General features: G+C 41.1%; 1 long non-coding RNA gene and 1 pseudogene across 8 annotated transcripts; both read right to left on the reverse strand.

The window, feature by feature from the left end:
- Nucleotides 1–21666: 21666 nt before the first annotated feature.
- Nucleotides 21667–68691, reverse strand: LOC138835397 (uncharacterized). Of its 8 annotated transcripts, none has more exons than XR_011374584.1 (9): nt 68518–68691; nt 52698–52899; nt 52299–52438; nt 52055–52204; nt 47447–47529; nt 46483–46622; nt 45394–45496; nt 27984–28153; nt 21667–26385 (listed from the first exon to the last, which is right to left on the reverse strand). It is a non-coding gene; the product is annotated as an uncharacterized lncRNA (long non-coding RNA). The 8 variants fall into 8 exon arrangements; XR_011374586.1 differs by lacking the exon at nt 27984–28153 and adding an exon at nt 55516–55617; XR_011374583.1 differs by lacking the exon at nt 27984–28153 and adding an exon at nt 66943–66997.
- A 10920-nt stretch (nt 68692–79611) lies between these two features.
- On the reverse strand, nt 79612–79709 carry LOC138835402 (U6 spliceosomal RNA; annotated as a pseudogene).
- Between the last annotated feature and the right edge of the window lie 64470 nt (nt 79710–144179).

Below are 144179 nucleotides of genomic sequence, written 5' to 3' on the forward strand. Positions count from 1 at the left end.
CAAAAACACATTTAAGCTAGGCAATGGTGGCTCCCACCACCTATAATCCTAGTTACTCAGAAAACTAAGGATCTGAGGATTGGGGTTGGAAACCAGCCCAGGCATGAAAATCTATGAGACTCTTATCTCCAATTAACCACTAGAAAACTGGAAGTGGAGCTGTGGCTGACAAAAAAGAAAGAAAAAGAAAGATGGATGTTTAGGCCAGGTGCTGCTGGCTCACACCTGTAAATCCTAGCTACTTAGGAAGCTGAGGTCTGAGGATCATGGTTCAAAACCAGCCCTGGCAGACAAATCTGAGATTCTTCTTTCTTTCTTTCTTTCTTTCTTTCTTTCTTTCTTTCTTTCTTTCTTTCTTTCTTTCTTTCTTTCTTTCTTTCTTTTGCTGGTCAGGGGTCTTTCTTTCGTGTATGTGTGTGCATGTGTGTGTGTGCTGGTAATAGGACTTGAACTCAGAGAATGAGCTTTTGCTTGAATTTTCTGCTCAAGGCTGGCATAGCACAACTCAAGCCAGAGCTGTACTTCTGGCTTTTTGGTGATTAATTGGAGATAAATGTCTCAAGGCCTTTTCTTCCCTGGCTAGCTTGGAACTACGAGTCTTACTTCTTACCCTCCTGAGTAGCTCAGAAAACAGGCATGAGCCACAGGCACCCAACTAGCTCCATGATATATTTATCTATTTGGACAGTTTATGATGTTTCCAGGTTGGTTTTTGTTATTTTATTTTTTTGCCTTTTAAAAGAATCTGAAAGAGCACAGTTGTAGCTCAGTAATGAAAGCACATGTGATTCTTTCTACAGGGTGATTTCTTAGTGGTAGAATTTCTAGGCTAAAGGAGCAAATGCTTTTCTTTTTTTTGGGGGGGGGGGCGTCCAGTCGTGGGCCTGAACTCTGGGCCTGGGCGCTGTCCCTCAGCTCTTCAGCTCAAGGCTAGCACTCTACCATTTGAGCCACAGTGCCACTTCCGGCTTTTTTCTTTTTGCTTATGTGGTGCTGAGGAATCGAAACGAGGGCCTCATGCATGCAAGGCAAGCGCTCTACCACTGAGCCACCTTCCCAGCCCCAGCAAATGCTTTTCTTAAACAAACAAACAAACTTATTTTCTGCCAGGCACCACTATAATCCTAGCTACTCAGGAGGCTGAGATCTGAGGATCACAGTTTGAAGCCAGCCAAAGCAAAAATGTCCGTGACTCTTGTCTCCAATTAACCACCAGAAAACCCGGAGTGGTGCTGTGGCTCAAGTGGTAGAGTGCTAGCCTTGAACTGAAGAGCTGAGGGACAGCACCCAGGCCCAGAGTTCAAGCCCCATGTCTGACAAAAAAATTAATAATTCTATACTCTTCAGAAACACACACATATACATATAACCTTACAATTTCAAAAGGGTGTTCTCATACTGTCAGTCACTAGTTCGTTCAATGCTCATGACTCCTCCAGAGGGAGGAGACCATTATGAATTGCAACTTTTCAGAGAAAGCAAAGAGGTTTCATTAAGTGAAGCCATTCGCTTAGTGTGACACACACAACCAGCCAGTGGCTGAACCTGCCTGCCCTTCATGTCACCTGTTCCACACCCCTCCATTCCACCACCTCATGTCCACTCCTCACTTCATAACATTCCTGTGATAGAGACCTTCTAGACCCTTCTAGATCCACAATGGATGGCTGACCTTGCCACCACCATGAATGAAGCAAGAACGGTTTCTGTAAGAGCAAGTGGATCTTGGCCAATTTAGTTTTGTAGGATGATGTTCAGGGGCTCCATTCAGCAAGAAGTAGATAATTTCTGGGGCACAGATGGTTCTAGCACTGCTTTCAAGGAGCCCAGAGAGATCCCTTTGGGCAATAGATCCTTGTCAGTTCACTAGTATAAATTAAAAATTCCACCATAAGATTTATTTACTTATTTATTTATTTTTCCCCAAAGACAATCATTGTGATTCTGGTTAAAATGCAAACCTGCAAAAAAAGTCAGAGTCTGAACACTTGCTTACATGCCTCGATCTCCTAGCTGTCTTGGTTTCCTGACTGTCAATGCTACAGCATTGCAGTGCAGGTGTAGCCCTCAGCAAGGTGCTCACGACAGTCCCTAAGTGCTAAGTAAAACCAGGTCTTCTGGGTGCTGCTTGGTTTTGGTAGCTGCTGGGGAAAGGAGCTGCAGAGGGTCAGGACCGAAGAAATAGCAGTGCACCTGGGAGGAGCAGCTCATGGGCAGAGGAGGCCCTGGCCATGTGAGAAGGGATGTGGCCCTGGTGGGAGGTGGGGGCTGGTAGAGAGGATAGATGGATGGTTGAGAATTCCAAGTACTCTTGTCCTGTTGTCTGGGAAACCCATAAAGGTGACAGACCAAGGCTGCTTTCCTCTTTCCTTCCCATCTCAGCAGGTGGGGCCCACCCTGGGTGGCTGGGGAAGAGGGGGAGGAGGAGGAGGAGAAAGGCAATCAGGTTCTGGCTAAGGGTGGGTTCACACTCTCCAGGGAACTATAACATTGGCTCTAGAACAGTCTGGTTCAGAATTTGGAGCAATGTGGCCAGACGGGGCGCATGGCTGTGTATGATGGCAGGCGTGGGTGTTTTATGGCTGTGGTGATGCAGGTTTGCCGGTTTATATGACTTGCCTTTTAATGTTCTGCATCTCAGGCATTGTTTTTGCAGTGCTCTCTCTCTCTCTCTCTCTCTCTCTCTCTCTCTCTCTCTCTCTCTCTCTCTCTCTCTCTCTCTCTCTCTCTCTCTCTCTCTCTCTCTCTCCCTGCTCCTGTCATCTTTCCTTTGTTTCTGATCTTTTGCAGAGACATCACATAGAAGGGCAGAAGCAATGCAGTTCCTATGGCGTGCACCACACGTCTGTACACACAGGTGACCATTGTGGCCCACTTCATCCTGCAGCTCAAGGATATCCACACACATAGGACCAAGGATCAGGCTTTGTTAAAGCAGGAAGCAGGCAACTTGCAACTCAGACTTTGCCCTTCACCCTTCTCTCCACCAAAGATCTATTAAATGTGCAGACACAGAAATATGCTTATGCTGGCAATGAGGCTTGAACTCTGGACCTCATGCTCTTGCTTAGCATGTTTTGCTCCAGACTAGTGCTTTACACACCATTCGACTGACCTCTCCAATTTTGACCTTTTTCTGGTTAATTGGAGAGAAATTTTCCATGGATTTGTCTGCCCTGGCTGGTTTTCAACCTTGATCCTCAGATCTCAGCCTCTTGAGTGGCTAGGATTAGAGACATGAGCTATTAGCACTAATGTGAGAAAAAGTCTTTTCTATCAAAGGAGTTTTCTTCATTTTTGTTAATATTGAGAGATTTTCTTTTCTTTTTCCATTTTGTCCACTATGGGTCTTTAACTCTGAGCCTGGGAACTGTCTCTGAGCTCTTCAGCTCAAGGTGAGAGCTCTACCAATTGGGCCACAGTGCTTCTGGTTTTCTAGTGGTTTATTGGAGATAAAGAGTCTCATGGACTTTACTGCCCAGGCTGGCTTTGAACTGTGATCCTCAGATCTCAGCCTCCTGAGTAGCTAGGATTACAGGTGTGAGCCACCGGTGCCTGGTGAGAATTGTTTTTCTGAAGGGTTCCTGCTTTGGCCAGGTGGCTTGGCCCTCGTTAAGTACACTTTACTTACAAACTTCCTTTTCCTGAGCACCTGAGAAGCTCTTTGAATATTAATTACATCTACATTCCTTTCCACATTGTGAGCCTGAGCTCAGCCAATGGGAGCAGAGGGGTGGTGCCTGCTGGATCATGGATAGAAAGGGAAGAGCCAGCCTGCCTGCTCTGTGTAGTTGCTTGCCAGCTTTTTGACTGATGGTGCATTCTTCTGTAGAAATAAACTTAGTCTTGATGAGTTCCGTTTGAGATACCCAGGAACTGAAAATCCACTTTACTGTACAAGTCCTTAACCTACACAACCTGGAAGTCTGCATGCATACAGAAGAGGTAGGGCTTGCTGCCTGTCCTGAGCACACCAAGGTTGCTCTATAATTGACCATAATGCACTTGTACTGAGACAGGAGACAGCATGGGCTAGACTAGAATCTCCATCAGCTCTGTGACCTTGTCTCTATCTCCTGGCTGTTCATTTGCCCATTCAAACAATGGAGTTCCTGCTTAGCAATCTCTATGTTCTTCTCCAGTCCCGTTGGCCTTGTCCTCTTGCTTTTCCCAGGCTCCTTCTTCTCTACTATATATTTAAGACATTTTTTTTTAAATTGTATTTTATTTTATTTGAGAACATACTGTACAGAGGGGTTACAATTACATGGGCAGGATAATGCATACATTTCTTACCAAGCATTGCAGCCTCCTCCTTTGTTTACCCTTCACTTCCCTTCCCCGCCTCCCCCCTCCCCCCACCCAATTTTACCCCCCTCCCCCCACCCAATTATACCCCCCTCCCCCCCCACACCGAAATTGTAAAGCTGGTTTTGACATGACATTTTGTACTTCTCATTGTTGCAACAGGTCCCCCTGAATCCTTAAACGACTTGTTTGTCCCCATCTCCTCCACATGTTATACTGACCTCAAATATAGTGAAAGCGGGGGTTACACTGTGGGGGAGGGACATACAAAGCAACAAAGAAATAATCTTATAAATGCATTAGAAACACATGCATGAAAGAAACAAAAACATTAAAATACATATTTAAGGGTTCATTTTCCTAACATCACAATATCTGGCCTTTTCCGCTTGACTCATACCTATACTAGATATTGCAAATAAGGGAAACCATGGGACCTATGCTTCTTTGGGCCTGGCTTACTTCACTTAATATAGTTTTTTCCAAACCTTTCCATTTCCTAACAAATTATTTAAGACATTTTTAAAATTTGTTTATTCCTGGTGCCAGTTATGGGACTTGAACTCAGGACCTGGGCACTGTCGTTTATCTTTTACTCACAAGGCTGGTGCTCTACCACTTGAGCCACAGCCTCACTTTTGGCCTTTTGTTACTCATTAATTGGAGATAAGAATTGCACAATCTTTTCTGTCCAGACTGGCTTTGGATAGCAAGCCTCAGGTCTCAGCCTCTTGAGTAGCTAGGATTACAGATATGAGGTATTAGTGCCCAACAACCAATTATATCTCTAAATGAAGTGAAACATACATAAAATATTAATTTCAATGTTGGACAATAAAGTGCTATAATGAATCCTCCATCTTAGACTGTCTCTTTGTCAATCATATAACTTTCTACTCTGTCAAGTCCCTTAATAATGGCAGCCCTTATGGCCAAATGGTTCCTAACAGGTGACAGCCCCCTCCCCACACACCAGGGAGGGACTCGAGGGAGACACATATTTTGTAAGACAGACATTCAGACAATGGCACTCAATCATCCCCCTAAATTCATGTCTTTTCTACTTTCAAAACACATTAACTCACCTGGCACCAGTGGCTCACACTTGTAATCTTAGCTGTTCAGAATGAGATCTGAGGTTCGTGGTTCAAAGCCAGCCCAGACAGGAAAGTCCATGAGACTCTTATCTCCAATTAACCACCAGAAAACCAAAAGTGGTGCTGTGGCTCAAGTGATAAAGTGCTTGCCTTGAGCTGAAGAGCTGAGGGACAGTGCCTGGACCTAGAGTTCATGTGCCATGACCACCAAAAACCCCCAAGAAAACAAAATAGACACATTAACTTCATCGTAGTATTCCCCATCCCTCCATCCACAAAAAAGTAAACTTTGTCATTTATTCCAGCATCAACTTTAAAGTCTAAAATCCCCAGTATGACCAAAGTCACATACAGACAGCTTTAAATAATGCTTCCTTCTGAGTTTGTACACCAGTGGAATCCAATGTATAGTTCTAAAACACAATGGCGAATTGGCATAGAATGGACATCCCCATTTCTAGAGGGCTACATAGAACAGAAGAAAGGAATAGCCATTAAGTCTCCCAAATCCAACAGAGTAAGCAACATTAAATCTCAAGGATGGAGATGTGTCATCTTAATGAAATTCCATTTCATGGACACTTAAGGCCTCAGGAAGACTTTCCTAGGTGATGCTCAAGTTTCTGCTCATGCTGAAATTTCATGCCTATGACTTCTTTAGGTTGAGGCTGTACATTGTGGCTTTGTGCTTGTGCTTGTGTGTGTGTGTGTGTGTGTGTGTGTGTGTGTGTGTGTGTGTGTGTGTGTGTGTGTGTATAGCCTGGTCTTCCATCAGTCCTCTCAATATTGTCGTAGCAGAGATCTTGATAAGACTCCAGTGTCACAGCCTGCTCTCTATAGCAGTTCTATGATAAAGTGCTTGCCTTCAGCTGAAGAGCTAAGGGACAGTGTCTGGACCTAGAGTTCAAGCCCCATGACCACAAAAAACCCCCAAGAAAACAAAATAGACACATTAACTTCATCCTAGTATTCCCCATCCCTGCACCCACAAAAAAGTCAACTTTGCCACTTATTCCAGCATCAACTTTGTCTAAAATCCCCATTGTGACCTAAGTCACATACAGACCAGTTTTAAATCATGCTTCCTTTTGAGGCTGTATGCCAGCAGAACCCAATGTATAGTTATAAAATACAATGGCAGACTGGCATAGAATGCACATCCTCAGGCTGGGAAGGTGGTTCAGTGGTAGAGAGCTTGCCTTGCATGCCTGAGGCCCTGGGTTTGATTCCTTAGGACTACAAAAGCAAAAAGAAAAAAGCCAGAAGTGGCACTGTGGCTCAAGTGGTAGAGCACTAGCCTTGAGCTGAAGAGCTGAGGGACAGCACCCTGGCCCAGAGTTCAGGCCCCATAAATGGACCCCCCCCAAAAAATAATGCACATCCTCATTTCTAGAGGGTTACATAGAACAGAAGAAAGGAATAGCCATTAAGTCTCCAAAATCCAACAGAGTAAGCAACATTAAATCTCAAGGCTGGAGATGGGTCATCTTTATGAGATTCCATTTCGTGGACACTCAAGGCCTCAGGAAGACTTTCCTAGGTGATGCTCAAGGTTTCGCTCATGCTGAAATTTCATGCCTATGACTTGTTTAGGCTGAGGCTGTACATTGTAGCTCTGTGCTTGTGTGTGTGTGTGTGTGTGTGTGTGTGTGTGTGTGTGTGTGTGTGTGTGTGTGTGTGTGTGTGTGTGTGTGTGTAGCCAGGTCTTGTCTTCCATCAGTCCTTTCAATATTGTCGTAGCAGAGATCTTGATAAGACTCCAGTGTCACAGCCTGCTCTCTATAGCAGCTCTGTCCCTGAAGTAGGACCCTGCCTGGTCATCAAGGCTTTTGCAAGCATCCTTTGAAATCTGGCAGGAGGAAGCCATGCCTCCATAACTCCCACCTTCAAATTGCCTGTGGAATTCACTGTATGTGGACACTATACAAACAAGGCTTGCATTGTGCTGGCCTGAGGCAAATCTTGGCCCTTGGAGCCACAGCTGGGGGTGTGGCAGAGGAGTGCTGTGGTAGAATGTAGGGATCAGACACAAGAACACCTCTGGGCAAGGAGCCCCGTAGGTCCCACAGGTACTCTGGGCCTGTGAGGGGATGGGTAACCCTAGAAATCTCAGACATGCCTTCTAGAAGCTTCTTTCTAGCCTTTGCTAATCTCCATATGATTACTTGTTCACAACTTTGCTTTTCTGTCCTCAGCACACTTTGTGTATGTGTGTGTATGTGTTTGTGTGTACGTGCACACTTACTTGTATGCATGCATGTGTGCATCCTGGTCTTGGGGTTTGAACTCAAGACTTTGTGCTCTCCCTTAGCTATTTTGCTCAAGGCTGGTGCACTGGAGCCACACCTCCATTTTTGGCTCTTTGCATGGGTACTAGGACTTGAACTGAGGACTTTGAACTCTTGCTTAGCTTTTATGCTCAGGGCTGGTGCTCTAACACTTGGGCCACATCTCCACTTCTGGCTTTGCTTTTTGGCTTATTAGATGAAGATAAGAGTCTCATAGATTTGTATATAACCAGCCTTGCTTTGAATCGTGATCCTCAGATCTCAGCCTCCCTGAGTAGCTAGGATTACAGGTATGAGCCACTAGTGCTCAGCTTGAACATTCTTTTTTGACTCTTTACATAGACCGTCTCAGAACTTTCCAGATCTTTCCATGCTCATTCCCTCCTGAGTGTAAATACTGGGCTTCAGATCATTTGATAATTCCTCTTTTCTTGCATTTTACAAGAAGCTATTCAGAGAAGCCACATAGATTCATGAACCTTTGCTGCCTGGAGAGATTTCTCCTGCCTGATTCCAGAGCATCACCCCACACATTCTGCCTTCTATAGCTTCTGAGGAGAGGGACAGAATTCACCCAGCATCTTTGCAAGGTCACAGCAAGGCTGGCCTTTCCTCTTGTTTCTTTCTCACACTTTGCTCAGCACGTCTAACTGAGGGTCCATTTCAGCTGATTCTAAGTCCTGACTGCAACTGCTGAGAACACAGTTGTTTTCCCTCCCTACCACTTTATTCTCACAGAACCCATTGCCTAATGCTTCCTTTACAAAAAAGCAAGACTCCTCATGGCATTCATCTCCAAACCCTTCTAGCTTGGGCCCTGTATCCAGCTCCAAACCCACTTCCACATTGTTAGATATTTAGGAGAGCCACCACAGTGTACCCCATGGCTCTGGGCTCCATCTTTTGTTGTTTTAGTCCATTGTTATGACTATAACAAAATACCAGAGGCTATTAACAAGAGAAACTTGTGTTTTATTGCCTTGAAAATGGAGACAAGTTCATGGCCCAGCTGTCAGAGGCTCAATTGTCAGATGATGCTACACTTGGCTTCCAACATGGTGCTTGGAACACAGCATCTTTGGATGGGGACAGACACATGCTGAACATGGACACCAACGGTCAGACTCCCCTTAGATTCCTTTCTGCTAGCATTAATCTCTCCACAAGGTCAGAGCCTTCCTGGCCTAAACACCTTCCCAAGTCACCACCTTCTAACACTGAGAGAATGGGGATTAATTGTTCAGCATGTGAACTCGTGTGTGTGTGTGTGTGTGTGTGTGTGTGTGTGTGTGTATGTGTGTGTGTGTATGTGTGTGCACTCAGATCACAGTGATCTCACTTTCTGCATCTCTGATATAAAACATTCTGAGTGCTAAACAAGTATATTCAGGACTTCCATGTGAAATCATATGAGCACCAGGAAACATGCCAGGAACTTTAGATAGAGGGAGAAGGGATGATGGTTAGGATTTTTTTTTTTTGCCAGTCATGGGGCCTGAACTCTGGGCTTGGGCGTTGTCCTTGTACTTTTCAACTCAAGGCTAGTGCTCTACCACTTGAGCCACAGCACCACTTCCTGTTTTTCTAGTAGTTTTTTGGAGACAAGACTCTCACAGACTTTCCAGCCTGGGCTTGTTTTGAATCGTGATCCTCAGATCTCAGCCTCCTGAGTATCTAGGGTTACAGAAGTGAGCCACCAGCGCCCGCCTTTTCTAGGATTTTTATCCCTTTTTGCTGAATAGAATTAAACACACTGTGAACAAAAGTGTCAGTTTGTCCTCTGTATCTTGGTATTATTTCCAGGCCACCATTGTGATTTCTGAGAACTGGGATAAAAAGATTCATGAAGCCAGCTTTCCAAATATATAGCTTGGAGCTATATTTGGTGATGTCCATTCAAACAGCATAAGCTCGTTTATGAATTCTAATTTGTATTTCACTCAGGAATCACATAGAATTAGACACCAGACTAAGGTGAGCTATATGGAAATGAAATGGACAGAACTCGAGACTTCAAAATTCTGTTGGTCAGCCAGGCCCTGGGGGCTTATGCTTGTAATCCTAGCTACTGAGGGGGCTGAGATCTGAGGATTGCAGTTCAAAGCCAGCCCTGGTAAGAAAGTCGATGAGACTCATGAACCACCACAAAACTGGAAGTGGTGCTGTGGCACAAAGTGGTAGAGCACTAGCCTTGAGCAAAAAGAGCTCAGAGACAGCATCTAGTCCCTGAGTTCAAGCTCCACAATAGACCAAAAAGAAAAGAAAAAAAAACAAGACCAAGGATACTAGCCAGGCCCTGAGTTCAAGCCCCAGGACAAGCACAAAATAATAATAAAAATAGATGCAATCATGGTTCTAATGTCTGAATTAGCTCTTACTTGTTTGAATTCTCTTTATGAAGGGATTGAGCTACTAGGGGATACTGTGAGGAGGTGAGGAGTACAGAAGTCAGGCCATTCTCAACGTTTTTGTGTGACCCAACACTCAGTTCCATAACCTTGATGGCTGAGTTGTGGGGTGAGTTTTATAGTCCTTGCCTTCCCTCTCAGGGGTGCAAAGCATTCATTGAGTTCTTCAGGTAATGATGGTAGTGTGCATGCTCTTAGGAGGTCTCCTCATCTCTATCATCATGTGAATTCGAAATGGGGTTTACACAGCCATGCAAAACCACCTCCACCAGCACATTGACCCTATGGGAAGGTAAATATATGGGCATACTAACACTCAGGCTGAGTCTGAAGCAGTGAGACAGATGGCTTGCACCATGAACAGCTCCTCTAGGGTGGAAACCTGCAAGCTGGATTTCTATCTCTATCAACAAAATACTTGACGTCCTACAGGGTCTTCTCATGACAGACAGGGTTGCACCTGGCACCTGTAGGATCACAGATCAGCTCCACAACACTGATTGATGGTTTATAGTGGGTCTAGTAAAAAAAAGAAAAAAAGGAGACAAAGCATTCTCCTCCCTTTCTTCCTTTCTTCCATTTCTCCCTTCCCCTTTCATCGCTCCCTCCCTTCCTCTTTCTTCCTTCCTTTCCTCCCTCCCTCCCTTCCTAGCTTTTCTCCCTTCCCTTCCCTCCCTTCTGCTATCCCTCCTTCATTCTTTCCTTCCTTCTTTGTTTTTCCTCTTCCTCCTCCTCCTTCCTCTTCCTGTTTCCTTTCTCTTTTTCCTTATTTCTCCTTCCTCCTTCTTCCTTCTCCTCCTCCTTCTTTCTCCTCCTCCCACCTTTCTCTCCTTCCTCTTCTCTCTTACTCCCTGCTCCTTCTTCCCCTCTTTTGTCTTCTCCTCCTCCTCTTCCTCCTCATTTTCTTCTCCTTCTCTTGTTCTTCCTCGTCATCTTTCTTTCTGTGTGCCAGTCTCAAGGCTTGAACTCAAAACCTGGGCCTTGTCCCTTCATTTTTTTTAACTCAAGGCTAGTGCTTGCCACAGCTCCCCTTCTTGTCTTTTGGGTTGTTAATCTGTGATAAGTGAGTCTCACAAACTTTCTTGCCAGAACTAGCTTGGAACCATGATCCTCAGGTCTCAGTCTCCTGAGTAGCTAGGATTACAGGTGTGAGCCACCAGTGCCTAATTCTCACATTAACTTTTAGCCCACTTAAAAAAAATTGAATAAAGAATTTGGAATTCTCTCACATCTATTTTCCCCCTCTGTTTTCTCCCAACAGTGGCAGCTATGTGCTGCCTTAAATCAACGCCTTGTTACAGAGTCCTGGGAGAGAAGATGAGGCAACCTCCTGCCTGCTTCTATGCCTCTGGTCTCCATGCACCTTCCAGTCATAAGCTGAGCATGATTGCCAGACTCCAGTTTCTACAGCTCCCTCCCATCCTTCCTCCAAAGTATTCAATAACTCCCTATTGCCAGAATGAAGAGTGAACTGCAAAGGAAGTGCATGCCAGGTTCCAATGTCTATCTCTAATTTTCAATTTTTCATCTATCTATCTATCTATCTATCTATCTATCTATCTATCTATCTATCTATCTATCTATCTATCTATCTATCTATCTATCTATCTATCTATCTATCTATCTATCTATCTATCTATCTATCTATCTATCTAATCTATCTATCTATATTGGTTCTGGTATGAGGACTTGAACTCACGCCCTAGACACTGACTCTGAGCTTTTTCCCTCAAGACTTGCATTCTACCACTTGAACCACAGTTCCACTTCTGGCTCTTTTGGTGGTTCAATGGAGATAAGAATCTCACAGACTTTCCTGCCTGGTCTGGTTTTGAACCAGGATCCTCAGACCTCATCTTCCTGAGTATCTAGGATGACAGACATAAGCCACGGTTCCCAGTAGATAGTATTCATTTCCATTCTTACCTATAAATAGATTTATTGACTGTAAGATGGGACATAGAGCATTGTCTTCAGAGTAATGGCTTTGCCAAGATCTAGGAAATGATGGAAGCATGGCCTCTGCTAGCCAGCCTCTAAAGAAAGCCCTTCTTCTGGCTTGCTCACACTAGAGATGAGAGTAGAGGAGCTCGGAATGCTGCTCCAGGAAGGACGCCATCATGTTCTTCTGTGAGGGGAGAGATGTGGCCCTCCATTGGGCTGTGTCTTCATGGGAGGAGAAGATTGTCTGGCCCAAAGCCCAGGTAAACATCTACTTCTCCCACCATGCATCATTCTTGACTGACAGCAGCTTTTATGAGTGAATAGCTAGGCGTGGTGATAGTCATGGGAAAGCCTGGGAGAGCAAGTGAGGGCCTTTGGCCTTGTGTAGTCTAACCCCCATCCCCTTCTGATGGGGAAACTGAGCTCCTGAGAGGTGCCTCTGTTCTCTCATCTTCTCTTTTCTTAATCTGAGGCACTGAGGGGTTGAGATCACCTTGAAAAAGCAGAGGGCTGTGTTGATCTGCTCAGCCAGGGGCAGAGAACATTCCAGATATACTCCTAAATCCAAGGAGAGCAGAGGCAGAGAAGAGAATAGGAGAGGAGAGAATAGACATGCCTCTGTTTCAGAGAAATAGAATGCAATCCCAGAGCAGAGACAAGAACAGGAGAGACTTCAGAACCTATGTGGAAACTTCCTCGCTTGCTTGCTTGCTTCCTTGCTTTCCTTCCTTCCTTCCTTCCTTCTTCCCTCCCACCCTCCCTCCCTCCCTCCCTTCCGTTCCCTACCTTTCCCTTCCTTTCTGTTCCTTTCACTCCCTTCCTTCCTTCCTTCAATCTTTCTTTCTTTCTTTCTTTCTTTCTTTCTTTCTTTCTTTCTTTCTTTCTTTCTTTCTTTCTTTCTTTTTTTCTTTCTTTCTTTCTTTCTTTCTTTCTTTCTTTCTTTCTTTCTTTCTTTCTTTCTTTCTCTTTTTCTCTTTCTTCTTTTTTTTTTGGGTCAGTGATGGGGCTTGAACTCAAGGCCCAGGCTCTGTCTCTAAACTCTTTTGTTCAAGGCTAATTAGCACTCTACCACTTAGAGCCACAGCACCACTCTGGTTTTTTGCTGGTTCATTGAAGATAAGAGTCTCAAGGACTTTCCTTCCCTGGCTGGTTCTAAACCACAATTCTCATATCTCAGCCTCCTGAGTAGCTAGGATTACAGGTGTGAGCTGCCAGCGTCCAGCTTAGAATTTCTTACTATAAGAACAGAGTCAGTGGCTGGGAAGGTGGCTCAGTGGTAGAGCGCTTGCCTTGCATGCATGAAGCCCTGGGTTCAATTCCTCAGCACCACATAAGCAAAAAGAAAAAAGATGGAAGTGGCGCTGTGGCTCAAGTGGTAGAGCGCTAACCTTGAGCTGAAGAGCTGAGGGACAGCACAAAGGCCCAGAGTTCAGGCCCCACAGCCAGACCCACCCCAAAAAAAAGAGAAAAAAGAAAAGAACAGAGTCAGGGGCTGGGAAGGTGGCTCAGTGGTAGAGTGCTTGCCTTGCATGCATGAGGCCCTGGGTTCAATTCCTCAGTGCCACATAAGCAAAAAGAAAAAAGCTGGAAGTGGCACTGTGGCTCAAGTGTTAGTGTTAGCCTTGAGCTGAGGGACAGCATCCAGCCCAGAGTTCAGGACCCACAAGCGGACCCCCACACACAAAAAAGAAAAACAGAGTCAAGCACCAGTAGCTCACACCTGTAATCCTAGCTGTTCAGGAGACTGAGATTTGATGATCATAGTTTGAAAACATCCCAGGCAGGAAAGTCCATGAGACTCTTTTCTCTAATGAATCAGAAGAAAACTGGTTGTGGAGATTTAGCTCAAATGTTAGCATGCCAACTTTGAACAACAACAACATAGAACTCCTCAGATACAGTGCTCAAGTTTCAAGTTCAAGCCCCAATAGTTGCACACACAAATGAAAAAAAAAAGAATATATTAAGAAGCAGTGATTGCTTTCTACCGAAAACCTGAAAAGGATGAAGAGGTGAACCTGTTAGGAATCTGTGTACCAGAGCTGGAAGTGTGGCTCTAGTGATACAGTACCTGCCTGTCAAATGTAAGACCCTGAGTTCAAATCTCAGTTCTGCCAAAAAAAAAAAAAAAACATCTAAGCATTTCTATGGGCAGTATTAAGTTGATCAGAGTGTTTGTCAAGGGGAGTGTTTGTGCCTTGAATCACAATGGGGGCAGGCATTCTCTGTCATTAAAATTTGAAGATAGATAAACAGTAAATATTGCTGGGGGTAATTCTTGCAGTGAGGAAAGACATGGAAGTTCCAACTCTGGCTGGCCCAAAGCCATAGTGCCAGGGGTATTTATCTAAAGCTTAACCAAACCATCTGAGCTGCAGAGGTGAGGTACAATTTGGAAGGCACTCTTTTTACACAGTTATGTTTGAGAGGTGTAATAATAACAGTTTGGCTGGATGCTTGTGTCTCATGCTTATCATCCTAGCTACTCAGAAGCCTGAGATCTGAGAATCGAGGTTCAAAGACAGCCCAGGCAAGATAGCCTGTAAGACTCTTATCTCCAATGAACCACCAGCAAAAGGAAGTGTATCTGTGGCTTAAAGCGGTAGAGTACTAACCTTGACCTAAAGAGCTCAAGGGCAGCACCTAGGCCCTTAGTTTAAGCCCTGAGACTGACAAAAGAAAAGAGAAAGTGGGGGAAGGGAGAAAGAAAGGAAAAAAGGAAGGAAGGAAGGAAGGAAGGAAGGAAGGAAGGAAGGAAGGAAGGAAGGAAGGAAGGGAGGAAGGGAGGGAGGGAGGGAGGAAGAAAGGAAGAAAGAAAGGAAGGAAGGAAGAGAGGAAGGAAAGGAGGAAGAAAGGAAGGGAGGAAAGAAAGAAGGAAGAGAACTATAAGAAGAGTTATTTTCATTCATGGAGGAAAGTGGCTTGAATGACAGAATGCTCATCGGATGCAGTCTTAACCACTGACTTTGGGAAATTACTTAATATCTCTGACTTTGAACGTCACCTTTACAGTGTGTGAATGAGCCTGGTGCATATCAGGATCATTGTGTGGATGGGCAGCACACAGTAGGATTTCAGTTGATGGCTGTTCCTCCTCTCCAAGTATCTGTTGTCCACAACATTCCACCAGAACCTCTCTGAGATGTCTGTCTGTTGAGGAGCTGGCAGAGAGGCCTCTCTGCCAACTTCCACAATGCTATATTATGGGATGCAGAAACAGCTTTCTGCCATTAAACCTGTGAGGAATGAACACTTGCTCATTAGAACTGCTCAGTGTGACTCTCCCAAAGGTCATCTCAGTTCTGCAATCCAGACTTGTAGGTTCTTGACATAGACCACTTTGTGCCTCTTGACCTATATAAATGAAAACCTGATACAAACATCTAAATCGAGATCATGGCTGCAGAAGTAATTTTCCTTTCTGGATGGATGGCACAGTCCCAGGTCTTTTGCAATTACAAACAAATGGAAAGCAGCAGGATTAATCAAGAATGGGGAACTTTTAAACCCACAGAAGTTAAAAGCAGGGGAAGTTGACTGACACATGTAATGATAAAATCTAGACTATTTTGGCTTCAAGTATGGCTTGATCCAGGTACTCAATATCATGATTTCTTAGCATTAAAAGTCTTATTGTACTTTTGATCACCCAAGGTAAATACAACTACTGGAATTGACCCATGAGTTATTAGGCTGTTGAAATTCTTCTGTGACCACCTGCCTAGATGATCATTGTCTTCCTAATTGATGGCTTTGATGAGACCGCCTCCAGGTCTCATTAGAATTTTAGAGGAATCTCACTGTACAGAACCATTAAAGAATATGATACTAGGGTAGAAAAATGTCAGTGTACTACACACCCCCACTCCAAACTCCAATGGTTTCATAGAGGATTAAATCGAGACTTAAAAAGTAGTGATTGCCTCTCCCACCCAAATATACAGAAATTCTATGACATATCTGGTGTTGTAATGTAGATTTCTTGATCTTAATGGAATCAGCTTTTTTTTACTTCTATATTTTTGCTACAACTGGGGTGGAAATAGGGTTGATAATAATAGCCTCTTGAAGATGAAACTAGCTGTCTTTTTTTTTGCCAGTTTTGGGGCTTGAACTTAGGGCCTGGGAGCTGTCTTTGAACCTGTGTGTGCTCAAGGCTAGTGCTCTACCACTTGAGCCACAGCTCTACATCTGAGCATTTTTTGGAGTAGTTTATTGGAGATAAGAATCTCATGGGCTTTCCTGCCCAGGATTGGCTTCAAACTGAGATCCTCACATCTCAGCCTCCTGAGTTGCTAGGAATACAGACTAGCTGTCCCATTCGGTTCCTTTGCTGAGAATTAGGACTCTTCTGGAAACTCTCAGCAAACAGGAGTCAGCTGTGGAGGGTAGTGTTGGCAGATGGCAGCAGGGATGTCAAGCTGCAGAGCACAGGGCCCTGTCCATGTTTGCTGACCCCTCTCCCCTGTGAGCCAGAGGCTCCTGGATCTGGTGTGACTTGTTCCTACTTACTCTCTCCAACACGTCTTCCATTAAATGATAACATTGTCCCCACATCATCCACGGTGGTTTTGAACACTCAGATCTCGGTTCTGCTGTGCAGAAAGACCTACTGGGCTAGAATCTCAAATGTTGCTTCCATCTTTGTTTTGTTAGCATCAGGACTGAACCTCTTTGAGGGCTCACTTGGTCCTTTTAAGGGATCTTTTAATCAACATCACCAGACAAGTGAGACAGACCTTCCTTCCTTCTTTCAATAAATTATCTTCCAGCCTTCCTTATCTTCTTGGGGCTCACACCTGTCATCCTAGCTACTCAGGAATCTGAGACTTGAGGATCATGGTTTCCAAACCAGCTTGGGCAGAAAAGTCCGTAAGACTCATCTCCAATAAACCACTCAAAAGCTAGCAGTGGAGGTGTGTCTCAAGCAGTAGAATGACAGCCTGGAGCAAAACAGCCAAATGAGAGTTTGAGGTCTTGAGTTCAAGCCCCATTACTGGCACATACACACAAGAAAATTTGTCTTGTAGACTTGGCCACATATGTCTGAAAATTGGTTCTTCATGGGAACCTAGTGTCAAGTCTGTCTAGCCTTGGGTTTGCCTCAGGTTTGGCCTTTTGTTTTCAACATTTTGACTCTTAGATCTTAGATCTGTCATTCCTTCAGAGAGAGAGAGATCATATTCCATTCCATTGCAACCTCTAAAATACTACACAGAATGCCACATTCATCTCAGTCACAACATCTTATCACATCTTCACAGGAAAAATGACTTCATGAAGTCTAATTTGCTTCAAGTTCTATTTGAACTGTGTGTGTTTGTGTGTATGACTCCTGGGGCTTGAACTAAGGGCCTAGGCACTGTCCCTTAGCTTTTTCACTCAAAGCTCAGTACTCTACAACTTGAGCCATATGCCTCACATCTGCAGGAGTATTTTGGAGTATTTTTGGTGATTCATTGAGAAATAAAATTCTTACAGACTCTCCTACCTGGGCTGGCTTTGAACTGTGATCTTCAGATCTAAGCCTCCTGAGTAGCTAGGATTACAGGTGTGAGCCACTAGCACCTGGCTCTGGCCCCATTTGAACTAATTCTGTCTAAGAGAGAGAGAGAGAGAGAGAGAGAGAGAGAGAGAGAGAGAGAGAGAGAGAGAGAGACAGAGACAGAGACAGAGACAGAGACAGAGACAGAGACAGAGACAGAGAGACAGAGAGACAGAGAGACAGAGAGAGACAGAGAGAGACAGAGAGAGACAGAGAGACAGAGAGAGGGACGGACAGACAGACAGACAGACAGACAGAGATAGAAGGAAAGACAGAGATAGAGACAAAGATAAAGAGAGAGAGAATGACTTCTCTTTGGCTCCACTGAGCCTTCTTGGGTTAGAAGCAAAGTTTTCCCTTTTTGTTTTGATTTTGGTTTCTGAGGAGTTAGCAGTAGGTCTAATTAATGTCATCAAAAGGAGAGCATTTAATTAACTAAATAACATATTGAGTCTAATGAGAACATACTTCAGCACCCACTAGGTGGTAATGGTCTCTGAGACTAATTCCCAGGAGGCCTGTGATTGGATACAGAGAAATCTCTGTCCACCAGTGTCAGCGATCCCCCTAGAGTTGCCAGAAATGGGGCAGCCATGGTGCCATGCAGGCAGAAGAGGTCTTGGCTTTGCAGTCTCCATCTGGAGAGGGCAGTAGGGGTGATGGTGGCTTCACTTGGAAACCCACAGGCATGTGAAAATGAGCTTTGCTTTTCAAAAGCTCTTTCTATTCCTTGGTGTTTTCCAGTCCCCACTGAAGTCTGACCATGACCTGGTAAGGATGGGGCTGTCTGTCTGAAAGCTGTGATTGCCCACTTCATTCCCTTTGTTGCTGCTGAGTGTGTGGATGTGGGTGCCCTCTGCTGGACACTAGCGGATCAACACCCACGTTTCTTCAGACCCCAAAGCCCTTTTACCAGCTGGGATTAAACCTTCTGAATGAGAACTTTTAGGGGGCTTAAATAGGAACTACCATGATTCATTCATTAAAAGAAAAAAAAGAACAAATGATAAGGAACCTCAGATCTTTTCAGTCACAAACAGACCCCCTGAAAGGATATCCCAAAGAAATGAACTCTGTGTCTGGGGAATGATATGCATCTGTTCTCCCTGCGTTCACGTGTTTACTGAGAACTCCATCTTGGTCTCTCATTTTGTTTCCCCACAGATGTGAGAATATTTTCCTATAAAGTGATCCTGACCCATACTTTGGAGTCCTGGGTCCTGGGTTTGACTTTGTTATGTAAAAGCTGTGTATAGGGTTGTTGTTGTTACTATTATTTGCAAAAGAAGAAAGGGGTTTGTTTGGGATCTTCAGAATTGCAATTCAGGACACTAACATCTGCATATCTCTACAGCCATTTTCTGCAGAAAGCAGGAATGTGGGGGTGGAGCCTCTATTGAGCAGCTGGTGTTGGTTTCTTGCTAGGTGAGGGAAGCTGGTTCATGGGAAATCTTCTATAGGAGTTGGGTGGAGAGACTGTGTGACAGGAGCCATATTACTAATTGGAAGGAAACTCAAGAATGCAGATACATAGTCCAAGGGCCAGAAAAGTACGTAAAAAGAAAGCCTTGGAAGGCATTTTGAGTCATCTTGGCAGCCAGTCTTGTTCTAGATGAGAACGCAGAGGTGGCCCGAATTTACCTTCCCATCAGTGGCTGGTGTTCTGCCTAAGACCTGCTTCACAATGGTCTCCTGATTCCCTTTGGGAAAATCCTCTTCCAATGACATCTTCTCCATGAGCCCATGACTCGTGTCTGTCATCTGAGCTACTCAGGAGGCTGAGATGTGAGGATTGTAGTTCAAAGCCAGTGTAGGGCAAGAAAGTCTGAGAGACTTAAAAATCTCTAATGAATCACCCAGAAAGCCAGAAGTGGAGCTGTGTGGCTCGTGGAGCTAGTGGTAGAGCACAAGCTTTGAGTGAAAAAGCTGAGACACAACATCCAGGTCCTGAGTTCAAGCCTCAGTACTGACACCAAAAAAATTTTAAGGTGATTTTATCATGATTTTTTTCCTATTTTCCTCAAATTGAAGCATCTCTCTGAACACCTGTTTCCTTTTCTCAAGTGTCTCAGGGGAGGAACTCTGCTGATGATTTACTTTTCCCAGATTTCCCCGTTATGATGGTGCCATAAAAGCAGCCTTGGTGCTAGCCATCTTCTCAAGCATCTCACATCGAATAGTTCACTGTTGTTATCTCAGGCCCAACTTCTAGCCAATGTGAGGTGGAGGAGCAGAGGGAGGAAAGCCAGGGCTCTCCACCTGTCTGTGTCAGTGTCTTTGGTTGACAACATGCTGGTTTGAGAGATCTCAAGCATTTGAAGTAGGGAAAAAGTTCAGCATCATGTCTGACTGATAGAAGGTGCTCAGTCAGTAAAATGTCTTATTCCTTCTAGGACTGGCCATGTGGATTCACTGGAAGGCATTGCCAGCGGTTCTGTCAAGAGTTCTAGAATAAAGTTCATTTTCAACAGTGTCTTGCAAAAATAGACACTGTAGAACATCCAAAGTCTTCTAATTAAATATGGAAGTGTGCCCTCCTTCCAGGGAAGGGGATTCTGAGTGAGAGGGAGGGGTGCAGAGAGTTCTGGGAGATTGTTTGAGTGACTGATGCTTAGGCTTCAAGCTATGGCACACAGGTGGCAAGGAGTCTGGTGCTAGCAGATGGGCAGCTTTCAGTGCAGGGTGTAGCTGATTCCTGCATGGACTGAGGGGGCCCTGACTGGATACAGAACGAGGCCATTTTCTCCTTCCAGTTCTCTGTATGGCGTGTTTCTTTATAACTGGGATGCAAAGGCTGACAATTCTGCCCGCCCCACCAGTGATAGCTGTTCCTAGCATGCATGTGCACACAGACATGCCCACCGTCAACATTTTCAGTATTCCATTCACCTTAGTATTGTCACCAGGGAACACAGTGTGGCTCCCAGCCATGGCAAAAATGAACATTGAGGGCTGGGAAGGTGGCTCAGTGATAGAGTGCTTGCCTGAGGCCCTGGGTTTGATTCCTCAGCACCACATAAGCAAAAAGAAAAAAGCTGGAAGTGGTGCTGTGGGGCAAGTGGTAAAGTGCTAGCCTTGAGCTGAAGAGCTAAGGGACAGTGCCCAGGCCCAGAGTTCAGGTCCCACGACAGGACTTCCCCCCCCTAAAAAATGAACATTGAGCCTGGTTGTCAGGGTCGCCTGGAGGAGGGGTGTGTGGCTTTTAAATGGAAGGTTGGGGTGGGGGAAATCACTTGGGGAAAAAATGGCAAGATGTTGGTTATGGGGACTGAAAGGAGGTACCCATCGCCTGGACAGGGGGGATGGGGAAAGAGAGCTACCTCTCCACATCAGGGAATTGTCTGTGGGCAAGGAAAGCTTCTGTCCCTTCTGCTCCCTGAGGGTACAAAGAGGCTCCCGATGACTTCCCTCTTCCTCCTTTTGTGGGTGCCCCAGTATTGGGGCTTGAACTCAGTGCCTAGGTGTTATCCTTTAGATTTTCCTGTGCTCCAGGCAGCTGGTGCCTTACCATTTGAGCCAAAGCTCCGCTTTCAGATATATATATACACATATGTATTTATATCTGTATATATGTGTATATACATATGTACAAATACATGTATATGTATATATACAGATATATATTCAAATATATATTATGAAAACTTTATTTATTTAATATATTTTTGTAAAGATACTGTACAGAGGGTTACAGTTACATGAGTAAGGTAATGAGTACATTTCCCATGGAAGCATTGTTACTTCCTCCTCTGTTTTTCCCATACCATCCCTTCCCTCCCTACCTGCCCACTCCTCCCACCCCCCCCCAGAAGTTGTAAACTTCATTTTCAACACAATTTCTTGTACACCTCATTGTCACAATGGGTCAACCTGTATCTTTATTTCAGCATTTTGTTATTTCCCTTCCCTTCCCCAAATTAGAAAATTGTATATACAAGATGCAGGGCACTACAATCAATGAACCAGGGGTTATACCAATGGGGAAAGAACAGACAAAATAAACAAAAAAATCACATAGTACATTATACATACATTAAAATAACAGCAAGAAAGATAAAACCTCTTGTTTCCCTATCTTGGGGGGGGGAGGCGGAGTTAATTTCACTTAGCATCATATTATATGGTCATATGACAGGCTTTTTTCTAACCTGGGCTTTGAACTAAGATCATCAGATCTCAGCTCAGATTAAAAGTGTGAGCCACCCATGCTTGGCTTTGCTCAGAATTTTTATCCCAAGGGTCTTCTGCCAGCTCTCATTTGTCTGGGGGAGGAGGAGACACCAGTGGGAAAAGGAATGTGAGCTTTTGGTGGAGGGGGCTAGTGAAGCTAGAACTTTCTGGAAGATGGAGTTCTTTATCTCCATCAGGGCTTCAATGCTTTGGACTTCCAGTATCCACAATCACTTTTTGGGGGGGCTGTAAGTGGGGATTGAACTCAGGGCCTGGATATTGATCTTTAGGCTAGCACTCTACTACATGAGCCATAGCTCCACTCCCATCATTTTGGTGTAAATTGGAGATAAGAGTCTTATAAATTTTCCTGCTTAGGCTAGCTTTGAACCTTGAGCCTCAGATCTCAGTTTCCTGAGTAGCTTGGATTACAGGCCTGAGCCACCAGTGCCCAGCTTACAATGACTGTTTAGTGAGAGGTAGCTATAGGCAGCCTGTAGGTAGATGACTTGTTAGATGGGTTTGGTTTAGTACCAGCGAATTGTTCCTGGAACTTAAGCTTGGAGCTTGGGTGCTGTCCCTGAGTTTTTGTGCTCCGGGCTGCTGCTCTATCACTTGAGCCTCAAGTCTACCTCCAGCCTTTTGGTTAATTGGAGATGAGAGTCTCATGAATTTTCAGGATGGCTTTGAATCATGGTCCTCAGATCTCAGCCTCCTGAGTAGCTAGGATTACAGGCATGAGCCACTGGTGCCTGACTTAAAAATGAGATATTTTCACATGCAATTCACATGTGTTTCTGGCTCCTCTGGGACACCAGATTTTTTTGATAACATTGGTCTTTTTTTGCCAGTCCTGGGGCTTGAACTTAGGACACTGTCCCTGAGCTTCTTTTGATCAAGGCTAGCATGCTACCACTTGAGCCATGGCACCACTTCCGGCTTTTCTATTTATGTGGTACTGAGGAATTGAACCCAGGACTTCATGCATGATAGGCAAGCACTCTATCATTAAGTCACATTTCAAGCCAATATTGATCCTTATACGTCTTCAGTAGTATACTATGAGAAATTGGTTTGTGTGTGTGTGTGTTTGTGCATGCATGCATGTGTGTGCATATGTGTGTGTACATATGAATGAGTATACACCTTGCTTTGCACTTGCCCAGAGCTCTCTAGTTCCAGACCTCTTGACCTGTCTAGCCATTTTAATACTTGATGGCCCAATCATTTATGACACCTGATCCAGGCAATCATTTAACCTTAGAAGTAAGTACATGAGGCCCAGATAAGGTGTGTGACTTTATCAGAGTCACACAGCCTCCTCCACAGACAGAGTAGGCATTGTTTACATAATATGAAGTGGCCCTGTGGCTCAAGTGGTAGAGTGCCAACTTTGAGCAAAAGAAACAAAAAGTGCAAGATCCTGAGTTCAAATCCTAGTACTGACACAAAAGACAAGGCTTTCTCTGCATCTCTATGTTATGGCATCTCATTTACCTCAGAGATGATCGTTGTTAAGATTCCTGAGTGCTTACTTCAACATTTTATTTGGATGAATCTAATAAATTCTTTCTCCCCCAGTATTTTAACACAACAGTAATTAGGCCACTCATGGTGTGTGCAGACCTCTTCAATTTTTGCTTAACATTTTTGCTTTCATTTCAGCACACAGGACTCTTTCATTTATCTCTTTTTTTGGCCGGTTGTGGGGCTTGAACTCTGGGCCTGAACACTGTCCCTCAGCATTTCAGCTCAAGCCAAGTGCTCTACCACTTGAGCCACAGTGCCACTTCTGGTTTTCTGGTGGTTTATGGAAGATATGCCAGCCTAGGCTGGCTCTGAACTGTGACCCTCAGATCTCAGCTTCCTGAGTAGCTAGGATTACAGGTGTGAGGCACTGGCACCTGGCTTTATTTATCTTTGATGGTTGCTTATGACAGATGAACGTAGGCTATTAGTCAGGACCAACAAAGTTAATCCACTAAGAAGCACAGACAAGAAACTTCTTAGATTTTGTGGATCCTAGGATCTCTGGACCTACTCTTCTTCCTTCCTCTTCTTTTGAACACTGCTTTAACAATGCAAGGATTATCACTAGCTCACACCAACAGTCTGATGGGGCTACTACCTCTGGTCTCAAATCACAGCTCATTTACTCAGGCCTAAGGTAGAAAAAACAAAATGTATCTACCAGACACTTTGGGGACACATTTCAAGCAAAATCGTGACCAGTCTTGCCTCAACCTTTGCATCTATGAGTAAGAGAAGAAATCATGTGGAGACAGTGATTCACAGACTCCGGGCTATTCAGTGGGTACAGCAGAGCTGCTGGAAGCTCTTCAGTCATTCCTTCAGAGAGCTCTGTCCATTGTGATGAAGATTTGTCCCCTGCTAGAGGCTTACCTGGAACTTGTCTTGGAATACAAAATTGGAAAGACTCACCATTTTCTCAATTTGAGAGAGAGGCTCAGAGCATAGCCGCACCCCTCCCCCCAATGCTGCTTTATCACTTTCCTCCTTTTTTTTTTTTGGTACCACTTCTGTTGTTCACAGTCTTTGGTGATAGCCCTGCTACCCACACTTTTAGGGCCAGTGAGTGGATCCATGTGGAATGGAGGGGAAAGGAGTTGTTTCATCACTTTGGAGGCTTCTGGCTACCATGAACAGAACCCTGTGGCACAAATGAATTTAAATAAACAACATCAGATATATACCACGTGCAGGTACAGAAGGAGGGATGTGTCAAGATAAGACGCAGACAGTAGCTGGGTGGGGATGCATCATGGTTTATTTTGGCATATCTATTCAACATATTAAGTCCATCTTTGGGAATAAGATGGTGGCCTTGCTCTAGGAGACATTGTCTGCTGTTGCTTCACAGAGACAGGAAACTTCTCCCCTCCTCCCTTACACCCTTGACATGCATTCCCTCATTCGCCAGAACTGCATCACCTGGCCAATTGCTGAGCCAATCATTGATAAGAGGAATTTAGAAAACAAGCCCTGGCTGAGAAAAATTCTCTGGGGTTGAACAGATAGCTGTTTGGGCTGCCACTGCCCTTTTTAAAAATTCACTGTGTATTTTTGTTTGTCAAGCAGATCACATCTGGGACACTGGCAGAGAGGAAAGTGGGTAGAACTTTTCTTCTTCAGGGGAGAGATAGGGAGAGTTCTTTCTCTGCAAATCCCTTATCTGAGCAAACCTAGGTCCTGGGAATGAATGGACTCGGAGGAAGGCATTAGAGTGACAGGGAGGAAGAGGAAGAGGTGTAGCTTCAGAGTGAAGCCCGCCTCCTACTTCCTTTTCCATCTTTCTTTACTTTTTCTTCTTCTAAAGTTTCTGTTCTCTGCAGAGACCCAAGCATCCAGAATAGAAGCTCCCAATAGATTTATCTACTCATTTATCCTTCTCTGGGAACAATTGCTTTGTTAGCAGTGAAAAGATTTTTTCACCCAATCTTTGTTTTCACCCTTGTGGGCTTTCTGCTTATTATTGGTTGTTTTTTTTTGTTGTTTTGTTTTGTTTTCTTGCTTTTCCTTTTTGTACCAGTCCTGGACACTGTCTCTGAATTATTTTTTGCTCAAGGCTGGCACTCTACCACTTGAGTCACAGCTCCAATTCTGGTGGTTTCTTTTGTTAAATTTTTTGGGGGGGTCCGGTCATGGGGCCTGAACTCTGGGCCTGGGTGCTGTCCCTCAGCTCTTCAGCTCAAGGCTAGCGCTCTACCACTTGAGCCACAGTGCCACTTTCTGGCTTTTTTTCTTTTTGCTTATGTTGTGCTTAGGAATTGAACCCAGAGCCTCAGGCATGCAAGGCAAGCGCTCTACCACTGAACCACCTTCCCAGCCCTGGTGGTTTCTTTTGGTAGTTAATTAAAAAGAAGAGTCTCACAGGCTTTCCTACCCAAGCTGGCTTTGAACTGCGATCCTTAGATCTCAGCCTCCTGAGTAGTTAGGATGACAGCGGTGAGCCACAGGCTCCTGGCTCTGCTGATTATATTTTAAGCTTAAAATGGAAAAGCTTCTCTTTGAAATCTTCGCTTATGTGTCAAATGTCACTGGAGAGTTGGAACCAATTTACCATGTGTTTATATCATTTCATTCATTCCCTAATGCATTAATTCATTCATAATCCTGTAATATCATAAGCACAAGTCCAATGCTGGCCCTTCTTTCTTGCCATAGGGGGGATTTGGGCATGCCCTTTGAGGCCAGACTCCCAGGAGAGTCAAATGAAGAAATACCAAGGACTGAGGCAAGTACTGAGAAATATAGTCCCCAAATTCCTTCCATGGAATTTTGCTCCAGAATCCATGCTGCCTAAATCCTGGAATAGGTCACCTGCCTAATCTTGTTTCACAGACAAAGTTGGCACAAGTCAGCTGATGCTTTCTGTTGATCTCTCCTCCACATCTTCAGGAAGGAGACCACATAATTACATGACCAGAAGATCATGTGACCGTGTGACCACACGTCTCTTTCGCTGCTCCAAAGATAGCAGACACGTGGGATGGGGAACCACATTGGTTTCTGCATCAGGCTGACTCATTCCTTCTGTCTCTACTCCTTTCCAGCATCACAAATCTTGAGATAATGTTTGCTTGTTCTTCAGTTTTCTGGTCTACCTAATGGGAACAAAGATAATGTTTACCTCACAGGGTGATTGCAAAGCTAACTCATGGGAAGTCTCTGGTCTAGGCCCTGCCTCTAACAGTGCTCAATACACTGTATTCTTTTTCCTATCTGAAAGTGTATTTTGGTCCCAAACAGTACTATTTTCATAAGCAGAGAAGCATGATCATATGCTGTTGCTGTTCAGAAGGAGGTCATCAGCAAAAGGTTGTTGCTCAGACTGGGTCTCTCTCCTGCTTGGGGGCTCGAGTTGTTTGGTCACCCCATGCCTGTCGCTCCCTCAACATGTTAGAATTGAGCTGCATGTCTCACTTTGAACTATGATTATTGCCAGTAAACACTGGGCATAAACTGCATTGGAAATGATTCTTGAAGAGTTTAGTGGGACAGAAAATACACAAATGCAGAACATAGGCAACTAGACTAAGAGCCTTGACCATTGCCAAATGTAGAGTAGCAAAGAGATCAAGGAGAAAACTCCATGATTATTTCATCCACATGAGTCTCTCTGCCTTCGCTTGTGTGTGTGTGTGTGTGTGTGTGTGTGTGTGTGTGTGTGTGTGTGTGTGTGTGTGTGTTTAAAAGAGACAATATTATGATGATATTATATTGTGCTATAGATCCCCCAGATTAGTACCCACAGACGGTTTTGCTTGACCCACAGAAGATTTTAGACTTTCAAATTAGTTTGTCAGGTCTGGTGCCTGTGGCTCACACATGTCATCCCAGATACTCAAGAGGCTGAGATCTGAGGATCAAGGTTCAAAGCAAGCCTGAGCAGACCAACTGGAGAGGCTCTTATCTCCAATTAATCAGCAAAAAAGACAGAGGAAGAGGTGTGGTTCAAGTTGGTAGAGCACCAATCTTGAATTTTTTAAAAAGCTAAATCAGAGCATGAAAACCTGAGTTCAAGTTTCAGTGCCCACTACCACACACAAATTAGTTTTCAACATTTAAAGAATAGATGGTTTCATTCTGCATCTGGAGGAATAGATAGCTGGAGTTGAAAATTGCTACCATTAAAAAATGTCATTCTAGCTGGGAGCTGGTGGCTCACATCTGTAATCCTAGCTACTCAGGGGGCTGAGATCTGAGGATCTCGGTTCAAAGCAAGCCGGGGCAGGAAAGTCTGTGAGACTCCTATCTCCAATAAACCACCCGAAAACCGGAAGTGGCGCTGTAGCTCAAGTGGTAGAGCGCTAGCCTTGAGCTGAAGAGCTGAGGGACAGCGCCCAGGCCCAGAGTTCAAGCCCCATGACTGACAAAAAAAGAAAAAACATCCTTGTAATTATAAAATAAATGATGCACAGAGGGGTTACAGTTCCATAAGTCAAGTCATGAGGACAATTCTTCTTAGCCAGTGGTCACCCCTTCCCATGCTCTCTTGCAGTGTTTCCTCCACTCCCATCTCCACCAGTAAGTTGGATAGTTCATTTAAAAGTGTCCATTGAGTACTGTTACAGCATTGGTTCACCCTTTGTCCCTCCATTTCTATGCCTCCAACTTCCCACCATTTGAAAGGCCAGAAAGGTGATTGGGGGGGGCAGGGGAAAGGGGGCGCTACATTTCCTGGAACTTCATCTCCACTCACCCATATGGCTCAGTGGAGTTTGCTGCCTGCATCCCTGAGCAGATCATCTGCTTAGCATGATCCAGATTCTTCTGAGGGTTCTAACTACAGCAAGGCTTGCTCCATTCTTCCAGCCAAAAGGGGAAATAAAGGCAGATTGATATTTTCCTGTCTGTCTGACATTTCACCCCCTGTCCCAGAAAGAATGTGTATCATTAACTTTATTGATCATAACAGCCATTATTTAGTAGAATTTAGGATGATTTCAGCACCTTCTCTCAATGGATTCTTTTGAATTGTAGGCATTAACTTCTCCCACTTGGTAGAAGAGGAGACAGAAGTTCAAAGAAGCTAAGGAATTTACTGGGCCAACCTCTGATGCAGATTGACTGACAAAACACAACCCCCTGCCCTGGAACATTAAGTAAATATGATAAACTGTACTTCTCCTCTTCTGTTCTTTATCATATCTAAACTGCTACAGGCAAAAGAAATAATAATCCTTGGAGAAGTATAAGATGTTATAGTTGTCTAAAATGGTTCTCATATGGGGCTGGGAAGGTGGCTCAGTGGTAGAGTGCTTGCCTGCATGCATGAGACCCTGTGTTCTATTCCTCAGCACCACATAAGCAAAAAGAAAAAAATCTGGAAGTGGTGCTGTGGCTTAAGTGGTAGAGCGCTATCCTTGAGCTGAAGAGCTGAGGGACAGCGCCCCGGCCCAGAGTTCAGGCCCAACGACCAGACCCAAAATTTAAAAAAATGGTTCTCATACAACAAAAAGAGATGACTATAAGGTCAACAATTAAATTAAAACAATCCTTTGAAAGACTCATATTACTTAAAGAATAACCTAGATAATCATGTATTTACTACTGAAATTAAGTTTTGAATGTATAAAAATGGCACTGAAGCAATAGAGAATGGCCCTAGTTCTCTCTAACCAAATAGACTTAGGGTCCCATATGCAGTTCCCCCAAGAGATAGACAATAACGAATAAACAAACATGCAGAGAATCACAGGAATTTGCACACACAAAGATGGAAAATCTCAAAGTCCACCCCCTGACCCCTCATGGCAGTGCTGTTAAGCATTGAAAGGGGCCCACTGCTTGTGTCTTCAGGAACACCAGCCAATCTCAAAAGGCAGACACAGAAAACTCCCATAGCACTGGACACAGACCGGGCAGAGACCAAGACCAGAGACCAGGCACAGCAACACCCAGTCAGAGACAGCTCCCACTGCCCCACTGCTCAGCCCACAATTGATATGAAGGAACATAGTGGCCTACCAACCTGAAATCTGCAACAATAGATACAGAAATCTGCCACAGCACTGACAGTCATCCAAAACCAGTTCTAGGATCAGTAAGTATCAGGCTGGAGCCACTCACCCCACACAGGAGACCAGTACTGCAGCACTGGTTAGTGACCCACAGAGGTTGATCTGGACCTCTCTCCCTGCTAAGAAGGAACAACACACTTGAAGCACACAAAGAGGCCTGAGCCCTTCCATATTCCCACCACCCCAACTGCTGGCTTCCAGTGGAAGGCTACAGGAACTCCAACTAGACAGGTGCTAGGACCCTGTATCCCCCATAGCACTGGCTATCCAGAGAAAGGTCAGTGTGAGAACCAACGTTCACTCACCCACAGGGACATGCCCCCTCATCCCAGAGTAGTCCAAATCTCGGCCCTCCCTAACAGACAAGACAGGCACTGGTAGAGGGCTCTCCTGTCAGAAAACACAAACATGTGTGCTAACCAGCCACCTGTAGAGCATTTCCACCAGGAACAGCCAAGTGAATGCATGCACCAGCCCTATACAGGAGTGCAAGCTGCCTAGGTGCCAAACCCTGACGAGAACTGCAGGCCCATTAAACATTTGCAGGTCAAATCACAGGTACATGCTGTCCACCAACAGAGCACACCCTTGTTGGTAGCTGCAGCACTGAACCCTGCCAGGACCCACTGGTCCCTGTCTGGAACTGCAAAAAGAGTAAATGTATGAGTAACAGGCAGAGCACATGTAAACACATACAAGATGCACCAGACCAACTGCTGGTCACTTGTTGGAAGAGAACCAACCCAGGGCCAAGGCACAAAAAAAGCCCTGTGCACAGTGAGGACCCCAATCCTTCTGAAGCCAATGCCTAACCCAGACTCCTGAAGCTAACTTCAGTCCCCGCTGCAGACCAGACCAAGCTCCTTTCAGTTATCCCAGGGCTGATTATGCACACAGGTGCTAGCCAGCTTGGGGACCCTGCTTCAGTTACCCTACCCAGTGTAAACCAGCCCAGGCAAAGTGAAGGCTGTTGGTACCTGACAGGCAAAAATTGGGCCAACAGACAAAGATTAGACTACAGCACCGACAATCCCTGAACCCAAATGCATATACCAAAAGGAAAGATTACAAGAGTCATGGACAGTCAAGAAAACAAACCAAATCCAAAAGCCAGCAGCAATCCAGGAAAGAACTACAGTAACAAGGAAGAAGAAATGGAGGACAAAGGAACCAGTAAAGAAATGATGGCCAAATTGGCCAATGAAATAAAAGGGAAGATGGAAAAGCAATTTCAAGAACACAAAAAGAAATATCAAAGAAATTCCAACACTTCAAAAAAGATACAGACAAAAATAGACACAGTATATACCTCATTAAAAGATAGAATTAACAATGAGACCTGATATAGGAACCATAAGTTGTCAATTTCCACAATGCAAACCATAATGGAAGCTATAGGTAACATAATAAGTGAGATGGAAAATAGAATATCAGGAGTTGAGGATAAAACAGAGAATCTGGAACAGCAATTAATAGGTATGGAAAAAAGAACTCAAAAATTACCAAAAGGAAATCCAAGAATTGGCAGAAAAAGCCAAGAACTCAAATCAACATATAAACTGGGATAGGTGAGATGGAAAAATTTCAAAAGAGTAATGGAACACCTATTCAATAAGATCATTACAGAAAATTTCCCCAATCTTAAGAGAGAAAATCTCACCTGCATAACAGAAGCATATAGAACACCTAGTAGACACGATCCTAGAACACTTCTATACATATCATAGTAAAACCATTAGACCTGAGTAGCAAGGAACTGATTTTAAATGCCACAAAATCAAAGAAGGAATTACATTACAATGGAAAAATCAAAATCGCTGAGGACCTTTCCACATAAACCCTCAATGCAAAGAGCCTGATAATGTAGTTTCCAACAACTGCCTACTCAAATTGGTGTACCCAGAGAAGCTATCGAAATGAAAACCTTTCATGACAAAAATTAAAGAAATTCATGAACACTAAACCCACACTGCAAAAAATAATAAAAGAAGAATAAAATCTGAAGAAAACAATTAAGATCAGGGAATCATATCAGACAGAAATCACTAGAAGATCAATTTAGTAAGTGCAGGGAAAGGAAAGAAGCAACAAGAAAACAAGAAAATGGCAGATAACATAACACATCTCTCTCTAATAATCCTAAACATTAACACACTCAAATTCTCCAATCAAAAGAAAAAGAACTACAGACTGGCTCAGAAAAGAAGATCCATGGGGGAGTTAGGGGGTGAGGGGAGATGGGAAGGAATGGGAAGGGATGGGAAGGGGAAACAAAGGAGGAGGCAACAATACTTGATAATAAATGTACTCATTACTTTGCCCATGTAATTGTAACCCCTCTGTACAGTATTTTCACAATATAAATAAATAAATAGCAAAAAAAGAAAGAAAACAAGATCTATTAATTTATTGTCTCCAAGAGACCCATCTCACAGCCAAAGTAAAAACAAACTCCAAGTCATGTTATGGAAAAGATCTTCCACCCAAATGTACCCTGTAAGAAGGCAGTAGTCACCATATGGATATCTGATAAAAAACAGACTTCTCATTAAAATCAGTACAAAAAGACAATGTAGGTCCCTACATATTAATAAAGGGAATGATCCATAAAGAGAAAATCATAGTGGTCAATGTCTGTGCACCAAACAATAGCGCATCTAAATGTGTTAAACAAAAACTCTTGGATTTACAGAACAAGAAAGACCCAAACAAAATAATAGTGGGAGAGTTTCACACTCCATTCTCACCAAAGGACAGGTCAATCAAACAAAACAAGCCAAGAAGCCTCTGAACTAAATGACACCATAACCTCTTCTCAGTAGCTTGTGGAACATTCTCCAAAATAGATAATTTTATAGTTCACATAAAGAACCTAAACAAATAAAGAGAATTGACATAATCCCTTGCATCCTATTAGACCATAGTGGAATTAAACTAGTTTGTAAGAACAAAGCATACTGTAGAAATTAGTCAAATACAGGGAGGCTGAACAGCACACTACTGAGTAAGACCTGGGTCACAGAAGAAATTAGAAAGTTCTTCCAATTCAATGAAAATGGAAACACATCACAACAGCACCTCTGGGATACGGCAATAACAGTGCTGAAGGGAAAGACCTAAGCATAAAGAAAACAGAAGCAGCTCAAGTAAATAATCTCATGATATAATTAAAATTGCTAGAAAAGGAAGAAAAAAGTTAAATCTAAAGGGAGAGAGATGTTAAAAAAGGTTATGGCAGAAATCGAGATAGAAATTTTTTAAATATACCTGAAATTAATACAACAAAAAGCTTCTTCTTTAAAAAGTGATTAAATTGACAGACCACTTGTGAGGTTACCAAAAATGAAGAAGGAGGAGGAGGAGGAGGAGGAGGAGGAGGAGGAGGAGGAGGAGGAGGAGGAGGAGGAGGAGGAGGAGGAGGAGGAGGAGGAGGAGGAGGAGGAGGAGGAGGAGGGGAGACAAAACAACAAGATCTGGGATGCCACATGAAAAATTACAAAGTAGGCTTCATCCCACAGATGCAAGAAACATACACAAGATATATACATACATACCTACATGCCACATATGCAAATCCATAAATGCAATTCAGCACATCAACAGAGCCAAGATCAAGAACCACATGATCATCTCAACCGATGTACAAACAGCCTTTGACAAAATCCATCCACTCCTATTCAAAGAATATAAGGCACTTATATTCAAAGAACAGAAGGAAAATTCTTTAAAGCAACAAAAGTAATATATCATAGACCAACAGCCAAAAGAATACTACATGGGGAAAAACTAAAACCATTTTCCCTAAAATCAGAAACAATGCATAGATGCCCACTTTCTCCATTCTGCTTCAATATGGTTACAGGATCCTTAGCCAGAGAAGTAAGGCAAGAAAAGCACATTCAAGGGATCCACATAAGGACAGAAGAAATGAAACTATCCTTATTTGCAGATGACATGCTGTTATACCTGAAGGACCCCAAATACTCCACTCCCAAACTCATAATAGACCACTTCAGCAAAGTAGCAGGATACAAAATTAATCCACAAAAATGAGCAACCTTTGTGTATGCCAACAATGCTCAAGCAGAAAGGGAAATCATGAAAACAACACAATTTGCAATAGCCTCAAATATATATATATATATAGGAATTAACCTAACCAAAGATGTAAAAGATCTATTTAGTAAAAACTATATACATCTAAAAAAGAAATCAGACACTAGGAAAGTGAAAGACCTCTCATGTTCTTGGAGAGGTACAATCAATATTGTGAAAAAGGCTATACTGCCAAGCACCAGTAGCTCACACTTGTAATCCTAGCTACTCAGGAGGCTGAGATCTGAGGATCACAGTTCAAAGCCAGCTCAGGCAGGACCAAGGCCCCGAGTTCAAGCCCCATGACCAACCAAAAAAAAAATGAAAAAAAAATGGCCCAATAATATAAACATTCAATGAAATCCCCACCAAAATCCCAATGGTGTTCTTTACTGAAATAGAGAAAACAAATAAAAAAATTCATGTGGAACAACAAAAGACCTAAAATAGGCAAAGAAATTCAAGTTCTACAAGGAGCCATGGTAATAAAAACAGCTTGGTATTAGTACCAAAATAGAACCAAAGACCAATGAGATTAGAAGACCTAGAAATAACACCACATACTTTCAGTTATCTGATATTCAACAATGGATCCAAATACATACAGTAGGGAAAACATAGCCTCTTCAACTATTGGTGCTGGAAAAACCAGGAAGCCACATGCATGTTTGTCAACATGCACTAACATCAATTCAAAATGGATTAAAGACCTCAACCTCAGACTCAAAACTCTGAAACTACTGTAAGACAGTGTAGGAGAGACTTTAGAACTTATAGGCTCAGGCAGGAATTTCCTAAATCAAATCCCAGGGGAACTACAGATTGGAGAAAGACTGGACAAATGAAAAGACATAGGTACTAAACAAGGAAGACAGCCAATCAATTGGGAAAAATCTCTACCAGCAATACATCAGACAAGGCCTAATATTCCATATAAACAGGGAACTCAAGAAACTAAGCCCCTCCCAAGTCTAATAAACCAATCACTAAATGGGCAATGGACCTCAAAGGAGGTTTCTTAGAATACAAGGTAAAAATGGCAAAGAAACTGTCATCCCTGGCCATAAAGGAGATTTAAATCAAAACAGTCCTGAGATACCATCTCACCCCAGTTAGACTGGTCAATATTCTGAATTCAGACAAAAACAAATGCTGGCGGGGATGTGGAGAAAAAGGAACCTATTGCACTACTGGAGGGTGTAAACTAATACAACCACTCTGGAAAGCAGTCTGGAGGTTCCTCAAAAAACTAAACATAGACCTTCCCAAAATCCAGCCATACCACTCCTAGGCATTTACTCTGAGCATCATGAACCAGAATATGAACAGGATACCTGCACATCCAAATTCATTGCTGCAATATTCACAACCTCCCACAAGAAGCACTCAGATGTCCCACAACAGATGAATGGATACAAAAAATGTGGTACCTATAGCCAATGGAATTTTAAACAGCCATTACAAAGGATAAAATAATGGCATTTGTAGGGGAATGGATGTAACTAGAACAAATCATGTTGAGCAAGGTAAGCCAAGATTATGGAGACAAAAGGTGCATGAGCTGGGCGTCAGTGGCTCACGCCTGTAATCCTAGCTACTCAGGAGGATCACAGTTCAAAGCCAGCCCGGGAAGGAAAGACTGTGAGACTCCTATCTCCAATAAACCACTAGAAAAATGGAAGTGGCGCTGTAGCTCAAGTGGTAGAGCACTCGCCTTGAGCTGAAGAGCTGAGGGACAGCGACCAAGCCCAAAGTTCAAGCCTCATGACCAACAACAACAACAAAAAAGGTGCATGTTCTCTCTGATATGCAGATGTTAGATTTAAAGCACAACAAGATATGATCAAGTATACAGGGTTCTAGACACAGATATATAGTGAGACCAAAAGAGGATAGCCTTAGGAGAAAAGCACCAAAATGTAATACACAAGCAGCTCTTCATATATATATATATATATATATATATACATATATATATATATGTATATATATATATAAATCATAGACATATATATAAAATCATACACATATTGAAAAGAACTCCAAAGAAAACAAAGGACCTTTTCTTAATTTGTCTTATCATTTTTAGATGACTCTATTTTTTTACCTCATATATGGTGTATTCACATGCATATGTGAAAGAAGGTGGGGACAGAGCACAGAATCAGTGGAAGACAAGTAAAAATAGATAGCAGTGGGGCTCATCAACTGCATTGGACATTGATGTAAGTGAACCAAGCAACTAGTGGAGGAGATGGAAAGAAAGGCAAGAGAGAATGAGGGAACAGATGATACTAAGGAAAAGGAAAGAAATGTACTTATCACCTGACATATGTAAATGTAACCTCACTGTATATCACATCTAAAACATCAATAAAGTAATTTTTTAAAGCTATGTATAATGGGGAATGGTAATACACAGCACTGTGGAGGCAGAAGCAAGGGGACTGCAAGTTCAAAGCCATCTCTACAGTAAAATTTTTTGTCTCAAAAAAACAAAAAAAGGATATGGATGTTACAGGTCTTGATAGACCATGTGAGGTTCTGGGTTAGATCTCTAGCACAAAACAAAACAAAACAACAACAACAAGAACTAGTCTTTGTATAATTAATTTACAGTGATAATTACTGAAAGAAATGGCCTATATAGGGCTGGGAAGGTGGCTCAGTGGTAGAGCGCTTGCCTTGCATGCATGAGGCCCTGGGTTCGATTCCTCAGCACCACATAAGCAAAAAGAAAAAAAACCCGGAAGTGGCACTGTGGCTCAAGTGGTAGAGTGCTAGCCTTGAGCTGAAGAGCTGAGGGACAGCGCCCAGGCCCAGAGTTCAGGCCCCACGACTGGACCCAAAAATAAATAAATTAATTAAAATGCCAAAAAATATTTAAAAAAAAGAAATGGCCTATATAAATAAAAACCAAGAAAGAAACCAACTAAAATGGTGCACAATAGAATCTGGCAGGGGGGAAAACTACAAAGGAAACATCACATCTGCAAAATCTGGTTTCAAGAAACATTAGTATGTATAAAAATCTTCAATATATAATTAATTTTTTAAAAAAGTTTTTAATTCCTCCTAAAACCTCTAGACCAAATTTTTTTTTCACTGAAGAATTCTGTCAGGTGATTTTGACACAGTAAATAATTTTACAATAAATGATGTCCTAGGAGTTGGCACTTGTAGTTATAAAATGTGGCTTGGGAAAATTGGGAGGGAGCAGAGGAAGGGGTGATATTGTCCAAAAGAAATGGACTCATTAATTGCCTTATGAAATTGTAACCATTCTGTACATCAACTATATAATTATAAAAATATTTTTAAATATGCCAAGTTAAAAAAAAACCTCATAGGTCTAAACATAACCCACAAACTACAACACTTTAAATGAAAGCACATGAAACTTCATGTATTTGTGTTGCTTTGAAAATGACCTCTGTGTACACTTTAGTGGGGTTTTTTGTTTGTGGTTTTAGTTTTGTCTTTGGATTGTTGTTCTTCATCACTGATGTCATGAAGCTTGGACTCAGCCTGGGTGCTGTCACTGAGCTCTTTAGTTCGAGGATAGTGGTCTACCATTTTGAGCCACATCTCTAATTTCAGGTTTTGAGGACTGTTCATGAGTGCGCCACTAGCACCCGGCTACACTTCGGATTTTATTATTTTTTGTCGGTTGTGGGCCTTGAACTTTGGGCTTGGGTGTTGTCTCTTCAAAATTCTACCACTAGAAACAGGGTCAATTCCGGTCTTCTGAAGATTATAGTCTTACGGACTTTCTTGCTGGCCAATACTAATACTGTGTCTTTGAGAAATCATTAACGACAGCCCGAGATTTCTATAGGTAACAAAGGCCTGGATATTTTTTCATGACAAGTTGATTAAAGACAAAGCATTGGGGAAGCTTTACAGATATTTAAGAAAAGGACACAAAACACCATCTCTAGAAAGATGGCTTACATTTACATTTTCATTCTAAGAAGGCACCCTCTAAAACTTCCTTTCTATTCATAAAGTACAAGTAATTCCATCAAAAGATAGCAGCAGCACATAAATAGTCTGCAATATGATACAAAAACAGCAAAGATGTAAGCCATAACATATTATGTAAAGAACTGAAAATATTCAAACAAGACCAAGAAAAATGATCCCATTTACACTATGTATCTCCTATAAGCTTACTTATAGTACAGCATTATATGGGCCAACCTTGTCTATCTGCTTGTTTTCATTGCCAATTAGGCAGAAAATAGCCACAAGTGAAGGTGTGATACAAGAGGTAGACCTCAAGCCTTTAACAAAAAGCCAAGTAAGAAAAGCAAGTTCCTGACTTCAAACCCCAGTACTAGCACAAAAAATAAAATAAAACTATTATTATCTCGATGAAAATAATAGGGAAGGTAGTGCCATTACATCAGCATTTTAGAGCTTAAATATAAATAAATTGATGTTATTTAAATGAAATTATGAATGTATATGGAGGAAACAGAGATTATGTTTTCTAACTGTGGAGTCAGGGAGGAACTTTAAAGCAAAATGTAAATATCAGAAACAAGAAAAAAAGATGGACTAATTTTGGCATAAAATAGTATGTTGGTATATATCACTAACAAAAACTAGAATAACATATTTGAAAAAAAATAATCTGCAACATATTTGATAGGTAATATATGTTGTAAAAATATTTTTAAGCTTTCAGATGCAGAGTGGTAGCTCAACAAAATGAAGCTGGAAATTGAAATATAACAGGGGAAAGTAAAGGGGAGGAGTGTAAATGAATGAAGAGTGGGTAGTAATGGCAGTATGCAGTGATAATATTCAATGCATATCCTATGAAATGAGGAAAGTTGAAGAAATGGCTTGGGTTGGTGAGAGGGAGGTGGTAGAATGATGATAGGATTGATATTGAGTAAGATACTTTGTACTTATAAACTGGTACATTGACAGATAAACCCTTTGTACAACTACTTGAAGATAATCAAAATATAAAAAACAAAAAAAATTTAGCTGGGTGCCAGTGGCTACAACTGTAACTCTAGCTTCTTAGGAGGATTTGAGTATTGAAGCCAATCTGGGCAGGAAAATCCATGAGATTTTCACCTCTAATTAATCACCAAAATGTCAGAAATAAAAGTTCTGGCTCAAGTGGTAGAGCACTAGCCCCAAGCAAAAAGAGTTCAAAAATAGTGCCCAGACCCCATTGTTCAAGCCCTGTACCAACAGACACACACACACACACACACACACACACACACACACACACACACACACACACACACACACACACACACACACACACACACACACACACACACAAATGTCTCAAAACTCACTAAAAAGAAATCTTCCTAGGCTGGTAGTAGTGACTCACACCTCTAATCCGAGCTACTCAGCTTGATATCTGAGGCACTTAGTTCAAAGACAATCCAAGCAAGAAGATCCTTGAGCCTTATATGTAAATAAATAATAAAAAACCAGAAGAGGGGCTGTGGCAATACACAATACAGGCACAAAAGGCAAAACAAAACTTGTTTCAGTCAAATAACATCATATATTATACTCAGAGTAATATAAATTGTCAAAAAGACCTTTTGAAAATATATACAAAAAGCACTAAAAGTACTAGTACCCTTTAACCCACTGGCTGTAACAAAACAATAAAAGAGAGGCAATTGATAAGCTAAGATGATGTTTACCATGCTAATTCATAACTTAAAAAGTGAATAAACATATAAACTAGCTAGTAGGTGATTGAATAATACAATACTTTTTATCATGACATTCAGACATACAATGTTAGTCTACGTATATATTTATGTAGATAGATGATAAATAGCTAGATAGGTAGATATATGAGCAGAAATATATTTGCTGCTAATTATTCAATATTAAAAGCCTCCACAAGCATTTATATATTCCTATTCTAAGTTCTTGTCTCCTGCCTCAACATAAAAGGAAAATAAACATCCATAACTAGCATTTTACTTTTACAGGAACTGAGCACAATCTTCTCAAACAGGTCACTCCATCTTTCACCACACAGTCAAGCCCTCTACTTTTTAAATTTACATATCTCCTTTTTAAATTTGAGGCTAGAATTCTTACACTTCTCCCCCCTCCTCTCTCGTGACAACTAAAAGTGTAAATGGTCATCATGTTTTTTAAATACGCTCATTGAAGCCAGGACCCAATCACCTTCTTAGTCTTACTTTATTTCCATTCTTTTTGTTGTTGTTGTTGGTCATGGGGCTTGGATGCTGTCCCTCAGCTCTTCAGTTCAAGGTTAGCACTCTTAACACTTGATGCACAGTGCCACTTCCAGTTTTCTGAGTGGTTTATTGGAGATAAGAGTCTTATGGCCTTTCCTGCTTGGGTTGGCTTTGAACCGTGATCCTCAGATCTCAGCCTCCTGAGTAACTAGGATTACAGGTGTGAGCCACCAGTGCCCAGCCTCACTTTATTTCCAAAAGAAAGCTTCCAGCTCTCAAAGCAGAGCCTTATACAAAACATGTACCAAATAAATTTATTCCATTAACATTTTCTATGTACTTACTGCATGACAGCAGGACAATACAATACTGTGTTTGGATCTCAAAAATCATGAAATATGTTCATGTATAAATATGACTAGTGCTTGGGAAAATTGGGAAGTGGAGTAGAAGTATCAATAGGTTATTGATATATTATTATCCTCACAATAGTATGTATATTAGCTCAAATTCCCAAAAATAGCTCAACAATGTCTTATGCATGTTTTAAATATTTGATAACAATATGTCTATATAAATATATCAAGTATCAATAGATATTTGGGAATAAGAGAGGTAAAATAGAGAAAAAAGGCTTTGATTAACCTAGACATAAACAATAAACAAGTACTACTATACTGAAGCCTGTATCTTGAGAGGTGGAGATTAACACTGTCAAATTCAGATTCACCATACATCTTCCAAGAATACAATTCTGAAGATATATAAGCAAAAGTTATGGTTATAGTTTGGAAAGAATCCAATGATAGATCTGAAGTTTGTCTTCCTTTCTTAGGGAAATAGAAATGTAAGAGGAAGATATCAAAACATTCCCAACACAACAGTTGATTTCCTCCTGGTATCATTTAGTGCATTTTTAATCTAACTTGACTCATTTTCTAAATTGTTACAGTTCCTCAAACTATGGTGCAGAATGACAATATGAAAAGAATGCAAATGCAGTGAGACAAAGGTAATCTCTACAAATTAGTTCATTTAAACTTGCTTGCTATTTTCTCATTCAAAAATGCTATACTGATGCATTTCACTCAAAGTGGATTTCACTCAGTATTCTTTTGCTTGCTTGCATTTTGAGTTCTGCTGCCTACTTTGTTAGCATAGGGTTGAGTAAGGGCAGTTCATGCTGCAAAACACAAGAAAAAAAACAGAATGTCTGTAATCTTAATGCAAAATGTTGCCATCTATTGTTATAGGAAATGATATTGAAATTTCAAAACCTAAATGAGTAAGATGAATCAGTAACTGAATAGAATTTGTCACATAATGTTTCCAATGGGAATAATAAAACAGTACAATCATCAAGGCATTTTTAAAAAGAAAAGAAAAGGTAGGCATGGTGATTCACATCTGCAATCCCTACTCATTAGACTGAGGAAGATCATTGTTCAAGGTCAATATGAGACAGAACTTTACAAGACCCTATTCTCAACCAGAAAGAGTGTAGAGGTGTACACCTATCATCTCAGCTAGGGCACGTAGACACAAACACACACACACACACACACACACACACACACACACACACACACACACACACACACACACACACACACACACACACACAAAGAACAAGAGGATTACAGCCTATGCTGGCTCATGCCAAAACCAGAGATTTTTATCTCAAAACTCACAAGCACTTCTGTGCTCATAAGAGAGTAATTGAGGGGGCTGGGAAGGTGGCTCAGTGGTAAAGCGCTTGCCTTGCATGCCTGAGGCCCTGGGTTCGATTCCTCAGCACCACATAAGCAAAAAGAAAAAAATCCGGAAGTGGCACTGTGGCTCAAGTGGTAAAGCGCTAGCCTTGAGCTGAAGAGCTGAGGAACAGCTCCCAGGCCCAGAGTTCAGGCCGCACAACCGGACCAAAAAAAAAAGAGAGTAATTGACTACAATGTCAAAGACTTGATTTCAAATCCTAGTATTTCCAGAGAAAAAATACTTTAAATGATGATAATATAGCAACTTTCAATTGACTATCCTTTGAAAAAGGGGACTTAAAGATAGATATTTGAGGCATCTGAACACTGGTTTTAAGGTGAAAGTTTCCAAGAGTTGGCTGGGAAGGAATTCTGGACATGGGTTCTCTGCAGTTTTTCAGTGCATGAAAATACCATGGCAATTCAGAAAATTTCGGCATGAGCCAAGGAGACCTAGGGTTTCTCCTATTCCATCCTGTAATGTTTTCGGAGTGTCTGCTTTGACTTCGAGGTCTTTGATCCATTTGGAATTGATTCTGGTGTAGGGTGATATATAAGGATCTTGCTTTAGTTTTCTACAAGTAGTTAACCAATTTTGCCAGCAACATTTACTGAAGAGGCTGTCTTTCTTCCATTCTATTTTTTTAGCTCCCTTTTCAAAGATTAGATGGCTATAGGTCTGTAGGTTCATTTCTGGGTTTTCAATTCTATTCCATTGGTCCTGAGGTCTGTTCTTATGCCAATACCAAGCTGTTTTGATTACTATGTCTTTATAGTAGAGTTTGAAATTTAGTATTGATATTCCTCCAGCAGTGTTCTTTCCGTTGAGGAGCGTTTTTGCTATTCGGGGTCTTTTATTGTTCCATATGAATTTTTGGATTGCCTCTTCTATTTCCTTGAAGAAAGCAGGCCAAAATTTTCTGAATAGAGACCTGGAAACACAACAAATCAAAGAAAGTTTGGACAAATGGGATTGCATGAAGTTGCAGAGCTTCTGCATGGCAAAGGACATAGCTAGCAAGATCAATAGAAAGCCCACCGATTGGGAGAAGGTCTTCACTAGCCATACAACAGACAAGGGTCTCATATCTAAAATATACTTGGAACTCAACAAATTAAACCCCCACAACAAATCCTCAAAGAAACAACTGTCCAATAAATAAGTGGGCTAAAGACTTAAAGAGAAACTTCTCTGAAGAAGAAAGAAGGATGGCCAATAGACACATGAAGAAATGCTCAACATCCCTAGCCATAAAAGAAATGCACATCAAACAACATTGAGATACCACCTCACTCCAGTTAGAATGGCAAAAATCAAGAACTCTAACAACAACAGATGCTAGAAGGGATGTGGACAGAAGGGATCCTTACTTCATTGTTGGTGGGAATGTAAACTTGTTCAACCACTTTGGAAAGCAGTATGGAGGTTCCTCAAAAGACTTCACATAGAGCTCCCCTATGATCCAGCAATCCCACTTTTGGGCATTTACCCAAATGTTTACAAACAAGACCACACTAAAGCTACCAGCACAACTATGTTTATTGCAGCATTATTTACCATAGCTCAGATATGGAACCAACCCAGATGTCTCTCAGTAGATGAAAAGATCAAGAAAATGTGGTATATATAAACAATGGAATTCTATGCCTCCATCAGAAAGAATGACATTGCCCCATTTGTTAGGAAATGGAAAAACTTGGGAAAATTATATTAAGTGAAGCAAGCCAGGTACAAAGAAACATAGGTCCCATGGTTTCCCTTATTTGCAATATCTAGTATATATATGAGTCAAGCGGAAAAGGTCAGATAATGTGATGTTAGGAAAATGAACCCTTAGATATGTATTTTAATGTTTTTTTTCTTTCATGCATTTGTTTCTAATGCATTTGTAAGATTATTTCTTTGTTGCTTTGTATGTCCCTCCCCCACAGGATAACCCCTGCTTTCACTATATTTGATGTCAGTATAACTTGTGGAGGAGATGGAGAAAAACAAGTCGTTTAAGGATACAGGTGGACCTGTTGCAACAATGAGAAGTACAAGTTGTCATGTCGAAAATGAGCTTTACAACGTTGGTGTGGGGGTGGGAGGTGGGAGGATTGGGTTGGAGGGTGGGGAGGAGGCTGGGAAGGGATGTGAAGTGTAAACAAAGGAGGAGGCTGCAATGCTTGATAAGAAATGGACGAATTATCCTGCGCATGTAATTGTAACCCCTCTGTACAGTATGTTCACAAAAATAAAAAAAAAATAAAATAAAATACCATGGCAAGGGCACTGAAAACCAGTGAAATAGAAATCTCCCTTTTATTTTACTGCAAGTCTTCAGAAATACAAGAGAAGCCTCATTGGTCTAAAGACTGTAACAAGAGTATTGTTTCATTAGGAGATAATGGTGTTTTTCAGCCACTGTCTTCTTCTAATACATGAAACAGATTTTAGTAAATATTGCGCAATTGATTCTGTACAACTTAAAATTTTGAGGCATGGAGTAAAACCAGATCTTTGGAATCAAGAATCAAAAATAGAGCAGTATAACTTGGCAGAGTTAAAGAGGGAACAAGAAACAAAGGAAGTAAACAAGAACGAATAAGGGAAGGGCTAAGAAAATATTATAAGTAAAAGAATCAACACATTAAAAAACTGAAGCCTATCAAAATACATCGAAGTATCCTATTGACTTGGTCAACCCTTCTACATTTAGTTCTATCCTAGTTATTATGGCTGCTCAGTCTCTGAAAGCTCAGATCTACAATGTTTAGAATTAAGAAGTAAATTGATACAATATAAAAAATAGGAAAGTAGCACATTTTTTTTTCATTTGCAACTTATTCACATCCTTCAAATTTAAAATACATAATGGGAAAATACAGTTAAATAATTACCTGGTAGAGCCAATAAAATTTGACTCAGTTTGGGGGAAAAGATTAAGGTGGTTATGGATTTAGAATTTCTTACAATGACATTATGTACAAGACATTATGTCGAAAAATGAATCTTACAACTTTGGCGGGGGTGCGAGAGCACGGGATGGGAGGGCAGGGATGGTAAGGTGGAGGCAACAATGCTTAATAAGAATTGTACTCATGGGCTGAGAAGGTGGCTTAGTGGTAGAGAGCTTGCCTTGCATGCATGAGGCCCTGGGTTTGATTACTCAGCACCACATAAACAAAAAGAATAAAGCCGGAAGTGGTGCTGTGGCTCAAGTGGTAGAGCACTAGCCGTGAGCTGAAGAGCTGAGGGACAGTGCCAGGCCCAGAGTTCAGGCCCCATGACCGGACCACCCACCCAAAAAAAAGAATTGTACTCATTACCTTGCTCATGTAATTGTAACCCCTCTGTATGGTATTTTCACAATAATAAAAACTTATTACTAGTAAGTTTTAGCAATGTTTATCTTACATCTCTAATTTTGATGATCATCAAAAGAAGTCTGACTCTTAAAAGAACTTATGTTCTTATACAAATAGAATATTTATCTGAAAAGTAAAGCTTTCCTTTAAATGCTAATTTCTTCAATTGGCTACTTCATCATGAGATTTGAAGTTTATTGTCTTTCTTCTAGAGTTGATTTTTTTGTTATCAGCAGTTATAAGAATAAGTCAAATGCATGATTTCAAAAGAACATCTGGATAGTAGAACATTTGCCTAGCACAAGTGAGAGGTCCTGAGTTTGATCCTCAGTAGCCCAAGAGAAGGTGGAGGAGGAAGATGTAGGCAGAAAGGGTGTAATGGGTGTGCAGAAGGATAAAAAGGAAGAGAAAGCAGAAGTAAAGCATCATATTATTCACTGTGAAACTGGTAGAAAAGCATGACCTTATTCTGTTATTTCTGCTGACACTATAAGCAGGAGGATTTATAGATTTCTCATAAGGAACAAAAGTGCTGAGCCATACCCAGGATTGGAAAAAGCAATTGTTCCTGTTTCCATCATGTTAAATGTTTGTATGTTGGTTACCCTGAGGATAATTTCTTTCAAAATTATCTCTATTTTTCCTGCAATTAACTTCATGTCTACGTATCTATAGGTTTAACTTACCTAGGTTTTAGTTTGATGTGTTTTCTCTCTTGAGTTGAAGAGGTAACTGTGAAGAGTATGGGGCTCTGAAATGGAATTAACTTTGTCCGAATGTTATCTTGTGCTGTCAAAATAGTTACAATAAATATTTAAAGATCTGTGATGTATCATGCATCATATAGCAAGCAGCTAATGTATTAATGACATACTTCTGGTGTACATTAATGACTGAGATTTCTGATGTACTTATTAGTAAAGTTTTTTAATCTCTCTTGTGTACTTACTTGTAAAGTTTTTTTTACTGTCTTCAAGTATAGCTACATATGCATTTGTCTGACCATATATCATTGCAAGTATGGCTAATTTCTTAGGGTTCCTCATTACATGGTCATTTTATGGTACCTCCAAATTTTTTGGTTGTCAGAGCCAAGGGTGTTTTATTTCCCGTCTAACTGCCATGAATTCCCACAATGATGAAAACTCATTGGGTGGTTAGTTGAGATCCTCAGTAATCCGTGGCTTATATTTACATTTTTCTCTTAAGAAGAATTTTTTATTAATATCAGAACTTAATATTAATATTACAATATAATATAATCATATTATAATAACATTATTAGTATTGAGGCTTTTCTTGGCCATTCCTTGAGGATTTTCCTTGGAAATCTATTGTCTTTTTCTAGGTATAATTGTGTATCCTACCCCCAAGGATTTTGAGATCCAAGGTTTCAGAGATCCAAATTTCAAGCAAATCATTCAGAACTCTGTTTATATTGCCTACTTTTATATTAATTTACAGCACTATGCCTTCAAAATACTTTATAAATTTGCCCATTCTTCTGTCCTCAAGAATTTGGACAGGCTTTTAAACAATATCTTAGAAATCTATTCTCTTGGTGCTTTATGTACTACTTCACTTACCTTATTAGGATCTGTTAACCATAATCTTCTGGTACTATTGCTCTTATCTTTTTTCTAATCTTCTCTGTGGGGTATCATGTATCCCCTGAGGTGAGCCCAATTTTAGGCCATATATGGTTCCCTCATCTGTCTCATCTTTCTTCCCAGACATAAGTATTAAGAACTAACTTAGCTAGTTTTCTTGCTCACCTGAATGATTTCTCAGTACAATGTAATTCAATAGTACATCTTACAGATGAATAATCAGAGATGTGTGATCTTAGATTTCCTTTTCTTCTTTCTGTTAAGTCAAATATATGCCTTCCCAGTTCTCCAAACCTCAAAACAATCTGTATAAAAAAATAAGGCATCAAAGGTATATGATAATTGGTTATTATTTTTCATGAAGTTTTTTTTTAATGACTGGTAGACAGGACAGACAGAAATGGCTGCCTTGCTTTTGAAGTTTTTTTTTTTTTTTTAATGACTGGTAGACAGGACAGACAGAAATGGCTGCCTTGCTTTCCCTTCATCTGGTTCACCTAATTCCATTTTGGACATTTTGAGATGTGTTATCACCTCAACCTACAGCTACATTCAGAAATCACTAATCATGGAAGTTATTTTGCTACTCTTATTCTGAATGATTATTCAATTATTTTACTGAATATCAATATAAGTTATGATATGCCACTTTCAAAATAAAGAACATAAAACAATTATCACTCATACAATGCTATTCATTCATTAATCATTTAACAAATATATTTTGAACAGTTTTGTGGGTTGGGGGACATGGGTATATCTGCTGTACTGGAGCTTGAATTCCAGGCCTGGGTGCTGTCCCTGAGCTATTTTGCTTAAAGCTAAAGCTCTACTACTTGAGCCACTTCTGACTTTTACATAAGTTAATTAGATATAAGGGTCTCACAGGCTTTCCTGCTCAGTCTGGCTTTAAATTGTAATTCTCGGATCTCAGACTCCAGAGTGGCTAGGATTGCAAGAATGAACTATTGGGCCGAGCTGAGAGCTAGAGATATAGTGTTGAGCAAAAACATTATATCTAGTCTTATAAACTGTAAGTCTTCTACAGAAAAGGGTCATTAGACAATTACCACACAAAACAAGTAAAGAATAGCATTAATTCCACAAGGTGCAAAGCAATTGTACTCACCTATTCAAGTCCACAATTGAAGGGCAAGCTGATACAAAAAGTTTTCCCAACAGACAAGGAAAGTTTACAGGAACCCAGGAAGCCTGTGAATAACAACTTCCTTTAGATAGGTAGAGTTGAATATCAGCACTTTCCTGTTTCCTCTAAAGATGCTTTTGGTCTAAACCCTTTATCTCTGAGGAGTTAGGTGAGTCACAAAGGAATGGATTGGTCTCAGAGAGCCTTGTTTCCTAGTAGTGATCAAGAACCCTGAGTATCCCATGTTATAACCTCAGGTGAGGGATGTCTTTTTTATACTGTCCTGGAGCAGCTGGAGGTCTATAGACATAATGAGATAAGACAATATTCAGTAAGCTAGAAGACATTTATCTGCACTTGCTGTTAGCAAGGAAGCTTCTCCCCATAGTTTTCAAAGGTCTAGCCTCTCTAGAGTAGGTTCAGTTTTGGACAAGTGGGTGGAAGAGCCATGAAACCGGAGAATCAGCAGGAATTTTGCCAAAAAGAAATTGCCCATTCACTTTAGGGTGAAAAATGTATTTTAGTAAGACTTAGAAGAGTGTGGCTTCTCATCAGTGGCACAAGCTCAGCAGCATCATGGGACAAGCCACTGATACATGCTGCACTGCAGGAACTCCAAAACATGACAAGAAATGTTACAAATGCTATCATACATCATATCTTTTTTGTAATGTGTACAGAAAAGCTATATGCATATATAGAACCAGTAAGTAGTCTCTCTTGGGGCCAAGTATCAGAATGGGGTTTGCCACATTGACCCCAAGATGGGATGCATCATAATTGCGTGGGGTATGGCATGGTAGGGTATGTCTGTAATCTAGGCTATTAAAAAATTAGAGGCAGAAAGAATTACTTGAGCCCAGGAACATAAGCCTAGCCAAATATAACATAAGCCAGACAAACAGCAAACAAAAAAGCATTAGTAGCTCCCCAACTGGCAGGGTAAAGAGGCTTCATGGAGGCAGTACAGGTACCAGTCCTTGTCTTTAATTGTTCCAGTCCAGGGACCACACATGAGAGTAATGAAGCCTTTCGATCTGTGAAGATTTGGCCTGAATTATCACAGCATGTAGCACCTAAAATGCATGACCAGTAATAAAACTGCACCATTATATACATCTAATCCAGATAAGCTTTCAGAGAGCAAAAATATTTTTAAAAATACAGAAAAGAAATTCAAATAAACACATGCTCCACTTTTGTATTCTTATTTATTATCTCAGTAGCAAGTTCATAAATAGATGAGGGAGCCATCTGGGGTAGAAATGATAAAGGAATGAAATAGAAGGAAAAAGTTGTTTTTTCTGACTACATTGCCTTATATTTTGTAACGAAAGATCTTCTCAGTCTATGTACTCTCTCAGAAGTTCGTATACAGAACCTTCTATAGAGGAGAAAGAAGATCAACTGACTTGTCTGGATGGGATCCTTACAGATCCCATTTCTCCTAAGCTGGTGGGTCTTAGGATTCTTGCACTGCATATGGAAAAGTCAGACCCATAAAAATACATACTTATATCTATTTTTTTCCAAAAACTTCCATGTATTTATTACTCAGTTCATTCTTAGAGCAAAGTAAAAGAAAAAGGGAAATCAGACTTTTAATTTAAACTACAAATATTTCTGGGTAGTATTAAATATTTCAGTCTGAATTATGTAGAGCATAAATATTTATGAATTATCTTGATTCTTCTCCAATGTAGGAGTTGTGCATAACTTTGTTATGAGCTTTGTATTTTTTTTCTAAAACCATTGGAAAATGGGCCATGTTTGCTTTTGTTTCTTGAATGACTACACTCACTTCATCCTGACAGTCTTTGTAAAAAGACCTGGTAAACAGCCCTTTTAAATATATACATCATGTTGAAGGCATAGAAAAACATATCTATTGAAAGTTAAAAATCCATTGTTGTTCTATGTTAAGCAAATCAAACAAATTTGTCACACAATACCCAGTCTTTATAAATTGGTTCTAAATTGATACACTAAAAAAAATCTAGTGATTTTTCATTGTTTATATGGTGAATTTGTCTAAGTTGTCAAATCCCTTTGATTTCTTTTAATTTTATGTCCAAGACTGGAACTCTAAATCAGTATATTCTGCTTTCGCTCATTGGCTCTACCAACTAATCCAAGCTTCCAACCTCAATTTAATCCCCTTTAAAATAAGAATAACTGATTTAGGAGTTACTCTTTTGCTTACTTCTGTTTTTTTCTATAATGTTAAATAATTTTTGATGCAGTTAAATCATATTTCCATTGTTAAAAATGTTTTAGGATGTTGTTCCATTACATAATCCCTGTACTTGGTTTTCTAGAATGATTCTTAAATAACTCTAGTCATTTTAGTTGGACAGAAAGCTCTACAAACTGAGATTTTAACATATATCAAGTATGACTCTATAATCCACAAATCAAACTAATAGATTGAAAGCCAATAAGAGTCAAATTGTAGGTTACTGTCTAAGAACTTGGAAAAATCACCAGGATTGTTATGATGTTGAAAAGATTACGTTACTGCATTGTTGGTGGGATTGTAAACTTGTTCAACCACTTTGGCAAGTAGTATGGAGGTTCCTCAAAAGACTCCACATAGAGCTCCCCTATGACCCAGCAATCTCACTTTTGGGCATTTAACCAAATGTTTACAAACAAGACCACACTAAAGCTACCAGCACAACTATGTTTATTGCAGCATTATTTACTATAGCTAAGATATGGAACCAACCCAGATGCACCACAGTAGATGAATGGATCAAGAAAATGTGGTATATATACACAATGGAATTCTATGCCTCCAGCAGAAAGAACAACATTGCCCCATTTGTTAGGAAATGGAAAAACTTGGAAAAAAATTATATTATGTGAAGTAAGCCAGGCCCAAAGAAACATAGGTCCCATGGTATCCCTTATTTGCAATACCTAGTATATGTCTGAGTCACGCAGAAAAGGTCGATTAAGGTGATGTTAGGGAAATGAACCCTAAGATATGTATTCAAATGTTTTTTTTCTTTCATGCGATTGTTTCTAACACATTTATAAGATTATTTCTTTGTTGCTTTGTATGTCCCCCTCCCCCATAGTATAACCCCTGCTTTCACTGTATTTGATGTCGGTATAATTTGTGGAGGGAAAGGATAAAAACAAATCATTTAAATAGGGATACAGGTGGACCCATTGCAACAGTGAGATGTACAAGTAATTATGTCGAAAAGGAACTTTACAACTTTGGTGCAGGGGGGTAGCAGGGAGCATTGGGTGGGGGATGGGGGGAGGATGGGAAGGGATGGGAAGGGGAAACAAAGGAGGAGGCTACAATACTTGATAAGAAATGTACTCATTGTCTTGCCCATGTAATTGTAACCCCTCTGTACAGTATTTTCACAGTAAAAAGAAAAGATTAGATGATAAAAATGTATTTCAAGTTGTTTAGCATGATTTGTCTAGGCACCAGAGTTCTGTGAGGGGGAAAAAAGGAAATCTATGTTGAAGTTCACATAGATATATAAAAAGTGCTTCAAGTTTATTAGGCATAAAGCCAATAGGCCCCAAAATAAAGTTTAATTATAAAGCCAAGCTGGATATGAAAAACAATGAGGTAAAGTAGAAAATTCTTGAAGGAAATTAATATATAACTGAAATGGCTTCTGGAGCTTTTAAAAAATTATAACTGGCAGACTAAACTAGAAATCAATCATCTTATAAATATGTTAGAAACAATAGCAAGAAAGAAAAACAATTTAAGTCCTTATCTTGAGGTAAATGCTTGATAAGAAATGTACTCATTACCATGCTCATGTAATTGTAACCCCTCTGGTATGGTATTTTCACAGTAAAAACAAAACTTATTAATAAAAAATCAATCAATTGCCTTTAAATCAAACATTGGTTATTCTTCATCAGAAGTTCTTAAAACATGACTGGTGCATATTGTAGAAGGCATGAAATTTTTGTTTTGCTGTTTTCTGGCCCTTCTATACCATTAGGGATACTGTATTATTCTTTGTGTAATCACCTCAAATCCAGATTACTTTAGAATTATTCAACTTGGAAGTTCCTTTGCTATACTCATATCCTGACACACTCTTTAACTATTCTATACTGAGTATTGATATAGTGAAAAATATTCCAGTGTTAAAATAATAAAACAAATAAGCTACCACTAAATGAGAGCTATTCATTCACAATTCAATTAACAAATTATTTTAGGCAGTTTTATATACATAGCCTCTGCTAAGGGCTAAAGAAACAATGATGACCAAGACAAAGGTTATTTCTAGTCTTGTGAGCTGTAAAGTTTTGTATGGAAAAGAGACACTATGCTGGTAGCTCATGCCTATGGTCCTAGCTACTCAAAGCCTCATGTGGTAGAGAACTAGACATCACACACACACACACACACACACACACACACACACACACACACACACACACACACACACAAACAACCTCAGGGACACTTTTCCAATCCTTAGTTCAAGCCCCAATAATGGTACTAAAGAAAGAAAGAAATAAGAGGCACAAAAAAATATCACACAACCCACATGACTGACATTGTTACACAGCAAGGAAGGAAAAGAAGGTACTCACCTATTCAGATCCACAGTCTAAGAACAAGTTGGTGAAAAAGTGTTCCCAGAAGACCAAACAGGAGACCCAAGAAACTTCCCAATAGCAACCTCTTATGGGTAGGCACAGTTAAGTATCACATCTTCCTTCTTGCTCTGAAGAATGCTATGACTAATTACAGAAAACCTAATGGGTTAGGTGATTCACAAAGGAATAGAATGTTCACAGATACCTTCTATAGTTTTCCAGTAGTGTTTTCAAGTACCTTGAATAGGTCTGGGAAGTTGACTCAGTGGTAGAGTGTTTGCCTTGCATGCATGAGTCCCTGGTTTCATCTCATCAGCACCACATAAGCAGAAAAAAGCTGGAAGTGGTGCTGTGGCTCAAGCCACTCAAGCTGAAGAGCTGAAGGACAACACCCAGGCCCAGAGTTCAGGCCCCACAACCAACAACAAATAAAAAAGAAACATCAGTAGTCCAATGTAATACCTTCAGATCAGAAATATCTTTTTCAGTTATCCTCAACACTGAACAACTCTACAGCCAGGGAATGTGTGGAGGCTGAGCAGGCAGTATTTGAAGGAGGAAGGACCATGCCTCCTGCATCTTTTACAGCAATTATATTCAAAACATAATAAAACTTCAGTAACAAAAAAAGAAATACCTTTTCTCATGATACTTGCATAGCTGGAGGACAGCTACACAAAATCCAACACAAAACATAAGTAAGAAATCCTTTCCTTGTTGTGCTTCACTATCCAGGCTTCTCTAAGGTGAACTCAGTTTTGCCTATTCCCCAGTCGATAGAGAAGCCATGAGTCAGGAGCAAGGGCACGACTTTTGCCAGAAAAAGGACTGCCAGTTTCCTTTAAGGAGAGAGGACAAAATAGGTCAGAGGAAAAGTGTGTTAAGAAATAATGTGAAGTCCCATGGTTTCCCTTATTTGCAATATATAATATATATATGAGTCAAGCAGAAAAGATCAGATAAAGTGATGTTAGGAAAATGAACCCTTAGATATGTATTTTAATGTTTTTTTTCTTTCATGCATGTGTTTCTAACGCATTTATAATATTATTTCCTTGTTGCTTTGTATGTCCCTCCCCCACAGTATAACCCCTGCTTTCACTATATTTGATGTCAGTATAACTTGTGAAGGAGATGGGGAAAAACAAGTCGTTTAAGGATACAGGTGGACCTGTTGCAACAATGAGAAGTACAAATTGTCATGTCGAAAATGAGCTTTACAATGTCGGTGCAGGGGTGGGGGGGAGGGGAGGGGAAGAATTGGGAATGGGGGGAGGGGGAGGCTGGGAAGGGATGTGAAGGGTAAACAAAGGAGGAGGCTGCAATGCTTGGTAAGAAATGTGCGCATTATCCTGCCCATGTAATTGTAACCCCTCTGTATAGTATGTTCACAAATAAAATTAAATTAAATTAAAAAAAAAAGAAATAAGGTGAAGACTGGTTTCTCATCAGTGGAATGTGCTTACAGCCATGAAGTACAACCCTGTATAAATGCTGTACTATGGAGGAACCAATAGACAGCTGTCTATTTGCCTATGTGCAAATGGGGATTGGCTACAATGAACATAAGATCATATTATAGAATGATTAAAAAGAATTCTTTTATTAATTTTTTTTTGTCAGTCGTGGGGCTTGAACTCTGGGCCTGGGCGCTGTCCCTCAGCTCTTCAGCTCAAGGCGAGCACTCTACCACTTGAGCTACAGAGCCACTTCTGGTTTTCTGGTGGTTTATTGGAGATAGGAGTCTCACGGTCCCTCTTGCCCGGGCTGGCTTTGAACCGCGATCCTCAGATCTCAGCCTCCTGAGTAGCTAGGATTACAGGTCTGAGCCACCAGCACCCGGCTATTAATAAGTTTTTTTTTTGTGAAAATACTGTACAGAGGGGTTACAATTACATGAGCAAGGTAAAGGTAATGAGTATGTTTCTTATCAAGCATTGTTGCCTCCTCCTTTGTTTCCCCTTACCATCCTTGCCCTCCTACTCCCCTGCCTCACCCCACTCTACACCCCCTTCCACTAATGCCCCACACAAACATGCCAAAGGGAACCAGGCACCAGTAGCTCAAACTTGTAATCTTAGCTACTTAGGAGACTGAAATCTAAGGATCAACATTCTAAACCAGCCCAGTCTGTAAGAACCTGATCTCCAATTAACCACCAAATGGCTGGATGTAGAGCTGTGATTCAAGTGGTAGAGCACTAGTCCTGACCAAAATAGTTGAGGGACAGTGCCCAAGGTCTGAGATTAATCTCTAAGACCAACATACCCCCCCCCCACACACACACAAACACATAAACACACACACACACACACACCAAAAAACTGGATTGAGCCTAACATGGTAGGGGTGTTCCTATAGTCCCAGGTGCACAAAAAGCTGAGAAACTAGAAATAATTGAGACCTTGTACTAAAATGAACAGCAAACAAAAGGCATTAGTTGTTCCCCACCTCAGCTGGAGGGCCCCTATGGTAATAGTTTAGATAAAAGAATGATCTCTGTCTAGTTCAGCACAGATACTACACTGTGAGTAAATAAGTCTTTAGATGATTACACATAGGGCTTTCAGTCATCACAGTGTGTATCAGCCAGCATTAGTGATCCAGAACCTCAAACGCTCCATTATGTACATCTATGCTGACAAAGCTTTCAGATGATGTAGCCCAGAAAATATCTGATAGCCATTGTCTAGAAACTCACTAAAGTATTAAATAATACCTGTCTTGAATTTCTGATTCATAAAATTATGAGCAAATAGTTGTTTTAAACTGCTAGGATTTGGGTAATTTGTTACATGGCAGAAGCCAGGTGAAGGGAAGTGATAGGGTAGAGAGGAAGGTTAACCAAGAGTTAAGTCCTAAAAGATAGTTAAGTCTTCATGTTAGCTGAGAGATGTGGTTCATTATACTACTTCACTACTTCTGTTAATACCTTAATTTTGGCTTTGTAAAACACACTGACATAACCATATTATATACAGCATATTACAATATAGTACAAAATTATAATCACCCCATTTTGTTTATAATCAAAACTATTATCAGCCTATATTAGAATGTTGCAAATTCTACCAACATTTCACAGATTTTTTCAAGTAAAAGATTTTAAAAAGGGGGATTGTCCCCCAACAAAAAATCTTCAAAGAAACAACTGTCCAATAAATAAGTGGGCTAAAGATTTAAAGAGAGATGTTAAGGGAAGATGGCGGAGGAGAAGCTGGAATCTGAACAAGCTCTCGCATAGAAAGGAGTTTTAGAGTTCCAGTGAACAGTCCTAAGCCAGAGAATCACACCAAGTGTGTCATCACAGGACAGAGAGTTAGACAAGAGAGGGGAAACCAAGGAAACGCAGCAGCTGCCGCTCCGGCGGCAGGGCCGCGGCACCAAGGAAACGCAGCAGCTGCCGCTCCGGCGGTGGCGCCGCGGCGGCGGCGACCACCGCCACGGAGACATACCTGAGACACAGAGAGTCGGGGACGAAGGAGCCAGACGCAGCGGACGAGCGGATTCTACTCAACACCAACAAGAACCGACAAGGAGCGAACATCTTCATCCTGCTGTTTGCAGACCAGAGACGACCCAGGATCCAAGACTCGGCGTGAGTACAAGCCCGACATCCTCACTCCTCAGGGAGCAGAGGAGGGAAGGCCACCCCTCCCCCCCCAGCACCGGTGATCTGCATCTTGGATACCGACAAAGTTCGGAGGAGCTGCTAGCTCCACCTCAGGCCTTGGAATAAAATGAGTCATTTAGCAGGTCACAAGAACTTAATGGCGAAGTGACCTGCCAGACTCAGCTCCATCCAGGGAAAAGTCACCCAGCTCAGGCTCCAGCCATCGGAGTGCCTTGCTTCACTGGGTAACCAGAGCCAGAGGCTGCCCCTCCCTCTAGCAGCCTCGACAATCAATTGAAAAACAGAAACCCTGAGAATGGCTCCAGGCTGGGCGCTGTGAGCTTTATCACAAAATAGCCCCAGGGAAAAGCTACTGTATATTGAAAGGCCTCAACTCTACCCAGAACCTAGCCTCATCACCACATCCCCCTCTTTTGTGACTCTCAAAGCAGACCACCCTCCCAGAAAACTAACCTGGGAGGGGGATCTCAAAATCTTGGGTAAAGCAGAGCATTTTTCTGCCTCTTCCAACCAACCGACTTAAGAAACCAATCAAGCCACAGGACCTCAAGCTGACCAGAGACTCCAACAAGAGACTGGTTGCAGACAAAAGGGAGATACAGGATTCTTCCCACTCCTCCCCCCCCAAAAAAAAAAATCAAAAGACTTTTTTTTCTTTTTCTTTTTCTTTTTTTTTTCTTTTTCTTTCTTTTTTCTTTTTTTCTTCTTCTTCTTCTTTTCTTTTTTTTTTGCTTGTTTTTTGTTTTTTGTTACCATATATATATATATATATATATATATATAAATTTTTTTCCCTTCTAAAACTTTTATTAATCTTTAATCTTTGCCTCTTCTGAAAAAATAATTGTTTTCCAGTAACCTTTTTTTTTTTCTCATCTTATAATTTTTATTTTAGGAATACGTGAATAAGAGTTTTCCTTTCTTTTCTTGTCTTCTTTCTCTTTTTCTTTCTTTCTTAATTATCTTTTTGTTTTTTATCTAGCTCTACTGAACTTCTGATATATTCTTCTCCCGTTCCCATCCTTAAAGCTTTTCACAACTCCTCTATGTCCCTCCCCTTCTCTGAACATATTCACATTCCTCTCTAAATAGACGGTCTTTTAACCTCTATAATAACATTAATTTTTACATTTCTATTCTTTTTCTAGTCTCTCTTTATTCCCCTTTCCGTCTCTTCTTTTTCTCTCTCTCTCTACTTGCTTCCTACCCAACTCATTTCCTGCACTGTGATTAGGACATAGTTAACTCTCCCTGTGCCTCCCCACAATCTATTCCTATTTTTTACCCACATCTCTCCCTAATCCTAATAATTTCTGGTTTTCCAAATTCTTTTCTGCGGTTCGAAGTCCTTTAACATATAGTCGTTTGATGTTGAATAGATGTATCTGTTGAACTAGATTGTATCTGTAGACTATTGACTGTACAAATGCAAACTTTGGTTGATGGTTGCCTTAAGATAGTGTTCTAGCACAAAACTGGTGCAATCTTTATCTCAAATGGGCCGAGTAAGCCGGAAAAACACAAGAAAAATGGCAAATTCGGGTATCTCAATTCCCAACCTTGATAATCAGGGATTAGAACAGATAAAGAATAATCCAGAGGAGAGTTCCCAAATAGCTCTACAAACACTAAGAGCAAACATGATAAATGAGAAGTTTGACAATGTACAAAGGACTCTGTATGAGCGTGATAGGGAGAGAGAGGAGGCATCCCAGAAGATTATACAGGAATATCATAAGCGTGAGGAAGCTTCTCAAAAACTGATACAGGATTTGCGTGAACAACTTGAGAATACTCAAAGAGAAAGGGAGGAATGGCGTGAGCAGGCAGAGAACACTCAAAGAGAACTGCAGGAATCCCACAGAAGGGAGGAAACTAATCAAAGAGTAATTCACGAATTAAGAGACCAGGTAGAGAATACACAAAGATCACTAAAGACATTCATGGAATCCATTAACAAAGAGCTGAAGGAAGTCAGGGAGACCACAAAGGGAATGCTGAATGGAACCCAACAGAAGGAATGGGAGTCCAAAGAAACCATAACCAATCAACTAAGTGATTTGAGAACAAACACTGAACACCAAATTAAGGAAGTAAAGAAATTCATACAAGACCTAAAACAGAGCTTCAACAAAGAACTTGAAGCCATCAAAGCTGACCAATTAGAAGGAAAAGAGATAAAAAACAAAGTAGAGAGTCTTGACAACAGGTTAGACCATGCACAAGATCGAATCTCAGGGATTGAAGACAGCCTAGATATTATAGAGAAAGAACACACAACCATCCAAGACAAGTCCAAGAAATATGATAGGTCTATCCAACACCTGGAAGACACCATCAGGAGGCCCAATCTAAGGATAATGGGTGTAGAGGAGCACCTAGAAACAGAAGTTAATGGTCTAGGAAATTTGTTTAACAGGATCCTAGCAGAGAACTTCCCAAACATACAAAAAGAGAGGCCTATTCAGATACAAGAAGCTTTTAGAACCCCAAATAGACCAGACCAGAATAGGACATCCCACCGTCACATTATAATCCACACAGGATCAACCCAGACCAAGGAAAAGATCCTTAAAGCTGTCAAGGAGAAAAGGTTAATCACCTATAAAGGGAAACGAATTAGAATTACCTCAGATTTCTCAGCAGAGACAATCAAAGCAAGAAGAGCCTGGAATGACGTATGCCATGCCCTAAAAACAAACAACTATCAACCAAGAATACTGTACCCAGCTAAACTCTCCTTCATAACTGAAGGCCAAATAAAAACCTTCCATAGCAAAGAAAAATTGAAACAATACATCTCCACCAAACCAGCCCTGCAAAAGATTCTTAAAGATGTCCTACACATAGAAAACCAACAAGAACGCAACAAAGGCCAAGAAACTGCACCCAAACTGAGAATCCAAGAACCTTAGGAAGAACCCAGATTTCACAGCCCACAAGAAGGTGGATAACATGGCAGGAACTCCCAAATACCTCTCAGTCCTATCTCTTCACGTTAACGGACTGAACTCTCCAATTAAGCGACATAGACGGTCTAGTTGGATTAAAAAACAAGACCCTTCTATCTGCTGCCTGCAGGAGTCACATCTTGCCCGTAAAAACAAACACATTTTCAAGGTTAAAGGCTGGAACAAAATCTACCAAGCAAACGGCCCTCATAAACAGGCGGGAGTTGCAATCCTAATATCAGATAAAATAGACTTCAAATTAAAATTCGTGAGAAGAGATAAAGAAGGTCGCTACATACTAATTAAAGGATCTCTCCTTCAGGAGGATATTACAATTCTAAATATCTATTCGCCAAACAATGGAGCACCCAAATTTATCAAAGAAACACTACTTTCCCTCAAATCCAATATAGATCCAAAGACATTAATTGTTGGGGATTTTAACACACCACTCTCCCCACTAGATAGATCAACTCGGCAAAAACTCAACAGAGAAACCGCAGATCTAAACAGCTGCATAGATCAACTAGACTTAACAGACATTTACCGAACATTTCACCCAGCAGCATCAGAATACACGTTCTTCTCAGCAGCACATGGAACGTTTTCTAAAATAGATCACATGTTAGGCCACAAAGCAAACTTGTCTAAATTCAGAAACATTGAAGTTATACCTTGCATTCTCTCTGACCACAAGGGAATAAAATTAGAACTCAACACCAAAAGCCACCAAAGAAAGTCCGGTATCACATGGAGGCTGAACAACACACTGCTGAATCATGAGTGGGTCATGGAAGAGATTAGAAAGGAAATTCAAATGTTCATGCTATTCAACAAAAATGAACACACAAATTACCAGCTCCTCTGGGACACAGCAAAGGCAGTACTCAGAGGCAAGTTTATAGCTCTGAGCTCCTACATCAACAAATTGGAGAGATCGGAAACTAACAATTTAATGACACATCTAAACCTCCTTGAAAAAGAGCAGCAAGATAAACCCCAATCCAGTAGACGGAAAGAAATAATCAAAATTAAATCAGAATTAAATGAATTAGAATCCAAAAAAACTATAGAAAGAATCAACAAAACAAAGAGTTGGTTCTTCGAAAAACTTAACAAAATTGATAGACCCTTAGCAAACCTTATCAGAAAAAGGAGAGAACACACCCAAATTAATAAACTCAGAGATGAGAATGGAAACATCACCACGGAAACAACCAAGATTCAGAACATTATAAGGGAATACTTCTCAAAACTTTATGCTAATAAGTTTGAGAACTTGACAGAAATGGACCTTTTCCTAGCAAATATTGACATGCCAAAACTAAACCAAGATGAGTTAAACCAGCTTAACAGGCCCATATCAAGCATTGAAATAGAAACAGCAATAAGAGACCTCCCAGCTAAGAAAAGTCCAGGACCAGATGGTTTTACAGCGGAATTTTACAAGGCCTTCAAAGCAGAGCTCACACCAATACTCCTCCAACTCTTCAATGAAATTGAAAGAGAAAGCTCACTACCGAACACATTCTATGAAGCCATCATAACCCTCATCCCAAAACCAGGCAGGGACTCATCAAAGAAAGAGAACTATAGATCCATTTCTTTGATGAACATTGATGCAAAACTTCTCAACAAAATTTTGGCCAATCGACTTCAACAATTCATCCAAAAAATCATACACCATGATCAAACAGGATTCATTTCAGGGATGCAAAGCTGGTTCAATATATGCAAATCAATTAATATTATTCATCACATCAACAGGAGCAAGAATAAGAACCACATGGTTATCTCAATAGATGCAGAAAAAGCATTTGACAAGATCCAACACCCCTTTATGATGAAGGTTCTGGAAAAATTAGGAATCCATGGAACATTCCTCAATACAATAAAGGCTGTATATGACAAACCTACAGCCAGCATTATACTCAATGGTGAAAAACTAAAGCCATTTCCTCTTAACTCAGGAACAAGACAAGGATGCCCACTCTCTCCACTTCTCTTCAATCTAGTATTAGAATGCCTAGCTACAGCAATAAGACAAGATGCAGACATAAAGGGGATCCAAATAGGGAAAGAAGAAATAAAACTCTCCCTCTTTGCATATGACATGATCTTGTATTTAAAGAATCCCATAGACTCCACTCCCAAATTACTCAAGCTGATTCAAAACTTTGGCAAAGTAGCAGGTTATAAAATTAACCCCCCAAAATCAATGGCTTTTCTATATGCCAACAATGAGAAAAGTGTGGCTGAAATTAGGAAAGCAACTCCATTCGTAATAGCCCCACAAAAAATAAAATACCTAGGAATTAACTTAACCAAAGAAGTGAAGGACCTCTATGATGAAAACTTTAAAATCTTGAAAAAGGAAATCAACACAGAACTTAAAAAATGGCAAAACCTCCCATGCTCCTGGATTGGCAAGATTAACATCGTGAAAATGGCAATACTTCCCAAGGCTATCTACAAATTCAATGCGATACCTATCAAAATTCCACCCTCATTCTTCAAGGAAATAGAGGAGGCAATCCAAAAATTCATATGGAACAATAAAAGACCCCGAATAGCAAAAACGCTCCTCAACGGAAAGAACACTGCTGGAGGAATATCAATACCAAATTTCAAACTCTACTATAAAGCCATAATAATCAAAACAGCTTGGTATTGGCATAAGAACAGACCTCAGGACCAATGGAATAGAATTGAAAACCCAGAAATGAACCTACAGACCTATAGCCATCTAATCTTCGATAAGGAAGCTAAAACAATAGAATGGAAGAAAGACAGCCTCTTCAGTAAATGGTGCTGGCAAAATTGGTTAACTACATGTAGAAAACTAAAGCTAGATCCTTATATATCACCCTGCACCAGAATCAACTCCAAATGGATCAAAGACCTTGAACTCAAAGCAGACACTCTGAAAACATTACAGGATGGAATAGGAGAAACCTTAGGTCTCCTTGGCTCAGGCCGAAATTTTCTGAATAGAGACCCGGAAGCACAACAAATCAAAGAAAGATTGGACAAATGGGATTGTATACGGTTGCAGAGCTTCTGCAGGGCAAATGACATAGCTAGCAAGATCAATAGAAAGCCCACCGTTTGGGAGAAGATCTTTACTAGCCATACAACGGACAAGGGTCTCATATCTAAAATATACTTGGAACTCAAATAATTAAACCACCCAACAACAAATCCTCAAAGAAACAACTGCCCAATAAATAAGTGGGCGAAAGACTTAAAGAGAAGCTTCTCTGAAGAAGAAACAAGGATGGCCAATAGACACATGAAGAAATGTTCAACATCCCTAGCCATAAAAGAAATGCAAATCAAAACAACATTGAGATATCACCTCACTCCAGTTAGAACAGCAAAAATCAAGAACTCTAACAACAACAGATGCTGGAGGGGATGTGGACAGAAAGGAACCTTACTTCATTGTTGGTGGGAATGTAAACTTGTTCAACCACTTTGGAAAGCAGTATGGAGGTTCCTCAAAAGACTTCACATAGATCTCCCCTATGATCCAGCAATCCCACTTTTGGGCATTTACCCAAATGTTTACAAACAAGACCACACTAAAGCTACCAGCACAACTATGTTTATTGCAGCATTATTTACCATAGCTAAGTTATGGAACCAACCCAGATGCCCCTCAGTAGATGAATGGATCAAGAAAATGTGGTATATATACACAATGGAATTCTATGCCTCCATCAGAAAGAATGACATTTCCCCATTTGTTAGGAAATTGAAAGGTTTGGAAAAAATTATATTAAGTGAAGTAAGCCAGGCCCAAAGAAGCATAGGTCCCATGGTTTCCCTTATTTGCAATATCTAGTATAGGTATGAGTCAAGCGGAAAAGGTCAGATAATGTGATGTTAGGAAAATGAACCCTTAAATATGTATTTTAATGTTTTCGTTTCTTTCATGCATGTGTTTCTAACGCATTTATAAGATTATTTCTTTGTTGCTTTGTATGTCCCTCCCCCACAGTGTAACCCCCGCTTTCACTATATTTGATGTCAGTATAACATGTGGAGGAGATGGGGACAAACAAGTCGTTTAAGGATTCAGGTGGACCTGTTGCAACAATGAGAAGTACAAAATGTCATGTCAAAACCAGCTTTACAATGTCGGTGTGGGGGGGGAGGGGGGTATAATTGGGTGGGGGGAGGGGGGTATAATTGGGTGGGGGGAGGGGGGAGGCGGGGAAGGGAGGTGAAGGGTAAACAAAGGAGGAGGCTGCAATGCTTGGTAAGAAATGTATGCATTATCCTGCCCATGTAATTGTAGCCCCTCTGTACAGTATGTTCTCAAATAAAATAAAATAAAAATAAAAATAAAAAGAGAAGAAACAGGAACTAAGTGACATAGGGTTGACTGTATTGGTTTATAGAATATGCAAAGTGAGAACTTCACATAAACAGAGGAAAGAGTTTCCATCCAGATATATCTTTGTCAGCTGGAGACTTGACAGGTTAAGATAAACTTAACAGATCAATGTCTCTTCATCCTAATTGGAACTGAAAAAAAACCCAGTAATAAATGTTTACCTATCTACCAGGTCAGCACAGGCTACACACAGGAACTCAGAGTCGCCTATATCATAAAACAGTGAAAAAGCTATTTACTACAGTTTGGGGAGGTCCTTTATCAATTTTATGCTATTCTAGTAATGGCTTAATCTTTTAGCTTTGCATAAAAGATTTAAAACTGCCTTTTGAATGACCATCTATTTCACAAAGATTCCAGAGTTTAAACTTTTCACCTCTGGCTGCACAGAATGAATCAGTAGTACCTGAAATTTACTAACCACTTATAAACTAGGTATATGGAATGAAAGGGTACAGAATGTAATGCAACACAGGCAGGTTTCAGCAGCTCAGCGTGACATTTAGCCAGTGATACAAATGAAACAGCTAGGTGACATGGAAAGACCTAAACGAATCTAGCAAGGTGCTTATTCTTAAACCAAACAGAAGGAAGTTTGTCAGGTGAACGAACACAGCAACACTGTTATTTCAGAGGTCAGAAGGCTTGCTGTCCAAGCACCAGCTATGTCTGTACTTTCTAACATGCTTAATGCATGATACACACCACTATGTGCACAAGTACACACACTTACACACACACACATTGAAAAACCAGTTGCTTTCATTCTAGTAATTTTTATCTTTAGATGTTCTCTCACTTATTCAGAGTATTCTGAACTGTAAGAGACTTGAAAGCTACTATATTATCTAACAGAAGAAAGAAGAAAACTAAATTCCCATATCTTGGTTCTTTCACTATATTCTCAGAAGGGGATTTCGATATATATAAACATAAACTGCAGACTGTGAGTGTCCTGTAAATGTACAAGTCATTTTTACTTTCTTTCTTTTTTTTTTGGTCGGTCGTGGGGCTTGAACTCTGGGCCTGGGCATTGTCCCTCAGCTCTTCAGCTCAAGGATAGCACTCTACCACTTGAGCTACAGCACCACTTCCATATATATACATACATATACATATACATGTATACATATACAACATATGCATGTATATACATGTTATATATTATGTATGTATGTATATCTACATATATGTTGCATGTGTTATATACATGTATATATGTTATACATACATGGATATATGTTATATACATATATACATGCATGCATAAACGTGTGTATATGTGCATACATACATAAACATGTGTGTATATATACATATATACATGTATACACACATATATACATATACATATATTCATACATCTATATCTTCTCCTGAAGTTGCTTTTTAATCAAAAAAAATGTTTAGACTTCAATTTTGTTAATTTTTTTGAAGAACCAACTCTTTGTTTTGTTGATTCTTTCTATAGTTTTTTTGGATTCTAATTCATTTAATTCTAATTTAATTTTAATTATTTCTTTCTGTCTACTGGATTGGGGATTATCTTGCTGCTCTTTTTCAAGGAGGTTCAGATGTCTCATTAAATTGTTGGTTTCAGATCTCTCCAATTTGTTGATGTAGGAACTCAGAGCTATAAACTTGCCTCTGAGTACTGCCTTTCCTGTGTCCCAGAAGAGCTGGTAATTTGTGTGCTCATTTTTGTTGAATAGCATTAACCTGTGAATTTCCTTTCTAATCTCTTCCATGACCCACTCATGATTCAGCAGTGTGTTGTTCAACATCCATGTGTTACCGGACTTTCTTTGGTGGCTTTTGGTGTTGAGTTCTAATTTTATTCCCTTGTGGTCTGAGAGAATGCAAGGAATAACTTCAATGTTTCTGAATTTAGACAAGTTTGCTTTGTAGCCTAAAATGTGGTCTATTTTAGAAAACGTTCCATGTGCTGCTGAGAAAAACGTGTATTCTGATGCGGTTGGGTGAAATATTTGTTAGATGTCTGTTAAATCTAGTTGATCTATGCAGTTGTTTAGATCTGTGGTTTCTCTGTTGAGTGTTTGCCAAGTTGATCTATCTAGTGAGGAGAGTGGTGTGTTAAAATCCCCAACAATTAATGTCTTTGGATCTATGTGGGATTTGAGGGAAAGTAGTGTTTCTTGGATAAATTTGGGTGCTCCGTTGTTTGGCATATAGATATTTAAAATTGTAATATCCTCCTGAAGGAGAGATCCCTTAATTAGTATGTGGCAACCTTCTTTATCTCTTCTCACAAATTTTAATTTTAAGTCTATTTTATCTGATATTAGGATTGCAACTCCCGCCTGTTTATGGGGGCCGTTTGCTTGGTAGATTTTTCTCCAGCCTTTAACATTGAAAATGTGTTTGTTTTTATGGGCAAGATGTGACTCCTGAAGGCAGCAGATAGAAGGATCTTGTTTTTTAATCCAACTAGACAGTCTATGTCACTTAATTGGATCGTTAAGTCCGTTAATGTTGATAGATAGGACTGAGAGGTATTTGGGAGTTCCTGCCATGTTATCCACCTTCTTGGGGGCTGCAAAAACTGGGTTCTTCCTATGGTTCTTGGATTCTCAGTTTGGGTGCAGTGTCTTGGCCTTTTTTGTGGTCTTGCTGGTTTTCTCCTCACTCCAGTTAAAATGGCAAAAATCAAGAACTCTAACAACAACAGATGCTAGAGGGGATGTGGACAGAAGCGAACCATACTGCATTGTTGGTGGGAGTGTAAGCTTGTTCAACCACTTTGAAAAGCAGTATGGAGGTTCCTCAAAAGACTTCACATAGAGCTCCCCTATGACCCAGCAATCCCACATTTGGGCATTTACCCAAATGCTCACAAACAAGACCACACTAAAGCTACCAGCACAACTATGTTTATTGCAACATTATTTACCATAGCTAAGATATGGAACCAACCCAGATGCCCCTCAGCAGAGGAATGGATCAAGAAAATGTGGTATATATACACAATGGAATTCTATGCCTCCATCGGAAAGAATGGCATTGCCCCATTTGTTAGGAAATGGAAAGACTTGGAAAAAACTTATATTAAGTGAAGTAAGCCAAGCCCAAAAAAACATAGGTCCCATGGTTTCCCTTATTTGTAATATCTAGTATATGTATGAGTGAAGCAGAAAAGGTCAGATAATATGATGTGAGGAAAATGAACCCTTAGATATGTATTTTAATGTTTTTTTCTTTCATCCATTTGTTTCTAATGCATATATAAGATTATTTCTTTGTTGCTTTGTATGTCCCTCCCCCACAGTATAAACCCTGCTTTCACTGTATTTGATGTCGGTATAGTTTGTGGAGGGGAAGGGGAAAAACAAGTTGTTTAAATAAGGATACAGGTGGACCTGTTGCAACAATGAGAAGTACAAGTTGTCATGTAGAAAACGAACTTTACAACTTGGGGGGGGGAGAATTGGGGGGAGAGAGAGGATGGGTATGGATGGGAAAGGTAAACAAAGGAGGAGGCTACAATGATTGATAAGAAATGTACTCACTATCTTACCCATGTAATTGTAACCCCTCTGTACAGTATTTTCACAATAAAAAAATTAAAAAAAAATTTGGACTTCAAAGATTGCAGAGGCGCACCTAGGAGCTAACTGAGATATCATGAAGAAACCAGTTTTAGTGTTCCAGTGAAAAATCCAAGGCTCAGAGTCACCCAAGTGAGCCATCATAGTACAGAGAGTTTGGCCAGAGAGGAAAATTTCAGGCAGCCTGTTTAAGGAGGCAGATTTGAGCATACACCAGTGACCGAGGTGGCAGTGGCTGTGGCTGCCAACATAACAGTAGACCGAGCCTGAGGAAAAGGTGACAGAAACAGAGTGCAAGCAGCTTCTATTCACTACCAGTCTGAATTTACCAGGAGCAAAAATCTTCATCCTGCTGACCACAGATGGACGCAGATCACAGATAGCCTGAAAAACCAAGGGAAGGTAAGTACCCAAAAAGGCATTCCCATTCCTTCTCACAAAACAGAGTTTGGAAGGTAGCTCTTCCCCTATCATCCCAGAAGAATGTCATCTTTCATATTGGCAAAGACGGAGCCAGGGCAGCCAGTAGATACCTCAGGCCTTAGAATTAGACACTGCTGAGCCATTCAACAGTGCAAAGCAACCCAACCACTGGCACTCAGCTCCATACTGGGGAAAGTTGACCTTTCCAGATGGGGGAAGGACCATCCAAGGCAGGGCAACTTTCTTCACAGAGTAAACAGAGCCAGAGGTGGCCCCACCCTCTGCGGCATGGCAGCAGCAGCTCTCCATGCTGCAGGATGTTAAAAATAAATAAATTCAAAACTGGAGAGTAAGAGAAAAGTCCAGGACTAGATGCATTCACAGCTGAATTCTACAAGGCCTTTGAAGCAGAACTCAATTGATACTACTCCAACTCTTCAATGCAAATGAAAGTTCACTACTAATCTCATTCTAGGAAGCCTGCACAACCCTCATCCTCAAAACAGACAGGGAATCATCAAAGAAACAGAACTCAAGACCCATTTCTCAGATGACCATTAATGCAAAACTACAAAATCCTGGCCAATCAACTTCAACAATTCATCAAAAAAATCATACACTATGATCAAACAGGATTCATTCCATGGATGCAAAGTTGGTTCAATATACACAAAACAATAAATGTAATACATCACATCAACAGGAGCAAGGATAAGAATTACATAGTAATCTCAATAGATGCAGAAAAAAGATTTGACAAGATCCAACACCACTTTATTAAGAAAGCTCTGCAGAAACTAGGAATCCATGGAATGAACATTCCTCAATATAAGAAAAGCTGTGTATGACAAACTTACATTATAACTTATACTATAACTAGTATTATACTTAATGGCAAAAGTAAAGCCATTTCCTCAAATTTCAGGAAGGAGACAGACTGTCCACTCTCTCCATTCCTCTTCAGTATAATATTAGAATACCTAGCTAGAACAATAAAACAAGATGCAAACTTTAAGGGGATCTAAATAGAAAAACTCTTCCTCTTAGTAGATGACATGATCTTGTATTTAAATAATCCCCTAGACTCCACCCTCAAGTTATTCGAGCTGATCTGAAACTTTGGCAAAATGGAAAGGTATATAAATTAACCCTCAAAATTCCGTGGCTTTTCTGTATGCCAACAATGAGAGTAACCCTATATCCTCAAATAGTTATACTTTCTTTCTGTTAAAGCAATCAAACTCCTCTCATTGCTCTTTTGGAAACATGTATATATTTCCGTAGTCAGTCTACCATGAACACTACAAGTTACTTCTACTGAATTATAACTCTCTACATACGGAGCAATATTTTTCCATCTCTCCATTCCCATTCCTAACTTCTATTTCTTATAAAATCACTGTTCTATTCTCAATTTCTGAACATTTAAGTCCTACCACGAGTGAGATTATGCAGCATTTGCTTTTTTGTTCTTGCCTTACCTCACTTAACATGATTTCCAAAGGTCACAGTAATGTCAGCATCAAAGGCCAACACTGTTCCAACCACAATAGAAAACAGTTCTATTCGACGTTCTAAGTAGGTGAGTGACTAGTGTCCCTCCATAGAAAACAGTCACAGCTTCTGGTTCTAAACCTTTGAAAGGCAACTGTAGCCAGAGAATAGGATGAATTAAGCAGTTAATAAAATTTAAAATCCCTACCTAAGTCCTAAGTAACATATTAACCTCAGATTCCTAATTAGAAAATGCATGGCTTGCAATAAAAGCATTTGCTATTAATGAATGTAAATTAATGCAACCAGTTTAATAATGTTTAACTATTGAAACTAATATTGAAACATTTGTTTGCCCTCTTTCTTCACAAGTTAATAAAAAACCAAGTAAATTAGAGCACTGTGACATATCTCAATTGAAGAAAGAAAATCCTTCCTTTTAGAATGACGGATTAATGAAACTTGAATTAAAATCAACCTCAAAGAAATTATGAGTGAAGGGGCTGGGAAGGTGGCTCAGTGGTAGAGCACTTGCCTTGCATTCATGAGGCCCTGTGTTCGATTCCTCAGCACCACATAAGCAAAAAGAAAAAAGCCGGAAGTGGCACTGTGGCTCAAGTGGTAGAGCAGTAGCCTTGAGCTGAAGAGTTGAGGGACAGCGTCCAGGCCCAGAGTTCAGGTCCCATGACCGGACCCTCTCCTCCCCCCCAAAAGAAATTATGAGTGAAAACTATTGTCTACACTACTCTAGAAGACAAAGCCAATTTCAGTGTAGAACTTTTCTGGCATACAAGAAATTCTTACAGTCTCACTGAATTATTTCACTACTATAATATCCTAGGTGTTACATATAGAAGGCACATAGGATGCGTATACAAATAAGAGATGGTGTTAATAGTCCTGTAGTTAGACTTTTCTTCATGTATCCCATTTCAAACACATCTATCCTCAAAACCTTACCCATGGCTGCACATTGGTGGATATCCATAAAGTAGGCAAATAGCTCTCAAGAAAATTCCACAGCAAGGTCAGACTATGCTCAAGAAAACTCTTAAAACTCATTTTAATAATATTTTGTTTCATTTCTCCTCAGTACTATTTCCAAGTTCCTTCCAAAATTTTCCCTTGTCCTTTGATTGTCACCTAATTAAAACTATTAGTTAATGCACCTAATTCTACGTTTACGAGCCTATAATCATAAATTTAGAAGAGATGTTATAGATGTTCAATACATTTTCCTAAAATTGAACTACACACTATGGAAGCAATAATATCAGGGAAATCTCTAATCTTTTGCCAACCTAATTACTTCCTCAATGTTCTAGTGTCAGACTATTTTGAAAGAGCTATATAATCCATTCCCTGAGAGCTTCTATCTACTGATTGAATCTTGCCATTTGAAGCATATATCGTGTTCTATAACTTTGTTTTCCTAGAGTTTCAGAAAACATAAAATTTTAGCTTCGTTTCCTATAGCACAATAGGAAATTTCTTCCTATCTTGATTTCATTCCTCTGAATATTCTGAGACAACCTTATACTTCTTCACTAAAAGCTATTGTTGGGTTGAACCTGATGCCATCCCTTTCACCTATTAGACTCATTTTTGTAACTTGAGTGCACATTTACTGTATGGGTAAGCCCAGGATATTTTTGATACTTGGTGCTAAGTAAAATTATTCTGCTCCACAGTGAGTGAGATAGTTAACAGTTCTAAATAGAGAATATAACATTTACCTCTACAAAATTTAGTCATTTCATCCTGTTCAAATTTCTTGAAATTCAAATTCCGTAATCCAGCATTAAAAATATAAGTAAGTCACTATTTAAACTTACGGAGTTAGATTTGCATAAATAGGTAAAACATTCGTGTGTGTGTGTGTGTGTGTGTGTGTGTGTGTGTGTGTGTGTGTGTTTTAGAAAACATTGGTTTTCTGTGGTTTTTGCCTTTTCTAAAAGTCCATTATATATGTCTAAAAATACTATTTTTAAAAATACAATAATAAGTAGCTTTCAACTGCTATGGATCTTAATATTAAGACTCTATTAGCCTTTGAAATTCTAAATTTAGTCACATATTGTTAATCTAACAAAACTATGTACACCTTCTTTGGAATTAATCTATGAATTAGCAGAGTATGTCAACATATATAGAAATAAAATTAGTTCTATTATTAACTTCATCATGTAAATCATATTAATGATTACAATGTCATGTTCAATTTCAGAAGACACATATGATTTTTGGTAAGATTCTAGAAGTCGTTGATAAATACTCAACAACCAGCATAAAGTCTTCATGCTCTGTGCCAAGCAAGTAAGGTCTAGTTAAAGTGTGATGGGAAGAGTCAGAGTACAATATATCCTAAAGCCATCCACAGCAATTCAGAGCCAGTAAGTCCCCCAAGATTATTCATTTTTTTTGGTGGGGGGAATCCGGTCATGGGGCCTGAACTCTAGGCCTGGGCACGGTCCCTCAGCTCTTCAGCTCAAGGCTAGCACTCTACCACTTGAGCCACAGCGCCACTTCTGTCTTTTTTCTTTTTGCTTATGTAGTGCTGAGGAATCGAACCCAGGGCCTCATGCATGCAAGGCAAGTGCTCTACCACTGAGCCACCTTCCCAGCCCAAGAATATTCATTTTTTATGTCTTAAAAATAACCTGAATTTCAATGGCTTTGCAGTATCCCACTGTATTTGATTTCAACTAGAATTTATGCCTGAAAACTCTTAACTTCTAATGTTAAAACATGTTAGTTTTATGTACCCAAACATTTTCTTAGTGCTCCAAATGAGGAGTTCTGGTCCTCTGACCTACCCCATGAAAAACATTGTGTGGTCAAATAAGCAGAAAATCTATTCCTTTTGGGTATCTATAATCCTCTTTGTCTATAATCCTCATTAGCTTTCTGTTTAAGATGGGTAGAACATTCCTTAACTCACCTAACCATATTAACTTTCCACAGGCTACCCTCAACATTTATTAACATTTCACTGACCTACAGAAACGTGGGGAAATTTTTACTTCTTTTCTTTAGTTATACATTTATCCCAGTAATATTCCATAGAGCTTTGTATTTCGTATTTTAAATTTGTCCAGATTTGTGAAGAAATCCCTCCTATTCCTTTAAGACCCTCTAAAGGTTAGATGCACATACTATTTCTTTTCTAAAAGAAGTTGGCAATATAGGTGGGAAAAAGAAAGTTTAGTGATAATCCTTATCATCTGAGACACTGAAGATCTTTAATTACTTGGATCTTTCTAACATATTCAGAGAGACTCAGAAAAGACATCAAAACGAAGAGGAGTCACCAATACTTTCTGGAAGTCCCTTAAAAGCACTAAAACCCTCATTTCTGTTTGGCTAAGAAAAATTCCCTTTCTCATTACCTAAAATGCTTGACCAACCTTACCTCTCTGAAATGAGGTTCCCCCCCCCTTTTATTAAAAAAAAACAGTCTGTTACAGATTATTTTGTTTTATTATTTGTAGTTTTTTCCTAGCTGTTCTGAAAGAAAAGGAATTTCTAAAACCATAGAGAGCTAATGCTATTTTTTCAGAAGTACACAGCAAAGAAAAATGAGTTTATAAATAAAAAAAATGTTTTGACAGGACATGTAACTTCAAATTCCAGACTTGTTTAGAGCTTGTACAAAGTTTTTGATAGACTGATAGAATCAAAAGATGGTAAAATTCTTTAAATGACTCTATGTGTGAAAGGATCCATTTGAGAAAATAATCATAGGTTAGCTGAAGAGGGGGGGAAGGAACAAATATCGAGAGTTCTTTTGGACTTTACCCTGAAGCAAGCCAAGTAAAACGAAATGTTTAATGAAATCTGTCTAAATCCAACCAACACATGCAGAAAAATGCCAAGAGGTCACTCACCTGGAGATACTACTAATGGTGGGACAAGTAAAGCAAAGGATGGACTTAATTCTGGGGTGATTTGAATCATAGCCACAATTAAAGCTTCAGTACCATGTCAAATACATTTCAACACTTTAAAATCCTTTGCTTGCATAAAGGTTTTCAAGTCAACTAATGACTAATGACTACGTGGAACAAAAGCAATGTATGAGAATTGCAATTATCACCACAACAAAGGAAAGAAAGCATAGGTGATATTAATGACCCACTGTACAGAACTCACATTAATTTATCTCCATGAGTAAATGAAATAACTCCTTAAATGTGACTCCCTGCCAACATTCAAGCTCAATGCAATCGATCTTTCACACTGTAACCAGAGGAACCTTACAAACCTCATCATGGTTATTTCCCTACCTAAATAATGTCACTAGCATCCTGCTTCTCCAGAACTAAACTACAAATCACTGGTTTAACCTGAAAATCCTTCCCAGTTTCCCTTTGTCCCACCCTCTTCAGCTACATCATTTGCCCTAACTTCTCCATCCTCACCCCATTTCCACAATTTATCCAGAGCTCCACACATAATACACTTCTTAAATTTTTCATACCTGAACCATTTCATCAGCTTTCTCTCTTCTTGGATTGCCTTCCCTTCATTGCATCCCTTAGGAAATGATCTGTTGATCAAATTTATGTTCAAAGATCATTATCTCTTTAGAGGTCTTCTTTGCTCCCCTAGGTCAAATTAATGTTGATCTTCTTGTACCCACAGGAACCCCTTACAATAGATAATAAATTCTAACACATTAACATTATTAAGAAATGATTTTCTAGACATAGTTTTACTCAATTAAATCCTAACAATAACCTCATGAGGCTGGTACTATGATTATTATAATCAATTTTCAAATAAGACAGTCTGAGATATACAGACACTGAGTGTTCTAGATGAGGTCATTCAAGCATTCGCTGACAAACACAAATTTGGATACAGTTGGTCTGTCCCATTTAAAGATTATCCCACAGTTCCATCGCTTGAGGTTCTCCTGGGATCAAGCTAAAAAGAGAATCCAGGGCTTTGTTTGACTAGAGGTTCCATGAGGCAGGAGTCAACTTCCATAGGAAGCCTCAAAATCAGGGGGAAAAAGCAGATCCATGTTCTAAAATGGGCGATTAAGTCAAGCAAACCAAAGAGATAAGATTTCACAAGCCCTCAAATAAAGAGCAAATACAAATGTCAGAAACTGGGCTCTGAAATAAATAAAAAGTGAGAATAAGTCTGATTCCATAAGCAGGGTAATTTCTAACTCCTTATGTCCTGAAAAATGAGTTAGGAGAAGTTCTCCCTTAGAGGAAGTAGAAATAAATCTATCCATGTGCTTCAAAGTGTCAGGAAACTATAAACTCCCCCTTCAAAGCTTCTTCACTTCCCTGTTCAGGATAGAGGAGGTCAAATTTTGAACAGCTCCTCACTGGCCTGGGCAAGGTTCTCTCCCATCTGAACAGCACATTCCCCATACAGCAAAACAAGAACCACAGTCATTTATTTATAAATCATAGACTACTCAATTTTAAGATTTCTGTGCATGATGCTGGAATTAACTTCTTGTAATTGCTAAACAAGCACTCAATACTGAGCCAAGTCCCTAGCCCTCATTTATAACTTTTATCAGCTTGCTATTTGTCTTAATTGGCACTGCATTTCAGGTCAAATTTCACCAAATTTCTTCAGCAATATCCTTGTTCCCTCTGGCACCCTATTCTGCAAATTGCATTTTTCTTCACAGATTTAGTGGAAAAGGAACACATTTTTTAGGACCCTACTCAAATGCATTTTTCTTCATGAATTGTTACTTTTTCAACTTTACTGAAAGTAAGCTGATTCTCTCAAATTCCTATACACATTCTTTGTACCAATTAAAGGTATTCTCTGTATTTTTCATGTCAATAGCCATGATTGATGATTCTATTCCCAGTGCAACTACCACTAATACTAGAATCTATCTCTTTTTTTCCTGTGCTAGAACTGAGTTTCAACTCATGGCTTGGAATTCTCAAGTTCTCAGTTGACCATACCTTCACTTCCAACATTTTTCTGATTAGTTGAAGGTAAGAATCTCACTGATTTTCCTACTCCAAACCCCTCTTGAGCAGCTAAGCTTATACATGTGAGCCCCCAGAACCTGGGTTCACTTCTTAAGAATATGCTATGGGGGCTGGGACGGTGGCTCAGTGGTAGAGCGCTTGCCTTCCATGCATGAGGCGCTGGATTCGACTCCTAAGCACCACATAAGCAAAAAGAAAAAAGCTGGAAGTGGTGCTGTGGCTCAAATGGTAGAGCACTAGCCTTGAGCTGAAGAGCTGAGGGACAGCAATCCAGGCCCCAAGTTCAGGCCCCACAATCAGAACACCCCCCATCCCCCCAAAAAAAGAATGTGCTATGTGCCTTTACATATAGTCACTTATTCAGCAACCTGAAATGCAGTTGTTGTTTCATGTCAGTAAATAAGAATAACTTTGAAAAACTATGAAATAATCTTTTGCTGAAAAGACATATTCTTTTTTTTTGGGGGGGGGTCCGGTCATGGGCCTGAACTCTGGGCCTGGACGCTGTCCCTTAGCTCTTCAGGTCAAGGCTAGCGCTCTACCACTTGAGCCACAGCTCCACTTCAAGCCTTTTTCTTTTTGCTTATGTGGTGCTGAGGAATTGAGCCCAAGGCCTCAAGCATGCAAGGCAAGCGCTCTACCACTGAGCCACCTTCCCAGGCCTGAAAAGTCATATTCTTATCCTTATTTTATAAACAAGAAAACTAAGATACTAAATTATTGACAATCTTGTCAAGTTGACACAGCAGTTAGCCGTAGAGATGTGAAGTGACTCCAGGCCTGATTTCTACATACAGTTATACTTACTGTGTGCTGACTCACTTTTCTTGTCTCCATGTAATAAGGCTAATATCATGTGAACATGGACTGAAAGCAGAACAAATTATAATCAGTAGAAAATGAGTCTCTCTTCTAAGCTGAGGCATTTTAGAGTACAACCCTGGAAACCACAAAAGAAAGAGCCTGGATCTAAAAAACACATTACACAATGCAGATGTGTTTTACATCAGACCTTCAGAAAGCAAAAGACAAACCAGCGATGATCCCTTAGTTCTCTAATTTGTTTTTCTTGTTGTCAATGCTGCTATAATAGAGACTCTCAAACCTAGTTTCTCAACTCTAACTCTACTCCAACTTCTCATTCAACATTTCAGAGTATTTTTCAGCTAACACAGGCAGAAGAAAGAAGAGAAGGAAATGAATACAGTAAAGCCTACTAGCTTCTTCACATGGAAATAAAACAACAGTGAAGCAATCAGATAGAATATGTGAGGAACTCATGGAGAACCTCACAAATCCTATAGTACCTCAAGTGTAATCTCAGATTCCACAAGATCATCTCAGAGTAAGAGAAGAGGACTGAATGCAAACAAGTTATGCAGTTGTCTTACTCCAACAAAAATCTTTTCTAGTCTTTCTACCTATACTACATTTACATATTAGTTTCATTTCCTGTGTATCAGGAAATCTTGTCTAACATTGGAATACAGAGACTAACATTGGAATACAGACTCTAACATTGGAATACAGGAGTCAGAATAGCTTTTAGAAACAGCACAAATTCATTCATGGACTTCTTTATTTCAGTTTCTATAATAGTAGGCATTATCCTCTCTACTGCCTTTCCTATGCATTGGTCATAATAGATACACTCTTTCCAATACTATTAAATTTAGAAATATTAAATGTGTTTTCCTCCCTCCAAGCAAATTCACCATAGCAATTTACACTACTCACAAAAACCCAAATATATACACATTAGTTAATGGCAGTATTTCTCACAATGGTGAAAAACTAGAAACCTCAGTGTTCCACACTAGTTATATTATTGTATTTTCTATAAAAGATTATTTCATAGTGTTTTTAAAGTGATTCTTCTTTACAGACATGAGACAACCACATTTCAGGCTTGTGAGTAAAATTGTAAATTACAAACATCTGTATTTTGATTCTATTTATGTGTGTGTTTGTATATATGTCTGAGGACTATTTTGTGTATGGAAATAAAGAAGGCATAAAAATCTGCTTCAGAATTTTAACAGTTCTTTATTATTGATAGGTTTTGAGATGCACTTCACTTCTATACACTTCTGTGTTGCTTCTGTTTTAAATGTTCATATATCTTTGTGTATATATATATATAAAAAGGATTTTATATATATATATATATATATATATATATATATATATATATATATATATATATAGGATTAGAGATATAGCTTAATGACAGTGCTTATCTACCATGCTTAAGATACCAGGTTCAATATCCACTAGCACAAAAATCACAAATGTAATACAGATTCATATTGGGAAAATGTTTAAGCTGTATCTTAACTGCCACTTTCCAGCACACCAAAATTTCATTCAATGGATACACTAAGTGAAATAAACTAAGGTTAGCAATTTAGTTTACAGAGATCATTTCTACCTAGTTTCTATAATCAGAATGTTGCCTGTTATTACTCAATCTATGATGAAAATAATGAGGTTTCAAAAGTACATTCAGAGTTAATTCTTTCACTTCAGATTTCAACATTAAACCATCAAGGTAGATTCTACATATAGACCATAATTCCAATGAAATCTTGGGTAAAAATCTTGTTGCAGAATGAGTTCCTAAGTGATAATGGTTTTCTCTTTCTGACCACATTTCCAATTTATGAAGTCATAAATGTAACAGTACCAGAAATCTTACTGGCTGTCAAATAAAGAAAAAATAAGAGAGGCTCTAAACTATATTTGTTAACACACCAAGCAGTATATCAGACAAGATATTGTAAAATAAGATCTATACTTTAAGCCTCTTTTACCAGTTAAAGGATTTTTTTCAAATAAGAAAGTAATAGACAAAATACACCATCAAGTTTTCTATTTTAAAATCTAACCACCAGAATTTACCAACTAAGATTGAAAAATAGGAGAATAAACAGGAAAAGGTTCTAAAATCCTATTGGAACAATAACCTGTGATATCACGGGTTATTCCACCAGAGTATGAATGAAGTTTGATTTTAGGGCTAGCCCATCCATTAAACAGATGCTACATTAAACTTAAAGTTGCTTAATAACAAAGTATTTGTGTCATTGGCTATTCTGGTTAAATACACACTATGTTCATTATGGTTAAAACAATAAATATTAATTTGTACTTTAAGTCATAGTTCAGTTGGTTGCATAGCTATTCAGGAAAGCTCTCATTCATCTAAATGGTGACTTACAGAGACAGGATTCTTCCATATTGCAGTTTAACATTTGGAATATGTAGTTTCCAAGGTTGCCACAGAACAGATGCTGGGGAATAAAATACAGGATTTTATGGATTGAGCTGGAAATTGCATATACCATTTACAACTATGTGCTGTTGTCTAGAATTTAACCATATTATTTTACCTTGCTCCAAGAAAGGATTGAAAATATAGTTTATGTACCTAGGAAGACAAAATGGATTTGTGAACATGAGGAATGCTGCTGTAGTTTGATGTTAACTGTTCTTTTTATCTTTGTAGAACATATTAGATACTATGGTAATTTCTTTCCTTTTCTGTATGCCTCAAACTCATGTGGCAAAGGAACACTCACTGCTCTAAAGTATAGACCTAAAAGTTATCTCCAGCTTCTCCCTTTCCTCAGTGCTCCCACAGTCATCAACATTCCCGTGGCTCATTTTTTTCAGCCTATTCCTTTATCACCAGCACCACCAGCTCACGTGTTCAACTAGCCTCTCCTGGAAAGAAATCTCTGCCTCCACTCTGACCTCAACCACAATTTTCCCACCCCATCCATTGTCACTTCCACCAATGCAGAAACAATAACAAATCTTTCTTATCCTAAGACATATTACCACTCTCCTTACCTTTACACTTCAGTAGGTTTACTTCAGGCTCTATAAACTGAGACAACTAACTTTTTGATCCTTTTGCTCAATATTATAGTTTAACCAGTTGTATTATATTCTGACTCCAGGACGTCTTTACTGTCTATATTTTGCTGCACCCTACTTTCCAGACTCTTGTTCTCTATTACTTAAACATATGCTTCTGTGGCAGAAAAACAAACATTTTATTCTGCTGAAAATTTTCAGACTATTTTCTTCTAGTTTCAGGGAATAACCAATAAATTCTCATCATCTAAATCACCTATCTCCATAATGGCACATCAGAATTTCTTGATCCTAACTGTAAGTTGGTACTTACTGTTGAGCCTTCCTCTATGGTCACATTCTCCTTATTCTCCCCAACTTCTAGTAACTACAATTCTATTCTCAACTATGACATCAGCTTGGATAAGGTGGGGAAGTGAGGGTGGGGACGTTTTTTCTTTTCATCTTCTCATGACAGTTAACATGATATACTGAGTTTTATTTTAGAAAGGTATATTGTTTTGACTAATAAACCAAAATTAATAAAAAGATAATAATGATAATAACAGTGATTTGAAGAACAAAACTAAAAAATCAGTGGCTTGACAAAAGTTTGTTTCTTCTCTCCTAAAGTCCAAATTAGGTATTCATGATAGTCAAGCAGCTCTTCTCTTGATGTAGGAATACAGATTCTGCCACGGATTCTGCTTAACTTTGATATTTGGCTTCCAGTGTCACTAGTGCAAGAAGAGAAAGGATAATGATTAGGAGAGTTTTGTAGATGAGGCCTGAAAATAGCACATATCATGGGACTGACAATATTACATGGCTAGAACTCTTTTACATGGCTACACATAAAAATCAAAGTAAGGTGTGAACTCAAAGGATACTGGATCTGAAAAATAGCTTTCCTTTAACTATTTTCCTATCACTCCAGCTCCTTCCTCCTCTGCATATTTCTAGTATTTTCTAGAACCTTCCTGATATGCTGCATCAAACTCTGAACTGGACTCTGTTAAATATCTCACAATATCTCCTACAACTACAAAACTGCTCTGCACACTAAATGAGTTCCTTACATATGGACTAAGGAGACAAACAATAATCTCTTAGGAGCTATTAAAGTATATATAGGCATTTCTTCATATTCTAAGTGGTCCCAGACTTCTAGAAATAGAGAGTTTGGCTCTACACATTTTATTATTCCTTTCCTTGCCATATAGATATACACTTGCAATATTTTAAAATATGAAATGCTTTAGCAATTTGTTTGTCATCCTTATACAGGAGACATGCTAATCTCTGCATCATTTTGATCTTAGTATACAGTATATGTTGCTGTAGCAAGTAGTTGATATTGCTTTCTATTGCCTTCAGCATGTTGATGCTCTAGTCAGCCCTTCTTTACTGTTTCTACAATATGCAGCAATGGATTCTACAACATATACAATCAAATAAATACAATCTCTAACAAATGTAATTATTCCATATTATATATTACATTGTTATATATTAATGTAATTACTAACATATATTTGATTATAGTTTACAAGAGAATAAATAAATGCGAAATTGTTCATGCTGTGGCCCCTGGGAGCACTTGTTCACTTTGCTGATGCCCATCCCTAAAATAATATAAACTTGTCTTCTTTCCTCTCTTCCTACCATTACCATGTGTTCATTGAAGAGTATTTAATAAATGAAGTCATCTAAGAATTCTAACCAAATCTACAATTTTATCAGCAATTCACCTTTATATTATCCCAATAAATCAAGACAGAAAGAGATGAAGAAGAAGAAATTAGAGAGCTAAAGAAGTCTTAAAAGTGTGGTGGATATTAAAGCAGATAGTTGTGACAGAGCTATGATAGACTTTTCAATAGCATCCTAGTTAAACCATGACAAGTCTATACATCCCAAGAATTTCATAATGCCTCTTCTTTAAACACAACATAAATATGGAAACATACATATAATTGCATCAAATCAACTTCATGAAGAAATATTTATTTTTAACTCTCCTTATTTATACTATTAGAAGTCAAGAGGTAACCTAAGGTCACCATAGTGCAGAAAAGCAAGAAAAGTCTTTAATAACAACAAGGGTGCAGAAAGAAACAAGACAAGGTCAACTGATAGAAAGTAAAGAAAATTCTACAGACATAGCAAGGCAAACCCGGACACCTGGTGTTATTCATGAAAGCCAGGTCCTTGTATGTGCCTTCAAGTGAGCACAAGGGTCAAGATGACCTTGGAGTTTTACTGTCGGCTCCCAACAGCTATGGGTCCAAATGATGTAGTGCTAGCCTCAAGTAAAATAATCTCAGGGAAAGCACCCAGGTCCTACGTTAAAGCCCAAGACCAGCAAAACTAATGATGATACCTATCACTGATTATGGGAAAATACATGTGCAGAGAAACCTGACAGATCTACTCTAATAACAACAGAGGCTGGAGGGGATGTGAACAGAAGGGAACCTTACTACATTTTTGGTGGGGGTGTAAACTTGTTCAACCACTTTGGAAAGCAGTATGGAGGTTCCTCAAAAGACTCCACATAGAGCTCCCCTATGACCCAGCAATCCCACTTTTGGGCATTTACCCAAATATTTACAAACAAGACCACACTAAAGCTACCAGCACGACTATGTTTATTGCAGCATTATTTACCATAGCTGACATATGGAACAAACCCAGATGCCTCTCAGTAGATGAATAGATCAAGAAAATGCGGTGTATATATACACAATGGAATTCTATGCCTCCATCAGAAAGAATGACATTGCCCAATTTGTTAGGAAATGGAAAGACTTGGAAAAAATTATATTAAGTGAAGTAAGCCAAGCCCAAAGAAACATAGGTTCCATGGTTTACCTTATTTCCAATATCTAGTATATGTATGAGTCAAGCAGAAAAGGTCAGATAAGGTGATGTTAGGAAAATGAACCCTAAGATATGTATTCAAATTTTTTTCTTTCATGTGATTGTTACTAACACATTCATAAGATTATTTCTTTGTTGCTTTGTATGTCCGTCCCCCACAGTATAATCCCTGCTTTCACTGTATTTGCTGTTGGTATAATTAGTGGAGGGGAAGGGGAAAAACAAATCATTTAAATAGGGATACAGGTGGACCCATTGCAACAATGAGATGTACAAGTCGTTATGTCGAAAACGAACTTTACAACTTTGGTGGGGGGGCAGCGTGGGGAGGATTGCGGGGGCGGGAGGAGGATGGGAAGGGCTGGGAAGGGGAAACAAAGGAGGAGGCTACAATGCTTGATAAGAAATGTACTCATTAATTGTAACCCTTCTGTACAATATTTTCACAATAAAAAAAAGAAGAAAAAAGAAACCTGACAGTTCTAAAATAGGAAACAATTTGGGCATGATGGCACTCACCTGAAATCCCAACTCTGGAGGTAGAGGCAGGAAGATGAAGACCCATAGACCAGCCTGTTATTAGTAGTTGGACATCATCAATAATACAGATAATAACAGATTCTAGTATGGATGTGAGTGAATAGTAACTCTAGTACAATGTTAGTAAGAGTGTAAACTTTTTCAACTACACTGGAAAACAATATGGAAGATCCTCAAAGAACTACAGTAAAATCCAGCAATTCTATTCTTAAAGATTACAAACTAGGATACAGTAAAGTCACTTGCACAACCATGTTTATTGCAGCACTGTTCACCACAGCCAAGGTATGGAATCAGCCCAGGTGGCCCTCAATAGATGAATGGGTAAAGAAATTTATATAACTAAATTTTACTTATCCTTTAGAAAGAATAATATTGTATCATTTGCAAAAAAATGGAAAGACCTAGAAAATATCATACTAAAAGAAATCAGGCTCAGGGAGTCAAAGATGTATGTTTTCTCTCATATATGAAAGCTAGAATTCATTTATAAATATAAGTAAACATCTTCAATGTTATGCAAATATACACAAATGTATCAGCCAAAATCTGGTAGAATCAGGAATGAACTCAGAGTGTAATTGCTAAGAAAGGCTGACTCACAGTCCAACAAAATAAACAACAGGAAACGAGTATTCAAAAGTGAAAAGGATCAAAGAAAGGGAGCTAGACAAATGAAGAACAGGGAAGAATGCAGTCATAAAATTCAATGTTTATCTTACAAAACTGAGAAAGGGGTGAAATTGGGAGGGATGGGGGAAATGATGAAATGGATAATATTAATCAAGATGCATTGTACTCATATATTGCTTTGTTGAACGGCAATTCCTTAACACAACTACTTTAACATACTAAAAATACACTAAAAATAAAATATAAAATAAACATAAACATAAAAAGAAAAGTAATGTCATTTGTCAAAGTGGCATTTATAGGACAGAATCTATGTACTGAGTTTATCTCTTGCAGAGAGTAGAGTTGCACTACAATGTATTACAATAAAAATTATAACACTTAAGGTTGGTCAAGTGGCTTAAACCAGCTCCTTAAATATTGCTAGTGAAGGTGGATATGGCCCAATGTAGATATGTTCCTGTGTAGTACAGACTGGGATCCAGAACCAGTGCTTTTTGAAGTCCTGTAGTTAATAATAATGAAGAAACTCAAGTTCACATTCTAACCTAAAAAAAAAATCAGTATTTTTATTTTCCCCTTAAGTCTGGTGACGAGAAGGAAACATAAAAACTAAACCTGGAAGATATTTTCTTGCCAAATAGCAAAGAAGTTATCAAAGATTACTGACATCAAACCTGACTGAAGTAGCTCATGTCTGTAACCCTTACTACTCATCAAGTTGAGATCCAAGGATCATGGTTATAAGCTAGCCCACCCAGACAGAAAATATCCATTACATACACACACACACACACACACACACACACACACACACACACACACACACACACACACACACACACACACACACACTCACACACACACACACCAGAAAAATCCATGTCACATTTACCTCCAATTAACATCACCAAAAAACAAGAAATGGTGCTGTGGCTCAAGTGGTAGAGTGCTAGCCTTGAGCAAAAATGCTCAAGGACAATGCTCAGGCCCTGAGTTCACGCCCTCGGACCAGCTCAAGAAGTAAAAAAGTACTAACATTGTGTCATGGGGATTCAGGAGCAAGTAAAGGACGTGAAGTGTGCAAAGACTACAAAATAAGCACATCAATAAATATAAATGGATTAAGATACATCAAATTCATTTAAATCTCAAGAGATCCTGTGATATTCAAAGTTATTATAGCTAAGGGTCTCTGCAGAAACAAGTGATAGATGATACATAGATAGCTAGATAATTAGATAGACAGACAGACAGACAGACAGATAGATAGATAGATACATAGATAGAATTTAAAAATTACTATAAAAGTTCAGATAATCATGGAATCTTAGGAAAATGAAACCTAAGATATGTATTTAAATGTTTTTTTCTTTCATGCTTTTGTTTCAAACGCATTTATAAGATTATTTCTATGTTGTTTTTATGTCCCTCCCCCACAGTATAACCCCTGCTTTTACTGTATTTGATGTCGATATAATTTGTGGAGGGGAAGGGGAAAAACAAGTCGTTTAAATAAGGATACAGGTGAACCCGTTGCCACAATAAGAAGTACAAGTTGTCATGTCGAAAACGAACTTTACAACTTTGGTGGGGAGGGAGGATTGGGTGGGGGACGGCAGGGGGAGGCTGGGAAGGGATGGGAAGGGGAAACAAAGGAGGAGGATACAATGCTTGATAAGAAATGTACCTTGCCACAAATAAAATAAAATAAAATAAAATGAAAAAAAAAAGAAAGCAGGAAGTAGAACTGTGGCTCCAGGTAGATGTCTAGCCTTGAGAGAAAGAGCCAAGCCAGCATGCAAGCCCTGAGTTCAAACCATAATACCAGCAAAATAACAAATAACGAAAAATATTGTTTTTCCTAGTCTTTCTTTCTTTTGATATATTTTTTGTCAGTCATGGGGCCCTAAACTCTGGGCCTGGGCCCTGTCCCTCAGCTCTTCAACTCATGAGACTCTTTTTTTAAAAATACTTTTTTATTTTAAAAATACTGCACAGAAGGGTTACAGTTACATGAGCAAGGTAATGAGTACATTTCCTATCAAGCATTGTTACCTCCTCCTTTGTCTTTCCCCTATACTCTCTTCCCTCCCCACCTCTACAACTACACTCTCCCCTTCTCTCCTCCCCCCACTCCCTGCCTAAATTGTAAAGTTCACTTTTCAACAAAGTGTCTTGTGCATCTCATTGTTACAATGGGTCTACCTGTATCCCTACTTAAGCATTTTGTTTTTCCCCTTCCCCTGCCCAAGCTAGAGAAGTGTATAATCAAGATGCAGAGCACGGACAACAAATACTGTGGGGGAGGAACATACAAAGAAACAAAAAGATAATATGGTACATTATAAATATGTTAGAAACAATAGCAAGAAATAAAAAACCACTTTTGTCCCAATCTTGGGGTTCATTTCATTTAACATCGTCTTATCTGGTCATATTTACAGAGGGGATGAGGCCAGAAGGGAATCCTACTGCATTGTTGGTAGGAGTGTAAACTTGTTCAACCACTTTGGAAGTAGTATGGAGATTGCTCAAAAGACTCCACATAAGCTTCCCTATGACCCAGCAGTCCCACTTTTGGGCATTTACCCAAATGATCACAAACAAGACCATACTAAAGCTACCAGCACAACTATGTTTATTACAGCATTATTTCCCATAGCTAAGATATGGAACCAACCCAGATGCCTCTCATTAGATGACTGGATCAAGAAAATGTGCCTCCATCAGAAAGAATGACATCACCCCATTTGTTAGGAAATGGAAAGTCTCTGAAAAAATTATATTAAGTGAAGTAAGCCAGGCCCAAAGAAACATAGGTCCTATGGTTTCCCTTATTTGCAGTAACTAGTATATGTCTGGGACAAGCAGAAAAGTTCCAAAGCTATGTACATATGACCAGATAAGATGATGTTAAGCAAAATGGACTCCAAGGTAGGGACACAAATGTTTTTATTTTTCTTTCTTGCTAATGTTTCACGAGACTCTTAACTGCAATTAATCATAGAACAATCTGGAAGTGGCACTGTGGTTCAACTGGTAGAGTGCTAATCTTGAGCAAAAAATCTCAGAGACAATGCTTAGGCCTTGAGTTCAAGCTCTATACCCAATAAAAAAAAAGAGGAGGGATATGATAAGATTGGGGTTTGAATGCAAGACCCTGTTTGTGTTTTCTTTTTTATAATTTTTTATTGTAAAAATAGTGTACAGAGTAGTCACAGTTACACGAGTAATATAATGAGTACATTTCCTGTTGAGCATTGTTACCTCCTCTTTTGTTTTTGCCCTACCATCCCTTCCTTCCTCACCTCCCCAAATTCCCCTTTTTCCCCCTCTAGTTGTAAAGTTCATTTTCAACATAATATCTTGTACATCTCATTGTTACAATGGGTCAACCCGTATCCTTGTTTCAACATTTTGTTATTTGTCTAGAGAATACAAACAGGATAACAAAATCCTGTTTGTGTTTTCTAGACAAGTATTCCAATATATGAGCCACCAGCACCCACAACCTGTTCTGCTTTAGTTATTTTTCTAGATAAAGTCTTTCATTTTTGCCCATGAAAAAGAAAAGAAAAGAAAAGAAATGTACCTTGCCCATGTAATTGTAACCCCTCTGTACGGTATTTTCACAATAAAAAAAAGGTGATCTTTACTCAATCTACATATCAAAATACTAATCTCTCATGTGAACATCCTCATATTCACCCAAAAATAGCTTTGTCAGCTATCTGGAAATCTTTAGCCCACTCAACTTGATGCATACAATTAGCCATCATAATTAAGGCGATGTGGTGAGCCTTTTCTTTTTTTTCCTTTTGAAGAATAATAGAGAAGTACATCATTTTGAAAACTTGCCAATAAAAGTCAAAAATAAAATATCTGTCCTCCCTTTTTTTTCTGTTGGTCATGATCTGTTGGGCCTGGAAACTGTCCCTGAGCTCTTCAGCTCAAGGCTAGTGCTCTACCCACATAAGCCACAGCTCCACTTCAGTTTTCTGGTGGTTTATTAGAGATTAGAGTCTGACAGACTTTTCTTCCCAGGCTGGCTTTAAACTGCAATCATCAGATCTCAGCCTCCTGAGTAGCTAGCATTACAGGCGTGAGGCACCAGTGCCTAGCTTGGTCTTTCTTTAACTACACAAATTACAACCGTGTTTTTAAGCAAACAGTGCATGTTTCTCTTTATAAATGTATTCTGGACACTCAGCAAATGAAAGAGATCATAGAATTATAACATCACCATTGGGCAGCCCTTAGTGATTTAATGTATCTATGCACTGACCACCATTTTTCTCATGTTAGAAAGACACAGAGAGAGAGAGAGTCAGAAAGGCAGAGGCAGAACCAGACCTTGTAAGTCTGTATCTTTCTTATACTGAGGATGGAGGGCCACCTCCTAACCTATGAGGTAGATATAACCAAAATAGTCTAACCATAATTGGATAAAACCTTGAAAACTTAATTATCAATTTGCAGAAAATAAACAAGGCAGAAGAATTTATTAAACTATACCGTGAAACACTAAGAGAACAATCATAGAGAAAATCTGGGCATGGAAAATTCTAAAGGGCAAACAAAAACTAGGAAGAAAAAAGATGCAGGGGGTGAACCTACAAAGATTAAAAGGTGTCAAACAATTATTGGGGTGTATTTATGTCATTTATAAAAATGTCAGCATGTTAAATGGCATTAAGATGCTGCTGTTAGCTGCTAAGAGTAATAACTATTCTGTTTTTTGTAGAGTCCTGTCATTTTTGGTTGCACCATGAAGGTTTCCAGGTAAAGTCATATGTCTGAGATTTGATTCAGTATCAATTAGTGTGAAAGGTAGAGGACAGAACAGAATTTGCCACATTTGATTGAAGATAGATATAGAGAGGTCACTAAAGAATTCTGTTTACTTTTGTATGAATGTTTAACTTTTTCATAAAAACTTGCAATTCACTGACATAGCTCTTCCTTAGCCTGGGTAAGGCCCTATGTTGAATCTCCAGCACCGCCAAAGACAATAAATGAGAGAAAAAAAATCACTTCAATTTTTTTTCATATGTAGAATAAAAAGGAAACTAAGAACTAAATTTCTTCTATGACTTTGTGATCTGGGAAAGTCATACAAGGATAAAATTTCCTCTTCTGCTATCAAACCATAAACTCTGTGAGTACAAAATCTGTTTTCTTCCTTTTCTGTATTCTTGAGAGATAATTCAGTGCCTTGTATACCATGGACATACAATACATATATGTTGAATTATGTTGAAAAACCTGCTAATATATTAGCTGCTTCAACGAAAAATCCTTTTGAAATTCTCTTTCAGATGTGATCTCTAAACCTGTATAGGAAATATTGTTACCCAATGATAATTCTACCGGAGACCTTGATTCCCACCAAATGTAATCATAAATGAATGAACTCATATAACATATGCACTACTCAGGTAATATTCTATTTTTAGCAAGGTCTAAAAGTGAAGAATTTTACTGCAGTTAGTAGAGACTCTCAACATACATTTTACATATATATTTTTTCAGTGTTTTAAATATGTTGTACTAAAATGAAGCCAGGGAATCCAGGATTGGGGGAGAGTCATTATAGGCAGCCCAAGCAAGTCAGGCCTGACCTCTCCACTACCATGATACATACCACAGCAAACAACTTTACTTTTTCCACCTATATTATTATGATAGTTTCATATAATGGTGTCAATTTTTTAAAGTTTCCTTATTTTAAAAAGATTTTTAAAAAAAAACATTTGTTTTCAAAGAAGTTAGAAACCCTGAGCAGGGTACTGGTGGCTCATACCTATAATCATAGCTACTCAGGAGGCTGAGATCTGAGAATCTTGGGTTGAAGCCAGTCCAGGGAGGAAAGTCGATGAGCCTCTTACCTCCAATAAACTACCAAAAAAGCTGAAAGTGAAGCTGTGACTCTCAAGTGGTAGAATGATAGCCTTGAGCAAAAGAATCTAAGGGACAGTGCCTCTGGGCCTGAGCTTAAGCCACAGGACCATCCCCCCCCCAAAAAAAAGGAGTTAGCAACCTTATTTCAGAGTATCATTATTATAAATTTTTCTTCCCCATAACTGTATAGAACTATAACAGAGCAATGGGGTAACTAGCATATTAAAGAACAAAACCTTTGGGGCTGGGAAGGTGGCTCAGTGGTGGAGTGCTTGCCTTACATGCATGAGGCCCTGGGTTCAATTCCTCAGCACCACATAAGCAGAAAAAGCCGAAAGTGGGGCTGATGCTCAAGTAGTAGAGTGCTAACCTTCACCTGAAGAACTAAGGGACAGCGCCCAGGCCCACCTTTCAGGCCCCACAACCGACCAAAAAAAAAAAAAACATTTGTTAAAAATATTTTTATATAATGTAAAGTTTTCTGACAATCAAAAATGCCCACTTATTTTACCTTCTTTAATATTCTTGTTATTCTGTATTCTAATTAACACAAATACATAAATCGTGTTCACAGTCTGTAATTAGGCAGTGCTTCTGACATATCCAAACTATGTGAAATTAATAACACAGGGAAAAAGTTCTCAGAGCAAAGCTGATTCTGTTGAGTATTGAAAACCATTCTTCTGCTGTGAAATATAGCCCAAAACAGTACTGGGAATTCAGTATCTGTAAGGATGAACAGTATTTTTTATTATTCAAAACTATTTCAGCGTTTGAATTATTATTATTCTAACTCCAGAGAACTAGAAACTTTAAGATGTCAAATGTAAAACCTACATAAAACCATGTATTTTTTTGTTTAAAAGGAGATCCAATAGCTTTTCACTGAAGAAAAACAAAGTATTAACATATCAAGGCAGAAAATGAAAAAGAAGAAAAAAATTGGGAAGAGATCATAGTGAAATACAGAAAGAGGTAGAGAATATCTAAGAAACCAGATCAGCTGAATCTTAGTTACAAGTATATCCACACAAGCATTTCAGAACTCATTGTCAGTGGGAGTCTTATCTCTGCTTCCTTGATTTGATCTCCATCTGGTATTATTTTCAGAACATATCACTGTGATCTCATAACTCTTAGTAAGCCATTATAAAGTTGAAGATTTGCTTTTCTGCTTTAAATAAATGTCAGGATTATTAAATATACTATAAAATATTATGTCAAAAATCTGCCAGTCAAGAAGAGAGGACTGCACTGCACTTGCAAAATCAATAATGGCTCTCTGTGTGTGTGTGTGTTTAGTGTGTGTGTGTTTATGTACAAACGTGTGCATGTGCCATTAATGAGGCTTAAAATCAGGGCCTGGGAACTGCCTCTCAGCTTTTTTTTTTTTTTTTTTTTTTTTTTTGGGTCCGGTTGTGGGGCCTGAACTCTAGGCCTGGGCACTGTCCCTCAGCTCTTCAGCTCAAGGCTAGCGCTCTATCACTTGAGCCCTAGTGCCACTTCCGGCTTTTTTCTTTTTGCTTATGTGGTGCTGAGGAATCGAACCCAGGGCCTCATGCATGCAAGGCAAGCACTCTACCACTGAGCCACCTTCCCAGCCCATGCCTCTCAGCTTTTTTGCTCAAACCTAATGCTCTCCCACTTGAGCCAGAGCCCCACTTTCAACTTTTTCATAGTTAATTGGAGATAAGAGTTTCATGGATCTTCCTGTCCATGCTAGCTTTGAACTGTGGTCTTCAGATTTCAGCCACCTGAGTAGCTAGGATTAAAGCATAAACCCTAGTGTCTGGGTAATAACAGACTCTTAATCAGAACACCGGTTAAATGGTCTCACCACCCACTCTATGACATTAATGTTTTGATCAACTTTTTAAGAAGAGAAGACCTTAAGTCAGTCCTACATTTCCATATAATATTAATAGACACAAAATGTAGAAACTCAAAGCCTAAATCTAAACCTATATACCAGAATAAATCATAGCTTCCAGCATTAAAGTACTCAGTTCTGTTTTTTGAAAACTATTTCTCTTAGGGTGAGATTGTGATTGGGACACATTGTATACATGTACAGAAATGTCACACCAAAATTCTTCTTGTGTAACTAATGGATACTAATAAATTAAAAAACAAAACAAAACAAACCTCTCTTGAGCCAGGCATGGGTGGCTCACAAATTCTAACTACTCATGATCTAGGATCCCAGTTCAAAGCCAGCCAGGGCAGCCATGAGACTCTTTTCTCCAATTAAACACCAGAAAAACGGAAGTGGAGCTGTGCTCAAAGTTTAGAGTGCTAGCCTGGAGCAAAGAAGGTCAGAGACATTGCCCAGGCCCTAAATTCATACCTCATGACTCACAAAAATAAAAAACAAAACAAAACCCCTCTCTAATTTTTTTTCTGGAATCCTAAATACGCTTACCAAAGCAAAAATTACACTGAACAAGAGATAGTCAAAATGGCATCATTGAACATTCTAGATCACCACAATAATCAACAGAACCATCATCTTAACCATAATAAGCACAAGGTTCTAGTGTCAGATCTACACTGAAGGCCAGTCACAGGGCCTTAGGCCTCTTATCTATCTCTAATTTCTCATCTCTAAAATATATAAATTGGATACAGCCCTATATAACACTAAAATACTCTGTACAGTTATGTTTCTGCAACTTCCTATGAAGTGCAAAAAAAGTATTCAAACATAAATATCTAAAGTTTACTGACTTTATGACTTACAGTGACCTTACAAACAGTTTTACCTAATATAAGTTTTTGAAAAGCTATAGAAAATGTTATCACAAACATACATTCTCTATTAATAGGGGTTAAGTTATTTCTTTCTTGAATTAAGAAATTATAACAAAGGGACTTAGAAAGTTATAATATTGGTAAAAGCTAATTTGTGATAAGGTATGAACCTGAGCAACCAATGTCCCTTCATATATAAAATTACAACTGGATATCTGTTGCTACTGATCTATCAAAACATCCTATCAACTTAAACTCTCAGAAGAAAACTATAAATTCACTTCTTTTATGATTCTATGATGGTTTAATTATTATTTATATTTATTCAGCATTTTGTAACTACTGAAAATGAGAATTCATAATTAGGAACTGAAGTCCAAAAACTCTGGATATGAGTAAATTCAACTCTTTCACATTAGAGGCCATCTATGTTTCTATATACACATTTATGCAAACAAATATCTACATATACAAATAAACACACCACCCTCCAACTAATTAACTGAATTTCCCAATATTCCATAGCTATATATCCCAAGGCTATTGCTACTATAAGCATAATAGATCAATATATGCAGTTGACAAGGTTATCGTCAAAATTCTTTCGGGGCTGGGAAGGTGGCTCAGTAGTAGAGTGCTTGCCTTGCATACATAAGGTCCTGGGTTCGATTCCTCAGCACCACATAGGCAAAAAGAAAAAAAGCCGGAAGTGGCGCTGTGACTCAAGTGGTAGAGCACTAGCATTGAGCTGAAGAGGTGAGGGACAGCGCCCAGGACCAGAGTTCAGGCCCCAAGACCGGACCACCCCCAAAAAAATTCTTTCTTGACTAAAATCCTAGGCTCCTTGGAAATACTCACTGTCCTGAGAGAAATTAGATATTCCATTTTCTAAAGAAATGAGCTGAGAAGTTTCCTAGCCTTTGTAGTTTCTTAGTGTGTGTGGGGGGGCGGGGGGCGGAGGGGGATGATCCCAGACAGTTTAAAAAAGAAAGGAACATTTTGAAGGATTATTTGGTAGCTTCCAAAATAACAGGATACTGACTGTGAAGTATAAATATGAAGATAATTGCTAGCAAAATACCCATTATAAAGGAAGCTAGGCAGCTTCTAAGGCCAAAACAGAAATGAGGTCATAGAGCAATAGGTGGGCACCCCAGCACTGTAAACCATGCACACCGGACTTTGGGTAGGACTATAAAGCAAGATGAAGAACATCTAGAACTTTCAGCTCTGTCCATAGAAGGCAGGTTTTGCACGGGACTTCCCAAAACAAAGGGTCCAAATCCAGTGAAGTCCGGCACAAAGAAAATTGATATAGGATAGATAGGTGACAGAAACTGACATTATTATGAATAAGAAGACTTCATTAGCCTTTCAGGAGAAGAGGGGGAAGGAGATGAAATGAGGACAGGAAGCAGGGGAGGGACAGGGGGTGGAGCAGGATAGAGGGAAGAGAGGAGGGGGAAGAGAGGCAGGGAAGGGAAGAGGAGGGAGGCAGCCATGGGCTGTAGTGGCTATGCCAGGCCAGAAGAGAGAACAGCAGCGTGAAAGCTGAGCACAGAGCGCAGAACTGAGGGCTAGTGGGAGAGCAAGCTGCCTGCCAAGCCGGCCTCTGCTGCCTTCTCTTGCAGGTAGCAGCTCCAGCCAGGGCACCGGCCGCCTTGCAGCTCTGCAACAGGCATCCAGGTCCAGGTTGAGGGAGCCTAAGAGCCAGGGAGTGGGCGAGCAATTGAGCCTGGGTATTGAGCACTGCAGCAGGAGGCAGCCAAACCCAGCAGGCACAGTGCTGGTGGCCTTGGGAGTGGGAGCCCATCCCTTGGCCTGCTTGGCCCCTTCTTCGCCTTCCCTGCACTCCCGCCCACAGCACCTGCACGGCCCTACACATCTTACATAGAGCCAAAAATAGTGATTTAATTCATAACTGATCACATGATTGGATATTAGAAATAATCATCTTTATTTTACACTCATTTACAGTGAAACAATGTTCCAGTTAGCTTTAAAAGGCATATGGTGCCAATTAGTAAAATACTGAAAGCAATATTTTACTGCTAGCTTGCAAAATCATAAATGTTTAAAAAAATGAAAACATTTTTTAAAAAATAGCAAAAGTAAGCCTAAATTTTTAAGAAGAATGTTACAGGTATCAGGAAAACACACTTCAAATTATGCTACAGAAACACAGTATACAACCAGATTGGTACTGGCACAAAAATATACCCAAATACTAATAAACCTTAATAAGAAGACCAGGAACAAAACCACACAGCTACAATCACCTAATTTTCAACAAGGAAAATAAAAACGTGCAGTAGAAAGCAATAGCATCCTCAACAAATAGTGCTAAGAAAACTGGTTATCCACTTGAAGGACACTGAAAGTTGACATCTCTCACTTTCTCCAAAAATTAATTCCACATAGTCTGAAAATCTCAAAAATATGACCTAAAACTCTCAATCTACTACAGGAAAGTCTAGAGATTTCCCCAGAAGATAAGCGGCACATCTAATTATTTTCTGAGTAAGATTCCACTTACCCAGAAAACAAGAACAGTAACAAGTGGGACTGCACCAAATTAAAAAGTTTAAGTACAGTAGAAGCAACAATCCACTGAAAACAAACAATCCACTGAATGAGAGAAAATATTCACTAGCTATTCAGGTAAATGAGTAAATGTCCAGAATATACAAAGCTCTGAAAAAAATAAACAGAAAATGAATAAATAATTCAACGAATTAATGGGTAAGAAAACTGAACAGTTTCCAGATTAAGAAATCTAAAAAGTATTTTAACATCCTTAGCTATAAAGGAAACATGAGTTAAAAGTCCTAAGGAAACCTCAAAGGTTCCATCTCACCACAGTCACAATGACAATCATCAAAAAAGCAAACAACAAATGCTGGTAAGAAGTCAGGGGGAAAAGACCCTCAAACATTGATGGTGGGAATATAAACTAGTGTAACCAAAATTATTATGAAGCTTCCTCAAGAAAGTAAAACTAGAACTATCTCCTAACTCTGCCAACCCACTACTAGGCATATATCCAAATTAGTGTGAATCAAGAAAACCATCTGCATGCCAGATACTGTTTATTATAGTCCTATTTGCAATAGCCAAATGACTAAATCCTCTGAATTAATACAACAGATATTGTACATATACCATCAAATATTATACATCCATAAAAAATATGAAATGCCCTTTGGAAGGGAAAATGAATGGAATTGGAAAACATCATTGTGAGCCAGGTAAGTCAAGCGAAAAAAGACAGCATTGTGTGTTTTTGTCTATATACATATGTCTATATTCCCATATATATATGTATATATATATATATATATACATATATATATATATATATATATACACTTATAACATGATTCTAATTACGTAGAAGGATAAGGGGAAAGGGAGGTAAAAGAAAAAAATGATGGCGAATAATTTTTGGTTATGTTTATTCCCCCTCTCCAAGTTGTATAGTTCATTCCAATATAGCATCTACTGGGTTTCACTGCTGAATTGGTTCATCTTATGTCCCATCATTTCTGTCTTTCCCCTTCCCCTCACCAAGTCAGGTAAACTTTACATAAGAAAAAGGGTACAGAAATCAAAAACAGCAGCAGAAGGGAATAAACCAACAGGGGAAAAAAAGGACAAAAAGAAAAAATAGAACACCAAACAGTACAATAAAAATCTCTTGCTTCCATTTCTTGGAGTTCATTTCTATAAGTATCATTTTATATAATTACACATAGCCATTGAGCTTTTGCAATCCTCTCCTAATAATATCCTCCTTTGTGAATGTCCAAGTGCAATTACCAGTCTTTTACTATGCATTGGGATTACTTGTAGATTTATAGGCACATTCTAATTACCACATGCAACCTGTTAACTTTGGGTTAGTTTGTTACTTTGCTTAGTATAATTTTTCATAAGAAAATGAAAAGATGGAAAAAGTACAACTGTTTATAATAACGACATAAAGAACTTCAATGAAAGCTGTTCATCACTAGGAGATTGAGAAAGCAATTGAGGCTTATTCTGTGTAAAGCACATCTGAAATAACACAAAAAGAAATTACCTTAACAAAAGCTAAATACAACAAAGCTGAAGCCAAGATCATACTAAATGAGGAAAACAAATCATTCCCCCTAAAAATCAGATGAGAAAAGGCAACTTCTCTAAGTACTCTTATTCAATACAGTGTTGGAATTCCTAGATGAAGCAATAAAACAAGAGAAATTAAAAAAAATAACTCAAATAGGAAATGAAGAACTCAAATTATCTCTATTAGCAAGTAATAGCCTATATTTAAAAGGCCATAAATATTCCACCAATATTCCCCCACATCTTATAACTATTTTTGGCAACCATAGCAGGATATAACACCAGCACTCAAAAAGTCAATAGCTTCTTTATGTACCAAGGAAGAGCAGGGTGAGATGGATCAGGACAGAGGGACTGTGCCAGACCTGCTCCCATGGGGCCCTTGGCAGCAGGTTTCTCTGGCCTCTGGATAAGCCTGGGAATGCAGGATAAATACAGGAACAGGAACAAAGGCCTGCAGCGGTGAACCAGCGATCCTGGGATGTGAGCTATGGACCCTGGGAAAGGCCACAGCAGAGTGACTAAGGACAAGCATTCAGCAGAGCTCCCCAGGGATCCTTGGTCAGGCCCTCCACAGGATAACCCATGGACAGGCCTTTGTAGGGTGACTGGAGACACAGGGACAGACCTCAACCTCTATCCTGGAGCCCTCTATTCCTTGCCTAGCCCAGGGGAGGGCCCCGCCAGACTGCTGACAACATGGCGTCCATGGGCTGCCGAGGGCTGGCAAGGTGAGAAGAACAGCAGAGGCCTTCCGGAGATGGAGGACAGAGAAGGCGGATGACCTAGAAAACTCACCGGCATTCTTGGCTTGGGAGCTCGCTGATGCATTGCCTGGGGTGTTCTCCTTGTCCCAGAGAAGAAGATTTCAGCCCATAACAAGGGCAGATGAAGGTCTTAACAGTCCTGGAAGGTCAGCCAAGTCCCAGATGATGTCAGGTGCCACGTGAGGCCCTGATGGTGGCAGAAAAGAAATCCCTGATGATGGCAGATACACCACAAAACCCGGGCATCATAAGAAGGCCCTGATGGTGGTGGGTACAAGGAGAAGCCCCGGATGATGGTGGATGCATCACAAAGACCCGGATGACTAGGGTGCAGTGAGAAGCCCTAGAGGATGGCAGTTGCAACAACAAGCCCGATGTTGGCAGATGCAACCATGAGATCCCCGTTGATGGATGATGCCTGTCTGATGCAAGAGGTAGGGAATATACCACGAAGCTCCAGATAACTGGAGTTCAATGAGAAGCCCTTGATGACAGCAGAACAACTCGAAGTCCCAGATAACTAGTGTTAGAAATAGCTCTGGATGTCAGAGTGTCGCATAGGAAAGAAAGGAAATCTGCAAAGCAAAGTTTACTTCTGCAAAAGGGTAAGTCATAGACAGGCATCTGGCAAGCAAGCACACAGAGCTAACCAAGCAAGCCCTGCCCCTCTGCTCACATTGGCTGAGTTCAGGTTCACAATCTGCAAAAGCATGTGGCCTAATTAACAGGATGTAATTACACTTCAAGGAGCTTTAAACAGGATGTCTTAAAGTGCTCAGGAAAACTAAAATATGATTAACAAGACCCAAGCCACCTAGGCAAAATCAAAACCCTTCAAAAACAAAAAAATTCTCCTAAGATTAACAAAGGAAACAAACTACTGTACTTGTATAGAAAACACTTTTTCTTACACTGGGTGCAACATTAAACTCTGGATGGAGCTGGGACTAGTGAATCAGGCTTTGATCCTAGCTATTCGGGAGACTAAGATTTGAGGATCACAATTGCACGCTAGTCAGGGCAAGAGAGTCCTTAAGATTCTTAACTTTAATGAACTATGTGGAAAAAGTCAGAAGTGGAACTGTAGCTCAAGTGGTAGAGTGCTAACCTTGCGCAAAATGAAGCCCAGAGAGAGCACCCAGGATTGGCACCAAAAAAAAAAAAAAAGGAGGAGGAGGGGGAAGAGGAGGAGGGGTAGAAGGGAGGAAGAGAGGAAGAGAAGGAGGGATGGAAGAAAGGAAGGAAGGAAGGAAGGAAGGAAGGAAGGAAGGAAGGAAGGAAGGAAGGAAGGAAGGAAGGAAGGAAGGTAGAGAAAAAGAGAGAAAGACTGAGGTGCAGTGAGAACTGCTGGCCCTAGACAACTGGGGTGAAACTAGAAGTCCTGGATGACAGCCTGTGCAATATTTCATGGCCAAGACAGTAGTGCTGGTGCCATCCAAGGAATACTAGAGTGACAGCCACATATGCCCACCAGAATCCCCTGAAGATTCACTGTGGATTTGATATGAAAAGCCTTCTCTCAAGTTCTCCAAACCTTTTCAAAGACCACATTTAGTCCATCTAGACATACCAGATATGAAGAAGTTGTCATTCTGTGACAAAGTAGAGGGACAAAAATCAAACTTGCAAATACTCACTCATTTGTTTGTAGAAAACAGAAATGTCTGCTGGAAGTGATTTTGAATGAATATGTTATACCACTGCTGGACATGTCAGCCAGAGCAACATTCCTGTTTGCTCTGTGGGCTAGAGGATGAGGAAAAGAATACCTTGTGAAGGAACAGGAGGGGCCATGCCACTCATGGAGGGGGGAAGATTTGAGAGAAAGAGTGAGAGAGAGAGAGAGAGAGAGAGAGATTTTTACACTTTTTTTCAAAGGTAGATTAATTAAATTAAAAATCTTACTACCTATGAATTTTATGGTTATGCGCAAATCACTTACTGCTTCTGATATCAAATGTGTATAGCAACGGTATGCTTTTTATGGAGTCATAGGTAAAATTAGTGCTCAGAGCGATATGTATTAGTATGAGAAGAAATATGTTTGATCTTTGTCCTTGATTCCTGGAACAGAGTTCCTAAAAATCTCAGAATTTCCTGAGTGATATGAATGTCTTTTTATTTATAATGAATTTATTTCAACAACACCTGAATTTATGCTAGTGCAATTGCTTAGAGTAGAAACCCTAGATAGCTAAGTGATTAAAAAAACATTGGGGGATTGAAATCTTTAGCCTTTACCCACCAACCTCCAGGAAATGGAGAGTAGAAAACAACACCATTCCATGCCCTTCCCTATCCCTTTAATCTAATTGTTCCTGAGCAATCATATGATCAGTATTGCATTGAATGTGGGATTCCTAGATGATGGGAGCTAGAGAATAATTGCTTGGTGTATGTAGAATAAGACAGGACTAGGGAAAACTTTACATCAGGTCAAAATGTATTATTTTTTTTTGAAAGTATAACCTTTTCGTTTGTGTGGTTCCCAGCCTGGAAAGTAGTAAAGATGTGTTCACTGTAGTTATTATTGGAAAAGTGGTTGCCACAAACACTGTCAAATGTTAAAGAAATTAAAAACTACACTTTGTGAAAATATCTACTCAGAATACAGCAGAAACACTCTTGTAGTTGTGCTTATACACTTCAAAGCAGAACACGACACTATTTAATAAATTAAATTAATGTAGACAGTTAATCGGCCTAAAAAATCCAGGTCGAATTTAGACCTGCATTGGATCTTGTAATATCCAAATATCTGTATCAGCTCTCCATGCTACCCACTTGGCCTGAATATTTCTAATTAAATAATTATTTGAAAACAAAAACAAATATGCAATAACAAAGTATTCCATTTATGGCTCTTCATATACTGTGGTCAATCTTAGTTTAAACAGCCTTCTCTACCTGGGTCCTCTTGTGTGTGTGTGTGTGTGTGTGTGTGTGTGTGTGTGTGTGTGTGTGTGTGTGTGTGTGTGTGTGTAGTTTAAACAGCCTTCTCTACCTGGAACCTCGTGTGTTTGTGTGTGTGTGTGTGTGTGTGTGTGTGTGTGTGTGTGTGTGTGTGTGTGTGTGTTACCAGGGCTTGAACTTATGGCCTACACACTATCCTTTAGCTTTTTTTTTCCCCAACCCTGGGCTTAATCTCTGGGCTTGGTGCTGTCCCTGAGCCTCTTTGTGCTCAAGCCTAGCACTCTACCACTTGAGCCACAGTGCAACTTCCAGCTTTTTCTGAGTAGCTTATTGGCAATAAGAGTCTTCTGAACTTTCCTGAATGGGCTGGCTTTGAACACCTATCCTTAGCTCTCAGCCTCCTGAGTAGCTAGAATTACATGTGTGAGCCACGAGTGTCCAACCTACAAATATCAGTTGTAATTTATAAAGATGAGAGTATACACAAACATTAGATTATAATATATGCATTCCATAAATTCAGTAATGAGGAAATACATTGCATGAATGCCACTGAATAAAGTAGAGTGAGGCTTAGCTATCTGTCTTGGAAGTACCCTAAACATTGTCCAAGAGAACAGAAATCCTAGCCCATTGGCTCTAATTAGAACATGGAATCTGTATCCAAAAGAAGAGCTTGTCTCTAGGCTTTTCTGGTTCCAAAAGGCTCTGTTAACTCCATAATAGTTATTAATACAATTCTTGGAGACTCCCAGGACACAGAAAGACAATGTATTGTTAGATCTGATAAATCTAATAAACTGGCCACTTCACAATATGTAAGGCTTTTTAAACTGCCAGTAGTGTAATTTACAAACTTTTTGGTTTGCCAGTTCTAGGACTTGAACTCAGAGCCACCCCCATTCTTGCGAACCTTTTTGTTCAAGGCTAATGCTCTACCATTTGAGCCATATCTCCACTTCTGGCTTTGTAGCCATAATTATAGTAGCTGGAATTACAAACATAAGCCACTTGCACCCAACTAAATATTCCAAACCTTTTCAAAATGTAATCTTCAGAATTGAGGTATTTCATGAAGCAAGGAGGCTTTCCAACTATGGTTCTTTTAAAATGACCAGCTTAAAAAAATAATTTGAAAAATGACCAAATTTTATGTTCTAGATATTCTCATAGAAAGAGATTGGTATTACAAAAGATCATTTTCAAGTTTCAAATGGGGTTACAAAGGAGACAGTAATAAAATAGTCAAGATCAAAATTTTGCCATACAATAAAAAGTATCCAAAACCTAGAGGTCAAATTGGGAGCTAAGTTTCTTCATTATCCTGTTCAAAAACCGGTTCTTCCTTATTTCCAAATTGGCTTCCATTAACTAAATTTATCCTTTAATAAGGTAAACTTATTCTTTAGTAAGGTATAACAACTTGAAAAGGATTTTTTTTTCTATTTAAATGTTCACTTCAAAGATAAAACTGAGGCCGGGCGCCGGTGGCTCACGCCTGTAATCCTAGTACTTAGGAGGCTGTGATCTGAGGATTGTGATTCAAAGCCAGCCTGGGTAGGAAAGTCCGTGAAACTCTTATCTCCAACAAATCACCAGAAAACCAGAAGTGGTGCCCTTAGCTCAAGTGGTAGAGCCTTGAGCTGAAGAGCTGAGGGACAGCACTCAGGCCCAGAGATCATGATCGACAAAAAATAAATAAATAAAGCTGAGCACAAAACTATAATGCATAAGCAGAGCAATATATAATGTCATCTATTTTGGGACCAATGGAAGCATTAAACTGAGAAATATTCTCAGAGAAAATAGTGGATTAAAAGTTAAAAGTGTACTCTATAATCCTGAACGCTGATGGTCACTAACTACAAAACTCTGGGCAAACACTACTTCTCTTTAAAACTACAGTAATGTATGATCAGATTGGATCAGACTGAAAAGTTCCTTTGATTCTAAAACTTTTTTTTCACCAATCTTTTTTACTTTCTCTCTTCTCTTTTCCCTTTCTTTTTTCTTTGCCAGTCCTGGAGCTTGAATTCAGGACCAGGGCACTGTCCCTGAGACTCTTTGTGCTCAAGACTAATGCTCTATACCATTTGAGCCACAGGGCAATTTCTGGCTTTTTCTAAGTAACTTGTTGGAGATAAGAGTCTCATGAACTTTCCTGCCTGAGTTGGCTGAGAACCACGATGTTCAGGACTTAGCTTCCTGACTAGTTAGGATTAAAGGTTGGAGCCACCTATGCCAGGCTTCCTTTCTCCCTTCTTTTCTTCATTCCTTTCTTTTCATTCTTTCATTTTTTTACTTTGGCTAATCTCCAAATCCTGGACACAAAGGACATTCCTAACTCATTCTCTCAAGTAGCTACTATTTCTACTGCCTAGAATGCTCTTCCCCAGACACCCAGCTGCTCACTCCCACATACTGTCCCATCCTCACCCCCCCACCAAAAAGGTCTACTTTATGATACCCTGCTCAAAAATACAACCTTATGCACATGCATGCACACACACACAAGCATACAAACACACAGTATTCCCACTACTCATCCTACTCATTCTTTCTTCCTTACATCTTCCTTCTGATGTATTCTGTTTATTACTTTTGTAAATCTGGGTAATGTCATTCTCCATGCTTGAGTTAAAACTCACAAGGAGAGATACTTTTGTGCTATTCCCAGCATTGTGTAAGTCTTCAGCATGATGTCTCTCACCCTGTGGTCACTCAGTAAATATCCATTGAATGAAGGCCTACTGATTCCCTCACACACTTATTTGACAAGTATCTTGCTGCACATGGTCAAAGCTCTTTCCCACTACTTTCTCAAGATTCCCCTCCACAGCCCTTCTCACCCTTGCCTCATGGTCTCCTCACCTGTGTTTCCTTATCCTTTGCCTGAAGCCTTTTGTGCCTCAATCTCACACATGGAGATGGAATGCACACACCAGCTCCCCTGCTCCTCCTCTGGGAAGCCTTTCCATCCCACATTGGCTCCTCCCTCTTCAGTTCTTCCAAGTCTTTCCTCCAGCCCTGATCCAGTCCTGCTGGCTAGAAGCCTTCATAATGGTCTGTGTGATATTCTGGCTAAGCGGTGGTAGCCTCATTCTCTGGGCCAACTTTTGGTCCTGTCTCCTTCACCTGCTGAGCCAAATGAACTGCAGCTGTTCCATAAAGGTGTTCTAGCATGCCTGTGCATCAGACCATCCATTGAAAAGTCAAAGGTAGACCTGAGTTTTGGACAGAAAACTCATCTTGCCCCTTAAGACAAGGCTGGCATGGAATCATAAAATGACTTGCCTCCTGCTTGGCATACTGCCCCTCTCCCCCATCTCCACAATGCAACTCAACACTGAAATCACAGCAGCGAAGAGGCACACTCTCTACTGCACTAGGACTACAAGACACTAGCCTCTTAAGCCAAACCCACAGATGTGAATTGAAGCCCACTCCCTCACTCTGAGCCTCAACTGCAGCTTTTGGGGCAGCAAGGCCTTGTCTCCTGGAAGTCTCTGCCTCACTCTGAGGAGATCATTTGACACATCTAGCTCTGCATTGAGAGCTGAACTTGAAGGAAGAAAAGAGCACATTTTCCTTCCTAATTCCCTCTCGACGTGCACATCAGGTTGGGTTTGAAGGAGGCTGATTTCCAGAGGAATTCCTGAGCAGCCATCTGCTTGTGTGCTTCTGAGACATCTTGGTAAAGATAGAAGGAAGCTGCTATTCAATCATGCTGTTTCACTAGGAAATGGGGGTGCACATGTCCTTGAGTGTGCACATGTTCTGATATTCTAAGGGTGTTGATAGTTGATACACTTACACTATACATGTCCTCTCCCTGTCCATTCTGCACAGCAGACTAACACCACCTAACTTCCACACCCATTTTTAATGTGTCACTGACAAAGCTGTGTGTCAGTGACAGATAAGTACACAAATCCCTTTCATAACAACAGAGACACCAACCTGTGCCACAGGAGATGAGCAAAGTCAAGTGCATTGCCTGATGCTGGAGGCTCTGTAATCCTAACTATCCTAGAAGCTGATACCTGGATTGCAGTTACAGCCAGTCTGAGAAGACTCCATCTTCAATTAACTAGAAAAATACAGACATGGAGGTGTGACTCAAGTGAAGATCACCAGGCATGAACATGCAAATTGAAAGAGAGAAAGAAAAAGAAAGACTGAGACAGAGAAATGGACAGAGTTAGAGACAGATTTAAGAACAGGAAGAAAAAGTGAGGTAAGAAAAGAGGAAGATGAGGGGAAGGAAAAGTAGACTAAGAGACAGTATGAGGTAGAGGAAGAGGAGGAATGAGAGATGGTAGAGAGGGGGAAAGGTGGGGAAAGATGAAAGAGAAAATTGAGGGAAAAGGAAACAGAAAGAGAATTAAGGAAAAAAGCACTGAGATAAAGCCTTGGTACCAGCACACACTCACAAACACATACACACAACCAAGAAACAAAAGGAAAAAAATATAAGGCATGGAAACATCATGGAATTTAACATTACTTCCCTCCCCACGTACCCTCTTCACTGAACACTGGACCATGAGTAGTTCAGGATTCCTCAGCTCCCTTCATGACCTTCCGCCTCTCAGTTCTCCTCCAGCATTAATGTTAACCCTGTCATTCACCAGGTGCCTATCCTTTACCCTCTTTAGGCCTCACTGCTTCTATCATCAGAATCCCACCACATTCTTTGAGGAGCTCCCCAAATAATCCTGAACTGCACTTGTCCACCAGGAGACCCAGCCCTCCTCTTGCTACAAATATCATCAGTCAGCTCTGCAGGCTCAGCCTCCTGACCCCAGTGTCCACAGAGCAAAATCCAGCTGTGCCCAAGTCCTTCCCATCACACACTTGTCACCCAAGACAGCATCAGCCCTCAGCACTTCCTCTGTGTGAAAATCTAATGGCCCTGGATGAACCAACACAAATAACCCAGTGGTGGAGGGTCACATCCTATCTTACTGAATCGCCACTCATGTCCAGAAGTAGTCATCCCAGGCAGGGTCCATCCTCAGACCAAGTCCACAGAGGCCTGTTCCATCCACAGGCACCACTATACCTCCATGTTCTCTTAGGTCTCCTGCTCTTTCAGAGGTTTCTCCAGCTCTCACTGAAAGGAAGAGGAAATATTTTAATTAATATACTTTGTGATTCCAAAAATAGGCTGTACATGTTCACAGTGGTCTCATATGTGAAACTCAGCACTCACAACACTCTGTTTACTTGAGGAGAAAAATTGGGCTAACAGAGGAAGTTGCAATAATGACTTCAGGGTGTATGCATTAGGGTCTTTCAAATATATGTTTTATCTTTTACCACTGTGAGCCAATAAGTGTGAAATCGGGTCCTCCTGGATGATGGATGTTGGGATACTGATGAGTGGAGGATTATAGCGAAAACAAACACAGAAGAAACTGCATTGAAATGGAGGAAAGTGGGGCAGAAAACCACTGACATGGTACATGGAGACAGGTCCCTCTTCTTTCCCAATGAAGACTTGCACTTATGCTCCAACCTAACCAGTATAACGAGTGTGCTCAAGAAAAGTTGGACCCAGTCATCTAGAGCCCACAGTAGGAGAAGCAGAGTCCAGGATGCCTCCTGACCCTCAGATCTATGGGCTTCAGCTCAAATGTAAAAAAAAACAAATAAGTATATAAACAGACAAGAAACATACATGGAAGGTAATGTGATTACCTGCTGTAGCATTTGGAACAAAAACACCTCAAAGGACAAAGGTAAAAGGTTGTCGGATGAAGTCACCATGTGATCAAGCTGCAACCCCTACCACCTCTGAAGGTAAAGATACCTTCAGGCTATTTTTCCACTTGTCTTTCAGCCTGGGAAGGCCAGCTCAGTGTCAGATTTACTTTGACCAGAAACTCGGCTGCAGAATCCTTTAGCACCAGGCACTTGGCCTGAGTGTGTTACACGGAGACTATGCCAGGTATGCTGGGCTCACAGCACTAGTCATGCCTCCTGAAATGAATGAACTAGTGTGTAAGGGACTGATAAATATTCACAAGAATCAAGTCTCTGTGAGAGCTTGGTGGACTCTACTACTACTCTTCCATGAGGCCTAGCGGACCATTGCCAAGGACACTGGGCACATGGGAGGATGCTGCTACTGGTACCTTGGAAACCATGTGGTAACCATGAGGACATCGACCAGAGACAGGGAGAGAGAGACAGACAGACAGACACAGAGACAGGGGGACAGAGAGACAGAAAGACACAGACAGAGAGACAGACAGATAGAGACAGAGCAATAGAGAGAGAATGGGCTGATCAGGCAAGTTTGAATCTCTTGGCAAGTATAAATTTAACAGACATAACAAAATTTCATGAAACCAAAAAACAAATTTGGAGCTAATCCCCAAATAATGTACCTATTAAATCTGATTTTTTAAAAGATGGTTTTACTGTAGCCCAAGCCTGCCTTGAACTCAAGACCCTTCTGCATTATCCTTCTAAATGCTGGGATTAAAGGTTTGCACTACCAGTCCATCATAAAAAGATCATCTCCCATCCTGAGCCTATCCAGGTGTACATCAAGGGTTGCACCTCTTAGAACATGCTTTTGTGACAGGAAATTCCAAAGGATTCATAGCTCTGGGTCAGATGCTACTACAACTCAGGAAATTACTAAGGTCTTAGGAGCTCTGATTGAGCACCCAGGGTCAATGACCAAGTAGTAGAACAAAAGATCGTACTACCACCCCTGTTACTCCGGAAAGCATGAGTGTTTTTGGATTTCTATGTCAGGAACCATGGAAAAATGCCAAATACATTATTTTACAACATCACAGGCAATCACAGGAGATTGTTTACAAACAGAATAAATGACTCAGTAAGTCATCCTATCAAGGGTAATGGGTTTCTTGGTAGTTACAAATATGGAAAAGAAAAAAAATCCTGGAAGAATATTTGGGGTGAGATTGCAATTGGAGGTGTCAGTGTGAACTCATGATTTTGAGTATACATAGATTGGTGTACCAATAAGAAGTTGAGAAACTCAGGAGGTTAAGAGCTTGAACACTGAAGTTTGAGACTAGTCCAGGCAGGAAAGTTTATTAGACTTCACCTCCAAACCAACCAGCAAAAAGCAGGGCTTAAAGGGTGGCTCAATTACTAGGAAACAAGCGAAGCAAGCAAGAGGCACTGAGTTTACATTTCTGTACTACTAAAAGAAATTAATATAAATTTAAATGTGTGTATGTGTAAATATACATGTATGTAGTTGTATATATCAATGCACACCCACATACATGCATACATGTATTTTGTATATTAATTTTATATATTTTCCAGTTGTCTTCTCCAAAAGGGCCTAGGAACAATAATATCTCAAAAGAAAAGATGTTGGTTTCTAAATGCCAACCAGCCACAGCTCCTGGGATAATAGTTTATTCAAAGGCCAGAGCATGGAAGGTACTAAATAAACATCAATCTTGAGTATTAGTGAAGAACAAAAGAACTTATGAGGGCTTAGGGGTAGAGTGCTTGCCTAGCATCCATGAAGCCCTGGGTTCTTCAATGCATAAAGAGGAAAAGCTGGAAGTGGCACTGTGGCTCAAGAGGTAAAGTGCTAGCCTTAAGCAAAAGAAGCTCAAGGATAGTGCCCCCAGGCCCTGAGTTCAAGCCCCAGGATTGGCAAAAAAAATTAAATTAAAGCACTAATAAAAGTCTTTTAGAAGGAGCTCCCACTGGCCAAGTCTGGAACCATTTGCACATCAAAACCATGACAGGAGTGGAATTACAACCCAATGCATTCAACAGGAATCCCTTAGCCAGTTCAGATATGAATAAATATGTAAATACATAAGTAAACTGTCAGTGGTGTGAGGAATGGTATATTTCCACAGCCTTATGTGTTTTCCCACACATCACTCAGTCACAAAGGGAGAGGAGAATTTTTACAGTAGAAAAACAGGCAAATTTGGCTATCTTCAAGTGATCAAAATTACCGACTTCAGGGGCTGGGAAGGTGGCTCAGTGGTAGAGCGCTTGCCTTGCATGCTCAAGGCCCTGGGTTCGATTCCTCAGCACCACATAAGAAAAAGCCGGAAGTGGCACTGTGGCTCAAGTGGTAGAGTGCTAGCCTTAAGCTGAAGAGCTGAGGGACAGCACCCAGGCCCAGAGTTCAGGCTCCACGACTGGACCCCCCCCAAAAAAAATTACCTACTTCACTGCTGGGACAAACTGATGTCCCCAGCCACCTGGTGGGATGCAGTGGGAGGCACACAGTGTCACTTCACGACAGCTTTTCAACCATGCAAGACCCAAGTCAACTCATGATAAAACTTCAGACAAGACTAAGTAGAAAAACAATCGATAAAATAGAAGTGGCATATAATTTTGAAAACAGTCAAGAAAATCTTGAAAAATTTTCAAGATTGAAGAAGACGGCAGAGCCAGGACCAGTGAAGGCCATCTTGACTTCTGGACAGGATCTTTTCACTATCAAAACTATATCATGAGCCAGGCATTGGTGGTTCACGCCGGTAATCCTAACTACTCAGAAAGCAGAGATCTGAGGATCATGGTTCAAAGCCAGCACAGGCAGGAATGTCCATGAGAATCTTATCTTTAATAAACTACCAGAGAACCAGAAGTGGTACAATGGCTCAAGTGGAGAGCCCTCGCCTTGAGGAAAAAGAGTTCAGGGACAGAGTCTAGGGTATACAACTGACAAGTAAACAAACAAACAAACAAAACCCCATAATTTGAGCTGGGCTACTCAGGAGACTGAGATCTGAGGATCATAGTTCAAAGACAGCCTGGACAGGAAAGTCCTTACCACTCAATAAACAGCCAGTATCACACTCATCTCCAAACTAGGCAAAGATCCAACAAAAAAAGAGAACTACAAAATAATCTCTTTGATGACCACATATACAAAGCTACTCAATAAAATTTAAGTCAAGTTTGTAGAGACCATAAACCTTATAGACCATGATAATGACAATGCGCCTCATGAAGGTTAAAAAGTGTTTGTGACTTTAAGTATCTCTATCCCACAATACTGTGGATTTTATGAAATGTATGTAATCACTTAATCTCAATTAAAAAATTAAAAACTTGAAAAAAAAGGTGTTAAAATGTTTGACAAATAATGACCTCATGGGCTGGGAAAGTGGCTCAGTGGTAGAGCGCTTGCCCTGCATGCTCAAGGCCCTGGGTTCGACTCCTCAGCACCACATAAGCAGAAAGAAAAAAGCTGGAAGTGGCACTGTGGCTCAAGTGGTAGAGCACTAGCCTTGAGCTGAAGAGCTGAGGGACAGCGTCGAGGCCCAGAGTTCAGGCCCCACGAACGGACCAAAATTAATTTAAAAAATTAAAAAAAAAAAAAGAAATGAACTCATTACCTTACTCATGTAACTCTAACTCCTCTGTATAGCCTCTTTACAATAAAAGTTAAAAAAAATAAGTGAAGGGACAGAGTTCACACTTTGAGTTCAAACCACAACATTGACTAACACACACACAGAAAATCCTGGTGCAGGAAAACAGCATAGATATGGTAGAATAGAAGTAGTGATGGGCTAGGAATGTGGCTTAGTGGTAGAGTGCTTGCCTAGCCTGCATGAAGCTCTGGATTCAACTCTTCAGTACCACATCAACAGTAAAAGCTGGAAGTGGCACTGTGGCTCAAGAGGTAGAGTGCTAGGCTTAAGCAAAAGAAGCTCAGTGACATTGCTCAAGCCATGAGTTCAAACCCCAGGAAGAAGAAGAAGAAGGAGGAGGAGGAGGAGGAGGAGGAGCAGGAGGAGGATGAGGAGGAGGACGAGGAGGACGAGGAGGACGAGGAGGACGAGGAGGACGAGGAGGAGGAGGGTGGTAATAAAACTCGTTCCCCCACCCTGCCCCCTCTCACTGAGTAGGTTGAAACCAACTAGTTTTTCATGGCATTGGCAGACTTGTATATTCAGAATAAAGTGAGACTTCTGATGGAATGCCTGGAAAGGAAAATACCACCTCTAAGAAATTTTCAGGGATGTTTCCAGTGGCAGTTTAGGCTGTGATCAGATTCTAGAAAAATTGCGCTTAAAACTCAAACTTTCTATCACCAATAGAATAATGTTTTCATTCATTCAGTACAGTGTTTAGGATAACTACAAATTGCTAGAAATTTTCTCAAGAAATACCAAAGCCACTTAGGGCCAAAGCTTTTACATTCTAGCAAATAGCTACAAGAAAGGGGATGCTAGTGAATGGGAATGCTAGCTAGTGCTTTGGAAAATTGAGAGAGGACCTAATAATTAGATTTAGGTGACTTTGAAGAAAGGTACAAAAAAGAAGAGGAGAATGTTGCATGAGAGAAAGAGGAATGTGGAATGTTGAATGGAAGTGTGACGGAAAAGCACTCCTGTGTTGCAGTTCATGTGCAGGAGGTCAGGATTGAACCAAAAGTTCACCTCTGGCTGGGTTCTGGTGGCCCACATCTGAAATCTTAGCGACTCAGGAGGATGAGCTCTGAGGACCTGGTTCAAAGCCAGCCCTGGCAGGAAAGTGAGACATTTCTAATTAACCATCAGAAAACCAAGTGGAACTGTGGCTCTAAGTGGTGGAGTTCTAGCCTTTTGTGAACAAACAGTCTTAGAAAGATTCATGAACAGGAAGAGAGAAAGAGAGGTAATGGAAAGGAGAGAGGAGAGGAAGATGAGAAAAAGGGGAAGTAGAGGAGGAGATGGTATAGGTTAGAAGAGGAGGGAAGAGAGATGATGGGGGGAAAGGAGGAAAAAGGGGAGAGAGTGAAGTGAAAGAAACAGAAAGAGAATAAGAAAAATTACACAGACATCAAGCCCCAGCTCTAGCACGTACTCACATACACACACACAAACAAAGAAAAAGGGAAAATAGTGAAATCAAGAGTACTTCTCTTCCACCCATCCTCTTCACTGAACACTGGTCCACATGGAATTTAAGATTCTTCAGCTCTCTTCATAACCTGGATCTCATCATTTCTCCTTTATTATTGCTGTCTACCCTATCATTCACCATGTACCCATCTTTGCCCTCTTGTGGCCCTCATTGCTTCGTTCACTAGAATCCCATCCATTCTTTGAGGGAATCACTGCTACTCAAATTTCCCTGAGCTGGATCAATGACAGCCCAGCCTTCCTCATGCTGAAAATCGCATCAGTCTGCTCTACAGTCTCAGCCTGCTATTCCCAGTGTACACATAGCAAAGGCCAGGTCTGCCCAATTCCTCCCCGTCATATGCTTGTCACCTAAAGGCAGCATCAGTCTCCACATAGCCTCTCTGGGCAAAGCTAATGTCCTGCCTAAACCAACACAAATATCGCAGTGGTGAAGGCTCATATCTAATCTTCCTGAATTTCTGTTCATGTGGGAATACAGTTAGCCCAGGCAGGATGTGTCTATAGGCAGAGTCCATCCAGGCCCCGTCCATCCACAGGTACCACTATATCTCCATGCCTTCTCAGGTCTCCTTTTCCTTCATATATTTCACCATGTTTAGCTGAAACAAAGGGGTTATATTTTAACGTATACACTTTGTGATTCCAAAAATGCACTCTTGGTGTTCAGAATGATTGACTATTGAACATCAGCTCCCCCAGCACAGTGGTTCACCCAGCATAAAAATTAGGGTATACTCTTCCATGAGGCCAATAGTCTTTCCCTTGGAACTGCCAAGGGAAAGCACCATACCCAAAGCCTGGTGCTCTGGGGAAAGGGTGTCAGCTGGCGGCCACTCTGGGGACTCATTGTGTCTCTACCAAGATAAGCTAACACTCAGTGCTGATCCACTTGTACAGTGCACATGTCCCTCCCTCCCTGTCAATTTGTTTACCAGCCCACCACCCCCTTTCTCCCACAACCATTTCTGAGGTCTCACTCACACAGCTGTGCCTCACATAAGCACACAAATCCCTTTCATAACAACACAGAAAACAAGGTATGCCACAGCAGACTAACAAAGTCAAATGCACTGCCTGATGCTGGAGGAGCTGCCTGTCATCCTAACTATCCCAGCAGCCTGTCTGGGAACACTCCATCTTCACTTAACTAGAAAAATGCAGGCCGGGAGCTATCATGTAATGGTAGTGTAATAAACAGCATGGCCAAAGGCATCCTCCTCCCCCCCACATGCTGAGCTCATTGTTCCCCTGGGCCTAGCTGTAGGGGGGGGTCAAGAAGGGATGGAACAGTGGGCTTCGTGGGGGCAGGGCAATTAGTGGAGGTTGAAACTTTTATAGCTGTTGGAGTGGGGGAGGGGCCCAGCCTATATATAGGCTGTCTGTTCTGAGGAGTAGGGGCTGGGGAGAGACAGACAGCAAGAGGCTCCATCCAGAGCAGAGCAGAGCAGAGCAGAGCAGAGCAGAGCAGAGCAGGGACACCCTGTGAAGAGCTCTGAGGCCTGAGGATAGGCCACTGGAGAGGCAAGCAGAGGAGGAAGGAAGCAAAAGGAAAAGCCTTCCCCTTTGGAGGTTTGCAGACTATTTGGAGGTTTGCAAGTCTGGAGGTGTAACTCAAATGATAGTAAACAAGACATGACCATGCCAGCTGAAAAGGAGAAAGCGTGAAAGAGGGAGGAAAAACCAGAGAGAGTCAGAGTCAAATTCATGAGCAGGAAGTGAAGGAGAGAGAATGGAAGTGTGCATGAAAGGAACAAGAAGTGGGATAGGGGAAATAGAATAGTAGAAGTTATGGGAGAAAGAAAAGGGAAGAAGATGGTTGAGGAGGGAATGTGGGAAAAGGGAAGATAGGAAGGAGAAAAAAAGGAAACAGAATAAGAAAACAGCACTGAGGTCAAGCGTCCAAGTACCAGCATAAGCATACACACAAAAAGAAAAAGGGGAAAAAAGCATGGAGGAATCATGGAAATCAAAAGTACTTCCTTCCACCTACCCTCTTCACTGACCACTGGTCCATGTGGAATTCAGTATTCCTCAGCTCCTTTCATAACCTAGCTCCTGTCATTTCTCATTTAGGTTTAGTGTGCATCCTGTCATTTACCAGGTACTCATCTTTGTCCTCTTGTGGCCCTCAGTGCTTCTCTTACCAGAATCCCATCTCATTCTGCACCCCAAATAGCCCTGACCTGGACTCCTCATCCACCAGGAGGCCCAAGCCCAGCTCTAGCTGCAAATTTCAAGTCTTCTCTTCAGGTTCAGCCTCCTGATCCCAGTGCACACATAGCAAAGGCCTAACTCCTCCATTACACACTTGTCACCAAAGGCAGCATCAGCCTCAGCAACTGCCTCTGTGTGCAGATCTAATGTCCCTGGCTGAATCAACACTAATAGCCCAGGGGTGGAGGATCACATCCAATCTTACCCAACTTCTGCTCATGTACAGATGCACTCATCCCAGGCAGGGTCCATCCAATATCTTCATGCTTTCTTAGGCTTCTTGCTCCTTCACAGATTTCTCCACCTCTAGCTGAGAGGAAGGAAAAGTATTTTAATTCATACATTTATGTGATTCAAATTTGGTGGGGGGGGAGGATTGGGAATGAGGGTGGGGGGAGGATGGAAGGGATGGGGAGGGGAAACAAAGGAGGAGGCTACAATGCTTGATAAGAAATGTACTCATCTTGCCCATGTAATTGTAAAACCTCTGTACAGTATTTTCCCAATAAAAATTTTAAAAATAAATAAATAAAAAGAAAAAAATGAGCTCTGGATGTTCAGAATTCTGCTCACCAGCACTCTGATACCCTAAGAACAAAAACAGGGCTCTGCTATTCTTCCATGAGGCTTAGAGCCTTCTCATGGGAACTGAAGGGGAGAGGAAGAACAATGCCCAAATTCTGGGTGTTAGCTGGGGGACTCTGGGAACTCACAGAATCTCTACCCAGATATGACATCACTCAGTGTTCAAACCCTTCAATTTTGCACCTACTTCTCAACCTGTGCATTTGGCATAGCAGCCTACCACACCTGTCCTTCCCCCAACCATTTTCAAGGTGTTCCTCACACACCTGTCCCTCAGATAACTACACATCAGAGAAGCCATCCTGTGCTACACCAGTTTAACAAGATCAAAAGCATTGCTGATGGTGGTGGATCATGCCTGTAATCCTAACTCTTCCAGAAGCTAACACCCCGAAGATCACAGTTAAAGCCAACCTGGGCAGACTTCATCTTCAATTAACTAGAAAAATCCTGGCTTGGAGGTGTGACTCAAGTGGTACAGCACTGGTTATGAACATTCAAACTCAAAGAGAAGATCTAGAGAGGTGTAGGGAGCCGAGGCGAGACTCCGCCCACTCCCTTGCAGCTTTGAGGTAACCACCCCAGACGGTGCTTGGCGGGATGTCTGGGCTGTGCGCGTGCGCGAGCCAGGTAGAGTCCCCAGCCAATCCCATGACACCTGGTGACGGTGAAAGGCAGGCGACCAACAATAGAAAGACCCGCGTTCCGATTCTCCTATATAAGCGGCTGTGTTTCGGGTGCACGCTCTCTCGCGCCCAAGCTCTCCTACAACTAAAAGGCTCTCCAATAAAGCATGATCTGAGAAGACTCCTGGTGTGGTGGTCGTTTTTCCTCGCTGGTCGAGTAGACGGTCGCTACAACTGGTGCTGAAACCCGGGAACGAACCTGGGACGGGACCCGCGCGAGAGGCCGAATTGGAGCCAGAACTCAACACGCAGAGAGGAGACATCGGTAAATATCCCCCGGTATGCTGTTCACTGTAGATTTAGATATTTATTGGTTGCTTGCATTGCTTCTTCCCTTGTGGCTTGTCTTTTTGATGGTGCGCACTTGCCTCGACCAGGGAGGGTTTGATTTAATCCAGGAAGGATGCAAAGTACTAACACGGCATCAGGATAGTCTATCAGAGTCAGCATACAGTAAGGGGGAGGAAAATAGGCCTAAAAGAAAAAGGGAAAAAAGACAAAAGGATCCTAAAGAATTAAAGCAAGAGGGGCTGCAGCCCTCACAAAAGGAGAAGGGTTTCAGAGAGGAGGAGGTCTCAAGGAGATCCCCGTGCCCTTCTTTAAAAGCAAACCGGTTCTCAGCCCTACATGTGGAAGGGCGGGACCAAGAATATAGTAATCTTGTGAGTGACTCAGAGGAAGAAATGTTAGAGGAGGAGGGAGAGCAGCTCGATCCAGCTGATAGTGAAGAGTTAGAAGAGGCTGCGGTGTAGCACGAGGCAGACAGATATGGAGGGTGGCGCCCCCTAGGGGTGGGAGTACTGCAGCAGCCAGGAAGAGGAAACAGAGCTGGCCCTCACCCGTAGGCCCCCCGGGCGTGCCCGCCGGCAGGGCGGAGTCACTTTATAAAAGGCTGGTCGCCGTTAGCGGCAGCCTTTCCAGTTTTTGAAAATCCCATTACTAATGAGAGAATTCTTGAGCCGGTTTCCTACTTCCAGCTTAAGGATTTAGTTGAGGCAGTCCGGACTTATGGAGTGACGGCCAATTATACCACTGCCTTGCTTCAAAGGCTAACTATTAATGCTATGATTCTGTGGGAGCAAAAACTGTTCAATATTTTCCTGAATTAGTGGCTAAACAGGCAATTTTGATCTGAGAAAAAAAATAAAAATAAAAAAAATAATAAATAAAAATAGAGGCAATTTTGGGTATAAAGTATTGTTTGATGCACTTTGCAAAAATTCCAGATAAATTAATTATTCCATACACCCGTGAGCAAGTTGAAATTTTAGCAGCCACAGTGGATATGTGGGCAATTCTTGTTTGCTCATTTCCAAATGTAATTGATAATCATTATCCTAAGCATCCTCTGCTTGCCATAGTTAACAAAAATTTAGTGTATTTTCCTGTTGTCACATCAAAGGAGCCCTTGGCTGATGCTCTAACCATCTTTACGGATGGATCAAAATCTGGACAAGGTGCCTTTTTTGTTCAAGGACACAAACAGCCGGTAGTCTTTAATTTTCGGCCGAATGTCCCACAGGCTGTTGAATGTTTAATTGTGCTTGAAGTTTTTAAAAGATTTGATCAACCTTTTAACTTATTTTCTGATTCATTATATGTTGTAAATGCCGTTGCTTCTCTTGAAGTTGCTGCTTCAGTTAAGCAGGCCAGTACAATTTCTAATGTTTTGTTACAGATTCAATCCCTTATCTTAAACAGAAAACATCCTTTTTTTTTTTTTTTGGTCCGGTTGTGGGGCCTGAACTCTGGGCCTGAGCACTGTCCTTCAGCTCTTCAGCTCAAGGCTAGTGCCCTACCACTTGAGCCACAGCGCCACTTCCGGCTTTTTTCTTTTTGCTTATGTGGTGCTGAGGAATCGAACCCAGGGCCTCAGGCATGCAAGGCAAGCGCTCTACCACTGAGCCAACTTCCCAGCCCAGAAAACATCCTTTTTATATTGGACATATTCGCACCCACTCTATGCTGCCGGGCCCGATGGCAAAGTGTAATGATTTGGTGGACCAGGCAACTCGGGCTGTGGCTCTGGTTGCTGCTGATCCTGTAGAATTGGCAAAAGACTTTCATAGATTGTATCATGTACCTGCTAATACCCTTAGGAAAAGATATAATTTGTCCAGGCATGTGGCAAGAGATATTGTTAAAGCCTGTAAATCTTGTGTTACCTTTCTTCATTCTCCCCATGTGGGGGTAAACCCCAGGGGGTTGAGACCAAACGCCCTATGGCAAATGGATGTTACTCATCTGACGGAATTTGGTAAGTTGAAATATTTACATGTGTCTGTGGACACCTTTTCTGGTGTCATTCATGCCACACCTTTGGCAGGAGAAAAGGTGTCTCACGTCAGAATACACTGCTTAGAAGCTTGGGCAGCTTGGGGAAAGCCCCTTAGACTTAAGACGGATAATGGCCCTGCTTATACTTCCCATGGTTTTCGCGCCTTTTGCGCACAAATGCAGGTTGCCCACACCACCGGATTGCCCTACAATCCTCAAGGACAAGGTATAGTGGAAAGTGCTAATAGAAGCATAAAAGAAATGCTTCAAAAACAAAAAGGGGGAATTGCTGAGTCCGCGTCCCCCAGGGAAAGACTTTCTCTTGCGCTCTTTACCCTTAATTTTTTAATTCTAAATGACAACGATCAGTCTGCCGCAGATCGGCATATGACAAGAGACTCCATGGATACTAAAGACATGGTTATGTGGAAGGATGTTATTAATAATAAATGGTATGGACCGGATCCGGTAATAATGAGATCCAGGGGAGCTGTTTATGTTTTTCCACAGAGTCAAGAAGTACCTCACTGGGTGCCAACGAGACTGACCAGGCCGGTGGAGACTGCAACAGAACCCCCTCTTGAAGATGCAGCTGATCTTCCTGCTGTTAGCAACAGTGCTAATAGCAATCCCTGTGATAGCTAAACCGATGATGCTGTGGGCTGTTACAATTTACTGACTGGATTGCCTCTGCGGTGTCCTTTTCCAAAGAGCGGGTGGGAGTCGGAATGTTTTTAGCCTGCTGCTTGGGAGGATGCGTGGTCTGCCTATGGTTGGTCTGTCGCCTTCGAGCCCAAACCAGAAGGGACAAGGTTGTTATCTTGCAAGCATTAGCCGCTTTGGAGAGTGGATCCTCACCCCAGATTTGGCTGTCGGCCCTAAGAGGCAGTTAAGCCTTACCATTCTGCATAGCCTTAGCACCCCGAGGGATCAGGGGATCCCATTGCACCGGGACAGGTATGCAATTTGCAATTTGGGACAGGGTGCAAGGCAAGTGCACTGCACTTGAGGAGATGGTTCTCATCTCCTCAAGAAGAGCATGCTGGGTTGCAAGTGGGTTGATGCCCAAGATTCCACCTCTGCAAAAAAGGCATCGGACGGGCCTGGTCATCACTGGGGAAGGCGCGCCCCTCAGGCGAAGGCCAGTGCAAGGTCCTAATGTCTTAGACAGAGGCCCAACCTCTACTCTTACCTGTTGCCATAAAACAAAGAAGGGGGAACTGTAGGGAGCCGAGGCGAGACTCCGCCCACTCCCTTGCAGCTTTGAGGTAACCACCCCAGACGGTGCTTGGCGGGACGCCTGGGCTGTGCGCGTGCGCGAGCCAGGTAGAGTCCCCAGCCAATCCCATGACACCTGGTGACGGTGAAAGGCAGGCGACCAACAATAGAAAGACCCGCGTTCCGATTCTCCTATATAAGCGGCTGTGTTTCGGGTGCACGCTCTCTCGCGCCCAAGCTCTCCTACAACTAAAAGGCTCTCCAATAAAGCGTGATCTGAGAAGACTCCTGGTGTGGTGGTCGTTTTTCCTCGCTGGTCGAGTAGACGGTCGCTACAGAGAGGCAGGAAAGAAAAAGACAGATTTATGAGGACAGAGGAAGGGAGAAGGGAAGAGAAGATGAAGAGAAGAAGAAAGAGAATAGGAAAAGAGGAAGAAGAGGAAGAGATGAATAGTCTGGAGGGAAGTTACCTGGAAAAGGGGAGAGAGGAAATGGGGAGAAAGAAGAGAGAGAAAAGGAGACACAGAGAAAATCACCCAGTTCAAGTGCCAGTACCAGCACACACTCACAAATACATACCCACAACAAAAAGAAAGGAATGGAAAGGACTGAGAAAATAAGGAAAATAACACTATTTCCCTACCCATCCACCCTCTTCACTGGAGACTGGTCCATGTGGAATTCAGGAGTCCTTAGCTTCATCTTCTCAGCTGTCTTTCAGCATCAGTGTCAACCTTGCCTATCAGGAAGGTGCCCATCCTTTGCCCTCTTTTGTTCTGCATTGCTTCTTCTCAATGGAATACATTCTCAACCTGTTAGCTGTGCTCTATTCCCCAAATAATCCTGAGCTGGATCATTGATCCAACAGAAGTCACAGCCCACCTTCTGCTGCAAATCTCATCAGCTGCTTTGCAGGCTCAGCCTCCTGACCCTTGTGCACACATAGCAAAATCAGGTGTGCCGAAATCCTCCCTATTACATGCTTGTCAGCTGAGGCAGCATCAGACAAAAGCACTTGCTATGTGGAAATCTAATGCCGCTGGAGAAGCGAACACAAATAACCCAGTGATGGATCATATCCAAACATACTGAATTTCTGCTCATGTCCCAATACAGTCATATCAAGCAGGGCCTATCCATAGGCAAAGTCCATCCAGGCCCCGTCCATCCACAGGCACCAATATATCTCCATGCTCTCTCATGTATCTTGCTGCTCCTTCCTAGGATTCTCCACCTGGTGCTGAAAGGAAGGGTAATGTTTTAATTCATAAAGTTTGTGGAGCTAAAACTGGGCTCTGGATGTTCAGAAGGTTCTAATATTTTAGACTCAGGTCTCCCAGTAATCTTTTTTCCCTAGGGGAACAAAATGTACTTTGCTATTTCTCGTGAGGCCTAGAGACTTCAACAGAGAAAAGCCAAGAGAAAGGAAGCACTGTGCTGAAGCATGGTGCCCTGCAGAAGGGGTGACACCTGGGGGCCTCTGAGGGGACTCCCAGAATCTCTATCAAGATATCCCAATTCTCAGTGCAGACAGTCTTGAACAGTATACATGCCTTGCCTCTCTATTGATTGTACACACTATCCCACAACCCCCTTCAACATCCATTTGTAACTTGTCCCTCACACAGCTGTCCCCCAGACAAGTACACAAATCCCTTTTTCCACATTAGAAAAGCCAACCTGTGTCTCACCAGATGAACAAGGTCAAAAGTACTGCCATGTATGTATGGTTCTAGACGGAAATCCTAACTATTCCAGAACTTCACACCCAGAACAGAGTACTTAAAGCCAGCAAAAACACAGCATAGAAATGTAGGCTTGGCATCTAATCTTCAATAATGGAGCTAAAAAGATAGAATCGAAGAAAGACAGCCTCTTCAGTAAATGGTGCTGGCAAAATTGGTTAACTACTTGTAGAAAACTAAAGCTAGATCCTTATATATCATGCTGCACAGAATCAACTCCCAATGCATCAAAGACCTCAGAGTCAAAGCAGACACTCTGAAAACATTACAGGATAGAATAGGAGAAACCCTAGGTCTCCTTGGCACGGGTCCAAATTTTTTTAATAGAGACCCAGAAACTCAACAAATCAAAGAAAGGTTGGACAAATGGGAGTGCATGAAATTGCAGAGCTTCTGCATGGCAAAGGACATAGCTAGCAAGATCAATAGAAAGCCCATGGATTGGGAGAAGGTCTTCATACAACGGACAAGGGTCACATAACTAAAATATACCTGGAACTCAAAAAATTAAATCCCCGGGGCTGAGAAGGTGGCTCAGTGGTTAAAGCGCTTGCCTTGCATGCCTGAGGCCCTGGGTTCGATTCCTCAGCACCACATAAGCAAAAAGAAAAAAGCCGGAAGTGGCGCTGTGGCTCAAGTGGTAGAGCGCTAGCTTTGAGCTGAAGAGCTGAGGGACAGCGCCCAGGCCCAGAGTTCAGGCCCCATGACCGGACCCAAAAAAAAAAAATTAAATCCCCCAACAACAAATCTTCAAAGAAACAACTGCCCAACAATTAAGTCGGCTAATGACTTAAAGAGAAACTTCTCTGAAGAGGAAAGAAGTATGGCCAATAGACACATGGCCAATAGACACATGACCAATTGACACACCTCCCTAGCCATAAATGAAATGCAAATCAAAACAACATTGAGATACCACCTCACCCCAGTTAGGATGGCTAAAATCAAGAACTCTAATAACAACAGATGCTGGAGTGGAACTTTACTGCATTGTTTTTGGGAGTGTAAACTTGTCCAACCACTTTGGATAGTAGTATGGAGGTTCCTCAAAAGACTCCACATAGACCTCTCCTATAACCCAGCATTCCCACTTTTGGGCATTTACCCAAATGCTCACAAACAATACCACACTAAAGCTACTAGCGAAACTATGTTTACTGTAGCATTATTTACCATAGCTAAGATATGGAACCAACCCAGATGCCCCTCAGCAGATGAATGGATCAAGAAAATGTGGTATATATACACAATGGAATTCTATGCCTCCATCAGAAAGAATGACATTGCCCCATTTGTTAGGATATGGTAAGACTTGGAAAAGATTATATTAAGTGAAGTAAGCCAGGCCCAAAGAAACATAGGTCCCATGGTTTCCTTTATTTGCAATAACTAGTATATATCTGAGTCAAGCAGAAACAGTCAGATAAGTTGATGTAATGGGGAAATGAACCCTAAGGTATGTATTCAAATGTTTTTTTTTTCTTTCATGGGATTGTTTCTAACACATAAGATTATTTCTTTGTTGCTTTGTATGTCCCTCCCCAACAGTATAACCCGTGCTTTCACTGTATTTGATGTTGGTATAATTTGTGGAGGGGAAGGAAAAAAACAAATCTTTTAAATAGGGAATACAGGTGGACTTATTGCAACAATGCGATGTACAAGTCGTTATGTTGAAAACAAACTTTACAACTTTGGCAGAGTAGGGGTGAGGGGAGAGGAGGATTGGAGGAGGTAGGATTGACTGGGGGGGCGGAGGAAGGATGGGAAGGGATGTGAGGGGAGACAAAGGAGGAGACTACAATGCTTGATAAGAAATGTACTCATTATCTTGCCCATGTAATTTTAACCCCTCTGTACAGTATTTTCACACACAAAAAAAGAAATGCAGGCTTGGAGGTTGGAATCAAGTGGTAGAGCACCTGTGATGTACATGCAAACTGAAAGAGAAAGAGAGGAGAGATAGAGACAGAGACAGAGGCAGAGAGACAGATTCATTCAAATATCTGCTCATGTGTAGACACAGTCATCCCAGGCCTGGTCCATCCACAGATATCACTATATATCCATGCTTTTTCAGGTCTCTTGTTTTTTAACATGTTTATACACCTCTACCTGAAAGGAAAGAAAATTAGCTTAATTCATACACTTTTCCAGTGTAACCAGGGACTCTGTTTGCTCAGAATGTTCTCAAATTTGAAACTCAGCTCCCTCAGCACTCTGATTCCCATTAGAGAAATTTGGACTCCCAGGGCAGTTGCAATTGTAAGTAACCTGTGTAGGAAATCGGGTCTTTAAAATTTACTATTTTTTTTTTTTTACTGTGAGTAAATAAGTCTGAAATAAGGGACTTTTGGATGATGGCATAATGTTAGAATGGTGATTAGGTGTAGACAGAACACACAAGAAACTGCATTAAAATGGAGGAAAGTTGGGGCAGAAACTACTCTCATGGTCCATGGAGACAGTTCTATTTTCCCAATGAAGATGTGCCCTTGAGTTTCGACCCAGCCAGAGTAAATAGTGTTCTCAGGAGTTGTACACAGTCACCTAGAGACTGCCAAAGGAGAAACGAGTCCAGGATGCCACCTTCCCCTAAGATCCCCCTGAAGCCCAAGGGCCTCACTTTAAACCTAAGTAAACAAACTAGGTAAATAAGTAGGAAAATATGCAACATATCTGGAAGGTGAGATGATGACCTACTGCAGCATTTGGGACACAAACACCTTAGTGTTCGGAGACAAATGGGAAAAGTTGTTTAATAAAGTGACATTACTTGAAAGTAAGGGATTGAGGTGTATTCACCAAGCTCAGAAGGTACAGACAGCTTGAGGCCACATTTCAGCCTACTTTTCAAAATTTAAAAGTCAGCTCCTTGTCAGCTGTCCTTTCACTAGAAAGAATGCTAGCTGGAGAACCCCCTAGCTATGCTAGGACTATGCCTGGCTATGCTGGATTGAGACCTTTGCTGAGGATTCTGGGCACACAGCAGTGTGAACTTCCTGTATGACTCCCTCCCCTCCTGCAGCTCTTCAATTCCACATCTCTCTGATTTTCCACACCCTAGTGCTGTGGCAGAGTTCTGCACATCTTTCTCTGGAACAGCTTTGTTCTTAAGCTGTGGACATTAGTTTTTGGGCTTCACACAGTACCAGAGTTTGTGAAAAATGGTGACTATCCTGTGAGCCACACTCTTCTAGCCCCATCACTTATTCCATCTGGAGGCTATGGATTCCCCGTGTGGCTGCCAAGAGGGAAGGGCATTTTCAACCAAGTGTCAACTCTCTAGTCTGCTCAGCCAGCTAAAAGAATCCTGGCCCCAGATTAAGCTAGTACTGGAGCTTTGTGGGGAGCAGAGTGGAAGGACAGGCAGACTAGGACCTTGGCCTCTCTTCAGAGGCAACTGTTTGTTATCATCTGGCAATTGAAATTCTGAGGGCAAACTGAAGGTGTTAAGTTGTGCAGCGAAGCTGACTCCCCTTCATTGAGAGAGGGCTAGTGCAAAGTTCCTGAGGAGTTGTACACAGTGGAATAGCTAAAGTCATCATTTTCCACTCCACACTTCTGGCACTCTCTTTTTAGTTTTCTTGGATGACCAGATAAGTACTCATGGCTTCATTGAATGCCCTGTCCTGGATTGCCTTTTCAATGTCAGCTATATTGTACCCCATGTCACACAGAACTGTGACACTAATGGAGTCCAGCTTGCTGGGCAGTGGCTCATCAGGAAGCAGGCCAAACCCCACATCTACAGCCAGCCATGGGTTTCTCAGTGACATCCACAGTCAGCAGTTTGGAAAGTAGATTGTGTCTCTTCGCAGATAGATAAAAGGGAGCTGTGTACATGGCCTCAAGGATGTGTAGCCATGTCTGCCATCTTCCTCCCTTCAAATGGGAACTTTCCTGTTGTCCTCACATACAGAAGCATACCTGGGATCTAAATGTCCTGTTTATAGACATCATACATTTTGTAAAGGAACATTTCACGAGGTCTGAATATCAAGGCTCCACAAAACCCCTTTAGCAACTGCCCCAGCAACACCGTGATGCTCAGCCCCAAATCACTGACTTTGGCATTGCATTTGCCATCCAACAGGATGTTCCTGGGCTTCAGGTATCTGTGTGTGATTTCGTTCTTGTGAAGGTATTGCATAGCACTCACCATCTGCTTGAACAGCCTCCTGGCTTCATAATTGACTAGGTGGTGGCAGGAGGATTTGCCAGTCAACCCTATCCTGTACTGGCTGTTTTTACTACATTTTGTCACAACTCACTTTCAAGGCCTTTTGAGTCAGGGTGGGTGGAGTTCCTGCCTCTTGTCTCTTGAAGGGTTATTCATTTGCTTTGAAATTAAAATGTCATCAATTTGAAATTATTTACATTGTTTCAAAACCAAACAAATTGATGTTCGTATGTTTTTTGGTCATGTGCGGGCTTGAACTCAGGGCCTGGGCACTATTCCTGAGCTCTAATGCTCAACCACTTTGAGCCACAATGCCACTTACAGTTTCCTGGTGGTTAACTGAAGATAAGTGTCTCATGGGCTTTCTACTCAGGGTGGCTTTGAACCTAGAACCTCAGATCTCAGTCCCCCAAGGAACTAGGATTACAGGTGTGAGCCACCAGTACCTGGCACAAATAGGATTTTAAAAAGATGCCAAGTTTAACCTTAGGATAAGACCATGAGGTCCGAAGGGCTGAGACCTTACCATAACTGTTGCTGAGTAGTTCAAGTTCTTGTCTGCCATTGCTCTGTAAAGGACTCTCTGTTTATCTGAGTTTGCCCATAGCAATGTTTTTATTTTGTATTTTATTTCATTTTTAAAAGGTTTCAGTGACATTATTTTCCAAATATGTTTATGGAACAGCCACCATTGTCAATTGCCGGAAGTGGAAAAGTTCCCAAGGTGTTATTCTTAATAAGTCATTACTAACTATTATGATGCAGGATGGAACTCTTAATGGCTCTTGAAGGAAGATAGAATCTTTCCTAATTAGGTTTTTATATTCTATAAGTAATTGTACAGGACTCAGAATGTGAGTTAGAGGTAGAGTGCTCACCTAGCATGCACAAAGCTCTGCTTTTGCTTCCTCAGTTCCACATACATAGAAAAGCCAGAAATGGAGCTGTGGCTCAAGTGGTAGAGTGCCTCAAGCAAAAGAAGCTCAGAGACAGTGCCAAGGCCAAGTTCAAGACCCAGGACTGGCAAAAAAAAAAAAGAGACAGGGGTAAATGATCTGAATAGAAATTTCCAAAAAGAAGAAATGCAAATAGGCAAAAATATATGAAAAAATGTCCAGTGTCTATAGCCATGCTGGAAAACTTTTAAAAAATCAAAATGATAGAAAGATAACACATGCTGGCCAGGATGAAGAGAGAACTCCTGTCAGACAGATTGTAAATTGATACAAGCATTATGGCAAACAGTTTGAAGGTCTCTAAATAAATACATGAACTCAAGTACAATTATAATATGTCTATTTCTAGATTATTTATAGCAGCTCAGGTATAGATTCAGTCTAAATGTCTATCAATGGAGAAATTGGTAATGGTCTCTCTCTTTCACACACATATATACATGCACACACACATACATACTCACACACACATACACACACACACACACACACAAACACACACAAAGGAGAATTTTCCAAGCATAACAGTGATTGGAAAGCTATCATTTCGTGACAAATGGAAGCAAAGATTAAGTAAAGTTATCGAGACAAATGGCCCAGGATCGCTCAGATATGTAGAGAATAATGTTGACCATGGACTAGTGCTGGCCAGAGGTTGGGAAGGAGGGATGAAAAGGGGGAAGGTGAGGTTTGTTTGATCAGTGTGTGTCATGTCCTGTGTACGATTACTACTTGCTTATAAAAAGCATCAATATTAAGATAGTCATCTTCCATTTCCAGAAGAGAACCATTTCTCTCTGCCTAGATGACACCACTGCAGCCTAGGCCCCTGCCCCTGTCCCTAGCTGGTCTTCCCATTCCCCCTTCCCTGTCCCTCCCAAAATCATCCTTGTAAACACAACCCACAGCATACTATTCTCTGTCTGTTTATGAGTGTGGGTGGGTGCAAGCACAGGCCAATACGTGGGCTTGAAGTCCATGTTCAAGGTGAGTGCTCTACTCCTTAAGCCACAGCTCCACTTCCAAGTTTTCTGGGGTCATGCACTTTCCTACACAGGATAGATTTTAATAATGACCTGGCAGCAGCCAGCCATAGAATACTTTTTTATCTGCATGCATGTTGTTTTTACTGTAGCACCATTCACAATAATAAAGGGTATCATTCAAGTGTCAATCACTGGACCAATAAAAAGACAGTACATACATATTGTAGTACATTATTCAGCCTAAAAAAATAAACAATAAATTTTCCTGGCTCTGGTGGCTGCTGCCTGTCATCCTAACTATACATGAGATAGGAGGATTGAAGTCAAAGCCAGCCCAGGCAGGAAAGTCCATGAGACTCTTACTTCAAATATCCATCAGAAAACCAGGAATGGAGCTGTGCCTCAAAGAGGTAAAGTGTTAGCCTTGAGCTAAATGCTCAGGGACCACTTACTGGCCCTAATTCAAGCACCAAAAAGGAACCAGAAAAAAGAAACCAACACTCAGACACTATGGATGGACCTGGAGGACACTCAGTTTCATGAAGTAATACAGGCAGAGGAACACCAATATCAAACATACCCTTTCATATTGGAAGAAATGTGGCTTTAGAATAGACAGGAGAACTACAGGACATTGTTGAAGCATGATGGGTCACCCCTCTGCCCACAGCCTCCTTTGGTGAAGGAGGCTTCTCTGATCCTGTCTCTCTCCACTGAGCCCAGGCTTCCTTGCTGCAGCCACACTGGCATTTGTACTGTACCAGCTGGGGGCCACTGCTATTCCAACTGCCTGGAATGCTTTTCCCAACACCCAGCTGCTCAATCCCCTATCCTTCCCCAAAACCCCCTTGCCAAAAAGGTCTCCTCTGATACTTAAAAATAAAACCTTGTGCACATGTGTACACAACACACATCTGCAAACGCACAAAAACATAGAGTATTTCGAACACTCATCCTGAATTTTTCTGCCTTAATCTTCATTTTCATATATACTATGTGGTATTTTTGTAAAGTTTGGGTATTCTCATTCTCCATGCTTGAGTGTAAACTCACAAAGAGAGGTATTTTTATGCTGTTCCCAGCATTCTGTCAGTCTTCAGCATGATGTGACTGATCCTGTGGGCACTCAGTAAATGTCCATTGAATGAAAGCCTACCTATTCCCTCACACACTTATTCAACAAGTATACTGCCATACATGGTCAAAGCTCTTTCCCACTGTTTTCCCATGACTCCTCTCCACAGCCCCTGTCACCCTTGCCTCGTGGTCTCCCCACCTGTGTTTCCAAGCCCTTTGCCTGAAGTTTCTGCCCCTCAATCTTACATATGGAGATGGTGTACACACACCAAATAACCTGTTCCTCCTCTGGGAAGCCTTTCCATACATTAGGCACACTCTCTACTGCTCTGGGACTACTAGAAACTAGCCTCAAGACAAACCCACTGACATGAACTGAAGTCTACTCCCTCATTTCAGGACGCCTGAGACAAAGAAAAAGAACTTAGAAACCATGGAAATTCACAGTTCTTCCCTCCCGACCCACCCACTTCACTGAACAATGATCCATGTGGAATTCAGGTGTCCCTAGTTTCCTACTCTCAGCTCTCCTTCAGCATTAGGGTCAGCCCTGTCTATCAGCAAGGTGCCCATTTCTTGTATACTTTTGGCTCTCAGTGCTTCTGTCACAAAAATCCTATCTTATTCTCTGGGAAGAGCTCTGTTCCCTAAATAACCCAGAGGTATACCCTGTTTCACTGGGAGCCTCAGTCTTCTCCTGCTGCAAATCTCATCAGTCTGCCCTACATGCTCAGCCTCTTGACTCCAGTGAACATACAGCAGAGGTCCAATGTGTCCAATTCCTCCTCATCACACACCTGTCACCCAAAGGCAGAATCACCCTCAGTACTTCCTCTGTGTCCTCTAATGTCCTGCTGAACAAATATCCCAGTGGTGGAGGTTCATATCTAATCTTACTGAAGTTCTGCTCATGTCTGCATGTACTCATCTCCATCCACATGCTCCTATATTTTCATTCTTTCTTAGGTCTCTTGCTCATTCAAAGGTTTCTCCACCTCTAGTTGATAGGAAGGAAAAGTATTATATTTCCTACATTTTTTGGTTCAAAAATGGGCTCTGGAGGTTTATAGTGTGGCAATATTTGAAACAGCTTCCTCCACACTATGTGCCCTAGGACAATAATCAGGCCCTACTCTTCTTCCATAAGACCTAGAGGCTTCCCCTGAGAACTGCCAGGGAAAAGGAAACACCATGTCCAAAGCCTGCTGCTCTGGGGAAGGGGGGTGTCAACTGGAAGCATCTTTGGGGACTCAAAGGGTCTCTCCTAAGAATCTGACATGTCTCAGTGCTGAAACCCTTGTATTATGGAAATGTAATTCTCTGTCCATTTTCCACAGCAGCCCAACCCAACACCCTTTCCTTCCCCCAAACATTTCTAAGTTGTCCCTCATACAAGTATACAAATTCCTTTTGTAATTACAGAGAAACCAACCTGTGCTGTACCAGATTCACAAATTCTAGGTGCTGGAGGTTCACCTGTATAATCCTAACTACTGCACACGCTGACACTGAGAAGACTGTAGATAAAGCCAGCTTGAGCAGACTCCATGTCCAACTCAGTAGAAAATCAGGACTAGAAGAGTGACTCCACTGGTAGAACATCAGCCAGAAACACATTCACACTCAAGAGAGAGAAAGGGAAAGAGGGGGAGAAGGAAAATGGACAGAGAGAAAAACAGAGGGACATGCATACATACCTAAAGACAGAGAGACAAAGAGACAAATTCAGGAGAAAGGATTGAGTGAGAAGAAATGGGATAGGGAGAAGAGAAAGATTAGAGGGAGGAGAAAAGGAGAGGGTGTAAAAAAGGAGAGATTAAAGACATTAGAGGGGAGGAGGGCCCAAGGAAAGGCCACAGAGGGAAAAGGACACTGAGAAAGAGAAAAAGAACAAAGTTCAAGCCAGCACACTCCCAAATGCATACACACAACAAACAAAAAGACAAGAAAAAGCATTGAGAAATCATGGAAATTAATAGTACTTCCTTCCCCACCCACCCTATTCACTGAACACTGTTCCATGAGTTCAGCATTCCTTACATTCCTCCTCAGGTCTCTTTCAGCATCAGTATCAACCCTGTCTTAAACCAGTTATGCATCCTTTGCCTATTTGGACCCTTATTGCTTCTCTCACAGGAAACCCATCTCATTCTTTGAGAATAGCATTGCTTCCCAAATACCCCTGAGCATTACCACTGATCTATCAGGAGCTCCAGCCCTCTTCTTACTGCTAATCTCATTAGTCTACTCTGCGGGTTCAGCCACCTGACCCAGTGTACACATAGAAAAGGCCAGGTTTGCCCAACTCCTCCCCATCACACACTTGGCACCCAAAGGCAATATCAATCCTCAGCACTGCCTCTGTGTGCAATTCTAATGCCCTGGGTGAACCAATACAAATATTCTAGTGTGAAGGCTCACATCTTACCGAATTTTGTTCTTGTGGGGAAGCAGTCATCCCAGGCCACCCAACCACGGGTGTGGTCCATATACAACCAAAGTCCATCCAGGCTATGTCCTTAAACAGATCCCAGTTTATCTCCATGATTCCTCAGGTCTCCTGTTCCTTGATCACCTCTAGCTGAAAAGAAGGGAATGTATTTTAATTCATACACTTTGTGATTCCAAAAATGGCCTCTTGATGTTCAGAATGTTCAAATATTTAAACTTGGCTCTGATAGCATTCTTTATTCCCCAAGGAGAAAAATTGGGCTCTGCTAAAGTCTTTACTGGGAAACAGATGCACCATGTACAAGCTGGGTGCTCTGGGAAAGGGGGCCTCTCTGGGGACTCATAGAGTCTCCACTAAGAATCTGACACCTCTCAGTGTACTTGTACAGTGCACATGTCATCCTTCCCTGTCCATTTACACCAACCCATCACCCCTTCCTTCCACAAACAATTTTTTTTAATTTAATTTAATTTTATTTGTGAACATACTGTACAGAGGAGTTACAATTACATGGGCAGGATAATGCATACATTTCTTACCAAGCATTGCAGCCTCCTCCTTTGTTTACCCTTCACATCCCTTCCCAGCCTCCCCCCTAACCCCCAATCCCAATCCTTCTCCTTCCCCCCCTCCCCCCCTACACCGACGTTGTAAAGCTCGTTTTGGACATGACAACTTGTACTTCTCCTTGTTGCAACAGGTTCCACAAACAATTGTAAGGTGACTCTTACACAGCTGTCCCTCACATAAATACACAAATCCCCTTTCAAAATAGAGAAACTAACCTTTGCCACACCAGATTAACAAAGCCAATTGCATTCCCTGATGCTGTAGGCTCTTGTCTGTAATCCTACCTATCTCCCAAGGTGACACCTTGAAGACTGCATTTACAGCAAGTCTGGGAAATCTCCATCTTCAAGGAAATAGAGAAATGCAAGCCTGAACTGTAACTCAAGCAGGAGAGAACCAGACATAGCCATGAAAACTGAGAAAGAAAAAAAGAGGAAGACAGAGAGGGAGAAAGGGAAAGAGGGAAAAAAGGGAGAAGTGCACAGAGAGAGGAGGAGTGAGGGAGGTGGATGGAGAGAGAGACAGATTCAAGGGCAGGGAGAGAGTGAGAGGGAATGGTAGAGGGTAGTAGTAGAACATCAAGAAGAGGAACAGGAGAAGTAGAATAGGAGTAGTTATGGGAGGAATGAAAACAAAGGAAGAAAAATGGTGGGCAGGGGCAGGGAGAAGGTGAGAAAAGTGGAGAGAGAACAGAGAAGGCAAAGGAAATAGAGCATAAGAAAAAAAGCACTGAGGTGTAGCAGCACACATTCACAAACACATACACACAACAAACAAAAGGAAAAAAATAAAAGAATAGGAATTGAGAAATCTTACAAATCAATAGTTAATTCCTTCCCAACCACTGTCTTCACTGGGTGGAAAATGTCTAGTGTGCCCGACCAGCTAAAAGAATCTAGGCCCCAAATGTAGCTGGAACTGGAGCTCTGCAGGGTGTAGAGTGGAAGGACAGGCAGACTGGCACTTCGGGCTCTCAAGAGATAACTGAAATTTTGAGGACAAGCTGAAGGTGTTATATCCTGAAGAAAAAGTGACTCTTTTTCGTGGAGAGGGCTGGTGGGATTGTCATCAGGAGGTGTGCATGGTAGACTAGCCAAAGGCATCGTTTTTTATTCCACACTTCTGGTATTCTCCTTCAAGTTTTCTTGGATGAGCAGGTAGGTGCCCATGGCTTCATTGAATGCTCTGTCCTGGAATGTCCTTTCAATACCAGCTAGGGTGTACCCCATGTTGCCCATGACTGTGACAATAATGGGGTCCAGCTTGCTGGAAAGTGGCTCATCAGGAAGCAGGCCAAATCCCACACCTAGAGTCAGCCATCAGTGCTCCATTATCTCCTCAATAGCAGGCCTCAGATTGAAGCCCACAGTCAGCAGTTTAGGAAGGAGATCATGTCCCATTGCAGTTGGTAAAGGGGACCGGTGTACCTGGCCTCTAGGATTTGTTTCCGTATCTGAGTCATTTTATTCCCCTCAAATGGGAACTTTCCCATTGTCATCATATACAAAAGCACGCCTAAGTTCCCAAATGTCCACCTTGTACCCATTGAACATGTTCTGTAGGAACATTTCAGGGGGTGGAATAGCAAGGCTCCACAAACCCCCCTTTAGCAACTTCCCTGTCACCCTGATGCTAATGACAAAATCACTGACCTCGACATTGCAATTGGTATCCAATAGGACGTTGTCGGCCTTCAGGTCTAGTGTGCAATTCTGTTCTCATGAATGTAGTGAACATCACTCGTGATCTGCTTGAACAATCTCTTGGCTTCATATTCTAATAGGTGACTGCAAGGGGATTTATTGCCCCACCCCAAGAGATAGCCCCGAGTGTCCAGCTCAGTGACAAGGTACACACAGTCTTCATCCTCCATCACCTGGAACAATAGTATGATGTGTGGGTGATATACACTCTTCACAATGGCTACTTCATTTTCTATCTCATGGCTTTTTAGATCGTTCTTTGGGAGAACTTTGACTGCCACTGTGGTGTCTGTGAGGCAGTGATGGGCCAGCTTCACATAGCCACAGCTGCCATAACCGATGATCTCTGTCAAGTTGTACTGTCCAATGACAGTGATCTCCTCCTCCTTTGGGGAGGAACTAAAGTTGTACATTAACATCTTGCCCCTGGGATGGCAAGTGATCAAGCTTAAGAATTACCTAAGATGATCTCAATGAAGTTGACAACTAATAAATCTTAAGAAACGGAAGGTAAACTACTAACAAAGTAAACACAACCCCCAGATGAGTAAATGAATTCCCCAAACCCAAACAACACAACCACCACCCCCCCACACCCAATGAAAGTAACCAAGTAGCTCTAGGTTAGCGGGTCACCAAGTAAAAGCTCCCAGTGCTGTAACTGAAAAAGCTGGAGAGAAGCTGCCTCATATGTACCCTGCTGGGCACGCCTCACAATGCCCTGTGATGTCGGGGGAAATGGACCAATCACAAGTCAGGCCATTGACATCAGTGAGGAAGTGAACCAATCAGAGCCCAGTGCACACCCTCTGGCAGTTAGGTACTTGGGCCAGGAAGTCTGTTGCCAACAACACTGGGCACATGGGAGGATGCTCTTACTGCTACCATGACAGCCATGTGGGAACCATGAGGACATTGGCCAGTGGCCCTCATCTTCGGGGTTGGGCATCCTAAGAAGACCCCTGTGAGGACATCACCCAGTGGGGTATTGATGAACCCCAGAGAGTGAGACAATCCATGGAGGCACAGTGAGAAGTGAACAAAAGAAATTTATTTACACTATTTACACCAGAAAGGTGTCTTGAGACTACCTTGTCCTGGGTTAGATACCCAGAACCAAGAGCAGCCTCAACCACCAAACCTCCAATAGGCAGTCCTGACACTCCAACCTTTATTGGTTGGTCTGCAAACCACAAATTAGTCGGTCCACAAACCTACAAACCTCAGATCTCCAAAGCTCCAAACCTCCAAAGGGGAAGGCTTTTCCCTTTCTTCCCTTCTTCCCCCACATGCAGACCTCTCCACTGTCCACAGGCCTCTCTAGAGGATGGTCCCAAATGGCCTCCAGAGGAGGCCCCGAATGACCTCCATAGGAGGTCCCAACAGGTCCCTCCAGGAGGTCCTGAGTGACCTCCGGAGGATGTTCCAAATGTCCCCTCAAGAAATCCCTGAAGGGCTGGGAAGGTGGCTCAGTGGTAGAGCGCTTGCCTTGCATACTTGAGACCCGGGTTCGATTCCGCAGCTCCATATAAGCAAAAAGAAGAATAGCCGGGGGGCTGGGAAGGTCGCTCAGTGGTAGAGTGCTTGCCTTGCATGCATGAGGCCCTGGGTTCGATTCCTCAGCACCACATACACAAAAAGAAAAAAGCCGGAAGTGGCACTGTGGCTCAAGTGGTCGAGCACTAGCCTTGAGCTGAAGAGCTGAGGGACAGTGCCCAGGCCCAGAGCTCAGGCCCACAACAGGACTACAAAAAAAAAGTCCCTGAATAGCTCCTCGAGAAGCCCCAAAGGACCTCTCAAGGAGGTCCCAAGTGGCCCCTCGAGAAGCCCCAAATGGCCTCTCAAGGCTTGCCCTGTCCTCCACAAGCCTACCCTGCCCTACTGCAGCAGGCTTTCCCCTCCTGCCATCTCTCTCCCTCCACTCCCACTCCTCTCCTTCCTCCACACTCAGTTCCTGCCTCAGGACTCCTGGTCTTTCCCTTCTCTCCTCTCTTCAGGACACCTGGTCTCCTCTGGACTCCCCTCTCCACAGGAGTCCAGTTGTCCTCCGGACTCTTCCCTTCTCCCTCCCAATGTGTTTTCCCCCTAACGTCCTCCCTGGCCTTGGAGCATGCAGCCTATATACACCCAGATAGGCTGCAGCCCTGTCCCACAGTCAGGTTTCAAACTGACATTAGTGCTCATCCCCCAAGCTGCCCAAGTCCAATTCCAATAGGCAGCTCACTATGTGCATGTCTCCAGGAGCATGCCCCTCCCCCTTTTGGTGGCATGCTCCACCCCTTTCAGTGGCATGTCCCAGCCATGGCACGCCCCTCCAGTGCCCCTTGGGGTGGTGACATCAGTCTCTCAATACCCTGCTCTATCCAGGGGCTGGGTCTGTGGAGTTGTGAGGCTTGAATCTTGATGCCGCTCCCCTTCCAGCAGGCTGGACCATGGGACAACACTATTGGCCCCCGCTGATTTTTGGGGCACCACGGGTTATTACAGAGACTATCCTTGTACAGAAATTATAACACTGTCCTTTTCACATAGCATGGTCTACATCTAATTGCAAGGGAGCCTGAGATATGGAGATTTTGTAACGATTCAACTCAAAAATGTCTTTCCACTTGAGAAGAGAGACCAGACATCCAAGATGAAGTCATAGTTTTGTCCACATCTGCCATTCTCATTTCTGATTCCAGTTTGAATTGGTTCCTGTGATGCTTTGTACCTCTTTTTTACTGTTTTTGATTCGCTTAATCACTTTTTTCAATCTTTATTTATCCCTCACAGGTTAGAAATAAAGTATCTTGCTTTTACATTTTTTAGTACCATTGTCTCAGATTTTAATATGTCTATAATTGTTCTAATAAAAACCATACACAAAATATGTCTTATCTCAGAGGCAGACTCCTATTTTATGGACCATGGACCTGAAGTTTATTTCATTTGAGAGGTCTTTTATTCTTTATTTCATTTATTTATTCATTTATTTTTGGCCATGGAGCTTGAACTCTGGACAGACCTGGGTGCTGTCCCTCAGTTCTTCAGCTAAAGCCTAACACTCTACCACTTGAGCCACAGTGCCACTTCTGGTTTTCTGGTGGTTTATTGGAGATAACAGTATCATGGTCTTTCCTAGCTGGGCAGGCTTTCAACTGCTATCCACACATCGAAGCCTCTTTAGCTAGGATTTTACACATGAACCACCACTACCCAGCAACTTGAGAGTTCTTTTTAAGGGAAAATAATTAATGATTTGTCAGGCATTGGTGGCTCCCACCTGTAATTCTAGCTACTCAGGAGGCTGAGACCTGAGGATCTTGGTTTGAATCCAGCCTGGGCAGAAAAGTCCATGAGACTCTTCTTGAAAATGACAAGATAACCTCAAGTGTCCCTATGCCTCAAAGTGGATGAGAGCTAGCCTTAAGCAAAAAAAAATCTCAGGGACAGCACTCAGCCCCTATGTTCCAGTCCCAGGACTGGCAACAACAGCAGCATTAAAAAGGAGCTGGGTGTAATAAAGCCTTATTCACAAACACAGAATGCAGAAGGTAGAGGCAGGAGGTTCAGAGATTGAGGCCATCTTGGCCTTTATAGTGAGTTACACTTCAACCTGGACTACATAGCAAGATTTAGTTCTAAAAAAAAACCCTCTTCCCCCTAAAACATGCAGGAAGTTCACTTACAGATGAATCTCAGAGAGCTGTTCCTCCATAACCCTATTTCATTTTGTCAAATATTGTCACCTACTACTTCATTCTTTCTTTTTCAAAAAGTCTCCATAAGTAGTTGCTGACAGTTATCATTGTTGGGTCATACATGAGGGTTATTTAGACATCCCAACATATACTTTTTCCCTATTCTTGATTCTTTGAATTCTCTCCCCCCTTCCTTTCCTTTGTTTACCCTTCCTTTTCTTTACTAGTTCCTCCTTTTCTCTTCATGTGCTTGTTGTAATAATTCATCCCTTTTGTCTGTCCCTTCCTTCCTTCCTGAGATAGAATTGGGTGATATAGCGCAAACTATTCTGGAATTTATGTTCTCGCTGCCTCAGTGTTCTGACTGACAGAAATACAGGAGTACACTGGCATGACTGGAAAATTCCAAATGGTAGAAAATACTGGACCATTATCTTTTTTCCATAAAGTTCTCCCTAGATTCCCTAGACTCTTCACAGACATGAGGCTGTTTCATGTCTTATATGTCTCTTAGGCTCTTTTCTGAATTTCCTTTTTTGTTTCCTGTCCCATTCAGTGGCCCTTAGCCTTGGGGTGGTTCCAACCAATGCCAGGCATACCCAACCCTCCCTGGGACCAAGTATCTTGGGCACAGGCTCATTCAGGCACTAAATATGACAGAGCATAGATGAAGTGTACATAGTCCCTTCCTTTCAGGACCCATGAGCCTATTAGCTGAGCAGATCCCCTTAAGGGAACACACTCTGAAAGGAAGTTCCAGATCAAAACCATACCAATCTCGACAATCCCTTGCAATCTCACATTTTTCTGATATTGCCATGTCTAGTTATTTCTAGTGAATAGAACATGGCAGAAATGAGAGATATCATTGTTCAGATTGCAATATAAATAGCCGTTGCTCTCACAGTAGGATCTCTTTCTCTTGCTCTCTCTTGCTCTCTCCTTCTCTCTCTCCTTCTCCTATACTCTTTGCCCTGGGTGAAACAAATGCATGTGTGAGCAGTCTACGGAGAAGGCTCCATGACAAGGAGCTGCAGCTCCAGATGACAGCTGGAAGACATGAGTGGGAAGCAGTCAAGCCTGGAAGTGACTCTGACTTAAGTCCAGGTTTTGAATCTATCTCTTTTGGTTTCTGAATAATAATCAGCTGGGCACAACTTCCCCAATGAGAAAATAATACCCAAAGGTGGCAGGTGGCCATTCCTACAGACTATGCAGAAACCATGTCCAGAATGGCAAAAAGTAGACTTTTTTCCAAGTCTTTGATGCCTTGGCAGACAGTCTCCTCCAGCGAAGTCTCTCATTCCTATCATGCAACAGAACCAGGCTGCTGCATCTTTCCACTGCAGATGAGTGCCCTGCAGTGATTTAAACAATGGCCAGAAAAAGGATGAGACCACCTTGGTAAAATGCATCCAGCTGTAACAAGGATGTTACATTCTGAAGTCTCTTTACTGCATGTAGGACCAGATACTGTGGTTCCAAATAGCATGCCCTTTGGCTTTGTGAGACAGAAATCTTGACTTCCATCTAGAAAGATGGGCAAAGAAAAAGAAGGTCCTTGGTTAGGTTTCTCATGACAGAGCAGTTTGATACCAGATGAGGCCAAGAGTCACAGGTACTATATCTCTGCAGAAACCTGTCCCCAAAGAAGAGTGATGGATGGAAGTCAGCTCAGAGAGAATGAGTGAGTTTCAAAGTAGTGCTTACTAGCATCTTGGGATGGCCCCTGGCTTCTGGCTTGATTAACTATCTCTGCTAAGTGTGTCTGAAGATGTATAAGCACAGGCTTTCTAAACCATAGAAATAAATGATACACACAAACAAAAACTCCCACAGAGCAGGTTATAGGTCAAGCTTGTCCATTCCAAGTCAATTGACCTGATTCAACACTTCAAGTATGTGCCAGGTGCTGGTAGCTCATGTCTGTAATCCTAGCTACTCAGTAGGCTGAGGATGGTGGTTTAAAGTCAGTCTGGATAGGAAAGGCTGTGACAGACTTTTCTCCAAAAATCACTCAGAAAGCTAGAAGTGTCATGGCTGCTCAAATGGTAGAGTGCTTGCCTTGAGCTGAAGAGCTGAGGGACAGCTCCCAGGCCCAGAGTTCAAGTACTATGACTGAGAAAAAAAAAGAAGTGCCTATGAATCAATTCTTACATGTTGTTTTTCCCATATAGAAGATCTGTAAGAAGCCGGTGGTGGCTCACACCTATCCTAGCTACTCAGGAGGCTGAGATCTGAGGATCGAGTTTCAAAGCCAGCCCGCGAAGGAAAGTTCATGAAAGTCATCTCCAATAAACCACCAGAAAACCAGAAGTGGACCTGTAGCTCAAGTGGTAGAATGCTAGCCTTGAGCTGAAGAGCTGAGGGACAGTGATCAGGCCCAGAGTTCAAGCCCCATGACCACCAGAAAAAAGAAAAGAAAAGAAAAGAAAATCTGTATGAACACATCAGTAATGTTTTTTGCATGCAAAAAATGATACCTGTTGTTGCAGAGAATAATTACACATGTTTGAAATCTCCAAATCTTGATTTTCTATTATGTAAGGATCATCCAAATCTATCTTCACCAGTTCATTTTATTCTTAAGAATCATCCTAAGAATTGTGTTTTATTTATTATTATTCAAACACACACACACACACACACACACACACACACACACACACACACACACACACACACACACACAAGACTGCAGCTTAAAATTACAAGTCAGGCATTTAAGTGTGGAATCTAGAATTGGAACCCAGCTCCAACCACACTCATGTCCACAACTCGATGAAGAGGAATGCAAGCAAGCAATTACTTGATGATGTTTTTGGTTAATTTTGCTGTACCACTTGAATAACAGCTCCACTTCTGGCCTTTTGGTGATCAATTGTCAATAATAGTCTTAAAGATCTTTCCTACCTGGGTTCACTTCCAACTGTGATCTTCAGATCTCAGCCTCTTGAGAAGCTCTGCTTTAGGTGCTTTGTTTCCCTGAAAGCCCAAATAAATTTATAGCTATAAAAGAGGATGGGGGCGGGGGAGGGAGGATGTATCTGATTTGTTAGCCAAGCTCCAAGAGCCAAGTATCACTTTTTTTCACCCATTTAGACTTAGAAAAATATGCATATCTAGATATGAACATTTTTACAGACATGACTAGAGAACATGATTTAAAGGTGGAACTACAGGGATAAAAGGGAGGGAGAATGATAGGGTATAAATAAGATTAAAATACATTGTGACTACGTAAGAAAATGGTATAAGGAGACACATTTAAAGCTACTGAATGAGGTGGTAGAGGGATATGGAAACTCAGGATCCAGCAGGCACTGCTCAAAGATATTGTTCTATCCCTTGATCCACAGCTCCACTTCTGGCTTCTTGATAATTAATTGGATATAAGTGTCTCACAAAATTTTCTGTCCCAGTTGGCTTTGAATCAAGATCCTTGGATTTCAGCCTTCTGAGTATCTAGGGTTGCAGGTATGAACCACCAATGCCTGCCTACATTTGTTTCAAGGATAGAACAAAAGAAAGTGATGGAGGAGTGAGTTTAACTGAGATGCAGTGTATGCATGTATGGAAATATCCTGAGATCTTTCTTTAGACAACTAATTACATGATAAGAATCATCTTTAAAAAGAGTTTGTTCTGGGTGCCAGTAACACACTCCTATAATCCTATCTACTCAAGAGGCTGAGATCTGAAGATCACACTTTGAAGTGAACACAGTCAAGAAAGACCATTAAGCCTCGTATGGCCATTTAATCACCAAAAGGCCAGATGTGGCAAGTGGTACAGTGCTCGTTTTAAGTAACAATTAAAACAACAATGTCAAAAAAGCCATGCTCAGACACAGCTCCCAGGCCTGGAATTCAGGCTTAAATATATTTACTGATGAGTTTATAAGCTAAATTTAGCTTCCACGTAGAAGGGGAAACAGGCATTGACTTCATTTAATATTTTTTGAATGTAATGTTTTGAATGTAACTTAAATCTCATTTTTGGTGACATTAAATGCCAGCTCACCAGGAGTTCCCCACCTCCCCAACAAACACACACACACACACACACACACACACACACACACACACACACACACACACACACACACACACACACAGAGGACTAGAAACTGACCAAGGTAAGAATCGCTTCCTGCATTTCTAGTGAAAAAGACAATTGAATGATGCTCATTTGTAGTTGGATAGTCTTATTTTTTCGGTGGTGGGGCTTGAACTCTGGGCCTGGGAACTATCTCTCAGCTCTTCAGCTCAAGGTGAGCTGAAGTACTCTACCACTTGAGCCACAGCATCACTTCCAGTGATGCTCATTTTTATCTTAGTCTTAGCATTCAAGATATCCAGTTTTCCCCCGAGACTGATTTTATGGAGCTCATCCAGTGCTGAAGTTCATGAATTTTAGTGGGCTGTTGAATGAAACAAAGATTGATACACAGAGCATTCTCCTAAGTGGTCATAGAAGACCAGATAATGATTGTATCCCGTGATCATGTTGACACAGTCAGTGATGGAGATGACTCATACATGTCAGTGTTCATAAGGTTTGAAAACATATTTTATGTACCTCAAGAAAGAAAACATCATGAGTGAGTGAGAGATCTGGGTCTGAATCACACAGTAGCCATACTCTGGGCCCTGGCTCTCCCTCTACATATAGCTGTCATCCCAGCACTATGGAAGATGGTCAAACAACAGCAGGTAAGCTGAGCAAGTAAGTCTGCTTCAAAATGGAAAAGACCATCTGACCTGTGGTTGGAATTGGCATATTTGTGGAATATTCTGCAATATCCTTATGCCTAAATTCAACTCAACCTAAAACATGGGAGGTGCAGAAAGACTCCAAGGTAGGCCTCTTGATAGATCTCAAGGAGTGGGAGAAGAGAGCAGGAAGGGCAAGGCATAGCTCCCAGTTATCCTCTCAGTCTCTCTGTTCCTTATGCTCCATTCCCCAAGCAACCACAGGAGCCACAACTCAGGACAAAAATGAGAAAAATGTATCTCTCTGGTCACAGGAGTTGGGGTCCCAAGATTGACTGACTGATTTTGTTCTCTGTTCTCCTGAAGGTTCACCCTGGATTTGAACACATTTTAGCAAATGTATGACAGAAAGGAAGCACGAATGGATGCAGAAGATTTCACACATCATAGAGATAGGGGATCATCCTGACACTAGAGCCCCCTTCTGTCACCTCAACAAATGAAGGCCTTGATTCCAAGGCCTTTGGAACCCTGGTTTCTTCAATACAATTAATATTGTACTTAGCATGCAGAAACATGGCTTGTGTTTTCATGGGTCCCACAGTTGTTTTGAAAAGTAAGAGAATGCTTTCTCAACCTTTTAAAACATTTTGCTAAAAAGAAATGAAACCCTAGAGATTTGAAGCAAATGACCATGTATGGCATCTTCTAAGTGTCAATATTCCTTCCAACCCACAGTGGAAAATTGCCCAGTAACGTATACAATACAGTTATGACCCTGTAATTAATTACCTTTATTACAAGTGAAAAACAAGATTTAAAGTTACATTTCTGATCCAATTATTAACTGCCTGCTTTGCAAGTGCAAAAAATGTTTTAAAAATGCTCACAGGGTATGAGAGAGCAAACTATGATTGACTAAGATAGATAAAAGGTAGGTTGTATTACAAAGCTATCATTTAAAGTAAGTTGGCAATGTCATCTAAAGCATCCACCCCTCAAGGATGGACAGAAACACATGCTCCCATAAACCAGTTTGGTCAAAGAAAGTCATAGGGACATTCAATGTTTCTGACCTTGCATTCTGCAGATGATGCAACTGAAGCACCAGATGGAAAGGGGACAAGTCCCCTGTGGACAAAATCCAGGTGGTGGTGGCCATGCAATGATAATGGTCCCTTGGCATTCTGGTGTCAACTCTGCTCAAAACCAGATGTCCTATGCTCCTGTGAAAAGATAGAGAAAATGAGGTTGTTGGTGCAAGTTTCACAGGAAGTGCTAAAGACTCATGTGAGCGAAAATGACATCCTTTTTCTACTCTTAGGCTTCTCTGAATTATCAGTATGCCATTGTACACTGTGAATCTCTTAGTGGACATCTATTGTATACAAAGCAGGACTTCATCCCCACTGTCAACTCCTTTCTCCAAATCTCCATCTTTTCTTGTATCAACAGGAGTAACAGACCTCCTCTTACCATGGCTTCCAGTCCCTGGTGGGGAGGGGGATCAAGAGGAGGGGCACTTCCTGGCAATGAGGGTGTCCTCTTGATGGCACTGCAACAAGGCACATATAGACCAGGAAGACGGAGGTCCACAGGCAAAGAGACATCACTGTAGCAGATGCAGTGCCAGTTCGGGAAAGGTGGCAATGAATATGGCTCCAGCTCCATGACCACCAGAGATCCTGGCAGAACTGACCAACCCTGGGGCCATACTGGGGGTAGCAAGGAGGTCTCTGAGACAGCCCCACCCTTCATTCTCCCTGGGGATCTAGGGCGCCTTAGTCCATGTCTATATAGCTCTGCAAGTGCGTTCCCAATTTCCTCACCCAGCTTCAGGTCCTTTGACACACACTTACAGTACCTTGACCTGCACTTCCGGTCCTATGAGTGTGTGTGTGTGTGTGTGTGTGTGTGTGTGTGTGTGTGTATGTGTGTGTGTGTGTCTTTGTGCCTGTGCGCACGTGTGTGCATACACACGTGTGTGAAGTGGCCCACTTACTTTGAACTAGCCCGAGCCCAGGAGGGCATCACACACATGCCGCAGTCACACGACTATGAGGATGGAGATGCATGCAGTCAGGCTGAAGATACCCTAGGATTCACATCACAGCAACAGGTGCAGCACCAGTTGGGGAAGGAAAGAAATGAACATGGCCTGGGTCCTGAGACTGCTGGTGGATGCAGTGGATTCAAGAAGCCTCGGGGTGGACCCCGGAGACAGTGCAGGGCAGATTCCTGAATTCCTGCTTCTTTTTTGGGTGGCCACTGTGGTGACACTCACATCCAGGTGGGTGTGCATGTGTGCGCATCTGTGCATGCATGTCCCTCACCAGCGTGCATGATTATGTGCAGTGCATGTGCATTCTCTTACCCTATGCACACGCACATGCCCTTCTCACACACTTCTGGGCTGGGATTCTAAATTTCCTGAGAAGCTGGAGGATTAACAAAAGGGATGGGAATGTCGCTTAGTGGTACAGTGCCTGTCTAGCATATGCATGAAACCCTGGGTTCGCAACCCAGATGCCCCTCAGTAGATGAATGGATCAAGAAAATGTGGTATTTATACACAATGGAATTCTATGCCTCCATCAGAAAGAATGACACTGCCCCATTTGTTAGGAAATGGAAAAACTTGGAAAAAATTATATTAAGTGAAGTAAGCCAGGCCCAAAGAAACATAGGTCCCATGATTTCCCTTATTTGTAATATCTAGTATAGTATGAGTCAAGCGGAAAAGGTCAGATAATGTGATGTCAGGAAAATGAACCCATATATATGTATTTTAATGTTTTTTTTTCTTTCATGCATGTGTTTCTAACGCATTTATAAGATTATCTCTTTGTTGCTTTGTATGTCCCTCCCCCACAGTATAACCCCTGCTTTCACTATATTTGATGTCAGTATAACTTGTGGAGGAGATGGTGAAAAACCAGTTGTTTAAGGATACAGGTGGACCTGTTGCAACAATGAGAAGTACAAGTTGTCATGTCCAAAACGAGCTTTACAACGTCGGTGCGGGGGGAGGGGGGAGGCAGGAAAGGAGAAGGATTGGGATGGGCGGGAGGGGGGAGGCTGGGAAGGGATGTGAAGGGTAAACAAAGGAGGAGGCTGCAATGCTTGGTAAGAAATGTACGCATTATCCTGCCCATGTAATTGTAACTCCTCTGTACAGTATGTTCACAAATAAAATAAAATAAAAAAAAAAAGAAACCCTGGGTTCGATTCCTCAGTAGCACATAAACAGCAAAAAACTAGAAGTCGCTCAAGTGTTAGAGCTCTGGCCTTGAGCACAGCAAGGATCAATGACAGTGCCCAGGCTCTGAGTTCAACCTCAGGACTGGCAAAAAAAAAAAAAAAAAAAAAAGAACAAAGCTCACTCGTAAACGGAATACAAAATCTATTTTATAGATAGTGCTCCAACCGAGCAGGGTGCCATGCTACATCCTCCACTGGATGCTTTCCAGTAGCAACTGGGAAAGTCTCACCTCAGGTCTAGATTCCAGCGGTCATGGGTCCTCCAGCCTCTCAGGAGATATAGAAGCCCAGCCGGGAAGTGAGAAGAAGGGGCATGCATGGTCACAAACTGTGACAGTACAAACGTGCAATGGGCATAAGCACAAATGCTGGTGAGGGACACTCATGGGCACACACATGCACACAGTCCTGGATGAGTCTGGAAGCACACCACCATAGCGGCCACCCTTTAAGGAAGCAGGAGGCTTGGAGTCTGTCTGCCCTGCATCCTCTCCCGGCTCCGGCCTGAGGCTACTTGATTCCACTGCATCCACTGTGTCCACCGACAGTCTCAGGACCCAGGCCGTGTTTGCTGCCATCCTCCTGCAGCTGGTGCTGCACCTGCCGCTGGCACAAGAAACCCAGAAATCTCTATGCCCTAGCTGCGTGGATCTCCATCCTCCTAGTCCCTGTCGGTGTGTGACCATGCATGCCTATGATGCCCACCTGGAGTACGGCTGGTTTGAAGTAAGTGGGCCACTTCACCCCACCCCTTCTTCAGCTAAGGGTTAGCTCTCTACCACTTGAGCCACAGTACCACTTCTGGTTTTCTGGTGGTTTATTGGAGATAAGAATCTAATGGATTGGGTGGGGGGGGCAGGGAGAGGCTGGAAAGGGATGTGAAGGGTAAACAAAGGATGAGGCTGCAATGCTTGATAAGAAATATACTCATTATCTTGCCCATGTAATTGTAACCCCTCTGTACAGTATGTTCACACACACACACAAAAGAATCTAATGGAATGGTCTGGGAAGGTGGCTCAGTGGTAGAGCACTAGCCTTAAGCTGAACAACTGAGGGACAGCACCCAGGCCCAGAGTTCAGGCCCCACAACCGGACCCAAAAACAAAAAAAAGAAAAAAGAAAGAAGAAGAAGAATCTAATGGACTTTCCTGCCTGGACACTGTTTTTTTTTTTGTTTTTGTTTTGTTTTGTTTTTTCCAGTCATGGGGCCTAAACTCTGGGCCTGGGCACTGTCTCTCAGCTCTTCAGCTCAAGCCTAGCACTCTACCACTTGAGCCACAGCACCACTTCTGGCTTTTTTTCTTTTTGCTTATGTGGTGCTGAGGTATCAAACCCAGGTCCTCATGCATGCAAGGTAAGCGCTATACCACTTAGCCACCTTCCCAACCCCTGCCTGGACATTCTTTCAATTGCTATCCTCAAATCTCAGCCTCTTGAGTAGCTAGGATTGGAGGCATGCGCCACCACTGCTGAGCTATCTCAAAGATCTTTTAAAGGGAAAAGAATTAATAATGCATTAGGCACTGGTGGCTTCCACCTGTAATTCTAGCTACTCCGTAGGATGAGATTTGAGGATCTCTGCTTAAATCCAGCCTAGGCAGCAAAGTCCATGAGCTTCTTCTCAACAATTAATCACCAGAAAACTGCAAATGGCCCTGTGCCTCAAAGTGGGAAAGAGCTAGCCTTAAGCAAAAAACCTCAGGGATAGTGCCCAGGCCCTGTGTTCCAGTCCCAGGACTGGCAAGAACAGCAGCATTAAAAATGAGCTTGGTGTAATAAAGCCATACTCACAAACACCGAAGGCAGAAGGCAGAGACAGGAGGTTTAGGGATGGAGGACAGGTTGGCCTGTATAGTGAGTTCCAGTCCAACCTGGGCTACGTAGCAAGACTTAGTTCCAAATCCATTCTCCTCTTACCCCATAAAAACCTAGTAAGTTCACTCACAGAAGAATCTCAGAGAGCTGTTCCTCCATAACGCTATTTCATTTGGTCAAATATTGTCACATGCTACTTTATTCTTTCTTTTTTTAAAAAGTCTCCATAAGTAGTTACTGACATTTATCATTGTTGGGTCATACATGAGGGTTATTAAGCCATCCCAACAT

This window comes from Dipodomys merriami, unplaced genomic scaffold (genome assembly GCF_024711535.1).
Source record: "Dipodomys merriami isolate MVZ:Mamm:240054 unplaced genomic scaffold, mDipMer1.0.p SCAF_236, whole genome shotgun sequence".
NCBI lineage: Eukaryota > Metazoa > Chordata > Mammalia > Rodentia > Heteromyidae > Dipodomys > Dipodomys merriami.